This window comes from Artemia sp. Qi Xiang Cuo, chromosome 7, assembly GCF_049724085.1.
Source record: "Artemia sp. Qi Xiang Cuo chromosome 7, ASM4972408v1, whole genome shotgun sequence".
Lineage (NCBI taxonomy): Eukaryota > Metazoa > Arthropoda > Branchiopoda > Anostraca > Artemiidae > Artemia > Artemia sp. Qi Xiang Cuo.
In genome coordinates, this window is record NC_142800.1 from 5418188 (window position 1) to 5562366 (window position 144179).

Consider the following 144179-nt stretch of genomic DNA (forward strand, 5'->3'; position numbering starts at 1 on the left):
TTTTTCTAACTTTTGTGTGTTTTCGCAACAGAATGGCTCATATTTAAAACACTTACCCTTAGCTAGTTGAAAATGTGTATGAATTCTTCATTTTTAGCCGTTTTGCAGAGGTAATAAAGGAATATTTTGTATTTTTTCTAACTTTTGTGTGTTTTCGCAACAGAATGGCTCATATTTAAAACACTTACCCTTATCTAGTTGAAAATTTGTATGAATTCTTAATTTTTAGACGTATTGCATATTTATTAAATGATCATGGTATATTTCGTCTAACTTTTGTTTGTTTTCGCAACAGAAGTGCTCATATTTAAAACATTCACCCTAAGCTAGTTGGAAATGTGTATGAATTCTTCATTTTTACAACTTTTACAGAGGTAATAAAGGACTATTTTGTATTTTTTATAAATTTTGTGTGTTGTCTCAACAGAATTGCTCATCTTTAATACACTCAAACTTAGATATTTGTTTTGGTGTTTCAATTCTTCATTTTTACCAGTATTGAAGAGGTACTAAAGTAATATTTTTTATTTTTTATAACTTTTGTGTGTTTTAGCAAAATACTTTATAATATATAAATCAATTAGAATAATAACGTATAAATTTATAATTTATTCTTCAAATTTATCAGTGGTTCATTTGTACTTCTGTACACGTTTGTATTTTGTATAACTGTTGTGTGTTTTTGCAACAGAATGGCCCATAATTAAAACTCTTACCCATAGCTATTGGAAAATTTTTCAGAATTCATCATTTTTAGCTTTTTTTCAGAGGTAATAAATGATCATTTTGCATTTTTTTCTAAATTTTTTGTTTTTAGGCGTTAGAATAGCTCAAATATAAAACATCTACAATTAGCTATTTTAAATTGTTTCCTTATCCTTACTTATTATAAGTATTTATTAGTTACATCTTTTTAAAATGGAAATTTTACAATCTTTTGTGTTTTCAATATTTATTTTAAATTAAAAATTAAATTTAAACTTTAGAAAGTTTACAATGTGTATTACTTTTAAATTTTTAGCCGTATTGAATAGTTAATAACGGAACATTTTGCATTTTTTTGTGTGTGTATGTTTTGTGTGTGTGTGTGTGTGTGTGTGTGTGTGTGTGTTTGTGTGTGTGTGTGTGTGTGTCTGTGTGTGTGTTTTTTTTTGTTTGTGTGTTTATGTTTGTTTGTGTGTGTTTTTATGTTTGTGCGTTTGTGTGTTTGTTTTTGCGTTTGTGTGTTTGTGTTCATGTGTGTGTGTGTGTGTGTGTAAGTTTTTGTGTGTGTGTATGTTTTTGTGAGTGTGTGTAATTTTTTGTGAGTGTGTAAGTTTTTGTGTGCATGTAAGTTTTTGTGTGCATGTAAGTTTTTGAGTGTGGGTCTAAGTTTTTGTGTGTGCGTGTGTGTAAGTTTTCGTGTGTGGATGTAAGTTTTGTGTGTGTGTGTGTAAGTTTGTGTGTGTGTGTGTGTGTAATTTTTTGTGTGTGTAAGTTTTTTGTGTGTGTGTGTGTTTAAGTTTGTGTGTGTGTGTGTGTGTGTGTGTGTGTATGTTTTTGTGTTTGTATGTTTTTTTGTGTTTTTGTGATTTTTCTTTTTTGTGTTTTTTTGTTTTGTGTGTGTGTGTGTGTGTGTGTGTGTTTTTTTTTGTGTGTGTGAGTTTTTTTTTTTTTAATTTTTTATTTTGTTTGTTTGTGTGTGTTTATTTTTGTTTGTGTGTGTAAGTTTTGGCGTGTGTGTGTGAGTTTTCGTGTGTGTGTGTGTGTAAGTTTTGTGTGTGTGTGTGTGTGTGTGTGTGTGTGTGTAAGTTTTTGTGTGAATGTTAGTTTGTGTGTGCATGTAAGTTTTAGTGTGCATGTGTAAGTTTTTGTGTGTGTGTGTGTGTGTGTAAGTTTTTGTGTGTGTATGTGTAAGTTTTGGCGTGTGTGTGTAAGTTTTCGTGTGTGTAAGTTTTCGTGTGTGTGTGTAGGTTTTTGTGTGTGTGTGTAAGTTTTTGTGTGTGTGTAAGTTTTTGTGTGCATGTATGGGGACCGGGGGAGGACCTTTGGGGCCCAGGGAGGGCGTTTGGGGATCCGGGGGCCTTGAGGATTGGGTGGTCCTTTGGGAGCCCGGGGGACCTTTGGGGACCGGGGATGGGCCTTTGGGAGTCCTGTGGACCTTTGGGGACGGGGGGTGGACCTTGGGGGGTCTGGGGGACCCTTGGGGGCCGGTTGGCCCTTTGGGAGCCCGGGGGACCTTTGAGGACCAGGGGAGGGCCTTTGGGGGTCTGAGGAGGGCGTTTGGGGGATAACATTTCGAAATTTTTACTTTTTAGTTTACTTTGTTTTGTGCTACATCCCCGTGGTGCATCCTACTGCGCTTTCCTGCAGTGCCTCCCTGCGGCACATCCCCTGCGGTGCCGTCCTGACCCGCGGCGCATCCCTACGGCACATCCTGCGGCACTTTCCTGGCCCACGGCGCATCCCGGCGGCGCTTCTCTGGTCCGGGGGACCTTTGGGGGCCGGGGGGGGGCCTTGGGGGGCACAGGGCGGGCCTTGGGCACACAGGGAGGGCCTTTGGGGGTCCGGGGGACAGTTTAGGGCCTGGGGGACATTTGGGGACCGGTGGAGGGCCTTTGGGACCCCGTTGGTCCTTTGGGAGCTCGATGGGCCTTTGAGGGGCCCGGGGATGGCCTTTGGGGGTCTGGGTGGGCCTTTGGGGGCGCCTGTGGCCCTTTGGGAGCTTGGGGGGCCTTTGAGGACCGGGGGCTTCCTTCGGGGTTGGGGTAGGAGGATTGGAACCCTTTGGGGTTGGGTTAGAGGACCTCACAACACTGTTCAAATGAAACTTGTGTATTATAACGACCACAGAGTTTCACCATTAAATTCTCTTCTAAAATCTCTTCAAAAATCATCTTTTAAAATGTCTCTAACTGTATCGCCGAAATAGTTCCATAACCTGTCTAAAACAGTTTCGCCCAAATAATCCCTAAACGTAATTCAGCGTGTTCCTTTTGTTTTTGGCATCTCTGCGCTAATGCATTTCAAATTAATAAGAAACCTGATTCCCGCGCTAAAACAATTCATCGCTAAGATGTTTCTTGGAGAATTGTTTCCATGGCCTTTGGTTATTAATATCCTTTGGAGTTTGACCAAAAGAGTTGTTTCCGAGGCAATGACATTAATGACTTGGATCTATTCCTGGAGAATCGTTTCTATGCGAAAATTTTTCAAGTCTGACAGATGATGTCATTGGTTGATTAAACTGTCAAGAAAGGGGAATTAATTTGTTGTTTCTAAGGGGAATTATTGATTCACGATAGGTGAATTGAGGTCGACAGCACAGGTGCTCCAAGGTCGATGTTGTTGTTGTTGTAAGTGCACGCTCTCAGCGAATGTCAAGGTCGATGTTGTTGTTGTTGACACATTGGAAAAAGAGGTCATTGACCCCATTAACCACGTGGTCTCCCTAATGACTCTATGCCCTTATTTGGAGCCCCGTCAGTATTAAAAATGCTGACATGACCACGTGGTCATGTCACGATCAATAGGGGCCATTCTACTGTAAATGTACTGTGGAAATTTTCAAATCCTTCATTCAGATCTTCTTTATCCATAACGCTATCCCAGGTCGTTTTTTCCAATTCCTCGTTAAGTAACCGTAAGTTTTCTAAAACTTACGTTTTACTTAACCAGGTTGTTTTGCCTTTATGTCGGGAAAGTTTCTTAGTTGTTCCAGACAACACACACCCATATTTTAATTTCCAAAGGGAAAAACTCTGGATATCCCCTCCCCTCGACGGAAATTCATGTTTGTAGCAAAAAATGAAATTTTCAAAAACACTCCTATAAAAATAAATGTTTTATAGGACACAATTGACATTTTTGGCAGTGTTACATATATATGAAACTTCTTGACAGTGCGATGTGGCCTGGAAATGGCTTAGCATAGAACATTGCTAAATTATTTTAAAACTAAAAACTTATGGATTTTTATTTATCCAGAGAGTTCTTTAATATGAGTAGGCATATTTTGACAACTCATCAGGCTTAAGTTTTGTGAATTTTACCTATTCTAAGTAAAATTAGAATCATCTAGACAAGAAGATCTTAAGGTCCCAATCTAAGCATCAAATCTAGAATTTCCATTGTACCAACGGCTTTTAAGTAACCTTCTGACTAAGAAACTGTTTTTTTCAATCAGCGACGTCGTTCAATCACAATTAGTTTGGCCAAAGATTTGCGTTATCTTTTTTCAGGTGAAGTTAGACAAGTGACGCCAAAGGTTGAAACCCAAAAAGGTTTATAAAGAGTGTAGTCCATCCAATCTCAACGAGTTGCAAATTAATTGTGATTTATATTACTTGTTACTTGATTTTTATTTATATTACACATGTTACTTGACCAATTTTATCAGAAAATGGCACACGAAGGGTAAGGGACGGCTTCATTACGACTAAAACCTAAAATGTTTTACATATTGCTTTAGAAAGACTAGAGAACAATATAATATACTCTAGAATGGGAAGCCAATCTTGGAGGGGGGAGAGGCAAGGAACATAGAAGAGAGGTTTGTCATATTTGTAATGTGAAATGCTACTGGAAATTGTTAGGATCTTAATATATGGACATCGACATAAGGCCAGACCCCCTCCCCTACGCTTTTTCATGCTTATGAAAATATCGAAGAAGTTGTAACAAAAGTTACTTGCATATTAAGAAAATAACTACTCCTCCTATTTTGACTGCTTTCATCTTTGCCTGATTAGGAACCAAGTTCCTATCAGATTTTCAGCAACGCCCAATTGGTGAACAGAACAAAAATTTTAGGGGGGTATTCGGCTTTAAAAATTTATTATTTTGTAAAAAAAAATACTGGAAATCGTATTTATGGGTCATTTTTTTTAATTTGTAAAGGGATTTCTTTTGACCTGTGTCAATAAAGATTTTCAAAAAAAATGTTTATGATGTTTGGAAATCAAAAAATTTCAAAATAGCATTTATGATTCCGGTTTTTTAATGTCAATAGTTTTACAAGCTTGTTTCCTGTCGTTGTGTCTGTATCATTTCCTATATTGAGAAGTATCGCTTTTTTATTATCGATAGAAGCAATACCTGTCGGGATAGTTCCTTTTCTATCTTGGAATTCAAAAAAAGGAAGGGGTCACACATTGTCGTTGTAAATGCACGCAAAATATAACTTCAAGTTCTGTTTCTCATCCTACCTTTGACTGTAGGTCTGCATATCCGATGCACTTTCACGAAACTAATGCATGACCAATTGATTCCAAACCTCTCATAAAATCAGTTTTCAGATAGGCTTAAGGATTGCAAGAAGCAAGCACAGACGGATATCTGCTTAGATCCACGCAAGCATTATCAGCGTAGTTTCTTCTCAATATACAATTTTAAGGAAATGAAAATGGGCCATGCACCATATTTATAAATTTACACAAAACTGAATCCCCTGTTCAGTTGAAATCCTGTTTAAGTTGGGCGTCAGTACCTTCGGTGTACATTCCTCTAACTAGTACGTAGTCCCTTGCTTTCAAAGCTGTCATGAAAGCAATCTTCAAATATGTTTAAGGATTTCCAGAAAAACTATGAGCAAGCGTGTGTACGGATTTTGTCAAGCACCCAATATCATTTTTGAGAGGCAATAATTTCTCATAAGAAAATAGGAGACGGATATTGACGTCATAAATTTAATAAATAGATGCATTTAGACCGGTCTATCTCTTAAATAATATTCAGCACGCCACTGCGGATCTTAATTGAATATTTTGTTTCTAAAAGAGCTTTACCAAAGAAAATAGAACTAGCTCATTTTCTTAAGGGAAAAGACCCTTGAAATTAGCAATTTAAGGAATGATGCTAGGAGAAAATTAAAGCATACGGTGGATAGTTTCAAAGTAGATAATTACCATTGCATTCGCTCGAAGCATCGTGGCGTTTCTTTTGCAGAATTAGGAGGGTGGTCAGTTGGTGAATAATAATTGAATACAGAATAAGTTGGTAAAATTGAAAACTTTGACAAATTCAAGTACCTTGTGTCCATTTTAACACCAGATGGTGGAGCTGGTAAAAATATTTCTGCTCAGATATCAGGGGCTTGGGGAGTCTTTACCAGACTGAAAAAGGCGCTATAGGCCAGACGTGAGATCTCGACAAAGACCGAAGTCAGAGTCAACATAGCATCCGTGCAAATTGTGCTACTGTACGCCAGTGAGACATGGCCACTAATAGAAGCTAGACCTCTGGACGCGTCCGATCACCGCTATCTTCGCTATATATTCCGAATTAGCATCTAGCAGTATGAATCTAGCTCCTGTACTGTGAAGACCAAAATATGAAATAGATAGCTATCCTAATTGAAAAACATTTGAGTGAATGAAAGGATTAGAATTATGAAAGGACGGAATACCTAAACTCTAGTTGATTCAAATTAGATTTTTATTTAAAAAACACGTTATTTGGATTTTTCGGGGGGTAGTAAATCACTCCACTTGCGATTAAGTACAGTTTTAATAATTTTTAAAAAAAAAAAAAAATTGTGTTCGGGCATATCGCAAAATTATATAATGAATATTCCAGTATCTCAAGTCAAGTTCAACCAAGCTAATGAGCACCAAAACGAAAAATTAGACCGACTACTTAGTAAGCAGGGTGATTTAATAACTGCAGTTAACAATTTGTCTTCTGAAATACAGGAGTTAAAGAATGAGGCTTTAGAAAGAAATAGAAAAATAGCCGAATTAGAAAGATCACTGGAAGAGCAAAAGCAGAAGAACTCGTTGCTCGAGCGTCAAATGCTACTAATTGAAGTAAAAGAAAGAAGTTCGAACTTGATCATACACGGCTTACCTACAGATATTAATCCGAATCAATCCCTTGAAGCTCACGTGAAAGATATACTTAAGGATACCTTAATTATTTAGTCATATTTTTCAGTTAACAAATATTACCTCTTAGGAGGAAAAACTGTGAATATAACGACCAGACGCAGTAATCAAAGTCAGACACGAAAATAGTCAGTTAATCAAGTGCTAAATATTATCAGGAATGACGCTGAAGCGTATTTAGTTATGCAAAACGTATCCAAGCTTAAGGGCTCTGGAATAAGAATTTGCACGGACCTTCCTCCAGCACTTAACACTTTACGCACAGGATTCCTCACTAAAGCAAAAGAGATGAAGGAGTCTGGAATGATTGTTGCTTCTCGGGTTAGAAATAAAGGAACCCACGTATGGCTTGAGATAAAAAAAAATGGTTCGGTGATATGGGAGAGAGCTGATCAATAACTGAATTGGATAGTAGTAATCTGAGTGTTGATTTATATGATTTTGTGGAGTATTTTGTTATTTTGTGTTTAGTGGTCTGGTTGTAAAGTTATTTGATAATTTATGATCGTTTGAGGATCATGATTATCTTATTTTCGGAGGCCCGTTCGCAAAATTATCATAATGAGTATGATGTGGTTTTTTCTTACTGTGTTTTTTTTGTTATCAAAACTTTTGTATTGAAATGCCTTCAGTTTTGCAACACTAGTCCTGATCTTTCCTTCACTATGTTTTCATTCTATAAAGTTATAGTTTTTGTTTATGTTTATCTGTTAAATAAGGAGTTCTTGTTACAATTGTGTATCATTTGAATCTCAGTATGTTTTGTCGCTCACTTCTTGTCAATAAGCGTAACCAGCATCGAGATAATGGATAATATAATTCGTGATTTTGAGGAGCACCCCCTTGATTTAGGTAAAATATTTGAGAATTTATGCAATGATGATGATGTTTTTGATGTGATGGTTCATTCTATCCCAAAAAATAAATATCTACTCCCAACCCATGTTTTAAATAAAGGCTCTAATTTTAGAATGGCATTTTTGAACTGTCGCGGGTTACTAAATATTTTTGATCAAATATCCCTGTTTATTTCTCATCGTAATATAGATGTGTTCGCCTCTTGTGAAACATTTTTAAATGATTCGACAAAGACATTTATTAATAAACAGGATTATACTTTTTTTCATAAGAATCGGATTAATAAAAAACAGGGAGGGGTAGGTTTTTTCATTAAATCAACAATTCAGTCAGATCTGGTGAGTGAATTTGATCACCTATATCTTGAAATGGCGTTTGACTTTTTGGCAGTTAAAATAGATGTAAATGGTATGAAAATTTTTTGTTGTGTTTTTTACCGGCCTCCAAGTTCTCCTGCTTCAAAATTCATGGAACTTCTTGATGATTTTGTGCTTATTGCCTCGAAAAAGTATCCAAAAATAGTTTTCATGGGTGACTTTAATATTGATGTATATAATTCTAATAATTCAAGTGGTAATTTCCTCAGAATATCTTCTGACGGAGCTGATTTGATATCAGTTTGCTTGTCCGGTGGTCTCTTACCAGCTTATAGAGTCCCAACAAGAATAATGAAAGATTCTGCTTCCCTTTATTGATAATTTGTTTACGAATCTGGAACTAAAGTCTAGTGACGTGGTTATTGAAGATTTCTCAGACCATTTGATGCGTGTGACCAACTTTCACTTGATTACAGAGTTTAATAGGCCTACTAAAAAAAAATGAGGATGACTAATAGAAACTCCTTAAGTAAACTTAAAGTATTGCTTTCTTCAAGTGACTTTTCTTCTTGTTTAGGATCTTCGGACCCTGATTTTGTTGCTGAATGTTTTGTGAATCAGTTTAAACGTTGTTTCAATAATGCTTTCCCTCTCTGCTAAATATTAAGAACAAATAATATAAGACTAATTATGCCGTGGATGTCTCCTCGATCGCTTGTAACAATAAAAAATAAGAATCCGTATCATAAGGTATGTTTAATGACTACATCTGAAGCCATATTAAATAAATTTCTCATACACAAAATTATTTAAAAGCAGTTTTAAGATCAGCAAAAAGCCATTACTTCACCGAAGCATTTGTTGAAGCAGAGGGGTTCCCCAAGAAAACATGGGAAATAATTAATAAGTGCTTAGGAAAACATAAGACCCATGATCTTCCTGATGAATTAATAGCTGAAGATGGAACTAAACTGGCTACAGGGAAAGTGGAAGTTATCAATGCATTAAATATACACTTTGCAAAAATTGGTGAGGAAACCGCGTCAACTGCTGGGAACAACCTGGCCCATCATCTGGATAATGAAACAGGAGAGGACTTTCAATCATATCTACCCCCATCTCTCAATTGCTCCATTTTTCTTACTCCTGAAACCCCAGATGAACTTTTACTTACAACAAACCTTTTAAAGAATGGATCTTCGCAAGGGACCGATGGGTAATTTACTAATCTGATTCAATACATATCAACAAATATTTTAATCCCACTTCTCCGTGGTTTTATCCTCTGTTTTGTAACCGGAAGATTTTCGTTTTTTTTCAAGTATTCAAGAACTATTTTTTTGAATAAAAAAGGAGACACAAAGACCTCAGAACACTATCCATTAAGTCTAAGCCTGTCTACATTCGGGACATGCCTCGAAAAGTTCCTATATAACCGTATAGTCAGCTTTCTAATGAAATCTAAATTTTTTAGTCCGATGCAATGTGGGTTCCGCAAGTCTCATTCTACTGAGCATGCTATTATGGCAATGACTCAGTTTGTTCATGACACCCTCGACAAAGGTGATATTCCTGCTACAATTTTTATTGACATTAAAAAGGCATTTGATACGATTTCCCATAAAATATTGCATATTAAACTTGATAACTGTGGCATAAGAGGCCCAGTTAATGACTTAGTAATGTCTTACCTAAAAAACCGAAATCAGTATGTAGACGGAGGTTATACTTCTTCCTCATCAGTATCTCAATCTCAGTCAGTCGGAGTCCCACAAGGCTCTATTTTGGGTCCACTCCTATTTCTTATCTATGTTAATGATATCAGTAATAGCGTCAATGATATTGGCCTTAACATATTATTCGCCGATGACACGGCATGCAATGTCAGCAGCCCCGACTGTAGATCGTTGAAGCTTAGGTTGGAATCAGCACTGCCGAGGCTTATCTTATGGTTTTCGAGAAATAAATTGACTATTAATTGTTCTAAGACAAAATTCATCATCTTTTCTCGTACTGGGAAAACAGCACCGGAAATTATGATGATTAATATTCAAGGCCTACCCATTGAAATTGAAAGAGTGGAGGATATTAAATATCTCGGGATAATACTGGATTCAAGTTTATTATTTAAAAGCCATGCAATTTATCTTCGAATGAAACTGGCAAGAAATATTGGTATGATGAATCGTCTAAAATTTGTTCTGCCGTTTTTTTGCCCTAAAGTCTCTTTATCAGTCTCTAGTGCATTCATATATAAATTACTATCCCATTATTTTTTTGAATACTTTTAAAACTCATATTATTCCTCTTCAGAGTCATCAAAATAAAGCTCTGCGTCTATTGAAAAATGTCCTGCATGGCCCGTATTCCTAAGCAGGTATATTATAACTAAAAAGTAGATATCAAATTTCGAACATCTTTCCCGTATATCTCTCCCCTTTATACCAGTTCGGTACTCATATGATTAACTACATTAAAGGTAGTTTTACTGAGTATTTTAATTTGCATAATAATTTTTTCAGTATGATCTTCAGGTTTTGCTTGCATATTGGACCCGTGGCAGCTCTGTTGTCCGTCAGGCTTTAATAAAATCTGAAAGGTCCCGTTTTTCACCAAGGCATAATATCATATATAATTGGAATAAATTTCATAGTTTTATAGATTTGAATAATTCATTGGTTAATGATAAAATTAGATTAAGGAATCATTTAATTAGTAATTATTAATTTGATTTATTTTTTGGGGTGGATGCTCCTCATTTCATTTTATTTATTTGGTTACTTTGATTTTTTGCCGATTTTGTTTGTTGTTACCGTACGGAGAGTTGAAGAGCAATCTTTTTATTACGGTATCTGGAGATAGTATTAGTTATTTTTTGTTGAGTGTATATAAACCCACACACGAGTTATTCTCACTGTGGGTAATTAATTTGATAGTTTTGTCAAAATTTTTTTTTTTTTATTGATTAATAAAGAACTTGAAAAGAACTTGAAAGCAGATGGTCAAAACTTTACGACAGCCAAGTAAGAAGCCGCTGCAGCTAAACTGAAGAGCTATCCTCTGCCATCAAAAGACGTCACCTTGAATTTCTCGGTCACACCTTGCTTCGACCCAAAGGTACGATATATCGAGACGTCCTTATCTGCGAGCCAGTACCATACTGTAGACCACATCGGGTAGGACAGATGAAAAATATTTGGCAAAAATTCAAAGAGGATCTTGATCCATGGGGATGCTTCTGTAGGCATGGTAGGAGATGGGACAGAGATTTGCTGATGAACGCAACCGACAGATCGAAGTGGTCGTCGGACGTGATTCCGAAGTCCATTGGTGCCCGGCAGGAGAGTTCTTCGTTTGGTTTCCGCCAAAAGTAAAAGTAAGTAAGATGGCTGCGAAAAGAACTGTTTAAGGTACTAAAATAAGGTTTTTGAACGGTTAAAATCTAGTTTTCCCAATATAATTTTTGAGAGACAACAATTCATCGTAACAACATAGGTGACGGATAAAAACACCTTAAGTTTGATAAATGTTTGCGTTTAAATAAGTCTATCACTTAAATAGTATTCTTTACTAGGTTGCCCCTACTAAGACAACTATTACTCGCTACGCAACCTGATAGAAGAAAATAAAACTAATTCAATTTTAAGAGAAAAGGCCCTTGAAATTAGTAATATCAGGAACGACTCTTGAAGAGGATTGAAGACGACGGCCGACAATTTTTAAGTGGGTAGTCAACTACCTACCCCGCTATATAGGGCGTTATGCTCTAAAAACGCTCTCAAAAGCATGCAGCAGCAGAGGTATGGATCAGCTAGGCGATCCAAACGCGGACTCTAGACAAGTTTGGATAAGAACTAATTCCTAGAGATTAAGTTGGTCAGGGTTTTCGATTAAGGCTTTTTATTAGTTAAAACTAATAAAAGGGTGTTTTCTCGACGCCGATAACTCCTCAACAACAAATGCTATGGCAATAATTTTTTAACCAGAAAACCAGACGTATAAATTGCTACAAGTCATGAGAAGGTTTCAGTTTTGGGTTCAGTATCATTTATTAAAAAACAAAAAACATAACTTACATAACACTTCTGCCAGGAAAGAACAAAAAAAAAATATGCTTGGCTAGGGCAGGACATTAACTAATATTAGTTAAAAACAAACAGAAACAATAAATTAGAAGCAAAAAACAGAGGAGAAACATAAACCAGTAAATAAATCATCCTATGGTTGCAACTTTAAAAGTAAAGGGAAAGCTCTGAAGAAGTATTATTGTTGTAGCGCAAAATACATTATAAGGCAGAGATAAGGCAAAGTTGTTATCCGGGGCAATTTATCACTGAATAAGTTCTTTTTCCTCCCTTTGACTGAAAGGTTGTTGATGATTAAGAAAACACAAAAACGTTTTCACATGCAGATCAGTGGTTGGCGCAGGTTGGGTGTAAATAATCTGATACTTTCCGTTTCATCCCTCCAGATTTCTCTAGGTACACATTTGGAGCTGGGTTGACTCTAGCTGAGGTTACAGAGTCACACCACTAACCCCCATCCAAAACCAAATAATCAGCGATACCAGGACCCAAACATCTTCCCCAAAGGATAAAGGATTTCAGGTTCATCAATCCAAACTGCAGTTACTATTACTACCACTAATTACTCAGCGCTGTAGTAAGCCGCCTGAGGCCAGCACAGCCACGCATGCTCCTTCTCTGTTCCAATATAATCAAAGACCCCCTTTTTAAACCCTACCAAGAAGTTCACATTTCTTTTAAATCCTTCCTTGTGACCTCCTCCTGCCCATTCAGGGACGACCTGCTTTTTGTTTCGCCCTAGATAGTGGGCTGAAAAGGAAGATCTTTGGAAATCTGTCATCCTTCATCCGTACAACTTGTCCTTGTCATCTCGATGTTTTTTTATTATAGCTGAGAGGCTGGGTATAACGATATTTTAAGCGCAGCTTACGATTTGAAATCCGGTCAATTGGACGGCTACCCAAAAGAATCCGCAGACATTTCTTCTAGAAAACACTTAACAAATCCTCCTCCGTCTTTTGGAGGGCCCACATTTCAGGACCATGGTTGACCATTGTCATCACTGCAGCTTCCATTATTAGAATCTTGGTTGGCAGAATTATCATCCTATTCTTCCAAACTGTTTTCAGCTGTGAAAAAAACACGGTTTTTTCAAAACCATAGTCATAATCTTCAGTTAACTTACCTGTAACTTCACAGCCACCATATTGAAAAACTAATTATCAGCACCTGGGGTCTTATTATTTTTTAATTCTTTTAGCACTGTTTCTAATTCTTTTTCAAAAAGAAAAATTTTCCCTCCCCTCCATAGTGTCACAAAGTTTTCATTCTTTGCTATATCATTTCCTGTAACCTTATTACAGTTTAGCAATTTTTGAAATTATTCTGCTCATTCCTCTTTAATTCTTTCCTTATCAATAATTATGGCCTATCTCTAACCGGGACACGTAATAATTGACTAAGCAATCTTATCCATGGCCTCCGCTTCACATCTTCTTAATTGCTATTTTAATACTTTCTCTCCTTTCCTTACATTTATTTTATTTTTATATGATCTATCACTCAAAATCTTCTTCTACTTCTCTTCCTTTCCTCACTAAGGTTAAGGCATTTTGAGCAATATTCTTAACTGTGTATCTAACTTTCCTTCCTAAGACACAATCTGCTACTTCACAAACTATTTTCCTTAAATTATTCCTTCCGTCTTCTACATTGTCAAATTTTAGACTCTATTGTTTAATATTCAGCTGGTCCATGAGATTTCTTTCAAATTCTCATCCAGGAGTCTTTCAAGTCACAATTTCCCGGAAGTTCTAATTTTTAGCTTTAGCCCTAGACACTAATATATGGTGTCCTTTACTTTGAACATCCATATCAGCACTTTTATATACTCTATTATCCTGTATCGTTCCTGCCAGTCTTCGGTCTACTATAACATAATCAATAAGGTTTGCTGTCTTACCATCATGTATGTACCACGTTAAATTATGAATGATTTTATAAATAGACCCTTTATTTCTTATAACTAGATTGTTACGCTTACACTACGATACCATGTATCCCTATTTCTACCAACCTGCACATTAAAGTCTCCTAATGAAAATAGTATATTTCTACCTCGGATCCTTTCTATTTGTTCCTGCAGCTGAAATTAGAATTATATATGGCTCACTGCTGTCTTTAAGAGTAAATTCTATGGGGCATATGCAAATATAACTGATACCTTTAACTTTTTAGTCCTAAATGAGCAACTAGCGGTAAATATTTACCAAATCATATTATTGAGTTTCAAATAAAGTGAATATACCAGTCGATGCCTTTTTTACGCTGATTACGAATATAACAATCATTCCTATCGGAAATGAATTTTAGCCCCCCCCCCCTATATATGTCAATTTAGGATATATATTTGCACATCTGGGGGTGGGGGTTAGGTTAGGTTAGAGGGGGGTGGGGGCTGAAATTCATTTCCGATAGAAATGATTATTATATTCGTAATCAGCATAAAAAAAGGCATCGAATGGTGTATTCACTTTATTCCTAACTCAATAATATGATTTGGAAAATATTTACCCAACTAGCATTCTATAGTTAATACCTTCCTAACATAAACAAGACTCAGCAGCTTCTCACTCCCATGAGCCCTACTTCCAGCAGATCTGTGTTATTCCTTACCCGACTGCAATACTTTTCATGATTTAAAAGTGAGTTCATTCTTGTTAAAAATGTTTGAGGCAGCTGGTTTGATAAACATTAGGAAATGGAAAAAAATGGCAGAAAAGGTTTATTTCTGTGGAGCAAAATTGAAATCAATAGTGCCCAAGTTCCTGGTTAATAACTTGAGTCATACTAACCCAGATCACTACACCTTGTGACAGAGTTGGTCGAATTATCTCACAATCTCACAATCACAATCTTGTCTCACAATCTTGTCTGACGCTATACCCAGTTTACCCCAACGTTCTTTAGCAGTGGGTGAGGGAAGCCATGGCTTTCAGTTTATCTCTTACTTGGGCACTTGTTGCACATACTAGGGCAATATTAAAATCCTAAGCACCAAGTATTGAAATACCAAAAACACTGTCCAAAAAAGGCTTAACATCTCAGATGCTATGTCAGCTTTAATTATTGTAAACATAATGCACAATATAAACATAGTACACAGAGCTCAGGACTTCAGCTATGTTCATATGGTTTTCAACGATTGAAATAAATGATTATGGCTAATAAATAAATATGGAAATAAATAAATTCTTAGACCCCACTGAGTTTCCATTTACATATGTAATTTAAGTTGGCTTTTGTGAATGCCATGTAATCAAATTGCTTTATTTAGAATTAAAACTGACATATATTTAACCATAAAAGATTATAAAACTTACGTAGTAGTTCCAATGAAACCATCTTTAAAATTGGTGCAGCTGGTGGTGGCTGAGAAATTTGACAAGTAAAAATATCATGCAAACTTGATCTTTTCACATTCGGATAAATCATTGTGTTCCTGATGATATTGTTTTCTATTTTGTCTGTGGTGTTATCAAATAAAGCAGCTCCATGCCACCATGAAATGTGTGGGGTTGGGATTCCTGCAATAAATTTTGAAATTCAATATTATTTTTCTTGGCCATTTTATTTCTTCTTTCTATGACCATGAACCATGTTTTTGAATAGAAAAATTTGAAACAATAATCCTAATAATAAAGCAAAATGAAAATGTTATTTATTAGTTTTAGCATAAATGGCCAAGAACAATCAGAATAGAAAAATTCCATTTACTTAAAAATCCAGTAAATCAAATGGATTTTGGTTTATTTGTGTATACTGATTGTTAATCATTCATTTTCATCGCATTTCACTGATTGTTGTGCTTCTTGTCCAGTTTTAGACCGATTTAAGCATTTTAATTGGACTTGAAAAGAGTTTGTTACTCCCTAATATGGACTAGTGGGACCCACTGCTGTTCTTTGGGCCATTACACTTCAAGGATAAATATAAAATTAAATTTACAACATGGAGCCTGACGACGTTGAAAGACAAATATCGTGTTGAACTTCTGGCAGTTGAGTTCAGTCATTTTGAAAACAACTTATTCGGAGTTTCTGAAACTTATTCTTTAGGGTTAGGAAACAGAATTTTAGGTGATATAAAATATATCGGTCTAGGTGGGAAGAATGGTGTATTTTTTCATGGAGTATGACTCCTGATGAACTAGGAAGCTTCCTAGTCTTGCTTAGCTTAAGAAAGCATTAATACTAGAAATCTAGTTGGTTAAATCATCATCAAAAAGTTCAAGCTATCAATTATAATTGTGTATGCTCCTGTATAACCGACTAACCGACACTTTTGATACTCGGACAGAGGGAAGAACCCCGACAGAGATACGAATTTTTTCCATTTTCTAGTTTTTTGGATTGATATTTTTTAGGATTTTAATTTGATTTTTATTATTTTTTTATTATTATCATTATTTTTTTATTATATTATTTTTTATGATATTATTTTTTATTATATTTTTTATTATATTATATTATTTTATTATATTATTTTTTATTATAGTTTTTATTATATAATTTTTTTATTATTTTATATTATTATGTTATACTATTTCTTTATTATATTTTTATTATATTATTTTTATTATATTTTTTATTATATTATATTATTTTATTATATTATTTTTTATTATATTCTTTATTATATTTTTTTTTTTTTATTTTATTATTAATATAAATTTTTATAATTTTCTGCCCAGCTTGGTGCATATGGGCATTAATGGTTATCTTAGCTTAGGTAAATTTGTCGTAGGGCAAAAAATATACTGCAACCATTTTTTAGGTAGAATCAGGGCCGTTACGTATGAGGGTAGGGGCAGGCCCCACCTCACGTTTAGGTTATTTGGTAAAAAAAAATAAGTCGGTAAAATCGTTAAGCAAAGCGCCGTGATTTTTCTGACGCCGCTAAAATTCTTTGTTCGGTAAAATAAAGACCAGGAAAATACTGACATGTCTCCTACAGAAAGTTGGGGCATGGTCGGTAAACGGAGCGGTTTTACCGACTCCTGCAGTGAGCTTAAAGATGGTGCCATAATTTTTCATTTGGTTAAATAAAGAGCATTAAAATAGTGTCATGAAATGTACTGAAATTTGAACTTCGGTCGGTAAATGCAGCGTTTTTACCGACTCGTTCAGGGATTTTATTCAATTGTATTCGAAACGGACATTATGCTAATTACTGACAAAAAAACAGTCGGTAAAAATGACCAGCCAGTCGGTAAAATCCCTTTCCCCCCCCCCCCAAACATTTTGGCTAGTAAAGACCCTTGGTACAATAATATAGTTATAACCAATACGATAGTTTGTATAAAATGGCACAAAAGGTTACATGGTCTGTAAATGATGGTAAGACGGCCAGCCTTTTTGCTTATACTACTGTAGGTTGAAGACTGGCAGGATTATAATGTAACATTTGTGTATAGAGGAGTGTCATTATTGATGTTTGAAGTAAACCTCATTATCTTGTAATGTATAGAGTTAAAATAGTGCTGAAATCGATGGATGGTAAATATATTTTGGAGAGTTATGACATTAATAGACTCCAAGATTAGAATTTGAGAAGAACTTTTCAAAAACAGTTGGATATGAAACAGGATATTTCAGAATTTACAGTATAATAGATAGATCAAACGATTTGAAAACAAAAGTATTTAGAGAAGCAGCGAAAGATTTGTTGAGGAAGAATGTTAGAAAAGAATATATGAATATTAGCAAAAACGCTTTAAACTTCGTTAAAGAGAAAAGGGAATGTATAGGAAATCTCTGAGTAATGGATCTCGAAATAATAAAAGGAAAAATAAGGCAATTAGAGGAAATATTAAAGTACGAATTAACGAGATTTGAAATCCATGGATAAGACTCTGGAGGATCTTTAGGAAGGAAGGGGAAAGGTTTTAGAAATGGGAAAGGATACGTTGCCTAAATTTTATTTTAGATCAATGGCTAAGAAATGCCTAAATCATCAAACCAAACCAAATTGAATCAACTTGTAGAAAAGCTATAGTGAAGGTCTTATTCTTATATGGCACATAAGATCAGTGTATTGAAGTGATTGGTTCTATATACTAGTATAATGTTGCTATGGTTAGGGTAGTACTAAAGGTTACCAGTTGTTCCATTTTAAATCTGGAGTTAAGCAGTTTTGGATCCAGTTCTCGATTATATGGATTATTTTTAAATAAAAAACAAAGGCTATAAGAGAACATTATATATATTTTTCAAAATATATATAATGAAATAAAAAAATTTCAAAGTTATCATAGAATAAATTTTAATAAAATATAGAAAATAAAAAATTTTCAAAGTTATCATATTTTTGACCATGCTGAACAAAATGGCAATCTCAAAATTTTGACCAGGGTGACTTTGGGAAAAAAATGAGCGCGGGAGGTGGCCTAGTTTCCCTTTATATTTTTGGTCACTTAAAAAGGGCACTAGAACTTTTAATTTCCGTTCCAATGAGCCCTCCCACGATATTATAGGACCACTGGGTCGATACGATCACCCCTGGAAAAAAAAACAAAAACAAATAAACACGCATCCGTGATCTTTCTTCTGGCAAAAAATGCAAAATTCCACATTTTGTAGATAGGAGCATGAAACCTCTACAGTATGGTTCTCTGATACGCTGAATATGATGGTGTGATTTTCATTAAGGTTCTATAGTTTTTAGGGGGTCTTTTTCCCTTTTTTCGAAAATCAGCCAAATTTTCTCAGGCGCGTAGCTTTTGATTGGTAGGTTTAAACTTGATGAACTTATATATTTGAAATCAGCATTAAAATCTGATTCTTCGTATGTATCTATCGGTGTCAAAATCCCGTTTTCTAGAGTTTCAGTTACCATTGAGCCGGGTCGCTCCTTACTTACAGTTCGTTACCACGAACTGTTTGACAGTCGATTTGAGTGAATGAAATTTTGGCGTTTTGAGAGTTAGGGGTGAAGGATTGGGTTTGCAAATTGAAGTTAAGAAAACTTAGTCACTCCAACCAGTAATAAACGAGGATGAAGATAAGATGTTGGGTAAGGAAAAAATCGATCAGCTTGATAGCTTCACTTATTTGGGAAGTAGGTCATTGTTAGTAGAGATGATGGACGCTGTGAATATGTAAAATGTAGAATAGTCATGGCACAGAGTGTTCGCCGTAGTGAAAAAACACTGGAAGAATAGGAGAATTAATCTAATATTGTAGGCACCAGTCATTACAAGGGTCAAGTATGGCTGTGAAGTATGAACGTTTCAACAGGCCGTGGGAGATTTGCTTAATGTTTTCAAAATAAATTGTTAAAGGATAGCTCTAGGTGTCCCTTTAATTTAGTGCAATCCAATTTCTAAGGTGATAATGAAAACTAAAGCTAAGATGGCTAGGCCATTTTTTACAGATAATGGATAGTAGATTTTAAGAGATTGTTTTTTTTTCGCCATCCATCTAGGGCTAAACAAAAAGCATCTCGTCTCCCGATAAAGTAGAAGAAGTCACGAGAAAGCATTTAAGCAAAATTGGAATTGTAATTTAGGGTAAGGTAGAGGGTCTCAATAGTTGAGGTGGAAGAAGAGTGTCCGAAGCTTTTTGGGTTCAGAGTATTTCAGCGTAGTTCATTTCCACATAGAAAATATGTTTTTGAGAAGGATACTCCCCCACAAACCTCAGGGCAATGGTTTTAAGTTATGCCATGGGGGCATATAAGAACGATGTTGGCACAATGTATTATTTTTTTTCCTTTAGACTAGGGCACTTCGTATCGAAGAAGTTGTCGTAGAAACTTCAAACAGGAATTATTCAATTGGAAATTTGGCTTGTGCCCTTTTAAATAGTGGAAAGTGATTGAAAGGCAACTAATAACCATTCCACGTGCACCATTTCCCAAAATACATCGAATCAAAATTTTGAGATAGCCATTTTGTTCAGCGTAGTTGATTTCCGTATAGACATTATGTTTTTGAGGAGGACACTCCCCCATAGCCTTCAGGGCAAGGGTTTTAAGTTATGCCCTGGGGGCATATAAGGTTTTTATAGAAGGCTTGTCGTAAAAACTTCAAAAAAAGTTCATTCGATTGGAAATTCAAAGGGAAAGTGCCCTTTATAGTAGTCGAAAGTGATTGGAGGGCAGCTAATCCACCTCTCGAGTCCCCCTGTTCCTCAAATATATCTAATCAAAATTATGAGATGGCCATTTTGTTCACCATAGCTGAAAGTTTAGGAAATTATTTTTTTGTAGATGACAACCCCCCTCCCCACAGCCCTCAGGGCAAGGGTTATAAGTTATGCCTTGGGGGCAAATAAGGTTTTCATAGATAGCGTTGTCGTAGAAACTTAAAAAAGGGCTCATTTGATTGGAAATTGAAATGGCTAGTGCCCTTTTTAATAATCAAAAGTGATTGGAAGGCAACTAACACCGCTTCCACGCCCACCATTTACCCAAACACATCCAATCAAAATTTTGAGAAAGCCAATTTGTTCAAAGTAGCTGAAAGGTCCAAAAATTATATCTAAGAGGATAAAACTCCCCCAGAGCCCTCAGGGTAAGGGCTGTAAGTTATAGCCTAGGAGCATATAAGGTTTTTATTGAAAGCTTTGTCATAAAAACTTCAAACACGGCTCAATTGACTTGAGATTCAAATAGTTAATGCCCTTTTAATAGTCGAAAGTGATTGGAGGGCAACTAACCCCAATCTCACGCCCACTTTTTCCCCAAACATATCCAATCAAAAAATTCTAGATAGCTATTTTTTTCACAGTAGTTAAAAGTTTTTGAAATTAGGTCTTTGAGGATGATAACTTTTTTTTTGTTGTTTAGACCAGGGCACTTCGTGTCGAAGGAGTTGTCGTGGGAACTTCGAAAAGGGTTCAATCGATTGAAAATAGAAAGGGCTGATGCCCTTTTTAATAGTTAAAAGTGATTGGAGGGCAACTAATCCCTCTCCCACCCCCACCCTCCCATTTTCCACTATTTTTAAAAAAAAAATGTTGGATCAAGATTAAATCAAAATGTACAGTGTTTATACTTATTCTAGATAAGGCATCTCAGTAGGATACCAAAACAAGAAGTGTGTGTCATGTTCAAAGTGTCGGGGTTAAAGCAGTTTCTAGAATTTATCCAAATCAAAATAGTGTAAGTGCATCCAAGCTATCATCGAAAGTAAACAGATTTTCTTGCGAATGGTATCAAGTTTTCCATTTCAGGTCAACTAGAGGAGGTATGAAACTAAATTAAACACTAATATTTGTGTCCAAATTTTTAAAAGGGTGTATGTTGTTAGAAATTGCTGAAAATTTTTCTCCAGCATACAAAAAGCACGCCAAACTATAAATTCTTAAGAAAAACGAAAAGATTTAAAGTATTATTTTCTTTTTCCCTGAAAAGACAGTGTCAATATAAAACGAACAGAAATTGATTTAAAAAAAACTTTTTCCACAAAATAAGATTTTCAAAGAAAAGTAAAGAGCTCCATTAAACAAAAAATGAGCAAAAATCAAATAATCTACCAAGCGTAAAACTACCACAACTGATTTTTAGTAATCAAAATGTTAATATTATTTGATTTATTAAAGTTATAAAAGTAAAAATATTTATGTTTTTTCAGTAAAGTGCAAATTATGTTCTGGCCTTGGGAAGGCATAGGTGTTTTGAGCCCAACTTATGTTAATTTCTGCTCGTTTTGAGTTTGACTCGGTTATTTATTCTAATTTCTGCTCGTTTTGCGTTTCATTTATTTATCAATGCTTAGTTGTGGTAGTTTCAGGCTTGGTAGATTATTTGATTTTTTTTTTTTTGGTAATTTTTGTTTAATGGAGTTCTTTACTTTTCTTTGAAAAACTTATTTTGTGGAAAAAGTTTTTTAATTAATCACAAACAAACAATTAGCGTTGTTTATATAACTTTACAGAATTTAGATTTTAATGTCACCTTAAGTAATTTTTTTATCATTTTCAATGTCATTTAATGTGAAAAAATGAATTTTATGCGTTTTAGAAGGAAAAGTAAAATAACAGACGTTTCATATGAAAGCAAAGAGCGACACTAAAATTTACATTGAAGATAAACTGTTACACGTATGAAGGGGTTACCCCATACTCAACCCCCTGTCACTTACTTTTAAGTTTTATAGTGTTCTAAAAATACTTTTTATTCAAATAGGAACTTCCTTACACATTTTATTGATTATTCCTTTAGAACATTCCTTTAAATAAATTTCTATTTCTAAAAAATACAGATTTTTATGTTCGAATAGCTTTTAATGATTAATTTTAAAACTAATTCCTTTTGCAAATTTAGAATCAGCCCAGTTTGCTAGAGATTGAAATTTTTGACACAGCCAATCGATTTAAAATTATCGAGGAAGTATATCGAAAAAACTATATACCGAGATAATAGAGAATATCGATTTACTAATTATAGAATTTTCGAGAATATCGAGAAAATTGAAAATATCGATTTTTGAGAATATCGAAAATATCGATTTTCGAATATCGAAGAATATCGAGAAAAGCTATATTACAAGAAAATTGAGAATATTGATTTTCGAGAATATTGTTTTTAGAATATCTATATATCGAGAAAAACTATATTTTTAAATTCGCAGTTTCGCTGACAAACGGTGATTATAGCCAAATATTAATTTTGCTTTTTGTTTACCTTTGATATAAATATTAGTAATTTTGTGACGGATTAAAGTAGTGGTAGAAGGGCAGCCATTAACATTAAATATGTGAGGCAGGTTGCACATGTATGGAGATTATGGAGATTATCGAGGTTTTGGAGATTATGGAGATTGCAGATTATGGAGGCAGAATACCAGGTTTTGAGTAAAGAAAAGATTAAAAAAAAATTTTAGAGGACAACCACGGTTTAGAGATTGAAGATAATTTTGTTTTGCCCTTTATTTATTTATTATCGATGTATTAGTTACATTATTAACATTTCAATAAATTTTTGTTTTATTATAGTTATTAGTTCTTATCATATGATATTTTTTTCTCTTTCGTTTTTGATAAGTCTGTTGGTTGATTGATTTGTTGGTATTTTTTCTTCTTATTATTGATTTAAAGTTTAAATGGTTGTTATACTTTTAGCCACCCATAGCTCGTTCATTTTATGAATTGTCATAGGGGAATACTTGTCACAATAATTTTAATTTTAATTTGAAAACATTAATCTATTCGTTATCCCAAGGATAGGTAAAAAACGAAGCCCTTCGCCTTATAACCCTCTTATTATGCGCAATAGCTAGATTATTACGATATATTTCTATAAAAAAGTTTATGGGTCTCACTACGGTACTTATTGATGGACATGTGCTTCTTAATTTTAAAAATTACTGTTTTTGTGAGCCATTAACCAAATAATACTATATACTACCATTACCAATGAACTGCATAATGCTACCATTACGAACGAACGTAACCATCATGCGTACCATCAATGATTGAGTAGTATAACTAATCGTACTTCCCACTAATATACCACTAACCCAAGAGGGCTCCCCAGATTCCCACGCAGCATCTGAATATCAGATGCCCGGTGAGACAAAATATGCCCGGTCCTGCTGCAAACAGTTGTAAGTACTACCAGCAGCATAGAATTGTTAGAATTAAAATGATGACCTGTGTGTATTAAATGAAGAAAAAGCAAAAAAGCGTCCAATGTGCCCGAGCGTTGCCAACTTAGTACAATTGTACCATTTTCGGTATAATTTATAGATCCTGGTACAATAAGGAACATCCAAAAATTTCATGATACGATCCAAAATTTCTAGTACATTTCGATACATTTTGATTGCATCCACCACTTTGATTTTCATCATTTTGATCTTTTCCTCCAACTTTTTCATCGAACGCAAACTCAATAGAAAAAAAATCTTCCCGAATTTAAAACAAATCATCACAAGAGGAAACAGTGCTTAAAATCGGTTTCTAAGAGAGAGTGAAGATAGCTAAAAAAAGGCTGCTTGATTTTCAGTTTGCTCTAGTAGTTTTGTTGGTTAAATGGAAACTGACGTCAAATGCTATAATTGTGCCACAAAAATCTATTTTGGCACAATTTGGTCAAAAAGTGGTACAATTTATCTCAAAGCGTTGGCAGCGCTGGTACAAACCCTATACTCCAGTTGGAAAAAAACTTTAAAAAAAGGTGAACTGTTTTACACAATAGTAGAGAGCAACGTTAAAACCTACCATACAAAAAAGGCTTTGCATAATGGGATCTAATAATGTTATCCTCAGTCTCCTCTCCGACACTTGCAATGAACTTTAACTCTAACTTTATTAGAATTAATGCAAACATTCCGACATGATTTTTTTCTAAAGACCAACGGAACAAATGTTTTTAGATATAAGATCTAATTCAAAAATTTGAATCGACTTGAAAATTTAAAGTTTTTAGGGAACCAAAATTAACCTTTAGTGGAAAAAGTGGGTTTAAAAGGGCATGGGTAGCCCTTTTATGGCTGCTATGGCTTTAAGATGACGGAAATGTAAAGAAAAAAAATATGTATGAAAACGAAAAATAAAAAGTAATATACATATATACAGGTACACCGAGAGCCAGTGCCACTGCGGGGAGCTGGACGATAGGCGTTTTCTACCTCCTTTCCCCCGTAAAGCATTGTTAAACCCTTAAAAAAAAATTCTACCAAAGAAGCTTCAAAGTTTTCAGAATATTTACTATTTTTAGTGAAAAAATCCAAAACAGCCAAGTTGAAATCAGGAAAATTAGCCAGAGAAGCCCATCCCTGTTCAAAACTAATGACTAAAGATTGGTTTAACCAACTAATTAGAAGATTCATAATTGAAAAGCTTATGTCACACTTATGTGGCCATGTCCGAAAGTAATGTTTATTTACGAACTATACCCATAGACAATTATAAAGGCCATTAACCTTTTTGGGCTGTAATGATTCATGTGACGTTTTTTTCAATATTATAAGTAGTTAATTTTTTGTTTTTTTTACCGATGTCACTGCTAAGAAATATACGATTTACTTGTCTATTAATTTGACCTTTCAATTTTACTTTCCAAAAAAATAAAGTTTGCCTGCTACACCATATTTTAAACACGAAAATATATCAATCACAGAGAAGGCGTTTCCAGGACCAGCATTTTGGCATTGGTGTGATGGGTTTGTTATTTCCTTTACCAGAAAGATCGATGATAAATTTTCCCTTGGAAAACTAAATTTATTTTCTACAAGATAGCTAGATAGCTGAGATATGAGTATGCTGGAATTTTAAGACCTCCATTTTTCTAACACGATTGATTGTTGTCTAATAAACAATGCATTCCAAATTTACTTTCAAATTTTGAAGCAATATTTTATATATTGTCTCAACAAGAACATTTGAAGAAAAATAAGGAATTGTGCCAAGTTATCAACTAGAAGGTTTCCTGGAATTTTGGAAATTGAGTGAATAAAGCCAAAAAAGAAAAGATGTTTCAAACTTTTCTGATTTACGTATTTTTAATCATACTTTTATCCTCGTCAAGACACGAAGCATTAACCCTAAGTTTGATATAAATAAAAACAATTAAAGGTAAAAAAAAAACAAAATATTATAGATGGTTAAAAAGATATTTTTCTTTATTTTTTTTGTATATTTTAATTTCTATAACTTCAAAAATCTGAAGGATTCTATGTTACGAAAATGCAAGGAAAATTGAAAATAAATCCGGGCGATAAAGATGTTAACTAAATAAGATTAATTTCAAATAAATTTAGTCTGCTTTCTCTTCCTATCAGTATTTTTTCATTTTGTCTTTTCTATCAAATTTAATGTTTTAGAATTTGAGTAAGTAGAAAAATCAAAGTGAAATCACAAATAGAAAAATATAAGCAGTTTCTAAGGTTTTCAAGCAAGGCTTTAATCGCATTATTTAAACGCAAATTGTGCCCATTTTTATATAACTTCAGCCAGTAAATTAGAGGCTGTATGGATGGTAACTATATATATATTAACTTGATTGGAAGTATTTAGACTGTTTTTTTCTTCCTATGAAAAACTACTTTTATCAGAAATACAAACTCAGATAGTTGAAGGTGGACATTCTGGATTCGCTCCATAAACCAGTTGATTTTGTTACCAAAAAAAAAGAAAAAAAAATGTGTTCATTTGTTGATAGTCAGTTAATTAGGCCGTAATGGACAAAAGTTCAGCAACAATTTCTTATTATTCTACCAAAATTTTTAACTTAAAAATGTATATTCTCTTAAAAACATTAGTCGCCACGTAAAATGTATTGAGCCGAAAAATAAGTGCATAAGCGGCGATCACATGTCATCACTTATTCGTCTACCTAACGGTCATATAAATTCTATATCTCATGTCTACACTTTCTATACTTTTAAAATTAAAAAAAAATTAATTAATCTCTATATTCTATAATGGAAATTAATAGCATTAGAAGTTCTTTCTTATCAGTGACTAATTTTCCGAGCTAATGCATTAAAAAGAAGGTTCTAATAGAAGGTAAAATTAAAAAGGTTAGAAGGTTAAAAAAGGTAAAATTAAAAAGAGAGAGAAAACAAAATTAGGTGTAAATGGGTGTAGATGTAGTTTAGATTATATATTTTTGTAGAAACAGGGTGAAAATATTTGTATGGCAGTAACTTGTTAGTGGCAGTGGTGATCTTAAATTAGATATTTTGTTCCAACATCACACTGCCATTCATGAAGAAGAAATATCTGCTGATGAAGATCACTGTATATGTGATAAAACTATCCAGACTTTTGTATCTGTTTTCACTGTCGGACAAATGGACTTAGCCCCATTTGGATGTTTATTTTTTTTGCGGTAGTGGTGACAGGAGTAGCCATGATAGGAGTGGTGGTCGTAAGGTTAGTCGCGGCGTACATAGTCCTTGTTAAAATAGTCTTGGTAGGAGCAGGTGTGCTTGGAGGCGTCAAGCCGGGAGTAGGCATAATTAGAGTAAAGTTATAGAAGTAGCACAGGTAGTAGTAGTAGTAGTAGTAGTCATGTTTGGGACTGTTTTGTAGAATCAGTTGTGTAAGGAATACTTTGTACAGGAATAATCATTGCTAGTAGTTGTTTACAAGAGTACTTATAATGAAAATGGCTGTAGATTTTTTTATTATTATTAACAGCAGTCTTGGTCTGAATAGCACTGGTTATAATCACAGTAGTTGGAAGGAGGAGGGGGGGGTAGAAACTGCCGTAGCAAAAACTTCCATTGTTTACTTGTTTAAGTAAGGGCAGTCACGCTATGAGTAGTCTTTGTGGGAGTAGTCACATTAGCAGTGTCAGCAGTGGTGCTAGATGCTTTAAACTTGGAGTAGTTGAGCTGAGAGAGAAAATTGTAGAAGTACTCCGGTAGCCATGCTAGGAGATATTGAGATATCATCAGCTATGCCAAGAATATTGTTGGTAAGAATAGTTATGGTTGGAGCAGTTGGGGTAGAAATAGCTGCGAATACGTTGTATTTGAAGGAGTCCTGCTCAAAATATTAAAGGTAGTGGCAGTAACAGTAAGGCTACTTATTGTTGGAGGATTGTGATGGGAGCGGTTGGAGTAAAAACTGTCGTAGCAGAAACATTCATTTTCTTAATTGTTGTAGTAAGAGTAGTTTTGGCATGAATAACCATGGTAGGAATAAATAGTTCTATTTAGCAGGACTTATAGAGTAGTTGTGGTAAGAGTAAAAGTTGCAGTTGTCATGGTATAAATTCTGGTTGGAGCAGTTGTTAACTGTAGAAAAAGAAATGAAAAGGAGTTTATAGGAATAGTCCTGGTTTTATAGTAGCATTAGCGGTGGTGATGGTAAAAATAGTCAAGGTTAGAATAGTTCTAATCAGAGTAACCGTGGTTACCAAGATGATGAAAATGGATATCTTGACAGTTTATCCCTGCCTCTTAGGGCTTGTGGAGGTGTCTAGTAGGGGAAAAAAGTTGACAGGGCAGTTGAATGCATTCTGACGTCAGATTTTAGGACCTACTCCAGATTGGGTCCTCCCTTCATCAATGGGTTCTTATTCCAGAACGAGCAAGCTCTCTTAGAATGCTTGGAGAGGGCTCATCTGATAGCAAATTGCAACATTTAGTGCCCTCTCTAAGTAACAAAAGAGATCGTGCCGCTGCAAAGTTTTTGGCACAAAACATCAATTTTTGGCCGTAGGGATTACAATGCTGGGGAATGCAGATTCTAAAACAGCCAATAGATTTTGCATGATCTCAAACCCTTAACCATGGTTTTTAAGGCCCCACAACTTGAAAAACGAGAAAAATTGTTTTCTTTTGCATCGTTGACACATACCTTCATATTTGCTTCTTTTTTATTTCTGTCAGGGCTTGTAGACAATCTGAAGGGCTTGTAGATTTTTAGTGACTCATTTCGAAGCTACTGCCTCTGTCTAACCACCCCTTATAAATATGTCTTCATAATTTCATCTTAATGAGCCATTTGGCACTGAAAAACGACTTTTTTTGTGGCATTCTTGAAGCAGAAAGTTTGAGAAGAATGTCATGGATACTATTATTATCTATATGGTCAAAAATATTTAACTGTAGGTTCATGGGGGTAGGCAGCATATTGTCTAGGGGGGGGGGCAGTCGATAGTGTGATGGAGGGCCTTTTATCAAGTGCTTTTCCAACCATCTGCTTTTTCAACCATATCTAATGTAAAATTGAAGGTCTAGGGGGGAGGGGCAGATGCCCCCCCCCCCTGCCCCCCACCCTACGCCCATGTGTAGGTTGAAAATACCACCTCTTGCATAATTCTTTTTCTAGTCCCCATAATAAGTGAGAAACTAAAATATATGTTAAAAAAAAACGCTTAATAAAAATGCTTTTATTTTTGTAAAAATGTTTTTTTTTAATATTCATGAGAACAACTGAACTTTTAATCTGTACATTCTAAAAGACACAGTTTACAACGTTTCTCTCGGACTTTTAGTTATGTGACAAAGTGGGACATATCTTATGGGAAAATTTAAAAGAGGTAGGATTTAAAACTAATTTTTACATAGAAAACGACTAACTCTAACTAAAAATTATTGACGTCTTTAGTTTCAGCACGTAAAAGTTATCAAGTATTTTGCAGTAGGTTGCATAGGTTGCATCAAGCCATGGCCAATTGTAGACAGAGAAAAGCCAAGACAGATAGTCCAAGTATTTGAGAGGCAAATGTTTAAATGGCTGGGGCACGGGTAAATGGCAGAAGTATGCATGACGCTCTAATTGAACACATACGTTTGTGTCCATTTTTGGAACGGCTTACTTGTCTATATTCTCCGGCATGTTAACCAAGAATTTAAAATTGACATTAGACCATTGGATTGCCTGTTATGAGAGACAAACACGGCACGCCTGCCTATGATCTTAAGAAGGTTGACCGAGATCTTTTTGTCAAGCTAATTGTGTATATTTAAGAATAAGAACGAGCAAATACTAATTTAAAGAAAAGTTTTCCTTACAGAAGAAAATTGCAAAGATGAACCATAAAACAAACAAAAATTATTACTTCGGAGATTACGCAAAATATAGTCAAACCTAGCTCAACTATACTGATTTGTTGCATTTTCCAAAATCTGTAGAATTCTAAAAGCTAGCGCTTTCCAGGAAACTGAGCCTGCATTAGATTCTAGAGAATTACAATTTTACATTTAAAGTTATTGGTATAATGGCCGTGAGGGACTATTGAAAGCCTTATAAACTATTTTAGTACTTTATACAGGCTACTTATTGAATTTTCTGCCTTTTTTAGTAAAACCCTGCTTTGTAAAATTCTACGCATATCGAGAATCACCAAAAGTCAGTTTATTTGAGCTAATTATGTAGATAATTATGTAGATAATTATGCAGCTAATTATGTAGATGTATGTTGTTTTGCGGTTAGATGTTGCATAAACTGCTAAAAAATGATTTTTATTTTTTTGAAGTTTCCACTTCTCGTTATAATTCCATAAGAAAACCTTGTTTCTTTTATTATTAATAATATCTGGGAGACTCATTGTTATTTACTGAGTCAAGGCAATTGCTTTGAATATGATACAGACCGCCGTAAAACAATGGTAGGCTACTATAGCTTAAGACCCGACTTCAATAACTTTGTTTATCACAATTCTTAAGATTCCATCTAGGAAAATCTATTTGCTGACTTTACAAAAACGATATTAATTCCAATAGTTGCTATGGGTAGTAGTGTCTTATAAATAATAAAGGAATTGATTACGATTCTTTATGATTTTTCGTATTTTCTGTATAATTCATCTACAAATATCTTCTTCGAAATTGATTACAACGAAAAACATTTTATTGTTATGGAGTCGTACCAATAACGCCTCAGGTACAACCTCTGCTATTTAAGTTTATTTTGACTTTGGGTAGCCGAAACACTACTTCTGGTGACACTACACACAATAACCAACCAGGGATATTTGGAATAATCTTTAGTTTTTCCAATGCAGTTTTTCATTTTGATTACAAGTTCGAATTTTTTTTTTGCTGTATCAAATCATGTTTTTAAGTTATCGACAAAAACAAATTTTTACCCTACTTTTGTTGGATTTCATTGGATGAAACATCTTTGAGATATGGTTAAGGGATCATTTTCACACTCATTTTATATCTATATTCTTTTAAATGTTTTCACTTTTACAACTTTAAGAAATCAAAGATTAATTAAGATTTCAAGGAATAATTATCAGCATATGTATATTAAACTGACAATGCACATTCACTTGAATTTTGTTTCTTTAAAGTATAATTATATTCTGGCTTTTAGAATGCATAAGGGTTTTGAACCCTACCCATATTAATTTTTGCTCGTTTTGAGTTTGACTCAAAACACTATTTTTGTTCATTTTTGGTTTAATGGAGTTCTTTACTTTATTTTGAAAAACTTATTTTGTGGAATTTTTTTTTATAATTAATTCTAACTAAACGGCCTTTGTGATTCAGGGGTCATTTTAAAGAATTGGAACAAAATTTGAACTTTACCGTAAAGAGTGAGGTATTGACGAGGGGGCGAGCCCCATCATAAACGTAACAATTTTTGTTCGTTTTAAGATTTAATGTTGCTCTTTACTTTCAGTTGAAAAAGCTTGTTTTTTTATTTAATTGCTGTTAGACCTCAGCGCTCTAGCTACAGCCGATTCTGAGATACAAATGTCAAAATTTTCAAACTCGTTTTTCTCTGAGTTTTGGAAAAACAGATTCGGCAGAACCACTCTCAGCAAATGTAATTACTATATTTTCTTCTAATTTAATAACTATGTCTCAATTGGCTTAAATCAAGTGTTGGATACAAAGATGACAACCGAAATTTTTTTGGGTTTACCAGTGTTATGATAATTTTGAGGAAAAGCAAGATTTTTTGCTCCTATAGAACTAAATTTTTTTGCCGTGGCTCTTATTGTAACCAATGATTTTTATTTTGATGATTTTTTTAGTAGGCTTGAATTTAAATATTTTAGAAACTGGTTAAAGAAATGGCAGTGTCTGACTTTAAGCATTAATTGGAATCAATTGAAACGGAATTAATTAGCACTAAGGTAAAATTCGGAAAAAAATAAAAATAATAGAATTTTGATTAAATAGTTAAGAATTTTGCTAATTTGCTAATTAGTTAGAAAATTTTGCTAATTTGTCATAGTACGTAGCATGTGCAATAAAAGAATCATTGGGTGATACCGAAAAAACAAAACATATTCTTTTCCATTGTCATTTTCCTCTCAAAGATTTTATTTTTGTCGCTGTTCATATCCTTTTGAGAAGAAAAAGAGGTTTCTACTTTTAGAAAAAGGATTACGTGCAATACCGGTTCCTAATATAGGAAAAAAAGACCCTTTGAGGTGCCATTCGAAATAGTCTTGTTATACTTGATTGTAATCAATTTGGCAAAAAAAAAAGAAAAAGAAACGCAAAGTACAGGAAAAGGGAAAGTTTCTTGCTTTCATGAAATTATGTTCTGGATTTGTACTTTTGGGTAAAGAGTCCAGTAGTAGTTTTAAATTTGAACATTTACCTATCATTTTAAAAAACAAAGAGATTCAAGAAAATGAAATACGTATATGAAGCATTGCCCATTAAAGGGAATAAGTTACAATATTTTATTAGAAGAAGGAATTTTATCCATTTACTTAACGTTTCATTAAATATAACCTCAAAATATTGTCTTATACCCTTTTACAGGTGCCAGAGACATCATAAGTCCGGCTAGGAGTTTCATTTTTACAACACCATTATCCATATGTTCATATATAGTTAGATAGAAGACCTTCAGTAACAAATATACCATAAGCCTAGGATAGGATTATGTATACATAGAGGTTGGAGGAATCTTCCATTATGAAAATGTTAAGCAAAAAATCGATTTTATTTTTTACTTGCATCCATCCCAACTCCCCCACCCCACCCCCAATAAAAGCCCTTTGATACCCTCAATAGCACGGCCTCTTGTCCATATAAATTGGATAACGAAAACTATACGCTTTATTTTCCTTTTTTTTCTTGTAAAAAGCGTTGATTTTCATAGATTGAGCTACCCAGGTGTCGTGGCCGTTTTCTTTGCTAAGGCTTGAAAAAACCGCAAAAAAAGTGTTTTTCGCCTGAGAAAAATGAAGTTAGGTCTCTGAGCAAAGCTTTGAGTTCATCTTAAAAATCAAAAACAAAAACAAAACATGTATTTTCCCTAAGACGTTTCATACCCATACATTGCAATAATATGATTATATCCACAGGAAAATTACCTCCAGAAGCGCTACATGTTAGAACCAAGGTGCTGCGAACTTGTAATGGACCAGCTACTAGTCCAAGAACTCTTTCCTCTCCGTCAATAATGGTGACTGCCTTTGGTGGCACTAAAAAACGAAAACAAAGTTATGTATCAGTTAACCAATTACCTTTCGTAAATACAAAATGATAATAATATGGCATCATAACCAACAAATAGGGATAACTCTAGCAATTTATTCAAAGCCTATTTTAGTAGCTTGTCCAAAGGGGAAAACGATTGTCGAAGTGTATCATTTTCTATTTTTTAAGGGTTTATATGTAGTTTGTATGGCATATGCCACTGTGTGATTGCTATGCTGTGGGTATTTCACTGTAATTTCATTTCATTATAGAGAGTTCTCTTCGGTAGAAGCATCAACAGTTGGAAACCCTGAGTTGAGAAGTGAGACGTTTCAACTGTGTTTTCTAAGGATATGCTGCCCCTATTTTGCACAAACAACGATTTTGACAAAACCTGTCACTGGAAAAGCTTTGACTGAGAAATAAAATAAACAAAATACAAACAATTTTTGTTTGCTAAACCGATAATTTTGATGAATGGTAAGTAGAAAGCTACCCTTGCCAAACCGTACCAAAACTCTTAGACTTAGACTTAGGACTTCCCGCGCCGGTTGGCGCATAAGGTGGCAACGATGCCTCTCAACGATAAACTCTCTAGCGTCTTCGGCCGAAGTTCATCAAGGGTTGTTCTTGAGAGCACTGCGTCATTTTCTAGGCATCGTTCAATTGTAGCCTTCTGTCGTCCGTGCCGTCGAACTCCTGGAGGAGTCCAACACCCCGTGGTGGATCCAGGGGCTGGGGCGAGGGGGCATTTCCCTGATCGTAGTCTAAAGTAGTGTAATTTACTTAATTAACGCAAGTTTGCGTTAATTAATATTGCTCCTAACGCAAGTTTATCGGATCAACCTATTTTGTGACCCCCCTAATAAAATCCTGGATCCACCCCTGCCAACACCAAACATCATGAGGCAGACGAATGCTGCCCATTCTAACTATGTGTCCTCAATATCGCCACTGACTGCTTATGACTTTGTCAATAACAGTGATTGTTTAATTTTCTCTCAAATGAATGCGTTGGTAATTTTGTCCGTCCAGTTGATTCCGAGAATCCGTCGAAGACAATTATTTTCAAAACTTTGGATTCTTTCCATTAGCTGTTTTGTCAGCGCCCAGCTTTCAGAACTATTAAATAAAAAAACAACAAGTTTTTTAAACTGAAAGTAAGGAGCGACATTAAAACTTAAAACGAACAGAAATTATTCCGTATATAAAAGGGGCTGTCCCCTCCTCAACGCCTCGATCTTTACGCTAAAGTTTTTTATTGTTTTAAAAAATAAAATTATGAGACAGAGTCAAACTTTAGTGTAAAGAGCGAGGCGTTGAGGAGGGGACAGCCCCTTTCATATACGGAATAATTTGTGTTCGTTTTAAGTTTTAATGTCGCTCCTTACTTTCAGTTTAAAAAACTTGTTTTTTTTTATTTAATTTCTGATCGTTTTTTAGTTAATGCAGATTTTATTTTTGCTCACCATCATTGAATAAGTAAACAAAATTTTCATAAAAATTTTACTTTTCTTGTGGTAAATGGATGTCTCTAAATTTGGTTATGACGTAATTTACAAATTAACTTATGTAACTAACTTCTATATTCGTATATTTTTCTTCTGGCAAAAAATACAAAGTTGCAGATTTTTGCAGATATGAGCTTGAAACCTATGTAATAGGGTTTTCTGATATGCTGAATCTGACGGTGTGATTTTCATTAAAATTCTTCTACTTGTAGAGGATGTTTCCCCCCTCTTTAAAAAATCGGGTAAGTTTTCTCAGGCTCGTAGCCTTTGATGAGTAATACTAAACTTAATAAAATTTATATATTTAGAATCAGCATTATAAACCCATTCCTTTGATACATTTATTGACATCAAAATTGCGTTTTAAAAAGTTTCAATTACTATTGAGCCGTATCGCTTGTTTTGTACTGTTTTTTTTTATTACGTATGTGTTATTACGTATATGAGGGGGTTCTCCCCTTAGTCAATACCACGCTCTTTACGTTAAAAGTTAAAAAAAAATTTAATTCACAAACCCCTGAATCACAAAGGCCATTTAATTAGAATAGATAGCTTTTTTGAAAGCACTAAAAAAAAACTGTAGCGTAAAGAGCGAGGTATTGACTTGGCGGAAAACCCCCTCACATACGTTATAATTTCTGTTCGTTATAAGTTCTAATGTTGCTTCTTACTTTCAGTTGAAAAAACTTGTTTTTTTATCTTTAATTTCTGATCGTTTTTTAAATAATGCTTGGAAATCCGGCGTCCCCTTCATAGAAATGTCCCTTACCCCAAAGAAGCATCCTCCACGGAAAGATTCTCCAGAGTAACCCCCTCCTTTATCCCCCCCTCCAGAAAAAAATCCTTCCTGAAAATGTCTGTATACTTCCCAATAACCAATAAATAATGCTGGCAAGTCCGGCGCCCCCTTCATGGCAATTTCCCTTCCCCCATGACTTCATGGACAGATGCTCCAACATACCCCCCGACCCATCCCCCTTCCACTACCAGAAAAAAACCCTCCTGAAAACTTCTGTATACTTCCCAATAACCAATACTATATGTTAACATTGGGTAAAGTTCATTACTTTTAGCCCTCCCCCTGGACACTTCGGGGGATTAAGTCATCCTAAAAGACATATTTATCATATTTTTGACCATGTTGAACAAAATGGCTATCTCAAAATTTTGATCGGGTAACTTTGGGAAAAAAATGAGCGTCGGAGGGGGCCTAGTTGCCCTCCATTTTTTGGTCACTTAAAAAGGGCTCTAGAACTTTTAATTTCCGTTCCAATGAGCTCTTCCACGATATTCTAGGATCACTGGGTCGATACGATCACCCCTGGGAAAAAAAACAAAAACAAATAAACACGCATCCGTGATCATTATTCGGACGAAAAATTCAAAATTCCACATTTTTGTATATAGGAGCTTGAAACCTCTACATTAGCGTGCTCTGATACGCCGAATCTGATTGTGTGATTTTCATTAAGGCTCTATAACTTTTAGGGGGTCTTTCCCCTTTTTTTGAAAAACAGCCAAATTTTCTCAGGCGCGTAACCTTTGATGGATAGCACTAAACTAGATGAAAGTTATATATTTATAATCAGCATTGAAATCTGATTCTATTGATGTATCTATTAGTATCAAAAACCCGTTTTCTAGAGTTTCGGTTACCATTGAGCCGGGTCGCTCCTTACTTACAGTTCGTTACCACGAACTGTTTGATACATTAGTACTGACAGGACATTACTATTTAAGAGCCTCAGTTTAAGCTTCAAAGAGAGGGTGGCACTTTTCCAAACGTTTCTTAACTTATCAAAGGCGCTTCTTGTGCACGCGATGTGTGTGGCAACTTCATGCTCGGGGCCTCCCTCTTTACCCACTAGACTCCCAAGATATGTAAACATCTCTAACTCTTCAATTTCCTTTGCTTTAACTTTCTATGGCTCAGCATATAGTTTAATCACATTATTGCGCATGACTTTCGTCTTTTGCGTGCTTATTGCCAATTTAGGTAATTATTTATTGCTTATTTAAACTAATGGTATTAATCAAAAGCAACCAGTTTTGTAGGCGCTTGGAAAGCCTCTTCCTGGGATGAGTATATATATATATTGAGCTTCTTGCAATAAGCCTCAGCTGTGACTCACCCTCTCCCCCTCTCTCTCTCCCTCTCTCTCCTCCTCTCTCTCTCTCTCTCTCTCTTTCTGTCCCTGTTACTCCCCCTCCCCTCCATCTGTCTCACCATATTATATACTTGCTTTATATGCCTTGGCTGAATGGTTTAGTGGACCTTTTGGAGGGGATATCCTGCTCAAGATATTGTCTAATTTAATGCAGGCATAATAAATTTGCTGCTTCGGATGTAATAGATGCTCATAATGAAAATTCAGCTATGAAGGATGAAGCCTTACAGCGAGTAACATGTGTAAAGAGAGAAAGAGAAAGAGAGAGAGTTGTGTTTTTTGTGAATAATAAAAACACAAAACAGAGTAACAGCAAGAGATAAAATACATAACAAATTTAATTTTATTTTAAATTTTAAATATGCATAAAATTAATCACCCATAACCACTTAATTACACATACACACAATTATACTCATTCACACTTTGGCCATACAATATGTAACTGGAGATTAATCCCTTTACCCGTAAATACTAAAACGAAGTCCTTTAACTCGAAAAATAAACTCAAATAATTTCTTATTCTTTAATACCTTCAGGCTCATCAAACCAATGTTTAGGTCCAACATGTCTAAAAGAAAAGATGGAACGCATTGACGGAGCAGAAGATGTTCGGACATTCTGAACTTGTCTAGTTGGATTGTTATATACTTGGTTCCCTCGCTAAAACATAATATGAAGCAAACTAGATAAAGCAAGGTCCTAGATACTATTCATAATCTACCATATTAGTTTTACATCAAATGCAACGCTATAGCGTTGCCTATTGCAAAGATCATACTGCTCCAATATTTTATTATTTTTTCCCCCACAGGCACTTCATATTCAAGGGATTGTCGTATAAACTTCGAGGGGGGTTCATTTGATTGAAAATGGAGAGTTCTAATGCCTTTTTAAGAGTTAAAAGTGATCGGAGGGCAACTAGTCCCCCCAACGCCCTATTCCTCAAATGCATCTTATAAAAAATTTTAGACAGCCATTTTGTTAAATATAGTTCAAAGATCATATAACAGAAACTCTGATGTCGACACAACCCCCCAGGATCCGAGGGCAGGCGTTGTAATCCCTGGGGCCGTATCTGGTTCTTATGAAAGGGATGCTCGTATAAACTTCAGAGAGGACTCATTTGATTGGAAATTGAATATTCTAGTTCACTTTTAAAAAGCCTAAAGAAATCGAAGGGTTATCCCCACCAATCCAGGCAACTTTTTCTTAAAACCCATCCGTTACGAACTTTGAGATAACCAATGTTTAAAACTCAAAGATCAGATAACGAAAATTCCGGTATAGACACAACCCCTCAGACCGCGGGGGCAAGCTTCGTAGGTTATGACCTGGGGGCATATATGGTTCTTATGGGAAGGATGCTCGTATAAACTTCAGAGAGGGCTCATTTGATTTGAAACTGAAAGTTCTAGTTCAGTTTTTGATAATCAAAAGAAATTGGAGGGCAATTAGCCCCCCTCCCCCAAGACCGCTTTTCCCTAAATGCATCCGATAAAAATTTAGAGGTAGTTATTTTGTAAAAAATATTTAAAGATCATATAACAAAAACTCCAATGTCGAAAAAAAACCGAAGGGCCCGGGGGCAGACGTTGTAAATTAAGGCCTGGGGGCATATATGGTGCTTACGGAAGGGATGTTTGTATAAACTTCAAAGAGGGATCATTTAATTGAAATTGAAAGTTCTAGCTCACGTTTTAAGAGCCAAAAGACATCGGAGAGCAACTAGCCCCCCCCCCCCCCTTCGACCCTTTTTTCCTCAAACCCATCCGATAAGAACTTTGATATAGCCATTTTTTCAAAAACAGTTCAAAGATAATATAATGAAAACTCTGGGCCGACACAACCCCCAGGGCCCGGGTGCAGGCGTTTTACATTATACCCTTGGGGCATATGTGGTTCTTATGGAAGGGATGTCCGTGTAAACTTCAAATCGGTCTCATTTGATTTAAAATTGAAAGTTTTAGTTCAGTTTTTTAGGGTCAAAAGAGATTGGAGGGCAACTACACCCCCGCACGCCCCTTTTCCCCCAAATATATCAGATAAAAATTTTGAGATAGTTGTTTTGTTATAAATAGTTCAAAGAACAGATAACAAAAATTCAGGTGTCGAAACAAACCCCCAGGGCCCGGGGGCAGGCGTTGTAAGTTATACCCTGGGTGCATATGGTTCTTATGAAAAGGATGCTCGTATGAGCTTCACAGAGGGCTCATTTGACTGGAAAGTGAAAGTTTTAGTTCACTTTTTAAGAGTCAAATGAGATTCGAGGGCAACTATCCCCCCCCCCATACCGTTTTCCCCAAACCCATCGGATAAAAATTTTTAGTTAGCCATTTTGTTAAAAATAGTTAAAAGGTCAGATAAGAAAAACTCCAGTGTCGATTCAACCCCCCAATACCTGGGGACAGGAGTTCTAAGTTATGCCCTGGGGGAATATATGGTTCTTATGGAAGGGATGCTCGTATAAACTTCATAGAGGGCTCACTTGATTAGAAACTGGAATTTCTAGTTTACTTTTTTAAAATTCAAAATACATCAGAGGTCAACTAGCCCCCCCACGCCCATTTTTCCCCAAACCCATTCAATAAAAATTTTCAGATAGCCATTTTTCTGAAATAGTTCAAAGGACAGATAAGGAAAACACCTGTGTCGACACAACCCCCCGGGGCCCGGGGGCAGGCATTGTACGTTATGCTCTAGGGGCATATATATTTCTTATGGAAGTGATGTTCGTATAAGCTTCGGAGAAGGCTCATTTGATTGGATATTGGAAATTCTAGTTCACTTTTTAAGAGTCAAAAGTGATCGGAGGGAAAATAGCCCCCTCTTCCCCACACCCTATTTTCCTCAAACCCATCCAATAAGAACTTTAAGATAGTCATTTTTAAAATATATTTCAAAGATCATATAACGAAAACTCCGGGGTCGACACAATCCCCCAGGGCGCGGGGGCAGGCGTTGTAAGTTATGTCCTGTGAGCATATATGGTTGTTATGGAAAGGACGCTCCTATAAACTTTAGAGAGGGCTCATTTGAATAGACATTTAAAGTTCTGATTCAGTTTTTAAAAGTCAAATCAGATCAAAGGGCCATTAGCTTCCTCCCCCCCCCACGCCGCTTTTCCGCAAATACATCTGATAAAAATTTTGAGATTGCCAATTTGTTAAAAATAGTTCAAAGGCCTGATAACAAAACTCCGGTCTCTATACAACCAACCATGACCCGGGGGCAGGCGTTTTAATTTTTTTCCCTGGGAAAATATACGGTTCTTATTGAAGGGATGCTCGTATAAAGTTCATAGAGGGCTCATTTGATTGAAAATTGAAAGTTTTAGTTCATTTTTTAAGAGTCAAAACAGATCGAATGGCAACTAGCCCCCCCCCCCCCACACCCGTTTTTCTCCAAACTCATCCAATAAAAATTTTGAGATAGCCATTTTGTGAAAAATAGTTCAAAGGTCAGATAAGAAAAACTCCAATGTCAATACAACCCCCCAGGGTCTGGGGGAGCTGTTCTAAGTTGTGCCCTTGGGGCATATATAGTTCTTATTAATGGGATGCTTGCATAAACTTCAGAGATGGCTCATTTGAATGGAAATTAAAAGTTCTTGTTCAATTTTTAAGAGTCAAAAGAGATCAAGAGTCGAAGGAGGGCAACTAGTTCCCCCATGCCCTTTTTCCCCAAAGCCACCCCATACAAATTTTGAGATAGTCATTTTTTAAAAATTGTTCGAAAGTCAAATGATAAGAACTTCGGTGTCGACAAACCCCCCCCCCCCAGGACCCGGGGGAAGGTGTTGTAAGTTATGTTAATGGGTCATATATGGCTCTTATGGAATGGACGCTCGTATAAAGAGGGCTCATTTCATTGTAAATTGAAAGTTCTAGTTAACCTTTTAAGAGTCAAAAGAGATTCCAGGGCAACTAGCCCCCCCCCCTCTAGCCCTTTTTCCCCAAACCAATTCAATATAAATTTTGAGATAGCCGTTTTTTATAATAGTTCCAACATCAGATAACAAAATTCCTGGGTTGACCCCCCCAGAGCCCGGGGGCAAGTGTTTTAAGTTATGCCTCGGTGAATTATAAGGTATTTATGTAAGGGATGGTCGCATAAATTTCGAAGGTGGTTATTTGATTAAAAACCACAAGCCCTTTTTTTCCCTAAGCCATTTGATACTAATTTTGAGATAACTAGTTTTTTTTTAATATTAGATAAAAAAGAGATAGCTATTTTCAAACATTAGATAACAAAAACCCAGGGGTCGACGTAATCCTCCAAAGCTCGGGTGCAAGTGTTTTAAGTTATGCCCCATGGGCGTATAAGGTTTTTATGTAAGGTGTGGTCGTATAAACTTCAAAGATGGCTCATTTAATTGAAAATAGAAAGTCCTACTTACCTTTTAACGAGTCAAAAGTCAACTGAGAGCATCTAATCCCCCCCTCCTGATATAAACACCCTCTTTTCCGCAAATGCATCAAAAGAAAATTTTGAGATAGCCAGTTTGTTTGAAATTGTCCAACGATAAAATAACAAAAACTTTGTCATCAACACAACCTCTCACCCAGAGCCAGGGTAAGGGTTGTAACTTATGCCGCGGGCGCATATAAGGTTTTTATGGAAGAGGCTCTCGTATAAAAGTTGGAGGGGACTCAAATGATTAGAAATTGAAAGTTCTAACTCGCCTTTTAAAAATAAAAAAGTGATCCTATGGCGACTAGCCCCCCCCTCCATTCCTCCCAAACTTCTTTTCCCCAAATGCGTGCCCTTTTCAATCCAGTTTCTAGTGCCCTTCTCAAGAGTCAAAAGTGAGCAGAGGGCCACTAGCCCCCCCCCCCAATGACCTTTCCCCCCAAATACATCCAATCAAAATTTTTAGATAGCTATTTTGTTGAAAATAGTTTAAGGATCAAATAACAAAACTCCGGGGTCAATACAACCCCCCAGAGCCCGGGGGTAAGTGTTATAAGCTCTGCCCCGAGGGTATTATAAGGTTTGTGTAAGGGGTGGTGATATAAACTACAGAGATGGCTCGTTTGATTGGAAATTCAAAGTTCTAGATACCTTTTTAAGAGTCATCAAAAGATATCGGAGGGTATATACCCCCCATGCCTTTTCCCTAAATACATCCGATAAAAATTTTGAGATATTCGTCTTGTTCAAAATAGTCCAAAGTTCAAACTACTATAAATTAGGGGTTGAGAAATCCTCCACAGCACCCGGGACAAGAATTGTAACTTATGTAAGTTCTTAAGAATCGAAAGTGATCAAAAAGTAACACACCCCCACCCATGTGTGCCTTTTTTCTCTAAATGTATCTTGTCAAAATCTTTAAATAGCGATTTTGTTCAGAATAGTCCAAAATTTAAATTACTATAGCTCAGGGGGTTGAGAAATCTTCCCCTAGCCCCCGGGACAAGGATTGTAACTTACGTAAGTTGCCCATTGTTAGACTATAAGCTTCTGTGGAAGGGATAGTCGTGTTAACTTTGAGGGGGCTCATTTGATCGGGAATTGAAACTTCTAGCTTATTTTTAAGAGTCAAAAGTGATCAATGGCCAATGATCAGTGATCAAGTGATCACTACCCCATGCCCCACTTTCCCAAAGGGCATCCAGTCAAAATTTGGATATTGTCATTTTGTTCAAAATGGTCAAAGACCAAATTACTATTCTTCCGAGGTTTGCCCCCCCCCCATCCCTGGGGGAAATGGATCTGAATTACGGAAGTTAATTACTGTTATTTTATTACTTTTTTACTTTACTACAACTACTACTACTAACAACTCACCGCAGCACCAATCCTCCTGAGGCCAACACAGCTACGCACGCTCCTCCTGCTCCCCAATCTATTCAAAGCCTCCCTTTTTACACCCGCCCTCAAAGTTTCCATTTCCTTTAAATCTTTCTTAATGACATCTTCCCACCCCAGGCGAGGACTACCCGCTTTCTGTTTAGCCCTAGACGGTGGGCCGAAAAGAACAATTTTCGGCAATCTGTCATCCTTCATCCGCACAACGTGCCCTAGCCACCTCAACCTTTCTTTCATTATAGCCCTAGAGAGCGGTGTTGAACCAATTTTTCGTATAGCCTATTGTTTGAAATACAGTCAGTAAGCCGGGTACCCAGAACAATCCTTAAGCAATTTCTCTGGAAAACATCAAGCAAATCTTCATCCGCTTTTCGGAGCGTCCATGCTTCAGAGCCACATTTGACCACTGTCATCACTGTACCTTCTAATATTGTAATATTGGTTTTCAGACTTATCTTCCAATTCTTCCAAACTTTTTTTAACTGTGAAAAAACACCCTGAGCCTTGGCTATTCTATTTTTAACATCTTCACTGCTCCCACCATCTTTACTAATAATACTACCAAGGTAAGTGAAGCTGCCCACCTGATCAACCTTTTCATTACCCAACGACACCTTTTCATCTTCACTTATTCCTAGCCTTAGTGACTTGGTCTTCCTAACATTAATTTTCCAACCAATACTAGCACCCTGAACTCGTAAAACCTCTAAAACTTCATTTATTTTGCTCATACTTTCATATAGGACGCTTAAATCATCAGCATAATCCAAGTTCAGGAGACTTTTTCCTCTCCATTTGATTCCGTGGTCTCCCATTGCCTTTCCTGTGCTCCTTAAGACAAAGTCCATCAAATAATCCCTATAAAGGGGGATAGAACACATCCCCGCCTAAATCCTGATCTAATACAAAACCAGCTACTAACCTCATTTCCTACCTTAACCGCAGCAGTGTTATTCTTGTACATAGCACTAGTCACTTTAATGTATATGTCTGGAATACCGTACAAGGGTAAAACCTTTACTAAATCTCTTCTATCAACAGAATCGAATGCTTGCTCGTAATCTATAAAACTGAGGACCAAAGGTGTTTGAAAGCTCAGGCACTTCTCAATTATTAGCCTAAGAGTGAAAATTTGGTTGACACATCATCTACCTTTTTTAAAACCGCACTGCTCTTCTCTTAAAACTATGTCTATCGCATCTCTCAGTCTAAAAAGTATCATATTACTAAGTAGTTTGCTACCTACAGAGACCAGACTAATGCCTCGATAGTTACAACACTCACTCTTGTCACCTGTCTTATACAGTGGTTTAATTAAGATTTTCCCAAAATCGTTAGGAACTTCTCCTTTTTCAAAAATCATGTTCATAATCTTAGTAGCTTATTTCTAAGCTCAGAGCCACGATATTTAAGAAACTTATTTACCAATCTATCAGCACATGGTGCCTTATTATTTTTTAATCCTTCGCTAATTCCTCCTCACAAAACAAATCTTCCTTCACATCCAAGGTATGACAAACTTTTTCATTTTCCTCTATATCTTTTCCTGCAACTCTATCTCGGTTAAGCAAATTCTAAAAATTTTCGGCACATCTCTCTTTAGTTTTTTCCTTATCGCTAATTGCGGTTCCGTTCCTTTCTGTAACTGGGCCAAGTCCAGATTGACTACTTCCTCTCAATTTGTTAACATGCCAGTACAATATTTTACTGTTATGCCGTCTAGCTGCATCTTCCAGATCCTCGGCAATTTTATCCATGGCCTCCACTTCACACCTCCTTAGTTCATATTTTAATGCTTTCTCCACTTTATTTACATACTTTCTGTTTTTACTTTGATACTTGGATTTAGTGATTTACGTAAATCCCTTAAATCACGTAAATTCCTATTTACGTGGTAGTGATTTACGTGGTAACTTCGATTTATTGTGCAAGGGCTGTAAGTTGTGCAAGTTGCTTATTGTTACTTTGATACTTTGTTTACTCTGAGACCTTGTTAAATTTGATCCTTTATTTACTTTGATAGTTTGGCATGGGTGTACGTAACTTCTTCTATAGGGGGGGGGGCATCCGAATCTTTGATGAAGGGCTGGGGGCTGAAATTATATCGGCAGATCAAAAAACCTTACATTGCCAGCAAGTCCTATCACAACTATGAAATCTTAGCTAATAAGTAATGCTCAAAAATCATAAATCAAACAGTTCGTGGTAACGAACTGTAAGTAAGGAGCGACCCGGCTCAATGGTAACCGAAACTCTAGAAAACGGGTTTTTGATACCAATAGATTCATCAAAAGCATCAGATTTTAATGCTGATTTCAAATATATAACTTTCATCAAGTTTAGTGCTACTCATCAAAAGTTACGTGCCTGAGAAAATAAGGCTGATTTTCAAAAAAAGGAGGAAGGCCCGCTAAAAGTTATAGAACCTTAATGAAAATCACACCATCATATTCAGCGTATCAGAGAACCCTATTATAGAGGTTTCAAGCTCCTATCTACAAAAATGTGGAATTTTGTATTTTTTGTCGAAGAAAGATCACGGATGCGTGTTTATTTGTTTTTTTGTTTGTTTTTTTTTTTCTCCAGGGGTGATCGTATCGACCCAGTGGTCCTAGAATATCGTGGAAGGGCTCATTGGAACGGAAATTAAAAGTTCTAGTGCCCTTTTACAGTGACCAAAAAAATGGAGGGCAACTAGGCCCCCTCCCACGCTTATTTTTTCCCCAAAGTCACCCGATCAAAATTTTGAGATAGCCATTTTGTTCAACATGGTCAAAAATATGATAAATATGTCTTTTAGGATGACTTAATCCCCCGAAGTCCCCAGGGGGAGGGCTAAAAGTTATGAACATTACCCAATGTTAACATAATAGTATTGGTTATTGGGAAGTATACAGAAGTTTTCAGGAGGGTTTTTTTCTGGTAGTTGGGCGGGGGGTCGGGGGTTATGTTGGAGGATCTGTCCATGAAGGAAGTTTTCACGGGGGAAGGGAAATTGCCATGAAGGGGGCGCCGGACTTGCCAGCATTATTTATTGGTTATTGGGAAGTATACAGACATTTTCAGGAAGGATTTTTTTCTGGAGGGGGCTACTCTGGAGAATCTTTCCGTGGAAGATGTTTCTTTGGGGTAAGGGACATTTCTATGAAGGGGGCGCCGGATTTCCAAGCATTATTTAAAAAACGATCAGAAATTAAATAAAAAAACAAACAAGTTTTTTCAACTGAAAGTAAGAAGCAACATTAGAACTTAAAACGAACAGAAATTATAACGTATTTGAGGGGGTTCTCCCCCAAGTCAATACCTCGCTCTTTACGCTACAGTTTTTTTTAGTGCTTTCAAAAGAGCTATCTATCCTAATTAAACGGCCTTTGTGATTCCGGGGTTTGTTAATCAATTTTTTTAAATATGAGCTTAATTAGTCCTGCGTTGACTTGAAGGAGGGTCTCATTAAATACGCAATAGCATTAGTGCAATAAAAAAAACAATAAAAAAAACAAGCGCTGACATTCTGTAGAACTTAAAACATCTAAAAGCGAAGTTCTTATGCCAATAGACATCTAAAAAGAAGGGGTCTATAATTCTGATTCTAAATATATAAATTTTATTAAGTTTACTATTACTCATCAAAGGCTACGAGCCTGAGAAAATTTACCCGATTTTTTAAAGAGGGGGAAACATCCCCTACAAGTGAAAGAATTTTAATGAAAATCACACCGTCAGATTCAGCGTATCAGAAAACCCTATTACATAGGTTTCAAGCTCATATCTGCAAAAATCTGCAACTTTGTATTTTTTGCCAGAAGAAAAATATACGAATATACAAGTTAGTTACGTAAGTTAATTTGTAAATTACGTCATAACCAAATTTAGAGACATCCATTTAGCAAAAGAAAAGTAAAAAATTTTTGCAAATTTTGTTTACTTATTCAATGACGGTGAGTCAAAATAAAAGCTGCATTAACTAAAAAACGATCAGAAATTAAATAAAAAAAACAAGCTTTTTAAACTGAAAGTAAGGAGCGACATTAAAACTTAAAACGAACAGAAATTATTCCGTATATGAAAGGGGCTGTCCCCTCCTCAACGCCTCGCTCTTTACGCTAAAGTTTGACTCTGTCTCACAACTTTATTTTTTAAAACAACAAAAAACTTTAGCGTAAAGAGCGAAGCGTTGAGGAGGGGACAGCCCCTTTCATATACAGAATAATTTCTGTTCGTTTTAAGTTTTAATGTTGCTCCTTACTTTCAGTTTAAAAAACTTGTTTTTTTTTATTTAATCATTAATAATATTCAGCATTAATCAATCTTCTTAGATTAGAACTTAATCTTTCCAAGACATTATGGATAATTGCTTCTTGTTGTCTTTTATTTTGTCATTCCAACAGTTTATTTCCAGCTTTTTCAACCATCTACCTTTTATCAACTGCTTTTTACGTATCTACCGTTTTTCTACTGCTTTTTCAACCATCTACTTTTACAACCATCTACTTTTTAACCCATATCTAGTATAAATTTCAAGTTCTAGCGGGGGGTAGCTGATCCCCTCTGCCCCCCTTCCGTACACCCATGTACTTTAGTACTTTGATATTGTTACTTTGATCTTAGTTTTGATACTATAATGACTATTTGATGTTGAGAAAAAAATCCTGTTTTGAAATAAGGAGTTTTTTTTAAACTTGAACTTTTCGCAATAAAAAAAAACGATCAAAAATTAATTGAAAAACTTTCCAAAAATTTTTTCTCCCCAATCCTTTTCGAAAGAATTGGGAACTACAAATAAGAGTATGGTTGTTGTCCGTTTCCCAAACGCCAAAAGTATCATTCTCTTACTAAAATAATCGATTCTTTTACTTAGAATTATCATTCTCTTGCATAAGTGGTTACAAAGTCCTGCAAAATTAGTCTACCTTTTTTATCATAGGTAGCGCGCTAGTGCTGCCTAAGTAAAGAACGATGTGGACGCAATGTGTATGTGTGTTTTTTTTCCTCCCTACCTGGGCACTTCGTATCGAAGGAGTTGTCGTAGAAACTTCGAAAAGGGCTCATTCGATTGGAAATTGGAGTGGCTAGTTCCCTTTTTAATAGTCGAAAGTGATTGGAGGGCAACTAGCCCCTCCCCCCATACCCATCGTTCTCCCAAACACATCCAATCAAAATTTTGAGATAGCCATTTTGTTCAGCGTAGTTGATTTCCAGATAGAAAATAAGTTTTTGGGGAGGACACTCCCCCACAGCCCTTGTGGCAAGGGTTTTAAGTTTTGCCCTGAGGGCATATAAGAATGATGTTGGCACAATGTACTATTTATTTATTTTCATTTAGAGCAGGGCACTTCATATGAAAGGGGTCGTCGTAGACACTTCAAAAGGGGCTTACTTGACTGGAACTTTATAGTTCTAGTGGTCTTTATAATAGTTAAAAGTGACCGGAGGGCAACTATCCCTCCCCTCCACGCCCATCTTTTCCTCAAATACATCTAATCAAAATTTTGAGATAGCCATTTTGTTCAGCATAGTTGATTTCCAGATAAAAAAATATATTTTTGAGGAGGACACTCCCCATAATCAGGGCAGGGGTTTTAAGTTATGCCCTGGGGGCATATAAGGTTTTTATAGAAGGCGTTGTCGTAGAAACTTCAAAACACGCTCATTTGATTGGAAATTCGAAGGGCTAGTGCCCTTTCTAATATTCGAAAGTGATTGGAGGGCAACTAGCCAACCCCAAGCCCATCATTCCCCCAAAGTCATTCAATCAAAATTTTGAGATAGCCATTCTATTCAGCTTAGTTCATTTCAGGATAAAAAATATTTTTTTTGAAGAGGACACTCCCCCAGAGCCCTCAGGACAAAGGTTTAAGTTATGCTCTGGGGGCATATAAGGTTTTTATAGAAGGTGCTGTCGCAAAAACTTCAAAACAGGCTCATTCAATTGGAAATTCAAAGGGCTAGTGCCCTATTTAATAGTCAAAAGTGATTAGAGGGCGACTAATCTCCCACGCCCACCATTTTCCCAAACACATCCAATAAATATTTTGAGATAGCCATTTTGTTCCACGCAGTTCAAAGTTCAGGAAACTATACCTTTGAGCAGGACACTCCCCCACAGTCTTCAGGGCAAAAGGTATAATTTATTCCCTGGGGGCATATAAGGTTTTATTGAAATCTTTCTCGTAGAAACTTGAAAAAGGGCTCATTCGATTGGAAATTCAAAGGGCTAGTGCACTTTTTTATAGTCTTAAGTGATTTGAATGCAACTAACCCCCCTCTCACGCCCATCTTTTCTCCAAACACATCCAGTCAATATTTTAGATAGCTATTCTATTCAACGTAGTTGAAAATTTTGGAAATTAGGTCTTTCAGGATGACAACCCCTCCCCCCACAGCCCTCAGGGCAAGGGTTGTAAGTTATGCCCTGGGGTGTATAAGGTTTTTATTGAGAGTGTAGAAACTTAAAAAGGGCTCATTCAATTGGAAATTGAAAGGGATAGTGCCTTTTTTAATAGTTGAAAGTGATTGGAGAGCGACTAACGCCCCTATCACACCCACCATTTTCCCAAACACATCCAATTTTGAGATATCCATTTAGTTCAACGTAGTTGAAAGTTCTCAATATAAGGTCTTTTAGGAAGATAACCCCCTCAGAGCCCTCAGTACAGGGGTTGTAAGTTATGGCCTGGGGGCATATAAAGTTTATATAGAAAGTTGTTATAGAAATTTCAAAAAGGGCTCATTTGATTGGAAATTGAAATTGCCCTTTTTAATAGTCGAAAGTGAGCAGAGTAATTAACCCTCTTACGCCCACCATTTCCCCAAAAACATTCAATCAAAGTTTAGATATAGCCATTTTGTTCAACGTAGTTGAAAGTTCTGGAAACTATGTAATTAAGGATGACAAACCCCCAGAGCCCCAAGGGCAAAGGTTGTAAGCTCTGCCCTGGGGGCATATAAGATTTTTATAGATAGAGTTGTCATAAAACTTCAAAAGGGGCTCATTCAATTCGAAATTGAGAGGGCTAGTTCTCTTTTTAATAGTCGAAAGTAATTGGAGGGTCACTAACCCCCCTCTCACGCCCCCTTCCTCCAAACACATCTAGGCAAAATTTTCAGATAGCAATTTTGTTTAGCGTAGTAGAAAGTTCTGTAAATTAGGTCTTTGAGAATGACACCCCCCCAGCACTCAGGGCAAGGGTTCTAAGTTATGCCGTTGGGGAATATAAGATTTTTATTGAAAGTTTTGTCGTATAAACTTCAAAAGAGCTCATTTGATTGAAAATTGAAAGGGCTAGGGCCATTTTTAATAGTTGAAAGCGATTGGAGAGCGACTAACACCCCTTCCACGCCCACCATTTCCCCAAACATATCCAACAAAAATTTTTAGATAGCCATTTTGTTCCATGCAGTTTAAAGTTCAGAAAATTACACCTTTGAGCCGGACACTCCCCCCCCCCCCCCACAGTCTTCGGGGCAAGGGTTATAAGTTATGCCCTGGGGGCATATAATTTTTATTGAAATCTTATAAAATAGACTATTGAAAAGAATAGTCTTCATTCTTTGGGCTGACTAAACGAATCTGGAGAAGAACACTCGAAGAATACAAGATGCAAAACCCTGCCGAAAATTCAGTCCTAAAGGAGGTGTTTCTGAAGCTATTGAAGCTCCTCTGGGATGAGCTGGAAAAGGATGAAAATGTCAACCTTCAAAATGGGTTCACAGCATGCTTTGACAGAAAGCGTTGCATCGATAAGATTCCCGATAGGCGATCAAATGACAAAATCCGTGAGGCAGTTGGTGATTCTGTCATAACTTCCTTTGAAAAAAGGCGGTTTGTCAATGTTGGTGCTGTTTCGTGTAAGCGAACAAAGCTTAACAAGGCTCCCGGAAAATCACTAGCTGAATCGAGCGACAGAGAAGATGAAGATCTTGAGGATTCAAGGACGAGTGAATTGAAATCTGGCAAGGCTAAAATAAAGCCAAATGAAGGAAAGAGAGCTGGAAAAAAGTTACGAGAAGTCTTGAATCTAGACGGCTCATCTGACGACCCATGAGACGACTTACCAAAAAAACTGTACAACAACTCTAGTGAGCTAAGTTGGGATGAAGGCCAGAACAGTGAACATGAGGGTGGTGACAATTCTACTTGTAAGAAAGAAGGACTCAGGTCTCTCAATTAAATTGTCTGACTTCTATGCTGTGTTCTATGAGCAAGATTTCTACATTGGGCGAACGGAAGATTTTCCAGATGAGGGGATGGTGAAGTTCAAATTTATGGAACGTGTGAGTAATGCTGACTTCAGTTACAACTGGCCCAAGAAAGGTGATGTCAGTGTTGTTGAAGAAAGATATGTTTTCGCTGGACCACTCGTTCGAAAAGGACATGGCCCCTTCCAAATTGCAGGGCACCGTGAAGTTACAAAGTCATACAAAAAACTTTGCAAAGAACACAAATTCTAGCCCCTGGTTTTCTGCAAGTATAGTTTTTTTTACATAATCTTAGTCTAATTTTCTGTATTTTTTTGTTTAAATTTTGTTCAATATAAGCAACCTTTTTTTACATTGAATCTTACAGAAAAAACTCTGTAAATAAGTGGTTGTTCAAACTTACCCAAAGCATGGCCAAAATTGAAATAATTAGGAAACTACATGAACAGTACATAAAATAAATTAACGTCGTTCAAAGTCGGACGAAGTGTGGGTAACTTTGAACACCATTTTCAAAGAAAAATTATTGCCATATGGGAAGGGACAGAAAAAATCCGTAACGTCCACCCTCTTCAGCGGTCAGAAATACATATGGAAATGTGTTTCTATGGTTTTATGTTACCATTTACATAATTTATTACGAAATAAAGGAGAAAAAAAGGTACTTTTAGTTCAAAGTAACCCCTTTTAATGCCCTATTTAATAGTCGAAAGTGTTTGGAAGGCAAATAGTCCCCCTCCCACATCCACCCTCCCATTTGCCCATTGTGTTTAAAAACTAAATGTTGCCTTAAGATTAAATCAAAATGCACTGTGTTAATAATAATTCCCAATAAGGTATCTCAGCCATCCCAAGAACGACTGAGGGCATTATGTTCAAACTTTCGGGGCTACTTCTGCACTTAAAATCTAACCAACTAAAAATAGCGTAAGTGTATCCAAGCTATCAAATAAAGTAAACAGATTTTTTTTGGCAAATAATGTCAAGTTTTCTGTTTCAGGTCAACTACAAGAGGTATGAAACTAATTTAAACACTAATATTTGTGTCCATATTTGTAAAATGGTGTACGCTTTTAAAAATTACTGAAAACTTTTCTTCAGCGTGATATTAGCAAACCAAACTATAAATTCTTAAAAAAACGAAAAAATTTTAAGCACTACTGACTTTTTCCCTGGGATGGCCATGAACGAGTAAAAAAAACTGAAATTAGTTAAAAAAAAATTTTCCAAAAAATAAGTTTTTAAAAGAAAAGAAAAGAGCTTAATTAAACACAAAACAAGCAAAAATAAAATCAAATAATCTACCAAGCGTGAAACTATCACAAATCCGCATCGATAAATAAATGAAACCCAAAACGAACTGAAATTTCAATAAATAACCGAGTCAAACTCAAAACGAGCAGAGATTAATATGAGTAGGGCTTAAAACCCCTATGCCTTCCCAAGGCCAGAACATAATTTGCACTTTACTGAAAAAAATACAAATGAATTTGAATTGTCAGTTCAATATTTATACACTGATATTTAGTAATCAAAATGTTAATATTATTTGATTTATTAAAGTTATGAAAGTAAAAACTTTTATATTTTTCAGTTGTTTGAGTTTAATATGCTAAGTTAAGTTTAATATGGCCTTTACCTTTCTTTCGAAAACTTCTTTTTCGGAAAGTGTTTTTTAATTAATTACTGTAAAAGAATAAACAAGGCACTGGTATGACTCAAGCTGTTTCTTAGCTTTCTCTGACTGAAACACGGCTGCGGATAAGACTGTAAATACGCATAGCTAAATTTGGCGGCACACGAACCACTTTAGAGCAGTTGAACCGCTGTTGCCCATTGATCATCCATAATACAAATAAAGACACTAATTAAATTTGAAACTTGACTTTGATTTTCAAAGTCTAATGTCTTTCCGTTCAAAAGAAGGGTTAAGAACAAATACAGTTTTCTTTGGAGAAATGGATTCTCACGAAATTACGCCCAGGAAAACAGAAAAGAACAAAGAAAATCTTCCATTGAAAAGCAATGAAGCGTATAACACTATCTTTCGAGCTCAGTGAAACCGAAAAGTTGCTAGATTTTCCGGAAATAATAACTTCTGGTTGATCGAGCTAGAAATAATGTTAATTTCGTTTGGCACTTGTCACCCTCTAAGGAAACTTGAGGGTTTTCTTTTATTCTTGACGCTCTGTACCTAATCAAGTTGGATTTATTACCACTTCGATGTTTCCATACGATTGAATTTAGTTGTTTCCTTTTCAAACTTCAAGTGATAATAAATTTCAAATTCTTTCACTAAACTATTTATTTTCAATTCCTAAGAAGGGCAATTAAAAGCCGCTTTCAAAAGTTCGTTGTATTTGCGCATATAAGCAAGAGTTCTAGTATAAGGCAGTCTTAAATTTATACAACGTTGCTGGGATTGTCAAAAATCGATACGGGATAATATATTGCTAAAATATTGTTAATACAAGACGTTTAAACAGTTACTCTCGTACATATTCTGTTAATTCCTAACATATTATTTTAAAAGCCCCCCCCCCTCAGTGTTTGAGGGGCAAAGAAAGAATCAACAGTATTCTTAAAAGCTTTCACCCAATTCACAAAGTGTTGAGTGAACTTGATTACTCTTAATTTTTTATTGTTTAAAAAAAAGTTGTGAGAAAGAGTCTAACTTTAGCGTAAAGAGCGAGGCGTTGAGGATGGGACAGCCCCTTTCATATACGTTGAAAACAGAATAATGTCTGTTAATTTTAAGTTTTAATGTCGCTCCTTACTTTCAGTTAAAAAAACTTTTTTTTTTAATTTAATTTGCCAAAAGAAACGCGGATGCGTGTTTATCTACTTTAGTAAATAAACACGCAATACGCGTTTATTTATCTACTTTTTTTTATCCAGGGGTGATCGTATGGAGACAATGGTCTTATAACATCAGGAGAGGGTTCATTATAATGGAAAAAAATATAGTGGCCTATTTAAGTGATAAAAAAAAGATTTGACGCCAACTAGCCCCCCCCCCCTCTGACACCCTTTTTTCCAAAATTGTCCGATCAAAATTTTGAGATAGCTATTTTGTTCAGAATAGTTAAAAGGTCAAATAACTGGGTCTTTAGAAATAAAATGACCCCCCCCCCCACAGAACCTGGGGAAAGGTCTGTAAGTTATAAAATTTGCCTATTTCTTAAATAGCCTATAGTATTTGTTACTGGGAAGTGTGCATACATCTTTCGGTTAGGGGGTGAATTTTCTGCTGGGGGGATTTTCTTCGGAGAAAATTCTCTTTGGGAAGGGAAGCTTCCGGAGGGGGGGTGAACTTTTCAGGTGAAATTTTTACACTGAGAGAATTGCCAGATTTCCTTTACGAAATTCTTTTTATTTGTCTTACTTTCTATTTGCCGACTAGTAGAAAGGCCCCTAGTATTCCGGTACGAACACCGTGCTGCCATCTAAAATTTAGTCTAACGCCGACGGGAGATAATTTATTCAAGGATTATCGATCCACTAAGGGGAGAGAATTTCTGAGAAATTGATTTGCATAATCGAGGAGAATGTATTGATCGACTCGAGGGGAATTTATCTGTACTAAGGGGAATTATTGATTCTAACAAAAGGGGAATTGTCTCCGGGGCGAAGTTTGCACATGCGCATTGACGGTGGGGAGAGATGTATTGATCTAGGACTCGACTAGAACAAGTGAATTTCTGAGAACTTGATTACATAATCGAGGGGAATTATTGATTTACGAAAGGGGAATAAAGAGACAAATATGGCTTCTTTGATCTTAGGTCTGAGGGATAAACGGTCTTTAGGTCAGAGAGAAAAATGAATATTCTATTTTTAAATGTGGCTTCATTGTTCTTTAGTGTCAGGAATTAGAAATGACGTCACTTGTTATTTTGAAATTATGCGGGAGTCTAAAGAGATAGAAAAATCCTTTTTTTTAAATACTGCTTCTTTGATCTTTAAGTCAGAGGGATAAATTGATATTCTATCGAAACCTTAATAGTGTAGCTAGGAACATCTATGAGATGAAGAGATTAACGCGGGAAAGTGTTTCCTAGGAATTTCAAATGTGACAGCGCAGGGATGCCAAAACAAAAGGAACACGCAGAAATTACTTTTAGGGGATTATTTGGGCGAAAGAGTTTGAGGCATTTTAGAAGATGATTTGGGCGAAACAGTTTGATGCATTTTAGAAGATGATTTTAGAAGATGATTTAGAAGAGGATTTGAGGGTGAAACTCCGTGGTCATTATAATACGCAAGTTCCATTTGAACAGTCTTGTGAGGTCTTCTACCCCAACAAGCCCCCTACCCCAACCCCGAAGGAACCCCCCAAACCCAAAGAGCCCTTCCCCCGGCCCAAAGGACCCCGCCCCCCCCCCGCCCCCCCCCCCCATTTTTTAATACTTTTTATTTGCACTTGAGACATAGAAGGGCCCCCACATTTCAAAAGGCATTATTATATCTTTTCAGAACAAGTTCTTTACGTAATGTCCTTCCTAAATCAATTTTACAAGTTGAAGTACTCATCGTTTTCCACACAACTTCACTTTAAGGCTTTTTGAATACCCAAACACCAAGTAATACTTTTCCAAAGGCTTTTTTATATTATTTCAGAACAAGTTCTTTACGTAATGTCCCTCCTAATACAACTTGAAGTACTCATCCTTTTCACCCACAACTCTACTTTATGGCTTTGTAAATATCCCATCACCAAGCAATACTTTCAAAAGGCTTTTTATATGTTTTCAGAATAAAAATCAAATGTTATTCATAAAATCACAAGCACTTTAAATGATTGCATCTAAGTAACAACAATCTTTTTTAATACCAACAGACGTTTACTCAACACACACAAATTTCTCTTAGAAATAATACTTTTTATCAATGATAGCACTTTTTTCTGTTCGAACTACCAAGTTTTCTACCGAAGATACCAAATTTCTTTTTAGAAGTAAAATTTTTTTACTGTGATAACAACTTTTCTGTCAGAAGTAGCAAGTTCTGCTTAACAGTAACAAACCTTCTCATCAAAGTAACGACATTTTACCTTAATACTAACATACTTTTACTGAACAAACACAAAGATTTCTTAAAAATAATATTTTTCATCGGTGATAACACTTTTTCTGTTCGAACTATCAAGTTTTCTACCAAAGATACACATTTTTTTTCTTATAAGTAACAATTTTTTCATTGTGATAACAACGTTTCTGTCAGAAGTAGCAAGTTCTGCTTAACCCTAACAAACCTTCTCATGAAAGTAACGACATTTTACCTTAATACCAACATACTTTTACTGAACAAACACAAATTTATCTTAGATATAATATTTTTCATCAGTGATAACACTTTTTCTCTTCGAACTAGCAAGTTTTCTACCAAAGATACCAAATTTTTTCTTAGAAGTAACATTTTTGATTGTGATAACAACTTTTCTGTCAGAAGTAGTAAGTTCTGCTTAACACTAACAAACCTTTTCATTAAAGTAACGACATTTTATCTTAATACTAACATACTTTTAATGAACACACACAAATTTTTCTTAGAAGTAACATTTTTTTTATTGAGATAACAACTTTTCTGTCAGAAGTAGCAAGTTTTGCTTAACACTAACAAACCTTCTCATCAAAGTAACGAAATTTTACCTTAAAACTAACTTAATTTTACAGAACACACACAAATTTCTCTTAGAAACAATATTTTTCGTCAGCGATAACACTTTTTCTATTCGAACTAGCAAGTTTTCTACCAAAGATACCAAATTTTTTTTTACAAGTAACATTTTTTTACTGTGATAACAAATTTTCTGTCAAAAGTAGCAAGTTTTGCTTAACACTAACCAACATTCTCATCAAAGTAACGACATTTTACCTTAATACTAACATAGTTTTACTGAACAAACACAAATTTCTCTTAGAAATAATATTTTTCATCAGTGATAACACTTTTTCTTTTCTAACTAGCAAGTTTTCTACCAAAGATACCAAATTTTTTCTTAGAAGTAACATTTTTGATTGTGATAACAACTTTTCTGTCAGAATTAGCAAGTTCTGCTTAACACTAACAAGCATTCTTATCAAAGTAACGACATTTTACCTTAAAACTAACATACTTTTACTGAGCACACACAAATTTCTCTTAGAAATAATATTTTTCATCAGTGATAACACTGTTTTTTCTGTTCGAACTAGCACAATTTCTGTCAAAGATACAAAATTTTTTCTTATAAATAAAATTTTTTTGATTGTGATAACAACTTTTCTGTCAGAAGTAGCAAGTTTTGCTTAACACTAACAAACCTTCTCATCAAAGTAACAACATTTTACTTTAAAACTAACATACTTTTACTGAACATAGACAAATTTATCTTAGAAATAATATTTTTCGTCAGTGATTACACTGACGTTTTACCTTAAAACTAACATACTTTTACTGAGCACACACAAATTTCTCTTAGAAATAATATTTTTCATCAGTGATAACACTGTTTTTTCTGTTCGAACTAGCACGTTTTCTGTCAAAGATACAAAAATTTTTCTTAGAAGTAAAATTTTTTTGATTGTGATAACAACTTTTCTGTCAGAAGTAGCAAGTTTTGCCTAGCACTAACAAACCTTCTCATCAAAGTAACAACATTTTACCTTAAAACTAACTTACTTTTACTGAACATACACAAATTTCTCTTAGAAATAATATTTTTCGTCAGTGATAATACTTTTTCTGTTCGAACTAGCAAGTTTTCTACCAAAGATACAAAATTTTTTTTTAGAAGTAACATTTCTTGACTGTGATAACAACTCTTCTGTCAGAAGTAGCAGGTTTTGCTTAACACTAAAAACCATTCTCATCAAAGTAACGACATTTTACCTTAAAACTAACATACTTTTACTGAACACAGACAAATTTCTCTTAGAAATAATATTTTTCATCAGTGATAACACTTTTTCTGTTCGAACTAGAAACTTTTCTACCAAAGTTACCAAATTTTTTCTTAGAAGTAACAATTTTTTGATTGTGATAACAACTTTTCTGTCAGAAGTAGCAAGTTTTGCTTAACACTAACAAACCTTTTCATCAAAGTAACAATATTTTACCTTAAAACTAACTTACTTTTACTGAAAATACACAAATTTCTCTTAGAAATAATATTTTTCGTCAGTGATAACACTTTTTCTGTTCGAACTAGCAAGTTTTCTACCAAAGATACCAAATTTTTTTTTAGAAGTAACATTTCTTGACTGTGATAACAACTTTTCTGTCAGAAGTAGCTTGTTTTGCTTAACACTAACAACCATTCTCATCAAAATAACGACATTTTACCTTAAAACTAACATCCTTTTACTGAACACAGACAAATTTCTCTTAGAAATAATATTTTCATCAGTGATAACACTTTTTCTGTTTGAACTAGCAACTTTTCTACCAAAGTTACCAAATTTTTTCTTAGAAGTAACAATTTTTTGATTGGAGATAACAACTTTTCTGTCAGAAGTAGCAAGTTTTGCTTAACACTAACAAACCTTTTCATCAAAGTAACAATATTTTACCTTAAAACTAACATACTTTTACTGAACACACACAAATTTCTCTTAGAAATAATATTTTTCATCAGTGATAACACTAGCAACCTAGAAAACTAGCAAGTTTTCTACCAAAGATACCAAATTTTTCACTTCAATTCAGATTTTTCTCAAAGAGATGAAAAAATTTAAAATAATGTTCCAAATTTCTCATAGAAGATAGAAAAGTTCAAGTTCACTTCTGAATTTTACCAAAGAATACAAATTAATTCTAATTTCTCCAGAGAAAATGCAAATCTTCTCCTCCAGTTTTAAGTTCACCAAGACATAAAGAAATTTAAAGCTCTGTTCTAAATTTTTCCATAGTAGATAGAAAAAGCTATACCATAGTTGCGAATATTTGCTATGAAGATAAAAAGTTCTACTTCAATTTAAAATTTTCTCAAAGAAGGGAAGAAGAGTTCGACTTTGATTCTGAATTTTCTCAATGAGAAGAAATAAGTTATTGATCAATTCTATTTTTCCCAAATAATATAAAAATTTTCCACTTCAATTCAGATCTTTCTCAAAGAGATGAAAAAATTTAAAATACTGTTCAAAATTTTTCATAGAAGATAGTAAAGTTCAAGTTCTCTTCTGCATATTACCAAAGAACACACTTCAATTCTAATTTCACCAGATAAAATAAAAAGCTTCCACTTCAGTTCTTATTTCTCCAAAAACACAAAACTTAAAGTTCCATTCTAAATTTTCCCGTAGAAGATAGAAAAAGTTATACCTTAGATGCGAATACTTACATTGAAGATAAAAAGTTCCGCTTTAATACTCAATTTTCTCAAGGAAAATAAATAAGTTATTGTTCAATTCTATTTTTCCAAAATAATATAAAAATTTTCTACTTCACTTCAGATTTTTCCCAAAGAGATGACAAAATTTAAAATAATGTTCCAAATTTTTCATAGAAGATAGAAAAGTTCAAGTTCTCTTCTGAATTTATTCAAAGAACACAATTCAATTCTAATTTCTCCAGAGAAAATAATAATTGACCACTTCAGTTTTACATTCACCAAGACATAAAGAAATTTAAAGTTCTATTCTAAATTTTTCCCTAGTAGATAGAATAAGCTATACCATAGTTGTGAATATTTTCTCGGAAGAAGAAAAGTTCAACTATAATTCTGAATTTTCTCAATGAAAAGGAAATAAGTTATTGATCAAGTCTATTTTCCCAAAATAATATAAAAATTTTCCACTTCACTTCAGATTTTTCTCAAAGAGATGAAAAGTTTAAAATACTCTTCCAAATTTTTTATAGAAGATAGAAAAGTTCAAGTTCTCTTCTGAATTTTACCAAAGAACAAAATTCAAATGTAATTTCTCCAGAGAAAATAAAAAGTTTTCACTTCAGTTTTAAGTTCACCGAGACATAAAAAATTTAAAGTTCAGTTCTAAATTTTTCCGTAGAAGATAGGAAAAGTTATACTATGATTGAGATTAATTTCCAGGAAGATAAAAAGTTTCACTTTAATTCTAAATTTTCTTAAATTCAGTTCCGAATTTTCTCAAAGAGGTTAAAAATTTTTATAAAAATAAAAAGTTTTTCATAGAAGATAGGAAAAGTTATACTTTGATCGTGAATATTGAAGTTCTCTTCTGAATTTTACCAAAGAACACAATTAAATTCTAATTTCTCCAGAGAAAATAAAAAGCTTCCACTTCAGTTTTGAGTTCACCAAGACAAAAAAAATTTAAAGTTCAGTTCTAAATTTTTCCGTAGAAGATAGGAAAAGTTATACTATGATTGAGATTATTTTCCATGAAGATAAAAAGTTTCACTTTAATTCTAAATTTTCTTAAATTCAGTTCCGACTTTTCTCAAAGAGATTAAAAATTTTTATAAAAATAAAAACTTTTTCATAGAAGATAGGAAAAGTTATACTTTGATCGTGAATATTCAAGTTCTCTTCTGAATTTTACCAAAGAACACAATTAAATTCTAATTTCTCCAGAGAAAATAAAAAGCTTCCACTTCAGTTTTAAGTTCACCAAGACATAAAAAATTTAAAGTTCAGTTCTAAATTTTTCCATAGAAGATAAAAAAGCTATACTATGATTGTGATTATTTTCCATGAAGATAAAAAGTTTCACTTTAATTCTAAATTTTCTTAAATTCAGTTCTGACTTTTCTCAAAGAGATGAAAAAATTTAAAGTTCTGTTCCAAATTTTTCATAGAAAATAGGAAAATTTATACTTTGATCGTGAATATTCTTCATGAAGATATGGAGCTCCACTTTAATTCTGAGTTTTCTGGAAGAAGTACAAAATGTTCAAGTTCTCTTCTGAATTTTCTTAAAGAAGAGAAAAAAATATGCTCAATTCAGAAATTTACCAATGAAAACGAAAAAAGCTTCCATTTCAATTCTTAATTTTTCAAAGACATAAAAAATTTAAAGTTCAGTTCTAACATTTTCCGTAGAAGATAGGAATGGTTATACTATGATTGTGATTATTTTCAATGAAGATAAAAAGTTTCACTTCATTTCCCTATTTTCTTAAATTCAGTTCCGATTTTTCTCAAAGAGATGAAAAATTTAAAGATCTGTTCCAAATTTTTCATAGAAGATAGAAAAAGTTATACATTGATCTTGAATATTCACCATGAAGATAAGGAGCTTCACTTTAATTTGGATCATTCTTGAACAAGTGCAAAAATGTTCCAATTTGCATATGAGTTTTCTTAAGGAAGAGAAAAAATTTAGCTAAACTCGGAATTTTACCAATGAAAATGAAAAAACCTTCTACTTAAGTTTTTATATCCTCAAAGACATAAAAAATTTTAAGTTCTGTTCTAAATTTTTCCCTAGAAGATAGGAAAAGTTATACTATGATTGTGATTATTTTCCAGTGAGGATAGAAAGTTTCACTTTATTTCAAAATTTTCTTAAATTCAGTTCCATTTTTTCTCAAAGAGATAAAAAAATTTAAATTTCTGTTCCAAATTTTTCATAGAAGATAGAAAAAGTTATACATTGATCGTGAATATTCACCATGAAGATAAAAAATTCCACTTTCATTCTAAATTTTCTCAATGCAGTGCAAAATGTTCAAGTTCTCTTCTAATTTTTCCAAGAAAATAAAAATGTTCCACTTCAGTTCTGGTTTTTTTCTCAAAGAGATTAAAAATTTAAAGTTCTGTTCTAATTTTAAATTAAATTTTAGCTTCTTTGTCTTATGGATTTACCCTCAAATTTTTAAATTAGAAAATGAGTGACTCGTTCTATTATTAAAGACAATCGTTCAAACTCGTTCATCTAACCTACAAAACAAGAGGTTAGGTTAGGTTAGGTATAAATAAATATTAATAAATAAATAGAAACATTTCTCCATGTTTAAGTTAGGTTAGATTAGATTAACTTATCATGAGTGCTCGTGATTAGCTAACCTAACCTAACTTAAACATGGTAAAAATTCAACCTAAGGCGATTTTCCGGCGAGTATGGTTAGGTTATGTTAGGCTAGATTAAGTTAGGTTAGGTTAAGTTAGGTTAGTTTATCATGAGCGCTCATGATAAGTTAACCTAACCTAACCTAACTTAAACATGGAGAAATGTTTCTATTTATTTATTAATATTTATTTATACCTAACCTAACCTATTGTTTTGAAGGTTAGATGAACGACTTTGAACGATTGTCTTTAATACTAGAACGAGTCACTCATTTTCTAATTTAAAAATTTGAGAGTAAATCCATAAGACAAAGGAGCTAAAATTTAATTAAAAATTAGAACAGAACTTTACGTAGGCTAACCTAACCTAACCTAACTTAACCTAACCTAACTTAATCTAGCCTAACCTAACCTAACAATACTCACCGGAAAATCCCCCTAGGTCGACTTTGTACCATGTTTAAGTTACGTTAGGTTAGCTTATCATGAGCGCTCATGATAGGCTAACCTAACCTAATCTAACTTAAACATGGAGAAATTTTTCTATTTATTTATTAATATTTATTTATACCTAACCTAACCTATTGTTTTGGAGTTAGATGAAAGAGTTTGAACGATTGTCTTTAATAATAGAACGAGGCACTCATTTTCTAATTTAAATATTTGAGGGTAAATCCTTAAGACAAAGCAGCTCAAGTTGATTTTAAAATTAGAACAGAACTGTATATTTTTCATCTGTCTGAGAAAAAAAAACAGAACTGAATTGGAACCTTTTCATTCTCTTTGGAAAACTAGAAGAGAACTTTAACATTTTGTGCTTCATTGAGACAATTTAAAATTAAAGTAGAACTTGTTATCTTCATGGTGAACATTCACGATCAATGTATAACTTTTTCTATCTTCTATGAAAAATTTGGAACAGAACTTTATATTTTTTCATCTCTTTGAGAAAAATCGGAACTGAATTTAAGAAAATTTAGAAATAAAGTGAAACTTTTTATCTTCACTGGAAAATAATCACAATCATAGTATAACTTTTCGTATCTTCTACCGAAATATTTAGAACTGAAATTTAAATTTATTATGTCTTTGAGAAATTAAGAACTGAAATGGAAGCTTTTTTCATTTTCATTGGTAAAATTCAGAATTGATCTAACTTTTTTCTCTTCTTTAATGAAATTCAGAATAGAAGTTGAACATTTTGTACTTCTTTGAGAAAATTCAGATTTAAAGTAGAGCTTCTTATCTTCATGATGAAAATTCAAGATCAAAGTATAACTTTATCTATCGTCTATGTAAAATTGGGAACAGAACTATAAATTTTTCATATCTTTGAGAAAAGTCAGAACTGAATTTAAGATAATAGGGAAATAAAGTGAAACTTTTTATCTTCATGGAAAATAATCACAATCATAGTATAACCATTCCTATCTTCTACGGCAAATTTTAGAACTGAACTTTAAATTTTTTATGTCTTTGAGAAATAAATAACTGAAATTGAAGCTTTTTTCATTTTCATTGGTAAATTTCAGAACTGAGATAACTTTTTTCTCTTCTTTAAAAAAATTCAGAAGAGAACTTGAACATTTTGCACTTCTTCGAGAGAACTCAGAACTAGAGTGGAGCTCCATATCTTCATGAAGAATATTCACGATGAAAGTATAACTTTTCCTATCTTCTATGAAAAATTTGGAACAGAACTTTAAATTTGTTCATCTCTTTGAGAAAAGTCGGAACTGAATTTAAGAAAATTTATAATTAAAGTGAAACTTTTTATCTTCATGGAAAATAATCACAAACATAGTATAGCTTTTCCTATCTTCTATGTAAAAATTTAGAATTGAACTTTAAATTTTTTATGTCTTGGTGAACTTAAAACTGAAGTGGAAGCTTTTTATTTTCTCTGGAGAAATTAGAATTGAATTGTGTTCTTTGGTAAAATTCAGAAGAGAACTTGCATATTCACGATCAAAGTATAACTTTTCGTATCTTCTATGAAAAACTTGGAACAGAACTTTAAATTTGTTCATCTCTTTGAGAAAAGTCGGAACTGAATTTAAGAAAATTTAGAATTAAAGTGATACTTTTTATCTTCATGGAAAATAATCACACTCATAGCATAACTTTTCCTATCTTCTACGGAAAAATTTAGAAATTAAAGTGGAGCTCCATATCTTCATGAAGAATATTCTCGATCAAAGTATAACTTTTTCTATCTTCTATGAAAAATTTGGAACAGAACTTTAAATTTTTCATCTCTTTGAGAAAAGTCGGAACTGAATTTAAGAAAATTTAGAATTAAAATGAAACTTTTTATCTTCATGGAAAATAATCACAATCATAGTATAACTTTTTCTATCTTCTATGGAAAAATTTACAACTGAACTTTAAATTTTTCATGTCTTGGTGAACTTAAAACTGAAGTGGAAGCTTTTTATTTTCTCTGGAGAAATTAGAATTGAATTGTGTTCTTTGGTAAAATTCAGAAGAGAACTTGAATATTCACTATTAAAGTATAACTTTTCCTATCTTCTATGAAAAACTTGGAACAGAACTTTAAATTTTTTCATCTCTTTCAGAAAAGTTGGAACTGAATTCAAGAAAATTTAGAATTAAAGTGAAACTTTTTATCTTCATGGAAAATAATCACAATCATAGTATAACTTTTCCTATTTTCCACGGAAAAATTTAGAGCTAAACTTTAAATTTTTTATGTCTTGGTGAACTTAAAACTGAAGTGGAAACTTTTTATTTTCTCTGGAGAAATTAGATTTGAATTGTGTTCTTTGGTAAAATTCAGAAGAGAACTTGAACTTTTCTATCTTCTATGAAAAATTTGGAAGAGTATTTTAAATTTTTTCATCTCTTTGAGAAAAATCTGAACTTAAGTGGAAAATTTTTATATTCTTTTGGGAAAATAGAATTGATCAATAACTTATTTCTTTTTCATTGAGAAAACTCAGAATCGAAGTCGAACTTTTCTTCTTCCGAGAAAATATTCACAACTATGGTATAGCTTTTTCTATCTAATAGGGAAAAATTTAGAATAGAACTTTAAATTTCTTTATGTCTTGTTGAATGTAAAATTGAAGTGGAAATTTTTTATTTTTTCTGGAGAAATTAGAATTGAATTGTGTTCTTTGGTAAAATTCAGAAGAGAACTTGAAATTTTCTATCTTCTATGAAAAATTTGGAACATTATTTTAAATTTTTTCATCTCTTTGGGAAAAATCTGAAGTGAAGTGGAAAATTTTTATATTATTTGGAAAAATAGAATTGAACAAAAACTTATTTCTTTTCATTGAGAAAACTCAGAATTAAAGTAGAACTTTTTATCTTCAAGGTAAGTATTCGCATCTAAGGTTTAACTTTTTCTATCTTCTACAGTAAAATTTAGAATGGAACTTTAATTTTTGTGTCTTTGGGGATATAAGAACTGAAGTGGAAGCTTTTTTATTTTCTCTGGTGAAATTAGAATTGAAGTGTGTTCTTTGGTAAAATTCAGAAGAGAACTTGAACTTTTCTATCTTCTATGAAAAATTTGGAACGTTATTTTAAATTTTTTCTTCTCTTTGAGAAAGATCTGAATTGAAGCGGAAATTTTTTATATTATTTGGGAAAAATAGAATTTATCAATAAATTATTTCTTTTCATTGAGAAAATTCAGAATCGAAGTTGAACTATTCTTCACTTCGTTGAGAAAATTTAAAATTGAAGTAGAACTTTTTATCTTTATAGCAAATATTCGCAACTATGGTATTGCTTTTTCTATCTACTACGGAAAAATTTAGAACAGAACTTTAAATTTCTTTATGTCTTGGTGAACTTAAAACTGGAGTGGAAGATTTGCATTTTCTCTGGAGAAATTAGAATTGAATTGTGTTCTTTGGTAAAATTCAGAATTGAACTTGAACAGAAAAAGTGTTATCACTGTTGAAAAATATTATTTCTAAGAGAAATTTGTGTAAAAGTATGTTAGTTTTAAGGTAAAATATTGTTACTTTGATGAGAAGGTTTGTTAGTGTTAAGCAAAACTTGCTACTTCTGAAGGAAAAGTTGTTATCGCAATCAAAAAATTTTTAATTCTAAGAAAAAATTTCATAGCTTTGGTAGAAAAGTTGCTAGTTCGAACAGAAAAAGTGTTATCACTGATGAAAAATATTATTTCTAAGAGAAATTTGTCTGTGTTCAGTAAAAGTATGTTAGTTTTAAGGTAAAATGTCGTTACTTTGATGAGAATGTTTGTTAGTGTTAAGCAACACTTGCTACTTCTGACAGATAAGTTGTTATCACAGTCAAAAAATTTTACTTCTAAAAAAAATTTGGTATCTTTGGTAGAAAACTTGCTAGTTCGAACAGAAAAAGTTTTATCACTGACGAGAAATATTATTTCTAAGAGATATTTGTGTCTGTTCAGTAAAATTAAGTTAATTTTAAGGTAAAATGTTGTTACTTTGATGAGAAGGTTTGTTAGTGTTAAGCAAAACTTGCTACTTCTGACAGAAAAGTTGTTATTGTAATCAAATAAATGTTACTTCTAAGAAAAAATTTGGTATCTTTGACAGAAAACTTGCTAGTTCGAACAGAATAAGTGTTATCACTGATGAAAAATATTATTTCTAAGAGAAATTTGTGTGTATTCAGTAAAAGTATGTTAGTTTTAAGGTAAAATGTCGTTACTTTGATGAGAAAGTTTGTCAGTCTTAAGCAGAACTTGCTACTTCTGACAGAAAAGTTGGTATCACAATCAAAAATGTTACTTCTAAGAAAAAATTTGGTATCTTTGGCAGAAAACTTGCTAGTTCGAACAGAAAAAGTGTTATCACTGAGGAAAAATATTAATTGTAGAGAAATTTGTGTGTTTTCAGTAAAAGTATGTTAGTATTATGATAAAATGTCGTTACTTTGATGAGAATGTTTGTTAGTGTTAAGCAAAACTTGCTAATTCGGACAGAAAAGTTGTTATCACAGTCAAAAAATGTTACTTCTAAAAAAAAAATCGGTATCTTTGGTAGAAAACTTGCTAGTTCGAATAGAAAAAGTGTTATCGCTGACGAAAAATATTATTTCTAAGAGAAACTTGCGTGTGTTCTGTAAAAGTAAGTTAGTTTTAAGGTAAAATGTCGTTACTTTGATGAGAAGGTTTGTTAGTGTTAAGCAAACGTTGCTACTTCTGACAGAAAAGTTGTTATCTCAATAAAAAAAATGTTACTTCTAAGAAAAATTTGTGTGTGTTCATTAAAAGTATGTTAGTATTAGGATACATGTCGTTATTTTTATGAGAAGGTTTGTTAGTGTTAAGCAGAACTTGCTACTTCTGACAGAAAATTTGTTATCACAATAAAAAATGTTACTTCTAAAAACAAATTTGGTATCTTTGGTAGAAAACTTGCTAGTTCGAACCGAAAAAGTGTTATCACTGATGAAAAATATTATTTCTAAGAGAAATTTGTGTGTGTTCAGTAAAAGTTTGTTAGTATTAAGGTAAAATGTCGTTACTTTGATGAGAAGGTTTGTTAGTGTTAAGCAGATCTTGCTACTTCTGACAGAAAAGTTGTTATCACAATCAAAAAAATATTACTTCTAAGAAAAAATTTGGTATCTTTGGTAGAATACTTACTAGTTCGAACGGAAAAAGTGTTATCACTGATGAAAAATATTATTTCTAAGAGAAATTTGTGTGTGTTCTGTAAAAGTATGTTAGTATTTAGGTAAAATGTCGTTTCTTTGATGAGAAGGTTTGTTAGCGTTAAGCAGAACTTGCTACTTCTGACAGAAAAGTTGTTATCACAGTCAAAAAAATGTTGCTTCTAAGAAAAAATTTGGTATCTTTGAAAGAAAACTTGGTAGTTCGAACAGAAAAAGTGCTATCGTTGATGAAAAATATTATTTCTAAGAGAAATTTGTGTGTGTTCAGTAAACATTTGGTGGTATTAAAGAAGATTGTTGTTACTTTGATGCACACATTTAAATTACATGTGATGTTATTAATAATATTTGATTTTTGTTCTGAAAAGATATAAAAAAGCCTTTTGAAAGTATTGTTTGGTGATGGGATATTTAAAAAGCCATAGAGTAGAGTTGCGGGTGAAAATGATGAGTACTTCAAGTTGTAAAATTGGTTTAGGAGGGACATTACGTAAAGAACTTGTTCTGAAATAATATAAAAAAGCCTTTTGAAAAGTATCGCTTTGCGTTGGGGTATTCAAAAAGCCTTAAAGTAAAGTTGTGTGGAAAACGATGAGTACTTCAACTTGTAAAATTGGTTTAGGAAGGACATTACGTAAAGAACTTGTTCTGAAAAGATATAATAAAGCCTTTTGAAATGTGGGGGCCCTTCTATGTCTCAAGTGCACATAAAAAGAATTAAAAGACTAAATTGTAGATGGCAGCAGGGTGTGCGTACCGGAGTACTAGGGGCCTTTCTACTCCGACTCAATTTTACGTGTGGAGATGTTAAGGGTAATTGTTTGGGGTAAATTTTTTCCGGGACTGAATTGGCTTGATGATCTTTCCGAGGGGAGGGGTATTTTTTCGTCGATTCGGAGCCAGACTTCCCGGCATTATTTAAAAAAAGATATTAAATTAAATTAAAAAAAACTATTTTTTTCAATTCAAAGTAAGGAGCAACATTAAAACTTGAAACGAACAGAAATTGCTACCTATATGAGTGGGAGCTGCGCCCATCTCAGCAATGGTAAAGTTAGAATGCAATCTCAGTTTTTTAATAACGACTCCTGAAACAAAGGGGCTGTTTATTTAGAATAGGAAGCTTTTTTAAAAGTGCCAAAAAACTTTAGCTTGAAGAGTGAGGTGTTGAGAAGGGCGCATCCCCCTTCAAATTCGTAACAATCTCTGTTCGTTTTAAGTTTTAATATTGCTCATTTTTTTAGTTGAAAAAACTTGTTTTATTTTATTTAATCAAGTAGTTCGTGGTAACAAACTGTAAGTAAGGAGCGACCCGGCTCAATAGTAACGGAAACTCTAAAAAACGGAATTTTGATACCAATAGATACATAAAAAGAATCAGATTTTTATGCTGATTTCAAATATATAAGTTTAATCATTTTTAGTCTTGACCATCAAAAGTTACGTGCCTGAGAAAATTTGCCTTATTTTCAAAAAAAGGGAGAAACAATCCTTAACAGTCGAATAGCTTTAATGAAAATCACATCGTCAGATTCACCGTATCATAGAACCCTACTATAGAAGTTTCAAGCTCCTATCTGCAAAAATGTGGAATTTTGCATTTTTGCCAGAAGAAAGATCACGGATGTGTGTTTATTTGTTGTTTTTTTTTGTTTTTTTTCCCCAGGAGTGATCGTATATGATGATCCAGCAGTCCTAGAATATCTTGAGAGGGCTCATTCGAACGTAAATTAAAAGTTCTAGTGGCTTTTTTAAGTGACCAAGAAAATTGGAGGGCTACTTGGCCCCCTCCCACGCTCATTTTTTCCCGAAGTCATCCAATCAAAATTTTGGTATAACCATTTTGTTCAGCATAGTCGAAAATCTTATAAATAAGTCTTTGAGGATGACTTAATCCCCCAAAGTATCCAGGGGATAGGCTGCAAGTTATAAACTTTGCCCATTGTTTACATATATTATTGGTTAATGGGAAGTATACAGACGTTTTCAGGAGGGATTTTTTCCGGTGGGGGGGCGGTCGGAGGAGGGGTTTTGGGAGAGGATCATTCCATGGAGGGTGTTTCCTTCTGAGAAGGGACATTTCTATGAAGGGGGTGTAGGATTTCCCAGCATTATTTAAAAAACGATAAGAAATTAAATAAGAAAAACTTTTTTTTTAATTAAAAGTAAGGAGCAACATTAAAACTTAAGACGAATAGAAATTATTACGTATATGAGGGGGTTCGCCCCCTAGTCAATATCTCGCCCTTTACGCTAAAGTTCTTTTATCACTTTCAAAAGAGCTATCAATTCTGATTAACCGGCCGTTGTAATTCAGGGGTTTGTGATGCGAACGAAATTCGAACTTTAGCGTAAAGTACGTGGTATTGACTATGGGTTAAATTCCTTTCTATACGTAATAAAAACATACGAATATAGAAGTTCGTTACGTATGTTAATTCGTAAGTTACGTCAGAACAAAATTTCGAGAAAGCCATTTAGCCAAAAAAAAGTAAAATTAATATGCAAATTTCGTTTTAATTATTCATGTACGGTGATCCAAAATCAAAGGTCTTTTTTAAATAAAAAACATTCAGAAATTAAATAAGAAAAACGATTTTTTTAAACTGTAAGTAAGGAGCGACATTAAAACTTAACACGAACTAAAATTATTTCGTATATGAAAGGGGCTCTCCCCTCCTCAACTCCTCACTCTTTACGCTAAGGTTTTTAATTGTTTTAAAAAATAAAGTTGTGAGACAGAGTCAAACTTTAGGGTAAAGAGCGAGGCGTTGAGGAGGGGACAGCCCCTTTTATATACGGAATAATTTCTGTTCGTTTTAAGTTTTATTGTCGCTCCTTACTTACAGCTTGTTTTTTTATTTAATTCCATAAGAAGTCAGGTCGTTAACAGAGTATATTTGTATAATTTATAAGCACAGGCAGTAAATCCCAAAATTTCATAGGAAAGTAAACCAGAAAATTATGATAAATTATTAAATCTAAGAGTGCTGTTGCAACTAGTAAGATGAACCTTTATTTCACATATGATGCCTTCTAGCCTATTTGAAAATTGAATAATTTGAAATCCCCGTAGCTTAAACAATATTTATGTGTTCTACTTTTATCTACTTTTAAAAGCATAATAAGCATAATAAAACTACTTTTATCTTTTACAATTTGTTTTGGTTACTTTCGAATTCCAGAGATGAAACATATTTGATGAAAAGAATAATTTGGAAAAGCGAGAAAAATGTCTATATTCCTCTGAAGTAAAACTATCAGCTATGAAAAGGAAGATTAAAGTATGAATGAAGGAGATACGCTTCACAGAGAGATACTACAAAGAAGACGTGATTTGAAATGGATTCAATGGGACAGTAACATTCTATATGGGATTAAAATACAAAAATTTAAATTTTAAACAAGACTGAAATAACACAGAGACAGGGAAGTAAATTTTGGATTCATTTTATCGGGATTAATTTAAAAGACTTTTTCCACAAAATAAGTTTTTAAAAGAAAAGTAAAGAGCTCCATAACGCCAAAAATGAGCAGAAATAAAGACAAATAATATTCCAAGCGTAAAATAACCACAAATCACCATCAATAAATAAATGAAACCCAAAAAGACCGGATTTTATGATAAATAACAAAGTCAAGCTCAAAACGAGCAAAAATTAATATGAGTAGTGTTGGCAACTCTCATGCATTTTCAAGACCAGAACATAATTTTGGTTGCTTTCTAATCCCTTTTAACTATTAAAAAGGGCACTAGCCATTTCAATTTCCAATCGAATGAGCCCCGTTTGAAGTTTATATGACAACTCCTTCTATAGAAAGTGACCAGGTCTAAAAAAAACTTATTTTTAAAATATATCGAATATATAACTTATTATATTAAATATATATAAAATATTTTTATTGTTGTAAAAACAAATTAAAAACATTAAAACTTAAAATGAACAGAAATGATAACATATACGAGGGGGGGGGGTGCTCCTCCTCAGCACCTCGCTCTTTACACTAAAGTTTGAACTCAGTCCCAATTCATTGCGAACGAATCTCGAAACACAGTTCGTTTAATCAAAATAATAAGAATCTTTTTTTAAGATACTAAAAAACTTTACTGTATAGAAAGAGATGTTGAGGAGGAGTAAACCCCTAATATACATAATAATTTCTGTTCGTTTTAAGTATTAATGTTGCTCCTTACTTTCAGTCGAGAAAATTTTTTATTTTTTTATTTAATTATTGTTAGCTCGGCTGCCACGTTTATTATTTCACTAATGATAAACAAAAACACCAAAAATTTGCTTCTTTGATCAATGATCAAAAAAGCTAATGTACCCAGCAAAAGTGTTAACTTTTACATTCCAGTTACTTCAATAAGCAAGAAAGTCATCCAAGACATCTCGGAAATAACAAAGGGGGAAATTCAACATGTAAAATGATTGTAGAATATCCCATGTCTTTTTGTGTTGAGTATTGTAGGACATCCCATTATTTGTCAGCTGAATATCCTTTTTTTTATAATTCTTTTAAATATGAATGGATTTGACTCCTCCTTATTTAGCAGCTGGTGGTGAGTCATTATATTATAGGGGTTTCAGCCCCGCAGTCACGATTCACCTTTTTCGTTGCCTTTCTGTTGTTTATCCATTTTACCCAAATATTTTTTGGGTGTCTGCAATAAGGCTATCAAGTTAACACTCGTAAACTCGTATCTAGCTTCCTATTGCTCATGTACAAAAAGAATATTTTTCAGTTTAATTTTTTGTAAGGCTTTTACCTGAATAGAAGTATGAGTTTTTTTGTGTTTAATATAAATCTCTTAAACTATTTTCTGGCCAGTATGGTAAATACTATAAAGTTACAATTACTCTAAGTAGGAGGAGTTGAAATCCTACTTCTAGTTCTCGTATTCTTTAGCAGAAAGGATACCAAGGAGCCCCCATATCAGGGTTTAAAGGGGGTTCCCCTACATGTAGAATTTTCACTTGGTTATGCTTACATTAGGTGTCCCCCTGCTCAGAATCGAATGCCTAGCATGGTAGTCACAGATGCGAAGTTGTGATAACTATTGGGAGTTATCCAAATTCCAAGATTTTCGGGAAGCTATAGGTGTCAGCCTATAACTGTAGTCTAAAGTTTTTTTTTTCATTTTTATAGTAGGCAAGCCTACCAATTGAGTACTCTGAACATATCCTTCAGCAGGGGCTTACTTATTTCATCCAACGGGGATTGTTCTTGTATTATAATTGAGAAATATATTTGCAATTAGTCTTACGCAATGGATCCAGAGTACAATCTGACCCTGGACAAAGGACTCTTGCACAAATGCCACTCTAGCCATAAAAAGGTTTGACGGGGCAAAAAAAAGGATCTTTTCAAGCTCCTATTTTAAAAAAAAAGAATACCTTGAATATTCTCCCTGATCAATCAGTTATATTTAGTCATTGGTTTACATCTCTGATGCATTTCCATTAGCCAATTACCTCATTTACTGCCGTCATAAACTTGTTTATAGGATTTTACGCGAGTGAGAAAGGACGAATACTTTTTGAGCAACAATATTTTCTGCAGGTTTTTTCCCCTGATACTTTGTGCAAAGATCCTCACTTCCCTGAAAAGGAAAATCTGAAAAAATGTAAATGGTATTTCAAGTGAGAAAATACTTTAAAATAGTACTGAATAATAAATCTGTCTGCTAACATATCTCCTTTTTTGACTATTCTTTATCTCATCTAATCTAACTGTACTTTTGTCTATCTTTCTAGAATGAACTCATTTGAAAAAAAAGAAACGCGAGGAAAAAAGGGTCAATTGTCAATTTCGAGAAATAAATTAAAAAAAAGAAGACATACTAAGCTTAAGTTCAGTTGTTACTTTGCACCTCTTTGTTTCCCATGAAAAAAAAAAACTTTAAATTTGAATCTTCCTGGTTTTCCAAGCCTTGATCAAATAGCAAAAGCCCTCTCTGTCCTTTTGTTCTTTTTGGAAATGAGGGAAAAGATTGACTTGATAAGAAAAGGCTGCATTTTCAAATGAAAGGAGCTATAAGAGGTTAGGCCAACTCTATGGCAGACCAAAAATTTTGGGTAGAATCGGGGGAAGGGTGCCTGGCTAGAATTCTGATGACATGATTTATTGTTGCTCGATGGGTTCTTATATTTCTGTTTATAAAATAAAACTGTGCTCAAAAGAGGAAAAGGTAGCCCCCCCTCCTCTCAGAGGTCCACCACCACCTTTTTGATATACGAGAGGATAGAAATGAAATAATGCATTGGGGGATATATATTCCGGCTGTCCTTAGCAGAAACCTAATATATACATTTTTTAGAAACTTGGGTAAATCGTAAAATAGGGATTTGCCATATTCGGTACGGAAAAACGAAGAAAACACAGAGTCTTGTAAATGCGTTTCGAAATTTCATTTTCTTCCCGTCCTAGCCATCCATTTTATGTAAAAGCTAGATTCTAAGTTCCGTCATTCTAATATGTCAGTGCAAGGTTTTGACTGTGGAAAAAAAAGTGAAATCTGTTTTAACCTCCTTTAGATACTGTTATATTATTAGCTATATTATTAGTGGTTGAGGTTCCATTATTAGTGGTTGAGGTTGTATTACTAGTGGTTGAGGTTATATTAAATATAACCTGAAAGTTATAGAACCTTAATGAAAATTACACCATCATATTCAGCGTATCAGAGAGCCCTACCGTAGAGGTTTCAAGCTCCTATGTACAAACCCGTGGAATTTTGAATTTTTTGCCAGGAGAAATATCACGGATGCCTCTTTATTTGTTTTTTTTTTTGTTTTTTTTTCCCAGGGGTGATCGTATTGCCCCAATGGGCCTAGAATATCGTTGGAGGGCTCATCGGAGCGAAAATTAAAAGTTATAATGCCCTTTTTAAGTGATCAGAATATTGGAGGTCAACTAGCCCCCCCCACACCCCTTTTTTCCTCAAAGTCACCCGATCAAAATTTTGAGATATCCATTTTGTTCAGCATGGTAAAAAATATGATAACAATGTCTTTTAGAACGACTTAATCCCCCGAAGTCCCCGGGGGGAGGGCTGAAAGTTATGAACTTTACCCAATGTTAACATATAGTATTGGTTATTGGGAAGTATACAGACATTTTCAGGGGGGATTTTTTCTGGTAGGTGGGGAGAGGGTCAGAGGTTATATGGGAGGATCTTTCCATGTAGGAAGTTTTCATGGGGGAAGGTACATTGCTATGAAGGGGGCGCAAGATTTCCCAGCATTATTAAAGAAAAGGATCAGAAATTAAATAAAAAAAACAAGTTTTTTCAACTGATTTCAGCTGATCAACTAATTGTGATTAAGGGGTCATTTTTAAAGAATTGGAAAAAAAAATTCTAACTTTACCTTAAAGAGCAAGGTATTGACTAGGGGCCAACCCTCTAATATATGTATTAAAAATCTATGAATATAGAAGTTTGTTACGTAAGTTAATTCGTAAGTTACGCATATTTATTACTAATAAAAATGTTTGTAAATAAAATTAAGCAAGTTTCGAGAAAGCCATTTAACCAAATAAAAGTAAAATTAATATGCAAATTTTGTTTTAATTATTCATGTACGGTGAGCCAAAACCAAAACCTGCATTAATTCAAAAATGTTTCAAAAATAAAATAAAAAAAACAAGTTTTTTTAACTGAAAGTAAGGAATGACATTAAAACTTAAAACGAACAGAAATTATTCCGTATATGAAAGGGTCTGTACCCTCCTCAACGCCTCGCTCTTTACGCTAAATTTTGACTTTCTCACAACTATCTTTTTTAAACAATAAAAAAAAAACTTTACCGTAAAGAGTGATGCGTTGAGGAGGGGACAGCCCCCTTCATATACGGAATAATTTCTGTTTGTTTTAAGTTTTAACGTCGTTCCTTACTTTCAGTTAAAAAAAACTTGTTTTTTTTTTATTTAATTCTTAAAGAATTGGGACCAAAGTCAAATTGTTACGTAAAGAGCGAGGTATTGAAGGGGAAGCAAACCCCCTCATATACATAATAATTTCTGTTCGTTTTAAGTTTTGATGTTGCTTCTTACTTTCATTTTAAAAAGCCTGTTATTTTATTTAATTTAATTTCTGATTTTTTTTAATGCCGTTGGTTCTGGCTGAAAAATTATTCTTAGTACACTTTCATTTCAAAAAGACTTCATTTTCCAATTTTTTTTTGAACCGTGCTTGAAGTTTGCACCCTCCCCCCTCTGTAGAAAACTTTTCCAGCAAATCGCTTCTAGTTAGAAAAATTCTCCCGCAGAAAATTACCCTGGAGAATTTATCCCGTGGAAAACTGTCCGATGGAGAATTTCTGCCTGTGGAAAATCCCCCCCCCCCTACAGAAAGATGCTCCAGACAAATTTTTATCCGGCGAAAGATTTCCCTGGATAATTCCCCTAAATATCACCAAATGTAAAATTTATTCGGCAAAGAGAAAGTAAGGTAATTATAAAAATTTCGTATAGGAATTCCCTCAGCGTAAAATATCCCCTGGAAAGCCCACACCCCCTGGAACTTCTCTCTCCACAAAACTTTCTCCCCATATAAAATTCCCCCAGCAGAAAATTCTCTCCTCTCCCCCCCCCCCCTACAAAGGTCTGTATACTTCTCATTTCTGACGTTAATAACCCTGGGAAACCTATGCTGATGCATTTGAATTGTCGAGGGTTAAATAGTTGTTTTAGGTATATTTCTGAGTTGTGTGATATATAATATATAATATGTGATATAAATATTGTTGGATTGACTGAGACTTGGCTTAATGATCATAATGATTTGCTACTTGATACTAATGGTTACACGTTTTTTAGGAAGAAAAGAATGATACATCAACATGGTGGGCTTGCAGCGAATATAAAGTCAAGCCTTACTTCTAAGGTAAGAGAAAATTTATCAGTATCTGTTGAAATGGTATTTGAGAGTATGGTTTTGCAGGTTGAAATGAATAAGGATACATTTTATGTAGTAATTGTATATAGAACTCCTTCAAGTTCGTTACAACAATTTATGGATTATATGGAGTCGCAGCTGATGCAACTACCGTCTTCGGCCCATTGTTTTGTGATGGGTGATTTTAATATTGATATGAAGAATAGGGAAAATGTGGTTCGTAATAATTTTTGTAATCTTGTGTTTAGTTTTAATCTTCACCCAGTTATTGATGTGTGGTACTCGTATTACTGAAACGTCTGAAAATATGACAGATAATATTTTTTCGAGTGTTAAATATGATAGACCAATTGTAATCCGCTCACTGTGATGTGTCCGATCACTTTTCAATTATGGTGTGTGTAGATATTGAAAAAGACATGCATAATGATTATGAGAATATAAACAGACAATATTCTTATTTTGATAAATAAAGTATTAATGAAATGAAAGAGCGACTTGAGGAGTATGATTGGAGTTGTTTAAGTGAATGCACGAATCTTGGTGACAGGCTTGCAACGTGGTATGAAAAAGTTAGAAATTTGATCAATGAAGTGTGTATTAAGATAGCTATAAAGAATAAAAATGAAAGAAGTGCAAATAAGCCATGGAGTATTTTGGCTAGCATCAAGAGGAGGCATGCGTTGCATAAGGTTAGTAAAATTACTGACCGAGAAATATTTATAAGAATTATAATGACGCGCTCAATAGATTGTTAGTAGTAAGGCCCCAATTACTTGAAAATATCCATGCACTTTCACAAGCCTGAGGCATGGATATGTGTGTGTATTTTCAAGTAATTGGGTTACCAGGGCCATTTACCTATTACTATGAACTCTACTTGCCCTACCAAGTAAGGGTGTATGCACTTGAAAATATACATGCACTTTCACAAGCCTGAGGCATGGATATGTGTGTGTATTTTCAAGTAATTGGGTTACCAGGGCCATTTACCTATTACTATGAACGATACATGGCTTGGCAGACAGGTTTTCTATTGTGACACCCATTTTTTGGAGGTCAAACTCATGGATACATCTTTATTTATTATTTTTTTTAAAACTGGTATTTTTTCAATGAAGCCCATAACACTTTGCAGAAACCCGTGAATGTAGGACTGAAAGTCCATTCGTAGTATATCTGAATCCAATTACTAATCAAGTTAGTGTGACCGCCATTTTTTGATCTGGTTAGGTGGGTATATTCTGGTTTGGTTCGTTATCGCAAGTGGATCACTCAATTTACATCTTAGTGTTAACTGTGCGATGACTTAGTCTAATTGTTTAAGTACTAAAGGAACATTTGAAGGTGGAGAAAAAAAGGGGTAATTAGTAATTGGATAATTTTAACAAGAAATGACTGAAAAGTGTTTTGGAGGATATGGAATGAATGTGTACTGTATAATACACAAGTGTTGATTTGCACAGTGTTGTCAATTTTAAATAGTTTAGAAATAAAAAAAATTAACAAGAAATGGCTGAAAAGTGTTTTGAGGGAGTTGATTTGCCTGAGGGTTGACTTGCACGAGGGTTCAGTTACATGCGGATTCAGTTACACGGGGATTAATTAAATGGGGTCAAGTTGCACGAGGATTCAGTAGCACGGAGGTTCAGTTGTACGGGGTTTCGGTTATACAGGGGTTCAGTTACATGGGGGGTCAGTTGCACGGGGGGGGGGGTATCTGCTATAAAAAACACTTCATTCTATACAAATTGTAGGTACAAAAAGATTTATAGGCCCTTAATTTAGGTATCTGACTATAAGGCTTTATTGTATCTTTTCAGAACAAATTATTATTTTAGAAAATTATTTCGGTGAAACAGTTAGAGACATTTTAAAAGATGATTTGAGAAGAGGACTTGAGGGTGAAACTCTGTGGTCGTTATAATACACAAGTTCCATTAGAACAGTGTTGTGAGGTCCCTTACCACAACCCCAAAATTCTCCGATCCCCCACCCAACCCCGAACGAAGCCCCCGGTCCTCAAAGGTTCTCTGGACCCCCAAAGGACCCCCGGCGCCCCAATGGCTCCTGAGTCCCCAATTATAATACTTTTTAAGGCTTTATTATATCTTTTCAGAACAAAGTATTATTTTAGGGAATTATTTCGGTGAAACAGTTAGAGACATTTTAAGAGATGATTTAAAAGATGATTTTAGAAGAGGACTTGAGGGTGAAACTCTGTGGTCGTTATAGTACACAAGTTCCATTTGAACAGTGTTCTGAGGTCCCTTACCACAACCCCAAAGGGCTCCGATCCCCCCCCCCCCACCCCGAAGGAAGTCCCTGGTCCGCAAAGGTTCTCTGGGCTCCCAAAGGGCCCCCGGCGCCCCAAGGGCTCCTGAGTCCCCCATTATAATACTTTTTAAGGCTTTATTACATCTTTTCGGAACAAACTATTATTTTGGGGAATTATTTCGGTGAAACCGTTAGAGTCATTCTAAGGGATAATTTAAAAGATGATTTTACAAGAGGACTTGAGGGTGAAACTCTGTGCTCGTTATAATACACAACATCCATTTGAACAGTGTTGTGAGGTCCCTTAACACAACCCCACAGGGCTCCGATCCCCACCCCCCAACCCCCAAGGAAACCCCCCGGCCTCAAAGGTTCTCTGGGCTCCCAAAGGGCCCCTGGTGCCCCAAAGGCCCCTGAGTACCCCATTATAATAACGTTTAAGGCTTTATTATATCTTTTCATAACAAATTATTATTTTAGGTAATTATTTCGGTGAAATAGTTAGAGACATTTTAAAAGATGATTTTAGAAGAGGACTTGAGGGTGAAACTCTGTGGTCGTTATAATACACAAGTTCCATTTGAACAGTGTTTAGAGGTCCCTTACCACAACCCCAAAGGGATCCGATCCCCCACCCCAACCCCGAAGGAACCCCCCCGTCCTCAAAGGTTCTCTGGACTCCCAAAGGGCCCCCGGCGCCCCAATGGCTCCTGAGTCCCCAATTATAATACTTCTTAAGGCTTTATTATATCTTTTCGTTTAGGGAATTATTTCGGTGAAACAGTTAGAGACATTTTAAGAGATGATTTAAAAGATGATTTTAGAAGAGGACTTGAGAGTGAAACTCTGTGGTCGCTATAGTACACCAGATCCATTTGAAGAGTGTTGTGAGGTCCCTTACCACAACCCCAATGGGCTCCGATACCGACCCCCCCAACACCAAGGAAACCCCTCGTACTCAAAGGTTCTCTGGGCTCCCGAAGGACCCCCCGCCCCCCCGTGGCTCCTGAGTCCCCCATTATAATACCTTTTAAGGCTTTAATATATCTTTTCAGAACAAATTATTATTTTAGGGAATTATTTCGGTGAAACAGTTAGAGACATTTTAAAAGATGATTTTAGAAGAGGATTTGAGGGTGAAACTCGGTGGTCGTTATAATACACAAGTTCCATTTGAACAGTATTGTGAGGTCCCTTACCACAACCCCAAAGGGCTCCGATACCCCACCCCAACCCCGAAGGAACCCCCCGGTCCTCAAACGCTCACTGGGCCCCTAAAGGACCCCCCCGCGCCCCAATGACTCCTGAGTCCCCCATTATAATACTTTTTTAAGGCTTTATTATATGTTTTCAGAACAAATTATTATTTTGGGGAATTATTTGGGTGAAACAGTTAGAGACTTTTTAAAAGATGATTTAAAAGATGATTTTAGAAGAGGACTTGAGGGTGAAACTCTGTGCTCGTTATAATACACAAGTTCCATTTGAACAGTGTTGTGACGTCCCTTACCACAATCCCAAAGGGCTCCGATCCCCCCCATCCAAACCCCGAATGAAACCCCCGGTCCTCAAAGGTTCTCTGGTCTCCCAAAGGGCCCCCGGCGCCCCAATGGCTGCCGAGCCCCCCGTTATAATACATTTTAAGGTTTTTTTATATCTTTTCAGAACAAATTATTATTTTAGGGAATTATTTCGGTGAAACAGTTAAAGATATTTTAAAAGAGGACTTGAGGGTGAAACTTTGTGGTTGTTATAATACACAAGTTCCAGTTGAACAGTGTTGTGAGGTCTCTGACGACAACCCCACAGGGATCCGATCCCCCATCCCACCCCCACAGGACGCCCCCCGTCCTCAAAGTTCCACTGGGCTTCCACAGGGCCACCGGCACCCCCAAGCCTCCTGAGTCCCCCCTTATAGTACTTTTTAAGGCTGTATTGTACCTTTTCAGCACAAATTATTATTTTAGGGAATTATTTCGGTGAAACAGTTAAGAGACATTTTAAAAGATTTCTTTTGGATGTTTGTGTCTCTTAGGGACCGTGTGTGTCTCTTTGAGATATGTGTGTCTCTTTGGGGTGTTTGAATCTTTTGGTCTGTATGTGTCTGTATGGGCGTTTTTGTCTCTTTGGGCTGTGTGTGTGTGTCTCTCTTTGGGCTTTGTGTGTCTCTTCGGTCTGTGTGTGTCTCTTTAGCCTGTGTGTGTGTGTGTCTCTTTGGGCTGTGTGTGTCTCTTTAGGCTGTGTGTCTTTTTGGACAGTTTGAATCTTTTTGGTCTGTGTGTGTCTCTTTTGGCTTTTTGTTTCGTTTTGGGCTTTGTGTGTCTTTGTTGGATGTCTGCGTTTCTTTGGGCCCCTGTGGAAATCGTTGAGGTTTAAGTGTCTAGTTGGCTGTTTGTGTCTTTTTTGTCTTCGGGTTGTTCCTGCGGCTGGTTGTATCTCTGATAGACCATTTGTGTCTCTTTGGGAAATTCAGGTCTATTTTGGGGTGTTTTCATGTGGTGGTGCTGTTTTGGTTTGTAGTGGTGTTTTGTGTCTCTTATTGTGATTCTTGTGTCTCTTTGGGCTTTGTGTGTCTCTTCGGACTATGTGTATTTATATTGTTAATATGTTTGTCCCTGTTGGTTGTTTGTGTCTACTCGGAATGTGTGTCTCTTTGTGCAGTTTGACCGAAATAAAACTGTTTCACCGAAATAATTCCCCAAAATAATAATTTGTTCTGAAAAGATATAATAAAGCCTTAAAAAGTATTATAATGGGGGACTCAGGAGCCATTGGGGCACCGGGGGCCCTTTGGGAGCCCAGAGAACCTTTGAGGACCGGGGGCTTCCTTCGGGGTTGGGGTGGGGGGATCGGAGCCCTTTGGGGTTGTGGTAAGGGACCTCACAGCACTGTTCAAATGGAAGTTGTGTACTATAACGACCACAGAGTTTAACCCTCAAGTCCTCTTCTAAAATCGTCTTTTAAATCATCTCTTAAAATGTCTCTAACTGTTTCACCGAAATAATTCCCCAAAATAATAATTTGTTCTGAAAAGATATAATAAAGCCTTAAAAAGTATTATAATGGGGGACTCCGGAGCCATTGGGGCGCCGGGGGTCCTTTGGGGGTCCAGAGAACTTTTGTGGCCCGGGGGCTTCCTTCGGGGTTGGGTGGGGGATCGGAGCCCTTTGGGGTTGTGGTAAGGGACCTCACAACACTGTTCAAATGGAACTTGTGTATTATAACGACCACAGAGTTTCACCCTCAAGTCCTCTTCTAAAATCATCTTTTAAAATATCTCTAACTGTTTCACCGAAATAATTCCCTAAAATAATAATTTGTTCTGAAAAGATATAATAAAGCCTTATAGTCAGATACCTAAATTAAGGACCTATAAATCTTTTTGTACCTACAATTTGTATAGAATGAAGTGTTTTTTATAGCAGATCCCCCCCCCGTGCAACTGAACCCCCCATGTAACTGAACCCCTGTATAACCGAAACCCCGTACAACTGAACCTCTGTGCTACTGAATCCTTGTGCAACTCAACCCCATTTAACTAATCCCCGTGTAACTAAATCTGCATGTAACTGAACCCTCGTGCAAGTCATCCCTCGTGCAAATCAACTCCCTCAAAACCCTTTTCAGCCATTTCTTGTTAATTTTTTTTATTTCTAAACTATTTAAAATTGACAACACTGTGCAAATCATCACTTGTGTATTATACAGTACACATTCATTCCATCTCCTCCAAAACAATTTTAAGTCATTTCTTGTTAAAATTATCCAATCACTAATTACCCCTTTTTTTTCTCCACCTTCAAATGTTCCTTTAGTACCTACGCAATTAGACTAAGTCATCGCACAGTTAACACTAAGATGTAAATTGAGTAATCCTCTCGCAATAACGAACCAAACCAGATTATACCCACCTAATTGGGGCCAAATACCCAAGTAATTGGGGCCTTACTACTATTGTTAAGAAAAGCAAAAAAGGATTTTTACTCGAGAATGTTTCAGTCGTGTAGAGATAGCTCTTTGAAGACTTGGAAAATAATTCTGTCGATAATTGGAGGAATTGATAAGGAGCCATGTGAAAGTGAACAATGCCAGGCAGATTTTAATGAAAACCTGGCCGATCATTTTTCTAAACCAGGTAATGAAATTAGACAGTCAGTAAGGGTACATAAAAATGAAGGGTCGTTTCACCAGTATATTGGGCTAGCTAGTGAAACAAGTATGTGGCTTCAAAAGACGAAATTGAAGTGTTAACAGTGATTTATGGATTGAAGAATAATTCCGCTAGATCAGATTTTGTATCCCTCCGTGTCCTGAAAGAAATTTTTTACAGTTATTAAGTATCAACTTGTCGAACATATTAATGGGTGTTTTAAAGATGGAATCTTCCCTCAGCCGTTTAAGGCTGCAAAAATAGTGCCAATATTTAAGCCAAGTTACCGAGAAGATCCAAGCAACTCTAGACCAATTTCACTGCTTCCAATTATAGCTAGAATAATGGAGAAGATATTATGCCTAAGGATTGAGACATTTCTAGAGAAGAAAGGATTTTTCTTTAAGAATCAATTTGGTTTTAGAAAGAAACATTCTACAGAGCATGCAGTTCAGTTTCTTTTATCGTTGGTTAATGATGGCCTTGATAAACATCTTATTAGTCATAACGTATTACGTGTATTTTTAGATATTTTAAAAGCGTTCGATTCTGTGGACCATGAGATTCTATAGTGTAAATTAGATAATGGCGGTATAAGAGGAAGAGCTCTGAATCTGTTGAAGTCTTACCTAACTGATAGAAAATTATTTTTGGATGATGGAAAACAAGCTACATGGGAATACGATGTCGAGTCTGGAGTCCCACAGGGATGTCTTCTTGGTCTAGTATTTATTTGCTGTATATATTAATGATCTATGTGGAGTTTTTCCGAATATTGTTGATTCAGTAAATAGTGGAGACCCAAATGTGATCCCTGTAAAAGCGTTAGTTTTATTTGCTGATGATACCAATTTAACGGTATGCGCGAGAACTGAAGAAGAGTTGATCCGTGCATTCGAACATGATATAAGTTTGATTGAAAAGGGGACAAGGTTGAATAAGTTGAAAATAGACTTTAAGAAGTGCAACTTTGTGTTGTTTTCTCGTTCTAAAATGTATTACGCTTGGGTGGACAAGCTGAGATCTGGAAATTAATTTAGTAATAGAGTTGATTCGACTTGGTATTTAGGCCTTATTGTAGAGGAGACGCTTAGTTTTTCAGACCATATAAATTGTATAACATCTGAAATTGCCCGTAATGTTGGATTTATAAGGAAATTGAAGCAAATTTGTCCGAAAATTGTCCTTAGACTTTTGTATTTTTCACTTGTCCATTGTTACCTTTTATATTGTTGTTCGGTGTGGTCTTCAACTTTTCAATCCCATCTGAAATGCCTTCAAGCTTTGCAAAAATCTGTCATTAGGATTTTAGCAAATATGGACCGAGAGATTCAGTGAGAAATGTGTATTTAAAACTGAATATTCTTCCTCTAGCAGGTATATTCCTTTTTTATCGATCTATGTTAATGTTTAATATTATTAATAACCTTACCTCGGAATGTTTTAATGGCATATTTATAACTGGTGTGGATCTTCACAATCTTCACTAGGGGCATGTTTTGCCGAGCTCCTGGAGTCATTTGCCAATTAGGGTTGTGCGTGCGCATTACCTAAGTAGTTTCCAAATAAAATTGAGGGATTTTTATAATAATATTCATCAATTTGTTTGATTTTTTTTTGTTTTTTTTTTAGTAGTTCCATAATAGAATTTTTGGTTGTGTTGTTTTTTTAGCCCGTCGGCGGGAGATATTGTTGTTGTTTTTTTGTCTATTTCAATTGAAATATGTGTTGGAAGCTGGAGTTGGCCTAACGAACCGAAAGGTTCCTTGGCGTTTGTTTTTTTTGTAAATTATGTGTAAATAAAATTATACTCCTGAAAAAAAATAAGCCCCTTAGAATAGATCAGAATAATGAGGAAATACTTAGGCTATATTTTTCTGAGGAAAGTTCAGAGAAAAGACTAGAGAAGAGCGCTCAATTTAGAAAAGAGGGTCATCTTGAATCTTTTCTCACAGAACTTTGTGGTATAGTATATGATATAGGCAAGGAATCAAGGCTGGGGAATAGCAGTGAAGTTAGGGCCAGAGGGAATTTTCTTTATGAGGAGTGTGAGAATTGTAGTAGAGGAGCGTTAGAAGCTTTTAAGAGTTTGAAGGGTACTGTGCCACATGAAATGTATGAGCGATTAGAATTGTATCGTGAGAATAGGGAGAAATATGGAAAGCTAGTTAAAAAAAATAAGTATAGGTTAGAATAACCTCGTAGGATTAAGGAAGCGTTTAGTAAGGCATACTCTTGGGAATTTTGGAAGCTTGTGAAGGCTTCCGTTGGAGAGACACGTGGTGTTGGCGAAGTCCCCCTAGCTGAGAGTTGGGCTGAGTATTTGGAAGGTATGTTTGAGGAAGTAGGAGAAGGTGAACCGCTAGATGAGACGTTTTCCACTGAAAGGAATTCCACTAAAAGTGTGGAAGTGGAGTAGAGTATGGATTGTTTCGAATTTAAGCCTTTTGTTTTTGGTATTTTTTGGTAAAGAGTACTGGCCAAGGGAATGGTCGACATCTATTCTGGTGCCGTTGCACAAGAAAGGAGATAGGCTAGTCCATAGTAATTATAGATGTATCAGTATGGGGAATAGTATTAGTAAGCTGTTTTGTAAGGTATTATTTTCAAGGTTAGATAAATAGTTAGAATACAGAAGAAGATGATAGATATAGAGGCATGTTTCAGGAAGGGATATAGTTTTATAGACCAGATATTTATTTTGAGTTTGTTGATAAGAAAATATCCTAGAAGATGAGAAAATAGGTGATATGCAGCTTTTCTGGACTTGTGAGGAGCTTTCGATGAAATAGTTAGGAAGCACTTTATCGAGAGTCTGCTACAATTAGGATTACTAATGGAGATTTGTTAGGATATGTTAGGATATTAGGATATTTGTTAGGATATTTTGTAGGATATTTATTTATAAATGATATAGAGGATTATTTTAGGAGTAGGGTATCACCATGCATTGAGTTATCGTGTAAATCTTTCTTTGCTGTCCTTTTTACGGATGATATAGTGTTGGTTGCAAAAAGTGGAAAAGAGTTGCAAAAAAGTTATTAGATATGAACCGTGATTATTTAGTTGAGAAGAAGTTAATTTTAAATGTTGATAAATCAGCGGTAGTAGTATTTGAAGAAAATGGGGGACAAAATGAAATTTTTGACATGACTGGTAGAGAGTTAAAGATTGAAAAGGAGTTTGTGTATTTAGGGTGTAAGGTTCATCTAATGGAAGTTGGAGTCGTCTTGTTGATTTAATGTAGAGAAGAGGACTTAGGGTGATATGGAGTGTGTTAAGAAACAGTTTAAGAAAGATAGGCCTAAATGATATTAAATTAATGAAGAGGATTTTTGATAGTAAGATAAGAACAGTAATTAGTTATGGGTGTGAAATTTGGGGATTTGAAAAGGGGCTAAGTTAAAGAGGATCCAGTTGTTTTTTAAGAGATTGATAGGTCTAAGTGATAAGTTTAATGGGTTAGTTTTAAGGGGTGATTTAGGGTTGAGGAGTCAAAGAGTTATAAGGCTAGTTAGTAGAATTAGAGGTATTGGAAATAATTAGAATCCCTCCCAGAGGAGAGGATACTAAAAGCAGCTTACCAAGAACTTTTGAGAGATAGGAGGAAAGGTACTTGGGCTAGCCAAGTTAAACATATTTTGGAAAGTTGTGGGGAAGCTAGGTTTTGGGACGGGGGAAAAGGGTAGTGGTAAAAAGGGGGTGGTAGCAAAACATGTTAAGTTTATTTGAGAGAGCCAGGAGATCCAGAAATAGCAATGTGATATATCCTCGTCACCTTCTTTATCTCTGTATGCTAGTATTAAGGACTTATGAGAGGAGGAAGTTTATTTTAAGGTGGGCTTAGTAGGGTGGAATTAAAGTGGGTATTATCGGTAAGGTAAAATTTTGTAGCATTTGGAAACAGGAGAAAATATTTGGGGAAGTTCAGCTCGAAGGTTGGTCCCTATTTTTGTCCGATGAGTGAGGACGAAAAGGATGATTTAATTCATTTTTTATGTTTATGCAAGGAATTCAGAGGTTTGAGAGAGGAAATGTTTCCAGGGTGGTTTGAAAGGGAGGAATGGATGGGTAATATATTAAGAGATAGAAACTTCCTGGGGAATGAGAATTTGGGAAGGTTTATTGGACTGGGCATGCAGCGTAGAGATCATTTTCTTTAGATTTATTTTTATTTTATTTTTGTTTTGTTTATAATAAGAGTGTTTTCATTTATTATTTTTGAAGTGTATTGTGTATTAACCATGGCTTAGTAGGGCCTTTAGTGTTAATAAATCATATCATATCATATACAACTCAAGACTCTGGATGAACCCAGTTATTGAACTTACTCAGACAAATCTAGCGAATAAACCGAAAGTAATTAATTTGTTCTGTATATATATGTTAGTGTTAATTATAATGCTGAAGTAAATCAGCTGATGACGATCGCTGTATATGTGGTCGAAATATCCAGGCTTTTACATTTGTTTTTACTGTCTGATAAATACACTATTCCCCATTTGAACGTTTATTTTTTAGTTTATATACTTCCAAACAAATATTATACATAAGCAATGGGCAACTTCATGACTTATAAACTTTTCCCCAGTGGCAGTGGGGTTCCTGTTATCACCAAATAAGCATCCTTGAACGGTTTTATTTCCCATGGGTGATCGTATCGAACCAATAGTCCTGGAATATCGGGAGAGGGCTCATTTGAGCGGAAATTCAAAGTTCTAGTGCCCTTTTTAAGTGACCAAATAAGATTGGAGAGTAACTGAACCCCCTCCCATGCCCCATTTTCCCCCAAGGTCACCCGATCAAAATTTTATCAAAGTTGCCCGATCAAATTTCCTCGAAGAAATATGTGTCATACGTTAAATTTATTTAATAAGTCGAATAATGGATTATTAATTTAAATGCTGGATATTCAAAACAAGGATATACTTTTTTTTTCTGTCAAACAATTGCTGGCAACGAACTGCAAGTAAGGATTGACGCGGCTCAATAGTATCCGAAACTCTAAAAACCGATATTTTGATAGCAATTAAATAAAAAAAACAAGTTTTTTTTTAACTGAAAGCAAGGAGTGACATTAAAACTTAAAACAAACAAAAATTATTCCGTATATAAAAGAGGCTGTCCCCTCCTTAACGCCTCGCTCTGTACGCTAAAATTTTTCATTGTTTAAAAAAAAAATAGAGTTTTGAGAAAGTCAAACTTTAGCGTAAAGAGTGAGGCGTTGAGGAGGGGACAGCCCCTTTCATATACGGAATAATTTCTGTTCGTTTTAAGTTTTAATGTCGCTCCTTACTTTCAGTTTGAAAAAACTTGTTTTTTTTTTATTTAATTTTTGAAAGTTTCTGAAAAAATGCAGGTTTTGATCTTGGCTCACCGTACATGAATAATTAAAACAAAATTTTCATATTAATTTAATTTTATTTGGATAACTGGCTTTCTCGAAACTTTTTTAATTTTATTTACGAACGTTTTTATTTGTAATAAATATACGTAACTTACGAATAAACTCACGTAACGAACTTCTATATTCATATATTTTTAATACGTATATTAGGGGGTTCACCCCCTAGTTAATACCTTGCTCTTTAAGCAAAAGTTCAAATTTTGTTCCAATTCTTTAAAAATGACCGCTTAATCACAAAGGCCCTTCATTAGAATAAATAGCTCTTATGAAAGTACTAAAAAATCTTTGGCTTAAAGAACGAGGTATAGACTAGGGGGTGAACCCAATCATATATGTAATATTTTCTATTCGTTTCAAGTTTTGATGTTGCTGCTGTTGCAGTTGAAAAACTTGTTTTTTATACTTAATTTCTGATCTTTTTTTAAATAACGCTGGGAAATCCAGCATCCCCTTCATAGCAATGTCCCTTCCCCCATGAAAACTTCCTTCATGGAAAGATCCTCCCACGTAACCCCCGACCTACTCACCCCCCCCCTCCCACTACCAGGAAAAATCTCCCCTGAAAACGTCTGTATACTTCTCAATAACCAATACTATATGTTAACATTGGGTAAAGTTCATAACTTTCATTCCTCCCTCCGGGAACTTCGGGGGAGTTAGTCATCCTGAAAGACATACTTATAATATTTTCGAACATGCTGAACGAAATGGCTATCTCAAAATTTTGATCGGGTGACTTTGGGAAAAAAATGAGCCTGGGAGGGGGCTTAGTTGCCCTCTATTTTTTTAGTCACTTAAAAGAGGCACTAGAACTTTTAATTTCCATTCCAATGAGCCCTCTCACGATATTTTAGGATCACTGGGTCGATACGATCACCCCTGGGGAAAAAAAAACAAAAAAAAAAAACAAATAAACACGCACCCGTGATCTTTCTTCTGGCAAAAAATGCAAAATTCCACATTTTTGTAGATAGGAGCTTGAAACCTCTACACTAGGGTTCTCTGATACGCGGAATATGATGGTGTGATTTTCATTAAGGTTCTATAACTTTTAGGGGGTCTTTCCGCCTTTTTTCGAAAATCAGCCAAATTTTCTCTAAACTTGATGAAACTTATATATTTGAAATCAGCATTAAAATCTGATTCTTTTGGTGTATCTATTTGTATCAAAATACCGTTTTCTAGAGTTTCGGTTACCATTGAGCCGGGTCGCTCCTTACTTACAGTTTGTTACCACGAACTGTTTGATAGACATATCAAAGAATCGAATCTTTATGCTGATCGAAGTTTTATGTTTCCCATCAGAAATTACGAGCCTGAACAAACTTTCACAGTTTCCAAAAAAAGGGTAGGGGCAATACCTTCACAAAGTCTTATGGTCTTAATGAAAATGACTCAGATTCAGCATATATGAAAACACTTCTAAAGAAGTTTTAAGTTCCTATATACAATAATGTGGAATTTTGCATTATTCTTCCAGAATAAAGATCACGAATACGTTTTATTTGTCTGTTTTTGTTTGTTTTTTACCCATGGGAGATCGTATCAAACCAGTGATTCTATAACATTAGGAAAGGGCTCATTTGATCGGAAATCAAAAGTTCTAGTGCCTTTTTTAAGTGACAAAATATATTGGAGTTTGGATAACAGAGTTTTGATAACAATGGATATATCAAATAATCAAATGTGTATACTGAATCGATATATGTTACCCATTAAAAACTACGAGCCAGAGAAAATTTGCCCAGTTTTCAAAAAAGGCAGGGACAACACCTTCAAAATTCTCACGGTCTTAATGAAAATATTGCCATCAGATTCAGCAAATCAGAGAACACTACTGTAGAGATTTCAAGCTCCTATATATGAAAATGTGGAATTTTGCATTTTTTTTTTTACCAGAAGAAAGATCATGAATGTGTGTGTTTCTTTCGCCCGTGGGTGATCGTATCAAGGCAGTGATTCTAGAAGATTAGGAAAGTTCTCATTTTATCAAAAATCAAAAGTTCTAGTGTCCTTTTAAGTGACGAAAACTATTGGAGGGTTAGTCGCCCTTCCACGTTTTTTCCCCTAAGTTGTCTTCGTCTGAGCACCATTTTGAGATAGCCATTTTGTTCAGCGTAGTTGAAACGTCTAATAAATATGCTTTTATGGATAGCATGGCCCCTCACAGCGCTTGGAGAAAGGGCTGTAAGTTATAGAATTTACCCATTGTTTACGTGCAGTAGCTGTTATTTTGATGTAAACCAACTTTTTTTTGGGGGGGGGGGTGTCAAAATCTTCTGCTTGATGGTATTTTCCACGGTGAGAGTTTTCTGTAGGGAGATAAGTTTCCGAGGAGTGAACTTTCCACGGAAATTTTATACTGAGAGATTTTGCCAAAATTCCTACACGAAATTTATCGACTTTTCGATTGCCAACTCAATTTTACATGTGGGAATTCCGGGGAAATTTTAGTGTGGTTTGAATCGTCAGGAGTGTTTTTACCGTAGGGGGTTGATTTTCCGAGAGAGAAGGTCCATGGGGGAATTCTGCAGGGGGAATTCTCCAAGGGGAATTCTGTGGGAGTAACTTTCCACTGGGGGTGGGGGATTCTCGGGAAATATTTTCTACGGAGGGGAGGGCGCTTTTCGGAACGATTTGAACAACGATTAGAAATTAAATTTATTTGAAATGAAAGTATGTTAAGGAGAATTGTCAGACGGTATTTCAGAAAATTTTCCGGGAGGGGCGGTTCAGCGAGGATGAAATTACCTGGGGAGAAGAACTGTGTTTTGTTTTAATTAGGGGGGGGGGGTATTTTACGCTGGAGGAACTTTCATATGAGGAATTTTTCGTGGAAAGAAGGAATTTTCCATGGAGGGGAGCCGAATTTCCCGGCATTTTTGGAAAAATCATCAGAAATTAAATAAAAAATAAAATGAAAGTAAGGCGCAACATTAAAACTGAAAACTAACATAAATTATTTCTTATATGAGGGGGGTTCCCCTTCCTCAATGTTTTGGTCCTTATGCTAAAGTTGGCTTTTGTTCCATTCCTTAAGAACAACTCCTGAAACACAAGGGCCGTTCAATTTGAACAAGATGCTTTTTAGAAGTTCTAAAAAACTTTTACGTGAAGAGCGAGGTATTGAGGGGGCCCTCATATACGGAATAGTTTCAGTTCATTTTAAGTTTTAATGTTTCTCCCTTACTTTCATGTGTTAAAAGCTTGTCTCTTATTTAATCAAAATAAAAACAAAGTTTTCTTGTGAGAAGTAACGAGGAAAACAAGTTTAGCGACAATATGCTCCATATGAAGAAATACAAAAAATAAAAAATGATAAATGGGGGAGGGCTCTAAGTAAATTAATGCTTCGGCGTTTACTCTCAGAACATCAGATCGTCTCGGAACGCTGTATTTCAGAACATAACTTTCACTCCTAGAGGTCGTATCTAACATGTCAATACTTCCGATATAATTACCAAACAACCATTTATAAACTCGTTCTCAAAAGAAGGGTCAGCTGTGCAACGTCCGCAGGGATCAAGGTATAATTGGACATATTCATTACCTTGTTGATCCTTCCTTGAGATTAAATAAAAAAGACAGGTTTTTTCAGCTAAAAGTAAGGAGCAACATTAAAACTTAAAACGACAAGAAATTATCAAGCATAAGAGGGGGTTGCGTCAATACCTCGCTCTTTACGCTAAAGTTCAAATTTTATCCCAATTCCTTAAGAATGACTCCTGAACCACAAAGGTAAATTAATTAGAATAAATAAATGTTTTAAGAATACTAAAAAAAAAACTTCAGCGTGAAGAGCCCTCTCCCAATCTTTTACAATCATCCTTACTGGTTCGATATGATCACCCCAGGGTAAAAAAAAAAAAAAAAAAAAAATTAACACGCATCCGTGATCTTTCTTCTGGCAAAAACGGAAATTTCCACAATTTTGTACATAGGACCTTCAAACCTCTAAAATAGTTTTCTCTGGTATGCTGAATCTGATGATCTATATTAAGATCACTTGATGCTCTGAGGTCCCCCCCCCCTTTTCCATAAATTGGGCAAATTTTCTCAGGCTCGTAACTTTTAATGGGTACCATAAAATTTGATAAATTTTAAACATTTTGAATAAAGGTTGAAATTCAATTCTTTTCATGCATCTATTGTAATCAAAACTCTTTCTTAGAGTTTGGGTTACTATTGAGCCGCATCGCTCCTTAGGGACAGTTCGTCACCACAAACTGTTTGATCAAGTTAGAAAACACTTTTTGCCAATTATCTTGCAAGTGTGAAAGTATTTGATTTATCTCATAAGCATAATAGCGACGACAAAAGGCTGGTAAAAAAGAAAATAATGACGTATCTATCGGGAGAGGAGGTGGGGGTTATTTTTTGTAAATGAGGAAAGTTCCTTTTATGGCAATCTTATATGCCAAATATTTAAAAAAATATTTATTTTTTTTTCTTCGGAGGAGCAATCAACTATTGAGGAGCCAGTGGTCTTTGTTCTGATCTTTAATGGAATGGAGTATTTCTTTTTTGGATGCCGAAACGAAACTTACATGTTTTGTATATAGTTTTACGAAAATAAATAGTACAGTTTGACAGAAATTTTAACAATAAATCAGAGGGCGTTTTATTAGGAACTCATACACTTAGTAATTCAAAGTTGATATTTAGAGATCCTTACTACCCTACTGCTAAGAGATTTTAAATCCCTAGAATGCTCCAATAACTCTTTTTAGGAATTTTAGAGCGCATCGCAACAGCAAATTTACTGGATTTCCTATTTGGGTAACAGAATTAATAAGCTGCTCCCCCGTTTTTAGGTATCTTTGAGTTCGGAAATTAGCTCCTACCTCTAAATAAATTCTAAAATGTACCAGACCAAATGCTGAAGATCCAATTTGGGTTCGAACAATTACAGTTCGATAAAATCTATTCTCAGAATCTAAAAATTAGTACAGTGTTGTTTTCATATTTTATTTAATTCCTCTCAGTCTTATTTGATGAAGGCAAATTTGGCTTAAGAAAATAGCGCCACTCTAACTCTCGTTTAATGTGTATTTTTACCATTTATAAAGTTTTGACGGAATTTTTCTGAGAATTTTAATGAAAAGATATCATAATACCAGATTTGAGCTTTGGTTAAAATTTGGGATCAAGCGACACAGAAGTCAGGAAAAAGCAACATTATAAATTGTCTTTTAATCTCCAAATTTACAAGAATTTTAGCATCTTAGAATTTATTCTTCGTTTGGGTGCTAGTTACGATATGTTGCAACATCACTGGGAAGATAAAATACTGCTCTTAAATGTGATATATTTTGAACTGAGTTCGATTTCGGTGTGATTCATACTGTAAACTAACTTAATGTGGTTCATGAAAGTAATAGTTCACAACATATTAAATTTTTAGTATTTTTGTTTTTCTAAAAAGGCTCAAATAAATGAGGGCAATCCAGTTCTGAACCATGCTAAGTCCAAAAGTGGAAAAATGGAACGACAAAGGCTTTTATCATTTCCAATTACTATGGAAGTCAAATTTACTTCTAATTTATATGTTCGTAAATCTAAAATTGCTTTTTATTTGTAGAAATTAAGGATTTGGCTATTAATTGTCTTTAACACTATTTTATAGTTATATCTTACCAGAAAGCAACACGCACTTCATTGGTATGGAATGAAATTCATTGCTTTTACAATTAGCCATCAATTACTAGACAATATTGGACATTATTCCAAAAAATTGATTCTTATAATGGAAAATATCCCCCCCCCTCAAAAATTGAAGTAAAAAATAGCTTTGCCTACTGCATTCTGATTTGCAATGAAAACATAGACTGTATCAAATTATTCAACTTCAGTGACCAGGGGCAAACCCAGCGTTAAATTTCAGGGAATATGGATAAATTGACTGAAGCATGGTAGTAATAGTTAAAACGGTGAATACAATTTTTAAAATATTATCTACATTCTTTATTGAGACTGTAAATATGTAATTATCAAATAAAATCAAGCCACCCTTTTTTGCTGTGGGCTAGTTTATCCAAAACGTCTTCTGCATTGACCGGAACATCCCTGTGTATGGATAATTACGCCAATTCATTAAGCCGTTCCTGACATAAGATTTCAATCTTCTAAGGGTAGACAAAGAACGCTCGCAAATAGCTCTAGTCACGGGAATAGTTGCACCAATCTTCAAAAATCGATTTAGAGTGGGGTAAATGTTCTCATGACATTCTTTTACGCACGTTATAAAATATTTAGGGCCACGTTTCACGACTGTATCCATATTCTCCTTCACATAGCTAACTCAGCTTGCAAGCTTCCCCTGCCTCGACATACCCCTGCCCCTGCCTCGACATGTCTGCATCGACATACCAAAAATTAGTCAGAGTGTCCGATATTTCCTTTGTTTTTTCTTCGTCGAGGGAAATACAGTGCTGAGGAAATAGGTATTGCAGTGACTCCAATGATTGGAGTCACTCCACAATGATTGGTTGATTGGATTAGTGATGATTTTAGAGCTGGTCTCATACCCGCAGCTGTGTTTTTGGATATGAAAAAAGCGTTCGATACGGTGGACCACTCAGAGCTTATTCAAGCTCTAGACTCGATTGGGGTGAAGGGTTCAAGTCTGGAGTGGTTTTCATCGTATATACACAATCGGTATCAGATAGTTCAGAATGGGTCATCTTTATCTTCAAAAAGAAAGTAGAGTGTGGGGTCCCACAAGGGTCAATCTTGGGACCTCTACTTTTCATTATTTTCACTGATCGAGTGAAACAATACCTGTCAGAGGCTGGTGTCATCCTGTTTGCAGATGACAATTTGCTTTTTCTGGCAGCGCCTTCACTTGATGTTGTATGTAATAAAATTCATAATGCAGTTTCTGAATTTCCAGCTTTTTCTCAGCAAAATATGTTAACCCTAAACTTTTCTAAAACCTTTTTCATGATATTTTCTAGACTTTCTTCTAGTGCTGGAAATGACCATATCACGGTTCAAGAAAATGTGATAAAGAGAGTAGCAACAACGAAGTATTTGGGGTTTTTAATTGATGAAAACCTGTTGTGGAAAAACCATTCCACTGCAATAGCTGAAAAATTAAACAGAGGCCTTGGGGTGATGCAAAGAATTAAAAATCTAGTCCCAAAAAAGATCCTGAAAATGAGTTATTTTTTTTCATTTTACCCATATATTAGCTACGGATTCTCTATATGGGCAAGTAATTTTGTTACATGTTTCAAAAGAGTACAAAAACTTCAGAATAGAGCTGTAAAATTATTATCTGAATTTGATGATTCTGATGAGGTTCCTGCTTATGAGCATTTTAAAAAGAATAAGTTAATGGATGATTCCCAAATTCGAGATTACCAAGTCGCGATTTTCTCGTATAAATATTTGAATCAGCTGCTCACCCCTGCTTTTGAAAATATTTTTACTTTTAATAGAGACCTTCATGATCATAATACAAGAAAAGCAGATGACTTAACTCATGAGTTTAGGAGCACCACTCGGGCATCTTTTGTGATTCGCCATTATGGTCCCCATGTTTGGAATATATTGCCCGAGTATGTGAAAAATGCGCCGAGTCTTCCGGCTTTCAAGTCAAGGGCAAATAAGTTTCTTTTATCTATTGAGTGAATTCGGTGTTATGCCCACTCCAGGTTGTCATTATATTTAATGTATTTCCCCGATTTAGTTTTCTTTTTTTCTTTTTTCTTTTTTTTTCTATCTACTTCTTGTCTTTTCCTCTTTCTCTCTTTTTTCCTTTATTCCTTCACCAGATAATTTTCTTGTGTGTTGAATAGCAAGGTATGAATGTTATTTTAATTAGCTGAGAGTGATAACCTCACTTGCCCTTTCAAGCTTATTGTCTTTCTTGGCAGGCGAAAGGCGAATAGTGTTTGTTTTCTTTTTTAATAAATGTATATCTCATATATCTCATATCTCATATATCTCATATATCTCATCTCCAACAGCTTTCTGTGACAGCAGCTGAATCTCTGATTAAGCTGCTGAAGAAAGTAGTCCATAAATGGGAAGTCGGTAACACAGAAAGTCGGTAATATGTTTCAGGGTCCTCTTAAGCTATTCCGTAATTATCCCTATACGCTTGTTTTGAAGCTAATCTGGGCATTCTAGAGCTGATTCCAGCATCTTGACACAGTTCAGTCCCTTCAGTAAAAAGCGGATGAAACTTAGCTTCACTCCTTTCCCTCATATCTCTACACTCTTAAGATCGTCAGCGCTTTTGAGAAAGTATACGAGATCTATAGTTTCTGATTGCAAAGATGTCGACAAATTGTGTGACAGACTAAAAACTTACTGACAATAACCATAGCTGCAACAAAACTGCATCTCTCAATAGCAGATAACAAAGAATAAGCTTTGCTTGAAGATTCGGAATCTGAATCAGGATTTTCTTGAATGTCCCTTAATAGCCTTTCAGATAATAATGAACATCGCTTTAAACTAAATGATTGCTTTTAAGTGCTCCACTCATCTAGTTTCGCAAAATTTTTTCAATCATGTTCTTTTCGTCTCCGTGATAGGATTACTCTCTTGGACAATTTGTTTGAAAATTGCAAAGCGTTTAGGTGAAATTCTAAAGAAATTAATGACTTCTTTCAAAGTTCCTAGACAATTTCTTATAACAGGTATTTTGTACGAATGACACAGGGGTAAGTTTAAGGAGTGACTTGTACAGTGAACACAGACTGCATGGGGAAAATATTCACAGCACAACCTTGAAACTAGTCCTTCATAGATGAAACTCCATTATAACTTTGCCCCCTTAAGTATTTCAAATTGATTCTCATTTCACCTAAGGTTTGTATAAACCAACTAAGGTCTGCTGTCAATTAACTGTTTCTTTTTGAAAAGTCTTTAATTGCGGATTTCCGTTTTGACGTCATAGACGATATATTATCCTTTCGCATTAGTCAAGATCTATAAAAATGTACAAATTTCCCGGTTTTCATAGGTGGGGGATTTATCCTCGTTATCCCCCCCCCCGAAGTTCGCCCTTACCAGCGACTGCATTCAGCTTTTAGTGAAAAAACAAAATTACCAAACCACAATTTAAAACCACAATTTCGAATTGGGCATAATTGAATTTTCTACCAAGCTGTTCAAAATTTTGATTGGGTGTTTCTTATTTTCTTCCGTCTCTGATTCCCAAGGAAAAGAAACTCTTCAAGCAATATAATGAATAATCTATTTCTATTCTCTTTATTTAACCAACTTTTTTCATTATTATTCATTATTTTTTTCATTATATTATTTTTGTCTCCTTCTTTGGCTTTTTTGATGAAATATAATTTTGAATTGCGAAACAAAATTTTTGAGTCAGAGTGATTATCTTTTCTGCCAAGCTATTCAGAGCATAAATCAGTTTTCCTCTTTCTCGTGTTGACCTCTTATAACCAATATTTCAAAGGAGCTTTTTACGAAGAACTAAGGAAACGAATTCTGATCCATGCTATAACTAGCTTGCAAACGTGACTCCGCTAATAGAACCTAAATCATTTGGATTTAAGGTGGCATAAAGACAAAAAACCTGTGACATAGTTTATGGGATATTCAAGAAAAGTAATAAAAATAAGCTGGCCCATTAAGTACAGACTTTCAACTGGAGGACTGTCAAAATGGCTGACAAATCTATTAAAACCTAGTCTTTTCTTGACATAATGGCAAATTCATCCCATCTATCTTGGGCTTAGAGGTGGTTTCTGGGGAGGGACAGAGGAGAACCTACCCCGGGCACGCACATTTTATGGGCTCAAAGTTTTAAATAAACTTACGGGATTATAATCATTATGTAATATTTTTTAAATTTTACTTTTAATAAAATAAAGTAAAGGGCGCAGTTAATAAATAAAAATAGTCAATAAATAATTAATTAATCTATAAAATAAAAATAAATTAAAAGGTAAAAATTATTAATAATATTAATCAGAATAACTAAATTACAATAATTCATAATAATTAAATAATATAAATAATAAACTAAAAAGTGATTAAAACGTTTTAATCACTTAATTTTTAATTTATTAATATATTGAGAATAATTCTATTAACAAATGAATTTTTTTTCTAATTTGGCCTGACAATTTTTTTCCTCTCTATGCTCTTTTGATAATCTTCAAAAATGTTCAGTGAAGAATATAAGAGTCTATAGTAAACGACCGTACGTAAAGACTAACTCATGCCAGTGCTAGTCAAAGCTCTGGCCAAAGTGCTGGCCAATTCTAAAGATCGGAATTGGCCACACATCAAAATATTCCAAATATGATGGCGTTTAAAAATGGGTTTGAAATTAACAATCGGTTTGTCAATGGGTTTGAAACTGACAATGAAAGTTATTAACATAAAAGATATTTATATAATTAAAGAAAAAGGAGAAAACACCCCCAAAGCAAGGATTGATCTTGGCGAAAACTACACAAGTGAATTTAACATACTCATGAAAAATTGTATCTTAGGTTTCAACTCTTTATAAGCAAACAGATGAAATTTTCACATTTTAATACAAAGTTAGGTTGCAGACGCGTGTTTATTTGGTGTTGCGTTTTTCAGATCTGACTATATTGACCCAGCATTGGTAAAATAAATATTTATACCCCCGGGGCCCATAATGCCTAAACATGGCGTCATGTCCAAACTGGGGTCATGATGAAACCTAAACGCTTTTTTTTATTTAATAGCAGGTTTAATGTCTTTACTTTTATAATTTTAATAAATCCAATAATACTAACATTTTGATTAATAAATATCAGTATATGTATATTAAAATGACAATGAACATTCATTTGTATTTTTTTCAGTAAAGTGCAAATTATCTTCTGGCCTTGGGAAGGTATAAGTGTTTTGAGCCCTACTTATGTTAATTTCTGCTCGTTTTGAGTTTGACCCGGTTATTTATTTTAATTTCTGTTCGTTTTGGGTTTCGTTCATTTATCGATGCTGATTTGTGGTAGTTTCACCCTTGCTAGATTATTTGATTTTCTTTTTGCTCATTTTTGGTTTAATGGAGTTCTTTACTTTTCTTTGAAAAACTTATTTTGTGAAAAAAGGTTTTAGTTAATTTCTGTTCGTTTTATATTGACATAGCCTACCATACACCATTTGAAACTAAAGTCTACCTAACAGCATACACCCTTTTAAAAATCTGGACACAAATAGTAGTATTTAATTTAGTTTCCTACTAAATTCTCTCTAGTTGACCTGAAATAGAAAACTTGATACCATTCGCGAAAAAATCTGTTTACTTTCGTTGATAGCTAGAATACAATTACGCTATTTTGATTTGGTTAAATTTCAAGAGCAGAATTAGCCCCGAAAGTTTGAACAGAATACCCTCAGACGTTCTTGGGATAGTGGTGAGATGCTTTATTGGGAATTAGTATTAACACATTGCATTTTGATTTAATCTTAAGGCAACATTTAGTTTTTAAACATAATGGGGAAATGGGAGAATAGGCGTGGGAGGGGGACTATTTGACCTCCAATCACTTTCGAACATTAAAAAGGGCATAAGTCCTTTCTATTTTTAATCAAATGAGCCCTTTCCGAAGTTCCTACGACCTATCCTTCAATACGAGGAGCCCTGGTCTAAACAATATATATATATATATATATATATATATATATATATATATATATATATATATATATATATATATATATATATATATATATATATATATATATATATATATACGTTGTACCCACATCGATCTTTACTATAAAAATGTCAAGCCTTCCAATCAGTTTCGACTATTAAAAAGGGCATTAGGCCTATTGATTTCCAATCGGCTGAGCTCTTTTTGAGTTTCTACGACAACGCTTTCTATAAACACCTTATATGCCCCCAGGGCATAAATTACAACCCTTACCCTAAGGGCTGTGAGGGTGGTTGTCATCCTCAAAGACCTAATTTCCAGAACTTTCAACTACGTTAAACAAAATGGCTATCTCAAAATTTTGATTGGATGTGTTTGGGGAAATGGTGGGCGTGAGAGGGGCATTAGTCGCTCTCCAATCACTTTCAAGTGTATAAAAAAGGCACTAGCCCTTTCAATTTCGAATCAAATGAGCCCTTTTGAAGTTTCTACGACAACGCTTTCAATAAAACCTGATATGCCCCCAGGGTATAACTTACAACCCTTGCCCTGAGGGCTGGGGGGGGGAGGTTGCTATCCTCAAAGACCTAATTTCCAGAACTTTCTATTAAATTGAACAAAATGGCTATCTGAAAATTTCCATTGGATGTGTTGGGTGGAATAGTGGGCGTGAGAGGGGGTTAGTTACCCTCCAATTACTTTCAACTATTAAAAAGGGCACTAGCCCTTTCAATTTCCAATTGAATGAGCCCCTTTTGAAGTTTTTACGACAACGCTATCTATAGGAACCTTATATGCCCCCAGGGTATAACTTACAACCTTTGGCTTTCAACTTCGTTGAACAAACTGGCTATCTCTAAACTTTGATTGAATGTGTTTGGAGAAATGTTGGGCGTGAGAGGGAGGTTAATTACTCTCAACTCCCTTGTGGCTATTAAAAAGGGCACTAGCCCTTTCAATTTCCAATCAAATGAACCCTTTTTGAAACTTCTGCAACAACTTTCTATATAAACCTTATATGTCCCAAGGGCATAGCTTACAACCCTTGTACCGAGGGCTCTGAGGGGGTTGTGATCCTTAAAGACCTAATTTCCAAAAACTTTCAACTATGTTGAATAAAATGGCTATCTAAAAATTTTGATTGGATGTGTTTGGGAAAATGGTGGGCGTGAGACGGGGGTTAGTTGTCCTTCAATCACTTTCAACTATTAAAAAGGGCGCTAGCCCTTTCAATTTCCAATCGAATGTGCCCTTTTTGAAGTTTCTACGACAAAGCTTTCAATAGAAACCTTATATGCACCCAGGGCATAAAACGTAATCTCACCCTGAGGGCTATGAGGGGGAGGAGTTGTCATCCTCAAAGACCAATTTCCAGAACTTACAACTACGTTGAACAAAATGGGTATCTCAAAATTTCGATTGGATGTGTTTGGATAAATGGTGGGCGTGAGAGGGGGGTTAGTTGCCCTCCAATCACTTTCGACTATTAAAAATGGCATAATGAAAAAGCTTTCAATGAAAACCATATATACCCCCAGGGTATAATTTAAAACCCTTGCCCTGAAGACTGTGGGGGGAGTGTCCTACTCAAAGGTATAATTTTCAGAACTTTCAACTACGTTGAACAAAATGACTATCTCAAAATTTTGATTGGATGTGTTTGGGGAAATGGTGGGCATGGAAGGGGTGTTAGTTGCCTTCCAATCACTTTCGACTATTGAAAAAGGCACAAACCCTTTCAATTTTCAATTGAATGAGCCCTTTTTGAAGTTTCTACGACAACACCTTCTATAAAAACCTTATATGCCCCCAGGTCATAACTTAAAACCCTTGCCCCGAGGAATTTGGGGGGGGGGGTTGTCATCCTAAAAGACCTAACTTCCAGAACTTTCAACTGCGTTGAACAAATCGCAAGAATGGAAAGAGGGACTTCTCCTTTCTCTGTGGAAGTGCAAAGCAGCAGATGCGATTACTGTAAATACTGAGGAATCACCCTCCTACAAGTTCCCAGTAAATTGTTTGCAATAATATAAAGCAGAAACGATCAAAAATGGGATTTTTTAAGGTCAAACGAAAATCACCGATTACAGATTGGTAGCTGCCAAATACCGTCTTGTCCCCGTTAAAGCATTTCAGAGACCTGAGCGAAGAAAAACCTAAAAAAAATAGGAAAAGTAAGATTGGAATCTGGTGAAATGCTTGAAGATGACAGCGCATGACTAGAAAGATGGAAGAAACCCTTTTCAAAGCTGCTGAACGCTGATAGGGTGGATGTTGACCCTGACCTAATGTCGTCTGTGGGATCACCGTCGAGCTACTGAAACTCGTTGGACCAGTAATGCTTATTTGGGTGCACAAGATTTTCTCCTTTGTCTGGATGACGAAGATAATATCGCAAGAATGGAAAGAGGGACTTCTCCTTTCTCTGTGGAAGTGCAAAGCTGCAGATGTAATTACTCTAAATACAGAGGAATCACCCTCCTACAAGTTCCCAGTAAATTGTTTGCAATAATATAAAGCAGAAACGATCAAAAATGGGGTTTTTTAAGGTCAAACGAAAATCACGGATTACAGATCGGTAGCTGCCAAATACCGTCTTGTCCCCGTTAAAGCATTTCAGAGACCTGAGCGAAGAAAAACCTCAACAAAAATAGGAAAAGGAAGATTGAAATCTGGTGAAATGCTTGAAGATGACAGCGCACGACTAGAAAGATGGAAGAAACCCTTTTCAAAGCTGCTGAACGCTGATAGGGTGGATGTTGACCCTGACCTAATGTCGTCTGTGGGATCACCGTCGAGCTACTGAAACTCGTCGGACCAGTAATGCTTACATATCGTAGCTGCCAAATACCGTCTTGTCCCCGTTAACACATGCCAGAGAGCTGAGCGAAGAAAAACCTCAAAAAAATAGGTTAAGTAAGATTGGAATCTGGTGAAATGCTTGAAGATATAAGCGCACAACTAGAAAGATGGAAGAAACCCTTTTCAAAGCTGCTGAACACTGATAGGGTGGATGTTGACCCTGACCTAATCTCGTCTGTGGGATCACCGTCGAGCTACTGAAAATAGTCGGACCAGTAATGCTGATTTGGTTGCACAAGATTTTCTCCTTTGTCTGGATGACAAAGATAATATCGCAAGAATGGAAAGAGGGACTTCTCCTTTCTCTGTGGAAGTGCAAAGCAGCAGATGCGATTACTCTAAATACAGAGGAATCACCCTCCTACAAGTTCGCAGTAAATTGTTTGCAATAATATAAAGCAGAAACGATCAAAAATGAGGTTTTTTAAGGTCAAACGAAAAACACCGATTGCCGATCGGTAGCTGCCAAATACCGTCTTGTCCCCGTTAACTCATGTCAGAGACCTGAGCGAAGAAAAACCTCCAAAAAATAGGAAAAGTAAGATTGGAATCTGGTGAAATGCTTGAAGATGAAAGCGCACAACTAGAAATATGGAAGAAACCCTCTCCAAAGCTGCTGAACGCTGATAGATTGGATACTGACCCTGACCTAATGTCGTCTGTGGATCACCGTCGAGCTACTGAAACTCGTTGGACCAGTAATGCTTATTTGGGTGCACAAGATTTTCTCCTTTGTCTGGATGACGAAGATAATATCGCAAGAATGGAAAGAGGGACTTCTCCTTTCTCTGTGGAAGTGCAAAGCAGCAGAAGCGATTACTCTAAATACAGAGGAATCACCCTCCTACAAGTTCCCACTAAATTTTTTGCAATAATATAAAGCAGAAACGATCAAAAATGAGGTTTTTTAAGGTCAAACGAAAATACTGAAACAAAAAACATATATTTTGAAATGACAACCGCCTCTCTTCTTCAGCGCGAACAAAAAATACTTAATCAAAATGCCAAAAAAGGACAAAGAAAAGCCAAAATAAATGCGGAGAGTCAATGTGAAAAAAATAAACAAATAAAAACCAATGAAAAACCAAAATTAAAAGATGAATAAAATCTAATAAAAGCCAAAATTATAAGAAATAAAACCAAATACCTAACAACCAAAAAATCGAGTCATTCACCAATATCTACAATTTGCACAAAATTTAGGGAACTGCTATTTAGGGATACCAGCGAACGACTGACCACTGAAAGAAAACACGTTCACTCAAACGAACAAGCAACTAAAAAACTTGAAGAACTATGGTCATTTGATTCCTGATTTTATAATTATATTCCTTGCACGATCCATTTGAAATCTGAGTGGTTGATAACGCGTTTAATTATGTGAATGCAAAGGAAATTTAGGGTTTATTTCAGGGATGATTAAAGAATTGGCTTCTTTTTTTGAGAAAACCGAAATATTAGTAATTTATTCTTAAATCTCCGGTATATCTGTTCAAAGATAGACCTAAATGTCGGTATTTTCAAATCTCAACGGCCTTTCTGTAGTGCTGGACAATACCCTTGTCGTATGAAATTATGGTAGCTTGGTTAAATAAAATAATATGATCCAGATGGTTATAGATGTGTTCTGCAAGGGCAGAGTCTAAGAATATGCATTAATTAACTGAATTATTCGCAAATAATATTAATGTAATTTTCCTTTTCCTGATATCTTAAATATACCGGTTTTCATATTTGAAAACAGAAAATAGATTAGGGCAAACAAGTTGAATAGAAACTCCAAGAGGTCATAAGAAATTCAAAGGAGCGAATAAAATCAGCTGAAATGACAAAAAAAAACACTTCTCCTTCATATAGAGTGAGCTTAAATTCACTAATTTATGCGATAGAAGAGAGTTCCCAATAGGAAATCAAGGGAGGGAATCTACAAAATAACAAAAAAAAAACAAAAAAAATAAAAAACGAAAATTTCGAAACAAGAGACACACGAAAGGAAGGCTCCATGTGCTCTTCAAGATATAGGGCATTTTAATACTTATAATTGAAGTATACTTTCGTAACTGAATTTAAAATCTAATAATATTAACTGCTTGAATTGAATCGGTATTACTTAAGAACTTCAAGTTTCATTGCTAGACTGATCCATTGAAACCCCCTCCCCTCGTTGTGCATCCCTGTTAGAAGGGTAGACGTCAAGCAAACACTCGTTTATTGATATTGCAATATTTTTCATGAAATAATATCTTAAATTATAAGAAATAGCTACAAGCCTTAAAAAATAAAGTCAATTTTTTTATTTTTTGAAAATAAACAATTAAGCTGGTAGTATGACCTTTGAGTCAAACAAGCAAGCAAAATGTTAGCACACTGAATCTCAGTGCCATCTAGAAAGTGTCTTAAAAGAATCTTGAACAGAGCGAAAATACAGGGGATTCTCAGAAAAAACATTGACAAATGTTTATTGTTTTTTCTTATTGACTGACAAAGATTATAACTTCTGTATCCTATTGAAATACCAAAAAGTTGTCTAATTTTTTCTTGTAAGCCAAAGCAGTGGTGTGGGGCTTTTATTTACCCTACATTCCGTATTGGCACATAGGTCAATTCGGTAAAGTAAGAGTTTCCTCACGTCAACAATTCTTCAAATTAAAGCCCTACTATTATTTCCAAGACTTCTATATAATTAAGATCTTGCTGCTTTCGTTTTATTTTATTTTGTTGCAAGGGGGTGCAATCTTCAAATTTTAACTTATTTGCTGGATTCTGTCACCAAAATCTTTCTATCAAATGGCCAGAAGTTTTTATACTTTTGAAGTGGGGGAAGTGGGGAAGAGATTGGGGGGTGAGGATAGCTTATAAGTCCCTTTGAAACTAACCTGTATAATTTTCTAAATGATTGGCCTATTCAGTTCCCGAGTGTATTCGTTTACGAAATTAACTACATATGAATGTATAAGACAATTTTGATCTAGTACTCACCCGAACAACTAAGATCCAGAACCGTCATCTACCACAGAAACTGAACTCTTCAGACATATTCTGCCATACCATAAACCCGTCACAAGTCCAGCTTCCATTTAGGCTGCTACACTGGAGACTCAACTATTTTTTTCTACCTCGTATATTTGTTTGGATCCCTCAAGATCCCCTGTTGATGGTTCTACTCAACTAAAGCTAAACGAGTAACCCTAGACTTTGTCTCGTCACTTTACCACTTGCTATTTCATACACTCCATTGCTTCAATATTCCACATACAAGGCTTTTTGTTTCAGAAGAAACGACGGGTCTCATGAAATCACAGGCCTGCAAGCTAAACAAATACCCCCCCCCCAAAAAAAAAAAAAAACTTAATCCCAGTTTTCAGTGAAATAACGGGACTGTCTTTATTATGCCTGCCAAATATTCAAATAGGCTCAAAACACGTTTCAAAATCAAAAGCTTTCCAACTCTTCGAAATAAACTTCACCCACATTTTAAGGAAATTTATATATTTTCGTTTGAAATGCAGCAGTGTTAAATCTTTGGTACATTGAAATAAACTTAAATTTTCTATGTCTTTTCTTTCCTTCAGTCAAAAAGATCAAATTTACTTGAATAATGGTTGATTTTTCTTGCGTTGCTATTTAACTAGCCTTTAGAGAAAAGGAAAAAGAAGAAAAATACTGATAAGAAAAAAAACATTTCATGCAAAATAGTAATAACTCTAAAAGGGGACGGATAAGCTCTCAAATTTATTATTGTCTGTTGTTTTTTTATTGCTATGAAAGGTTCTTTATTTCATCATTAATCACGTATCAATTCCATTTTCTTTCCCATTACTAATATCTATTTATAATTTTAAATATGGGTGGCGGTAGCCTCCTTGGCATGGATTTTTTTCTAGATGATTTTATGCCTTTTTTTCTAAAAGGCATAACAACGGCAACTTGGTGGTGTGAAGATTGAATATAGGAATATTGACCAAATAAACAACAACTATAACAATAGGGAATTTTTTTTATATATGACAGTGGAACGCAACTTTAAATGAAGATTTCAACCCTATATCCAAGAACCGTCCTCAGCAAAACAAATGAAGAAAAAACGAACATAAAATTACTCACATTAAATTACAATCTTTAAAAATAGAATATTTTCGAAACAGCCCTAGCATCACTATTTTAAGGAAGTTCAACCAGGACTGGTACTTCAAAGTGAAGTGAAAAAAGACAATTCATTCAAACGGAATAATAAACATTTACAAACAAGCTCTTAAAGCTAATCTTGCCTTTTTGGCAGCCAACCTAGAAGGTCTATCCGCAACAGGTTGAGTGGAATTGTTTACTGGCTTTTTAATATAATCAGTAAAATAATTTTTAATCAAATTTGTATATAAGGCATAAGTGTATATTCCCCCAAATCCCTATTTAAAGAATTATTACTATTTATTTTAATTCTAATTTTAATTGCCTCTCAAACAACCTGTTTTATTCCTAAATCAAATTTAATAAAGGAAATTTCTTCAAAAAATATTTTATGGCTAGGATTATCAAAGATATGACTTCTTAAAGCAGAATCAAAAGAAATATTTGTACTATTAGAATTTAGAGCTTTAGCTATCACATCTTTAAAGCTTTTAGTTATGTCATGCTGTTGTAGGCATTTTTCTATATTTTGATGGGTTCTACCAACATATTAGTTGCCACAGTCACATGGTATTTGATAAACCCCTCTTTGTCGAGTAACTGGGGTTATATCTTTACCATAGTTTAAGAAGTTCATGATTTTAACATTATTGGTAAATGTTACATCAAAGTTATTTTGTGTATAAACTTTTTAAAATTTATAGTGACTTTTGAAATATATGGAAGGTAAATTATGTTTGAGGGCTTGGTGGGAGATTCGCATCGTAAGAGACCCTTGATTTTACGGAAGGGTCTTACCAGTCTTCGGCTAATTGTATTATTAATTAAGACAATAGGATAACCGTTTCCAAAAAGTATGTCTCGAATAAAGTTTATGGACTTTGAAGCTAGTGATTTTTTTAAATTTTCTATCCCCATGACAATTAGCCTTTTTTTGGGTTTGTGTTTAAATTTTAATCTAAATAAACTTTACTTCTTCTTCTGTTTCAGCAAAAGTGGGATTTTCGGTCGAGACTATTCAACCCTTTTCCTTTTGACTCACTCTGTGAGTTGAAATGAGCTACAACATTGATTGCTCCTTCATTATTTTGAATCTGCTTAGATATTTTGCAGTAAATCTTTTGATTCTAGGAGTTTCAATATCAGAGGATATATATTGAGTTCTATGCTGGATGTGCAGGTATGGTCAATTAGACTCTGCTGATAGTTAGATTTTGTGGTGTTTGAACTACTTTAACAGTTTACATTATAGGGTATAATTGCAGACGTCAGCATACTACATTTAAATAGGCAATGGTCAATTGTTTCATTTCTTATGTTACAATGTCTGCAAAGAGGGTAATAAAAAGAGAGTAAGAAAACAAAGGTAATATATTCGGAGCGTTTCTTCTTCTTCTTCCGAATTTACAAAGTTGCCAATAGTGCGCAGTTGCTAAACGCTATATTTTTATAACGCAGTAGATTACGTTAGGTCTGCAATATTTTCGCGTACTTTCGGAGATAGTCTATCGGATCACGTACTTTAGATAAGATAGCAATATTAAACAATCAAGTGGCCGTATTGGCACCGGTGGGATTTTAATCCTAAAACTGCTGGGTATAGATGACTTCAGTATTTCACTTTCCACAATTTCTATCTAACTTGAGAGTTTTCAAGGCGACAAATATTTGGGCTATCGACATTGTTGTTGCAGAAGAATCGAGCATTTCTTGAGAAAATCCTCGCCAAAATAAGACATATCCAATTTTTTTTTTTTTTTCTAGTGTGCGTGCGCGCAGCGTCATTGATTTTTGATTCGGCACCTGCGGAACAACATTGCGCAGCGTCACTTGCCACACCTGCACGCAGTGTCATTGATTCATTGAACATTCGGGACCTGCCAGGAGGGCAAAACCATAGAGCACCTGAACCATCAGCCACCACAAGGCCTGATTCCCCTTTATTCTCTATCAGTTCGGGCAGACAGAGAGCAGAAACCTTGAAGCTTTCCCGAAGAAAAGGCGCTATTGCCTTTTGCGTAGATACCTCTAAAAAAGACATAAAGAAAAGAAAGGAATTGGTCAATGAGATTAAAAGAAGAGCTTCTTACGGTGAGCAGAATCTGGGAATAAGAAACGGGGTCGTTGCGGCAAAAAAAGGCCGCTCTTGGAACCCCAAGTCCCAAGACAAATGGAGCACTAGATATGGCACAACGTAAATGTAAATAGTGTTAATAGGGAGCAAGAGGTCATATGCAGTGAAACGAGCTCAAGCTTTGCCAGTGCCGAGTCACTGGTCTCAACGGACAAAGTTTTCGAAACCGCCTGTTAGAGAAGTGAGAGCGAGCATGACAACAATGGCAGTGAGAGCGACGGCGAAAGTTAAATCGAAATCAGTCGTTCTTGTACTAGATGCAATAGTGCCGAACTAAAAAAAAAAACAAAAAAAAAACACAGAAATGAAAAAAAACTCTCGAGAAGCTTTTGTTTTACAAAAATTCTGATACAATTACTCCAAAACTTTATGAACTGAAATCTGTGTGTTTTGACCTCGATTAACATGTTATTTGTGTTTGAGAAATTTTTCCTATTAACTCAGTTTCAAAAATGAAAGAATCTCATTTTCAAAACACTGGAATCAGTCTGTGTTGCAATTTGGATAACCCCGAGTGTCGGAAAGGAGCACCAATATATTGCAGAAATGTACTGAGAGCTGAAACTGTGAGTTACTCTTTTATTCTGATAGTAGTTGGGTTGAGTATGTCTGTTTGAAACACCAAGTTGGGTCTGAATCAATTATAATAGGTGCTGTTTACCGTAGTTCGTCTGCCCCTGATCAATTTGTTCCACACCTAGCTCTATCTGATCTTATTTGTAAGATGAACACCCGTGAGCATTCAATAATCTTTTTGTTTTGAGATTTTAATATGCCTGATGTTAAGTGGGTTGAAGGTATAAGATTCCCCCCTGAAAGTAACCTCTATTGAGTCACCACTAAATTCCTCACTGACACAGATTATTAACCAACCAACACGATTCAGGCACCAGCAACAAACCTCCTCACTAGACATAGTTGTGAAAAATGACCCTGAACGAATTTTTTCTACTTCATATCACCCTGCAATTGGACGCAGTGACCATATTTGTATCTTGACTGGGATACGGGTGAAGTTAAACAAAGAAAACAAAGTTTAAAAAATCATTTAGAGGTTATGAATTGATATGGCAGGACCTGTCAAAGGTTAAATGGGAGATTGTGGTTAACAATGGTAACACAGAAAAAAGATAGGTGGCATTTAAGAAAGAAGTCCTAGCTGCAGAAAACAAACATACCAGGTGTTGAACATAAATAGTGCTCGAACACGACCTCTCAAGTCAAGTTTTCTCCTCATCCTTCGCAAGTACCACAAGAGGTCACTCTAAGAAGCTGCAAGTCCCCTGTTACCATCGACATCTTTTCTTTACGCACCGTCCCTCCTTGGAACAGCCTCTCTAAAGCCACCATCCAGTCCCAAACCATGGATGCGTTCAAGAAAGGAGCTAATCAGGACTGGGAAAATGCAGAATGCAGGCTAACCTGGGATGCCGAACCATAGTCATGTCACACCACCAGCAAAATGTTCCACAAGCGGCTCATCACCATCTTATCTCGCTGGACATATGATTTAAGGTAAGGTAATATAAGGCAGAACCGAAATGGAAATAAAAGTTGCAGTCGGCCTAACTCAGGCTCAACTGAAGAACTTTGCAATGTTGCATGTAAATAAAGCTGAAGTTCTGTGATTTTTGCAGAAACTGCTAGTAACCCTCACTTCTTGTTTAAATTACTCAAAACAGTGCAGTAACATATCAAGGGATGTCGTTCTATTAATAAAAAATTATACAAAAAAAAACAAGTTTTTTTTAACTGAAACTAAGGAACGACGTTGAAACTTAAAACGAACAGATATTATTCCGTATATGAAAGGGGCTGTCCCCTCCTCAACGCCTCGCTCTTTACGCTAAAGTTTTCTATTGTTTAAAAAAAATTGAGTTGTGAGAAAGTCAAACTTCAGCGTAAAGAGCGAGGCGTTGAGGAGGGGACAGCCCCTTTCATATACGGAATAATTTCTGTTCGTTTTAAGTTTTAACGTCGTTTCTTACTTTCAGTTAAAAAAACTTGTTTTTCTATTTAATTTTTGAACGTTTTTCACTTAATGCAGGTATTGATATTGGCTCACCGTACATGAGTAATCAAAACAAAATTTGCATATTAATTTTACTTTTATTTGGTTAAATGGTTTTCTCGAAACTTATTTAATTTATTTACGAACGTTTTAATTAGTAATAAATATACGTGACTTACGAATTAACTTACGTAAAGAACTTCTATATTCATAGATTTTTAATACGTGTATTAGAGGATTTGCCCCCTAGTTAATACTTTGCTCTTTAAGCTAAAGTTCGAATTTTATTCCAATTCTTTAAAAATGACCCCTTAATCACAAAGGCCTTTAATTAGAATACATAGCTCTTATGAAAGTACTAAAAAATCTTTGGCTTAAAGAGTGAGGTATTGACTAGGGGGTGAATCCAATCGTATACGTAATATTTTCTGTTCAATTTAATTTTTGATGTTGCTCCTTCCTTTTACTTAAAAAACTTTTTATTTATTTAATATCTGATGTTTTTCTTTAATAGGGCTGGAAAATCCGGCGCCCCCTTAATAGAGATGTCCCTTTTCCCGAACCAAAGCTCGTCGTTGCCAGTGCCTTACTTATAGCCCCCGAATTTCCGGTATCGAAATTCCGTTTTTTAGAGTTTCGGTTACCATTGAGCCGGGTCGCTCCTTACTTACAGTTCGTTACCACGAACTGTTTGAAAAAACTCCAACCACGCTAAGATGAAAGAATTTATGTACAAATTTAATATTTATAAAAAAGAAACAATGACAACATTTGAAACAATTGGGACAAGAAAAATAAATCCATAACAATAATAAAATAACTTCAATGATCAATGATTATAAGTAGTAACTTCAAAATAATTAATATAATGAAGAATGATAACATCAAAATAAAAACTGAATAGAATGACAGTGAGTAGGCCATGGTGTCTTCTGATAATACGTTGGTCAAAATTGTAACTTAAATATTCTATAAATAGTTGTGAAAAAATAGAAGTAAAAGAAAATTTTTAGCTTAAATATTCAAGTCAAAAAAAAAAAAAATACTCAGCGCATTAACCTGGCACCGACTTAATCGTAAGTTTTAAACTTAGATAAGCATGGAATGAACCTGCCAGGAACAGGAAATCGTTTCAATAAAAAAAAGGGAGTTGAATTCAGAAAGGTATTAAACGATCTTCCCAGAATCTAAAAAGATTTAAATGAAAGCCGAAAATCAGAACAGTGTAATGTTTGACAGTTACAAATTCATTAAAATAGAATTTTATATAGCCTCGACGCAATTGAAAAAAGACCGAAACAAAGTTGATCGGAATTTTTCAGATTTACTTTATATCACTGATTTTCACATAATTTTCTGAGAATTTTTTTCCAAATTCAGGCTATGAAATTATTTTTACTGCAACATTGTTCTGAGTAAACTTGTATCAGGGACCTAACTAGTAAAATATAGTTTAGTTTCCTCCCAAACTTTAAATATATAAAATTTAATTACATTATTTCGTAGATTATTCGCATGATTTATTCACAGAGATTCAGAAGGAGTAAATCCACAAAACTTTGTAATTAAAAACATTTCAGTCTCTTTAGAAGAACACATCAGTTAGAATTTAAAATTTCGTTCTTTTCTCTGTGGGTTAAAATATCACACAGGAGAACTAATGAGAATTGAAAAATAATATATAAATAATATCAATAATGAGAATTGGCTATATTTCTTTCTAGAAGTTAGATTTAGTTAAGAAGTAATATCCTTAGTTTCTGTCTTTCATAAAATTTGGGAACTCGTATAAAAATGATCTTCGTCCGTAGAATGGAGTCTTAAATATATGCCAAAACAAATTATTTATATTATTCTATGATCTTTTTAAAATTAGCAGCTTTAGTTTTCTTGGTTTAAAAAATCTGGTTCCCATTTAGCTCTTGCTAACAAAAATAAACAGTAAAATAATAAAGGAGGAAATACTTAAATGTTGGCCCAATTAAACCAAAGAATACAAAGAAACATTAGTGGCTATCATTCTGCCTGTTACTGGTGTTTTTTACAGTTTTTGTTGAATTTGTACCAGATTAGTACTTCTTCTTTCCTGTACTATGGCATAAAGCAAATTAAAAGGGTTAAGGTGAAAAAAAATAGGCAGCACAATTCAATTTCGTCAAGTATATTTATAAGAAAACACTTTTGTAATTTCCTTTGCTCATAAGTAAACAGAGGCTATGCAATCAACTTCATTGGATTTACTTGTAAACAGAGAAATAAACCATTAGTATAGTTTTTTATTGGTGCCGAATCTCAATTTAGCCACCAGATTCCACGTCAATTTGATGGAATAAATGCAGTGAAATGTATCCTGATGAAACTGTGTTTAAGATAAAATAGAATTATGTACATAGTTTGGCAAAAATCTAATAAAAAAATTTTTGGCAAAAATCTTTGCCAAAAATTGAAATATGTATCTAAAATATAGATAAAAAAGAAATTTTTCGTTAAAAAAAATGAAATTTTGAAGGAACAGATAAGAGAAAAGTTCACTTTAGAGGACGCCAAAATTTTACAAGACGCCATCCCTGTAAAATTTTGGTCATTTAGCTGGATGGTCACCAATTTTCACCAAAACTAAAAATTTCGGTAGTTTTGGTCACTTAGTTGTTTGGTTCAGACAGATTTACCGTCTGAACTTTTTATTTTATTACAAAGCTCATATTTTATATTTTATATTGTTTATTTTATTAGCAAGCAAATAAAATACGAGTCCAAAAAAGTAAAAATTTAGAAAGTTCAAGCATAGAATAAAAATAAATAGTCAAGATTTATAAAATAGAAACAAAAAGTCAAAATAAAACAAAAACTCCTACATAGGAAATTAGAGTAAACAACTTTTTAGTTACGGAATTGGAAATCGTTAATGCTACGCAATAGTTAATAATATTAGCAGACAGCAAGCTCATTTATTGTATTTCTTCATGAAATAGTGTCAATATTTGAAAGAGATTTATGATCAATTTGTTCCTGACAAGAATTCTCATTGCAAAAATTTATTTGGAAAGATAAGATTTTATAGTGTTTTCTCCTAGAAACTGATTCAAGGAGAAATAACCCTAAAGTTCTTAATAGGCTCTCAAACGCTAGAAGTTTAAATTCTGATTCCAAATATCAGTTTTCATGGCAAAATTCTTTGTTGAAAAGAGAATCGGGAATAAAATCCAATATAGGAGGGCAAAAAAATGTAAAAAGCCGTCGTTAAACCCATGCATAGATAAAATAAAAAACAGACGAAAACAGAAATTATATAAAGTATATTACTCTTCAAATTTAGTTTTCGATTTCTTTGTGCGTTTTTTCTTTGAGTTCCTTATGAATTTTTTTCTTTTGACTCTGCCAGGCTTTTCAGATTAATCTTAAAACTATTATTAGATTACTAGAAAGAACAGCCATGATGATTGTTCAATTTGATTCTAAGACTTGGGTGCTTGGTAAAGCTTAAGAAAATATGATATACTTTTTTAAAGATTAATAAAACAAATAGTTTTAGGGACTCTTTTGATTAACAAGAGTCCCCTAGTCAATACCGCTTTTTTTACGCTAAAGTTCGAATTTTGTTCGGATCACAAACTCCTGAATCACAAAGACGGTTTAATTAGAATAGATAGCTCTTTTGAAAGTACTGAAAAAAAACTTTAGCGTAAACACCGAGGTATTGACCAGGGGGCGAACCCCCTCATATACGTAATAATTTCTGTTCGTTTAAGTTTTAATGTTGCTCCTTACTTTCAGTTGAAAAAACTTGTTTGTTTTTTTTTAATTTAATTTCTAATCGTCTTTTAAATAATGCTGGGAAATCCGGCGCCCCCTTCATAGAAATTTCCCTTCCCCCATGAAAACATTCTCCATGGAAATATCTTCCCAAGTAACACAATTCCACATTTTTGCAGATAGGAGCTTGAAACCTCTACAGTAGAGTTTTCTGTTATGCTGAATCTGATGGTGTGATTTCCTTTAAGATTCTATAACTTTTTGCGGGTGTTTCCCCCTGTTTTTGAAAAGAAGGCAAATTTTTCAGGCTAGTAACTTTTGATTGGTAAGCATAAACTTGATGAAACTTGAATATTTGAAATCAAACAGTTCGTGGTAACGAACTGTAAGTAAGGAGCGACCCGGCTCAATGGTAACCGAAACTCTAGAAAACGGGTTTTTGATGCCAATAGATATATCAAAAGAATCAGATTTCAATGCTGATTTCAAATATATAACTTTCATCAAGTTTAGAGCTACCCATCAAAAGTCGCGCGTCGGAGAAAATTGTGCGGATTTTCAAAAAAAGGGCAGAATACCCCCTAAAAATTACAGAATCTTAGTGAAAATCACACAATCAAATTCAGCGTATTGGAGAACCCTACAGCAGAGTCTTCAACCTCGTATTTGCAAACATGTCGTATTTTACATTTTTTGCCTGAAGAAAGATCACGGATGCGTGTTTATTTTTTTTTATTTTTTTTTTTTTTCCCAAGGGTGATCGTATCGACCCAGTGGTCCTAGAATATCGTGGGAGGGCTCATTGGAACAGAAATTAAAAGTTCTAGTGCCCTTTTTAAGTGACCAAAAAAATGGAGGGCAACTAGTCCCCCTCCCACGCTTATTTTTTTTCCAAAGTCACCCGATTAAAATTTTGAGATAGCCATTTTATTCAGCATGGTCGAAAATATGATAAATATGTCTTTTAGGGTGACTTAATCCCCCGAAGTTCCCAGAGGGAGGGCTAAAAGTTTTTAACTTTACCAAATGTTAACATTTAGTTTTGTTTTTTGGTATTTATACATATGTTTTCTGGTGTTTTTTTTTCTGGTTGGGGGTGGGTGGGTGGGGTCGGTAGTTATGTTGGAGGATCTGTTCATGAAGGAAGTTTTCATGGGGGAAGGAAAATTGCCATGAAGGGAGCGTCGGACTTGCCAGCATTATTTATTGGTTATTGGGAAGTATACAACCATTTTCAGGAAGGATTTTTTCTGGAGGGGGGGGGCTAGAGGAGGGGTTAATCTGGAGAAGATGTCCGTGGAGGATGTTTCTTTGGGGTAAGAGACATTTCTATGAAGGGGGCGCCGGATTTCCAAGCATTATTTAAAAAACGATCAGAAATTAAATAAAAAAAACAAGTTTTTTCAACTGAAATGTAAGATGGAACATTATAACTTAAAACGAACAGAAATTATAACGCATGTGAGGGGGTTCTCCCCCAAGTCAATACCTCGCTCTTTACGATACAGTTTTATTTTAGTGCTTTCAAAAGAGCTATCTATTCTAATTAAACGGCCTTTGTGATTCAGGGTTTGTGAATCCAAATTTTTTTTTAACTTTTAACGTGAAGAGCGTGGTATTGACTAAGGGGAGAACCCCTTCATATACGTAATAACATAAACGTAATAAAAAAAAAACAATAAAAAAACAAGCGATACGGCTCAATAGGAATCGAAACTTTAAAAAACGGAATTTTTATGTAAATAAATGTATCAAAAGAATGTGTTTATAATGCTGATCCTAAATATATAAATTTTATTTAGTTTAGTATTACTCATCAAAGGCTACGAGCCTGAGAAAATTTACTCGATTTTTTAAAGAGGGGCCCCTACAAGTGAAAGAATTTTAATGAAAATCACACCGTCAGATTCAGCGTATCAGAAAACCCTATTACATGGGTTTCAAGCTCATATCTGTAAAAATCTGCAACTTTGTATTTTTTGCCAGAAGAAAAATATACGAATATAGAAGTTAGTTACGTAAGTTAATTTGTTAAGATATCCATTTAGCAAAAGAAAAGTAAAATTTTTATGCAAATAAAAGCTGCATTAACTAAAAAACGATCAGAAATTAAATAAAAAAAACAAGTTTTTTAAACTGAAAGTAAGGAGCGACATTAAAACTTAAAACGAACAGAAATTAGTCCTTATATTAAAGGGGCTGTCCCCTCCTCAACGCCTCGCTATTTACGATAAAGTTTGACTCTGTCTCAAAACTTTATTTTTAAAAAAAATAAAAAAATTTAGCGTAAAGAGCGAGGCGTTGAGGAGGGGACAGCCCCTTTCATATACGGAATAATTTCTGTTCGTTTTAAGTTTTAATGTCGCTCCTTACTTTCAGTTTAAAAAACTTGTTTTTTTTATTTAATCAGCATAAAAACCCGATTCTTTTGATGTATCTACTGGTATCAAAATTCCATTTTTTAGAGTTTCGGTTACTATTGACTCGGGTCGCTCCTTACTTAGAGTTCTTTACTACGAACTGTTTGATAATACCAAACAAGAAGCGGGAGAGGAACTATTGTTCAAGGTCAATAACAAAGGGTAGTTAAAACTATGCTTTCTTACAAACTGGTTAAAAAAAGCCAATGCCATCCTAGAATGGAGCTGAACAGGGAAAAAATAAAGGCAATCAAAATTTCGTACGGAGAAAAAACGAATGAAACCCTGGTTTAGATAAGGTAGAGGAAGAGTGCTTTAATGGCCTTGGATGGCTTCAATTGTTCGTTTGTAGTAGTAGCGGAAACATATTCACCTATTATGTTGAGCATGAACTTGTAATACTTTGATGGAGCTGTCTTATAATCGACGCGACATCGATAAATGCCAGTGTCTTCTTCCACAAGGTCAGTGATCTGGAGTTTCGCAGAGGATATTCCAGTCTGTTCTGCAGAAATGAACCATGCTCGTTTCCCCAGCTTGGTCGGGTCTGACCAGTGATGACCAAAATTACTTGTAGCTCTAGCATCATAACTGAAAAAATTTAATTTTCTGAAGATGAAAAAATACGACCTTGTCAATTACATATGTTTGAGTCAGAGCAACGTCTATAGACTTACAGACAACGTCAACGTCCATAGAGATTAAATGTACCAAATTTTTATCTAAGAATTTGGTCCTGATACGCTACTATTACCAAATTTTGAATCGATAATTTAAGTAAAAATAAATAAAGTAAAAAAAATCAAATGGATCTACATAATTAGTTGATGGATTCATTAATAGGAGGACAACACCAAGCTTTCTTTACCGTAGCACAAAGTTGAGAAGCACAAGTGAGGATACAGTCAGGAGTCTCACAGTAAAAATATATACAAATTAAACAGTTGTCCACGTTTACAATGTAGAAGGGGAGGAAGAAAAAGGTAGCGTTGACTAACTGCGCAAATTGTTTGTTACTGGAAATTACCGAATATAAGATTGGCGCTCATGGAATATTTGTTTCTGGAAAATTTTAAATAAAATTTGAGACACTATTGGATATTAATTTGGTTTCTACCCTCTCTAAACATTGGTTAGAGCTAATTAAACAGCTTTTGAACGTACTTGGCAAAGAAAGTAACCTTTTTAGTTACAAAAAGGATCATTTTTCTGAGCTGTCAAATGTACAAGTCTTTTGCTTGGTCTACACATTAGGAATATTTTTTAAAATTATTTTTTTCAACTATTTACCATAAGCAGTTTCTTTTTTCAGCATGGTCTTCTTTTTAAAATGATTGCAAACGTTTTCTTAGCAACCAGAAAAATGAAAACTTTCATGATTCCTTTTAACCCATGAGCTAAATATTTCTTTGCTGTCGTTCTAAGAGGCAGGAATTTGAAGCATGGTGCGCTGGTTATTATTTCTAAGAACCACTATTTATTTATTTATTTTTATTTACTAAACACCAAGAAACCACCAACCTTGTTCAAACTTTATTCGGGCTCATAATATCGCTGTACACTAAACAGAGAGACCATGTCATCAAAAGCAATGGACTTCCTTTTTTCCCGTTTCGGATTCTAATGCTATGTCAACAGGTAGGGAATTCACAAAAAAAACCTCCAATCAGATATCAGCTTTTTTATAACTCTCATATTTGATATTCCAGAAATTCTAAATTTTTAAGTTTTGGATTGTAAGATTAATAGTCTTAGCTTCAGTCTCCTCTCATTTTTTTATTAAAAAAAAAATCAAGTTTTTTCAACTGAATTCTGAAACCATTGGGTCGATGCGATCACCCTTGAGAAAAAAAACAAAAAAAAAACAACAACAAAAAAACTTTCTTCCGGCAAAAAATAAAAATTCCACATTTTTTCAGATAGGAGCTTGAAACCTCTATAGTAAGGTTCTTTGATACACTGAAGCTGATGGTGTGATTTTCATTAAGATTCTATAGCTTTAGGGGGCATTTCCCACCTTTTTTCAAAAATAAGGCAAAATTTTTCCAGGCTCGTAACTTTTGATGAGTAAGACTAAAATTGATGAAACTTATACATTTGAAATCAAGATAAAAATTTAATTCTTTTCATGTATCTGTTGGTATGAAAATTCCGTTTTATAGAGTTTTTTTTTACTTTTGAGCCGGGTAGCACCTTAGGCCCTACTTAGAGTTCGTTACCACAAATTGCTTGATAAAAAAACAAGTTTTTTCAACTGACATTAAGCAGCAACATTAAAACCTAAAACGAACATAAATTATTAAGCATATACTACTACTACCACTAACAACTCACCGCAGCACCAAGCAGCCTGAGGCCAACACAGATACGAACGCTCCTCCTCCATCCTAATCTGTCCAAAGCCTCCCTTTTTACACCCGCCCACGAAGCTCCCATTGCCTTTAAATCTTTTTTATGACGTCATCCCACCCCAGACGAGGACGTTTAGCCCTAGACGGTTGGCCGAAAAGAAAATCTTCGGCAATCCGTCATCCTTCATCCGCACAACGTGCCCTAGCCACCTTCTTTCATTATAGCCCCAGAGAGCAGTATTGAACCACAATTTTCGTATAGCCTATTGTTTGAAATACGGTCAGTCAACCGGAAACCCAGAATAATCCTTAAGTAATTTCTCTGGAAAATATCTAGCAATTCTCCATCCGCATTTCGGAGTGCCCATGCTTCAGAGCCTTATTTGACCACTGTCATCACTGTAGCTTCTAATATTCTAATCTTGGTTTATAGACCTATCTTCCTTATCTTCCAAACTTGTTTTAACTGTGAAAAAAAAACACCCTGAGCCTTGGCTATTCTACTCTTAACATCTTCACTGCTCCCACCATCTTTACTAATAATGCTACCAAGGTAAGTGAAGCTGATCAATCTTTTCATTACCAAACGTCACCTTTCATCTTCACTTATTCCTAGCCTTAGCGACTTAGTTTTCTTAACAATAATTTTCAAACCTATTCTAGCACCCTGAACTCGCAAAACATCTTAGAGTTCATTTATTTTGCTCACACTTTCATCTAGGATTCTTAAATCATCAGCATAATCTAAGTCCAGGAAATTTTTTCTTCCCCATTTGATTCCATGGTCTCCCATTGCCTTTCCTGTTCTCCTTAAGACAAAATCCATCAAAATCATCCATATAAAGGGAAATAGAACACAACCTTGCTTAACTCCTGATTTAATACAAAACCAGCTGCTAACCTAATTTCCTACCTTAACCGTAGCAGTGTTATTCTCGTACATAGAAGTAATCACTTTAATGTATTTGTCTGGTATACCATACAAGGATAAAACCTTTACCAAAGCTCTTCTATCAAGAGAATCGAACGCTTGCTCATAATCTATAAAACTGAGGACCAAAGGTGTTTGAAAACTCAGGCACCTTTCAATTATTAGCCTAAGAGTGAAAATTTGTTCCACACATCCTCTACCTTTACTAAAACCGCACTGTTCTTCTCTTAAAACTTTGTCTACGGCATCTCTCAGTCTAAAAAGTATCATATTACTAAGTAATTTACTACCTACAGAGACCAGACTAATGGCTCGATAATTACCACACTCACTTTTATCACCTTTGTTATGAAGTGTCTTAATTAAGGATTTCCTAAAATCGTTAGGTACTTCCCCTTTTTCAAAACTCATATTCATAATCTTCAGTAACTTATTTCAACCTCATTTAAGCATACTAGGGGTTTTATCCCTCGCCAATACCTCGGTCTTTACGCTAAAGTTTGAATCGTGCTCCGATTCTTTAAGAATTACCCCCTAAATCATAAAGCGGTTAATTAGAACAAATAGCTATTATGAAAGTACTAAAAAAAACTTTAGCGTAAAGAGCGAGGTATTGACGAGGGGGCGAACAACCTAATATACGTAATCATTTCTGTTCGTTTAAGTTTTAATGGTGCTCCTTACTTTCAGTTTGAAAAACTTGTTCTTTTTTATTTAATTTCTGATCTTTTTTTAAATAATGCTGGGAAATTCGGCCCCCCTTCATCAAAATTCCCTTTCCACATGAAAAATTTCTCCATGGAAATATCCTCCCACGTAACCTTCTCCCCCCGGCCTCCCACCAAAAAAATACTCCCCTGAAATCGTCTGTATACTTCTCAATAACCAATACTATATATAAACAATAGGTAACGTTCAGATCTTGTAGCCCTTCGCCCAGGGATAGTGGGAGATTAAGTCATACTCAAACCCATAGTTCCTAGAGTTTTAGATTATGCTTAACAAAATGCCTATCTTAAAATTTTTATCGGGTGAATTTGGGAGAAAACGAACGTGGGAGAAGGCCTAGTTGCCTTCCTAATTTTTTGGTCATTTAAAAAGGGCACTAGAATTTTTAATTTCCGTTTGAATGAGCCATCTCGCGATATTCTAGGACTACTGGGTCAATACGATCACCCCTGGGAAGAAAAAAAAAAAAAAATAAACACGCATCCGTGTTCTTTCGTCTGGCAAAATATACAAAATTCCACATTTTTGCAGATGGGAGCATGAAACCTCCAAAGCGGGGTTCTCTGATGCGCTAAGTCAGATGGTGTGATTTTCATTAAAATTCTATGACTTGTAGGAGGTACTTCCCCCTTTTTTCAAAAAAGGCAAATATTCTCAGGTTCTTAACTTTTGATGGGCAAAACTAAACTTGATGAAACTTATATATTGGAAATCAGCAAAAAAAATCTGATTCTTTTCATGTGTCTATTGGTATCACAATGTTATTTTTTAGAGTTTTGGTTTTCATTGAGCCGGGTTGCTCCTTAATTACAGTTCGTTACCATGAACTGTTTGATTCTATTCCCTGTACTTCGTCTGCTCGATTTCAAAGACTTAATTGTTTCCATTAGTCTTTCATAAGATTTTTTTTTATCTCACCTTGTATTTGCCGGAAAAGTTTAATGCCACTTGTATATACTTTCTATAGATTAAGTAGTTCAGACATGTCGTGTTTCTTTGGAAAGTTGATAAATATTTATTTACTCTATATTCAACAGGAGTCAAGAAATAGTTAATACTATACTTAGTAATAAGTTTACCAGATCCAGTTACAGCAAAGAACGCTATGGATAATCACAGTGTATATTGACAGATTATTAGTTTAGATTATGACACTGCAGTAGTGTAACTTAGATTATTTTCTACTTTCATTAAAAAAATACCGCGAATGTCCGAAATCTAGTTAATTTTGACCCTCACAGGTGAATGTTTGAAATTCCTTTTTCTCTGTTTCGATTCAATTAGCTTTGAGAGTCAGCTTTTTCAGTCTTATGCAGCCTATGATGATAAAACTTAAAGTTAGGTTAGGTTAGATTATTTTAGTTCAGGTTAGGGTAGTTATAGTTAGATTAGATTAGGTGAAAATTGGTTCAAGATAACAGAAATGGGTGTAAAACCTAACTTTGGTTAACCTAAACCCCAACCTAACCTCGTCTAACCCAACCTGATCTAATTTAACCTAATGTGTCATCATCAAACGTTGCATTAAATTGAAAAAATTGACTGGCAACGCTGATTAAATCCAAGAAGAAAAAAATGTATTTCGGACATTCACCGGTGAATGTCGACATTAACCGATTATTGCCAGCAAGCACCTATATCATTTTCCTCATCTATTCTTAGTAGCCATACTTCTATGCAAAGTCATGCTCTTCCTAACAAAATAACTTCAAACAGCTCAAGTTTTGACTTTTTTTAAACTATTTAATTCTCTTTCACGCTTCTGAACTGAGGAAAGCACACTGATAAATTTGAAATCGCATTCTTTATTCCTTCAAAACCGCACTTCCAGCCGAAACGCACTTCCAGCCGAAACGTCTGCAGCAAAAGGTTAAAAAACTTTTCCAAATTTTTTTTTTATCATCAATGTTCAAAGCGCATTTCTAAAGTACCATATTCTAATAAATATTCTCATTTTTCTCATATTCTCATTTCTTAAATAGTCCCATATTCTCATTTCTAAAGTACAATATTCTAAAGTACCAAGAAAAGGAATTATTCCTTAATACTGTGATTGTCTTTACTAGATGATATTTTCTACAAGTACTGGCCATTTTGGAACCAATACAGCAAACACACAGGAACACTGTGCGTTTGGATTACCGACCTCCGTTGTTTGGAGAGTCAGTTGGATTACATCCCCTTGGATGCCATTCTAGTTCCGAAAATTCTATAAATATAGTATGAATACTAAACTGATTTCTCGTGACTAATCCTACAGGACCGGTTACAGAGAGCTGGTTTTAGCCCTGTGTCTCTGTGTCTTAGCCCCTGTGACTCTTATGGTATTCTAGTTTCAGAAGTTCCTTAATTATGATGTAAATATTCAATTGATTACTAATTTAGCTGAAAATGGCTGTATGAATTTATATTTTGTTAATAAATGAATGCACTTCATATGTGCTAAAATTAAATAAAATTTTATCAGTTCTAGTTTCCGAGTCTAATCAAAAAGTTTGTGGTAACGAATTGTAAGTAGGGCAGCGATTCGGCTCAATTGTAACCGAAACTCTAAAAAGAGACTTTTGATGCCAATAGTTACATCAAAAGAATTAGACTTTTATGCTGATTGAAAATAAATAAGTTTTATCAAGTTTAGTCTTACCCATCAAAAGTTACGAGCCTGAGAATATTTGCCTTATTTTCGAAAAATTTGGAAAACCACCCCTAACAGTCATAGAATGTTAATGAAAATCCCAACATCATATTCAGTGTATCAGAGAACCCCACTGTAGAGGTTTCAAGCACCTAGCTGAAAAAATGTAGAATTTGTCTACATTTTGTAGACAAACATTTTGTAGACTACATCATGTCTACAACAAATAATCACGGATGCATGTTTATTTGCTGTTGTTTTTTTTTCCAGGGGTAATCTTATCGACCTAGTGATCCTAGAATATCGTAAGATGACTCAATCGGACAGAAATTCAAAGATCTAGTGCCCTATTTAAGTGACCAAAAAATTAGAGGACAACTAGGCCCCCTCCCACGCTCATTTTTCCCCAAAGATCAATCGATCAAAATTTTGAGATAGCCATTTGTTCAGCATAGGCGAAAAACCTAATAAATATGTCTTTGAGGATGAATTAAGCCCCCACAGTCCCCTGGGGAAGGGTTGCAAGTTATGAACTTTGGCCATTGTTTACTTATGGTATTGGTTATTGGGAAGTATACAGAAGTTTTCAGGGGGGATTTTTCTGTTGGGGTGGGGGAGGGTGTCATGTGGAAGGATCTTTACATAGAGAAATTTTTCAAGGGGGAAGAGAGTTTTCCATGAAGGGGGCATCGGATTTCCCAGCATTATTCAAAGAACGATCAGAAATTAAATAAAAAAAACAAGTTTTTTTCAACTGAAAGTAAGGAGCAACATTAAAACTTAAAATGAAAAAAAAATTATTACGTATATGGAGGGGTTTCTCCCTCGTCAATGCTTTTACGCTAAAGTTTATTTTAGTACTTTCAAAAGAGCTATTTATTCTAATTAAACGCCCTTTGTGATTCAGGGGTCATTCTTCAAGAATTTGAAAAAAATTCAAACTTTAGCGTAAAGAGCGAGGCATTGACGAGGGGGGAACCCCCTCATATGCATAATAATTTCGTTTCGGCTTAAGTTTTGATGTTGCTCCTTACTTTCAGTTGAAAAAACTTGTTTTTTTTAGTTTAATTATTTTTTGGTATGGGTGCAAAATGTAGATTTTTAAATGAATACCAAAAAAATTTTGCTTATCAAAATTTATTGCAAATTCGACACAGAGGCTTATCCATCTATATTCAAGTGCCCCCCCCTCAAAAATTAGTTATCATTAATGTTTAAATTGTTTGTAAAGAAGAGTAAGTTAAGTAAGTAAATTAAAAAAAAGATTAAGAAAGTATTCATAAGTAAATAAGTTTTTAAGTAAGCATAATTGAGTAGTTAAGTAAGAAAGCATAAGTAAGTAAGATTAGCAGATGAGTAAGTAATTATGGATTAAAAATCAGGTAAGTGAGAAAGTAAGTAGGTAAGTTGGTAAGTAAACAAATAAATTCTAAGTTGGTAAGTAAGCACATAAATTCAGGCAAATGTACTTGCGCCCTGAATATTAAGGAAATCAGACTTTAAAAAACCGGCAGCAATGGCTGGCATCCGTAAAACAGTTCAGCCTAGCTCTTATTTCCCCTTGTTTGTGATCAATCGTATGAAATACTACACAACACTAACCTAAGACAAGCCAATCTTCACGGAACATAAATACTGACTGGTATGATTTCTATTTCGGAGAAAGGCTGTAACAAGTTCAGATGGACTGAATTCACCCTTCAGAGTTCAATTTGAAAACAAATATTACGAAAAAACAAGTATGATAAAAATGGTGAAGAAAAAACAACGTAAAAACATAAGTCAAAATGTGAAGAAGATCAAAATCAATTCAAACTACTGGACTAGTAAAGAAACTACGTAAAACCACTAATAAAAACACAACAAACTGGCAATAGAATGCGAAATATAAATGACTGGGATGAAGGATTTTTTGTGGTATTTTAGGGGACAAAATAAAAAAAAAAAGTTATAGCAACAGAAAAACAGCTATTGTAAAACCTCCATTTGGAATGTCCTTCCGATGAAAATTATCCCTGACAATGCGTTTGCAGATTCGTTTAAATGGACATTCTATAAAAACATTCTGTAAAGAATAACTTCGTAAATTGTTGACTAGCGGCATACTAAGCCCCAATTGTGTTGTGGCCTGGTGCCTTGAAAGTTGTAATGAAAAAATACAGTGTTTTTACTATAACAACGTAATATTATCCCAGATTTCTTGGATTTTTAATGTCTTTGTAATAGAAACCATTACTTTAGAAAAGTGTAAAGGTACCTTAAGGGTTAGTTGATTTTAGTTGGTCCTTTTTTACGGTTTTTATTGTCTTTTAGAATTAAATTAAGGCTGTTCTGTTTTTTGAAAAATAAACTATTACTGCTGGTAGTTACAAAGACCGTCTATGATCTAAATAAGCTATTTAAAAGTGAATTTATGATGTCAAACAATGTCAGGATTTGAGTTTAAAATCAAATAAGCTGATACAAAAATTGTTTCTTAAGCCTTATTAAAGCCAGAGACTTTAAAAATATGACAGTATTGCTAAACAAAAAAGTAAAAACCTATTCTAGAAAGGGCCAGCATGACATACGTGAGATAGCTCGACTAGCTCTCTTGTTGAGTTAGCTGTCATACTGTACATATTAAGTGTCTGGGTTCGAGCTAGTTTTGTTTTCTGTGACTTATAAATATAAGGGAAAGGATAATAACATACCTACTACAAATCTTAAATAAGAATAAAACTATGTTTACTTGCTAAAAAAGGATATTTCGCCCTGTGAAAGCAATAATGTCATACCCGACACTCCTAGTCAAAATTGAATTACGAACCCTATCAGTGTCATTGTTTGCAAACTTTTCAACTGTTAGGGTTGTAAATGTTAGGGTGTAATGTTCCAAAGGATTGTAATTCGTTTTGTTGTACGATACCTCCCGGCCGAGCAAATAAACAATTCAACTTTATCGTAAGTGCATGTTTCTCATCTATATGAAAGCGAAAACAGTGAATTATCTTGGGGTATTTCGACGTAACTGTATTTAAGGTTTTCATAAAGGTTGGCATTTGTTGAAGCACTCAGTTATTTTGGCTCTATGAGGTTATTAATTCACCTTCTGTCCTGGCATTATGCAAACGGAGGCTCTGAAGTATACGAAAATTTTCAGTATTTTCGTTCACAGTACTCTAGTGTCTGAAAAATTTACTGGAGTAAATTTTCTAGTAAATTTTTCAACCAAAATTTTCAGTAAATTTTCAACCAAAATTACAATCTGGGCTCCCATAAGTCTAAGCAGGACTTATTTGACACGTGTGAAGCGAAACGTGTTGCCAAAAATGGGGCAGAACCAAAACAGAAGAGTATCAAATGACGTGGCATTAGCAAGGCTAAGACTAGAGAGAATAAAAAAAGGATAGGGCTAATTGTTCCGCACCTATGCCTTGAACCTATGCACTGCACCTATGCACCGACCCTGAAAATTTAATTGCGGTCCTGGTGGGGATACTTCATCATTTTTTCTACAAACGAAGAATTAAAATATATAGCTTGACGAATGTATTCTTATATCAACGCCCTTCTGGGGCCGAAGTACGTCAAGGCGTACTTCGTTAGTACCAGAGACTGTTGAAACTAATAATGAAATACTCTGACACAAATACATGTAAGTATACTGTGTACTTAAAGAATTCAGAAGAATAGCGAAGTACTTTCACAACTGGACTTAGTAAAGCAGCTCAAAAAAATTAACAGAAAGCACTTGTGATTCAAATGAATAAAGTGCTCCATATTATGCAGGCCTCCAAGGTCTTTAAGTACCGTAAAGTTCTATTTTCTAACGTTAAACAACTTCAATTGACACAAGACTACCCGAAAAGAGTCGGTCGCAAACTGTCGTTTTCCGGTGATTCAGTCTCTGAAATAAACATTGCTGTGAAGGGTGAACTTGGGACAGGGCAAGACACTTCTTCCACAAAAGTGGCTGAGTTTCTTGTTGTCCCAAGGCTTTGGATTTCAAACCTCAAACAAGACCTAATCAGTTCCCTTGATTTTTTTTACCAAGTAGTCGAAGTCGTGTTATAATTATTTTGCATTAAAACGTTAAAACGTTTTAGCGTTTTATCGATCAGTTAAAACGATCGAAGTAGTGCGAAAAGGTAAAAATCCGCGTCTGACCTCTAAGATAAGTCTTTGCTATTCCTGAGAAAAAAATTCCTTGATGGAAAATTGTCGTAACAAAGTGGAAAAGGAACCCAAGCGATGTCCTGTACTTTCGTCGTAACTACCTTCGCAGCAGAAAGGACCGGTAAAAATTTCTATCCATTTTTCGTTTGATCTTTTCACCTAATAAATTTCATCCAACAGGACCAAAATTCAACAAACAGGTCTCCCTTACTAGTGGCCTTAAATTGGCGTTTCATTCGTTTTTGTATCTACCATACGTTCAGCTCCAAAAAAAAAAAATGACTTTTTCAGTTACGTTTTTTCAAACTTTTAAAAAGTGCGGCTATTACATTTCTGCCCTTCTCAAGACGATTTGACCTTTTGCCCTTGTAGTTTATTATCCACAGACAAAAAATAAATGAGTTGTTGGTTTGAGTTTTTCAATAAGGGCAACGTCGAAGTGTTTGTCTCTAACAGATGTCGCTATTGAAGTGCATGAGTACCCGATAATTTTGAATTCGAGAAGAGGCAAGCCATGCTAGGATTGCTTTGTTAAATTTATTTCAATTTCATGTACAATGCAGACGTGGGTGACGACTAGAACTTTTGTTGCATTATTACTTATAATTCAAAAGTGGTACAACATATACCAACATTAAATTCTAGGGAGGGGTGATAATTAAGGAGGTATGGCTAAAGACCCGTGCCTCGCTTATAATGTATATTTTTTGTTACGCTACTTTTTATTTTTCTAACTCATATAAAACTGCCGAAATTGTATTAATTTCTCTTTTAAGAATGTTTGTTGAAAGCTTGATTGTACGTTCTGATTCCGAAGCCCTAGGAAATCCCTCTCATTTGAAGGGAGGAGGGAGAGGAGTAAAATCTTGAGTGTTGGGAATTTTGTCTGTTTATGGATAACATAATAAGTCACTTGTATAAATTTGTTTTAAAAACATCACAAAGCATAGTTCAAAAGAAACTAAACTCCCTCCAGCATCCCCAAAGAAAAATTTCTGAGTTGACAGCCCGATAAGAGCTGTTTCTCAAATTTGTTCACCAGAAAGCTTTTTTATGATGCATTTGTTGTATGTGAAATTAAGTACACAATCTTCATTTTATTTCTTTAACAAAGAAAGCATCAGTCAAGAATTTCTTCTAGCTACTGAATCAAGTCTCCTTAGGACAAGTAAATTGGACTGGATCTTCGACTTAAGCAAAGTCAAATTCCCTAGAATCAATCAGCAACTGCTTCGTAAAATTTTGACAGGTACCTGTCACATTTTGATTTGTTTCTTCATGGTCCATGACATTAGTTTCTGCTCAATATTTCTGGTACATTGACTAACAATTGTTTATTAGCACAGCTTTTTTTTATTTTGATGTTTTGTAATTCATATATGAAATATAAAAAAAATATCTCAAGTCATATGAAAACACAGTTGTCATATGAAATATGACAAACATATATACAAAACATATACAAACATACCTCCCACAAGCATCTGGATCTTTAAAAAAGTATACATAATTTTTTTTTTCCAAAGTCTGTACCCCTTGATAGTTTAAAACAACTAGGAAAAAGCATTCCTGATTAAACCGTTAAACTGTTTAAAGAATAACAGATCACATTCAACGTGTTAGCGTTAACTTGGTAAAGAGCAATGTTTCTCTGTTTTATTACTTTTACTCAGGGGCTTTCATTTGAAACGGATAATCGTAGAAAGTTCGGGAAAAACTTATTTAGCGATTAATTTTTAGTACCGGTGCTCTTTGTTAGGGATGACACCAATTGAACAGCAATCCTTCACCCCTTCAGCCACCTATGAACTCCTATGAGTACCATTGCCACCTATGAGTACCCTTACTGCCCTACATTAGCATATACACTCTGTCGACAACACCATACCGTTTAGCGTCTTTGGATTTAGCTTACAACTTAGACGTTAAATATTTCAATTCTCATGGGGGCTTCTAATGCCAAAAAGTAATAAAGATTCAATATAATTATTTCTCAGATACAGTTTTGTATCTTACAAAACTGTATCTAGAATGCAGAATATTATCATGAAAAAATAATTTTACCCTCTTATTTATTTGGAGGGGGTCAGTTGCGTCCCGGAAATTTGTTACTCGCTTGGGCTCCTGTTGTCCCAAAGATTTTCGGCTGTCAGGTCCCAAACTGAGCAGGGATAAAGATAACTTGGTTAAAACTTTTGGCTCTCTACACCTCCCTCCAACAAAAAATATTTGATCGTTTACACCCAGAAAACGATCTCTAAGAATTTCGAGAAAATCGCACGTCCAACATCAAACAAGCTCCAATTTTCTATTATATGCCTAGGTATAAATACTAGACAACTTGCATTATTTATGGCTCCTGCTTCAGGGGCTAAGGACGTTGTGTATTCAACTGAAGTTGCTTTATTGAATCTTTGAACTATTCTGAAAAAAATGGGTAACTCTAAATTTTTATCAGATGGCTTTAGGGGTTACTCAGGGGATCAGGAAGCAAACAAAGGGCAAAGGAGGTGAGCTGGTTGCCATTCGATCACTTCTGACTCTTAGACATGAAAATAGAACATTCTCTGTCAAGCTTAAAGATCACCCCTTCTCCCCCCCTAAAAAAATACAAAGAAAAAGAAAAATTGTTTTATTATCTATAAGATTGTCTCGTAACTGATCACCCGTAAGCCATATTATAGCATCCTAATTATTTACAGAGAAGGGTACGGAAGAAGGGTTCTTACTGTATTAGCTGGTGGCCGGCGTTTACCCCCCCCCCCCCGGAAAATACCCCCATGGAAAAAGACAAAATACCTCCGGGGAAAATATTCTCCTCCGGAAAATCCCCCCCGAAAATCCCCCCCCCCACTGATAATACCCGCTGAAAAATATCCCCTCCCAGTAAATACCCCCTTGGACCCCCTGTGAAAAATACCCCCTCAGAAGGTCTTTTCTGGGGGGGGGGGTATTTTATGCGGGGGGGGGGTATTTTCCACGGGGGGTATTTTTTTTTGGGGGGGGTATTTTCTGTGGGGGGTATTCCCCCCCAGTGGGTCTTTTACGTGGGTGAGGGGAGGGGGTTCAGAGGGTGTTTTCCGGGAAGGGGGATTTTCCGCGGGGGATATTTTCGGGGGGGGGGGTATTCTCTCTGGGGGATATTTTCTGGGAGGGTGTTTTCCGGGTGGGTAAACGCCTAGAACCGTACTAGCTATTATTTGATTTCAAACAGGCTGGTGGTCTCATCGTGGGACAAGGACTTCAACTTACCTTTCGGCCCTTTGATACGCTCCAAATCTTACAGAGCTGACGAAAGACATATGCACCAAAGTAATAATCATGTTGCAACTAAAAAAAGGTGCTTCTTAAATCTGCAAGAGCAGGTCAATGCTGTTTTCTGTTACCTTACTCTTTCAACCTTCTTTTACCCTTTTTCTTGCACTTATAAACATTTTTGCTCCTCTGTCTTTTTCCTTGCTCTTGAATACCAGTGATTTAAACCTAAAACCTTTTAAATACACACAACATTTCTGCAAACAGTATGAAGGGACTCATAAATAAATCTACAGAGGATCTATAAGCTGCAAGAAGCTGTCAGATCAAGACAATAACATCTTTTAGGCTGGTCATTAACGTCTTCAGCACAAAACCAATGCATACGACAATAGAAAAGGACATTGCTTTGCTTTTACGGATCAGTTGGACAGAAGAAACTTGAGAATGAGCAGACATCTTCACTTGCTTTGGAAGCTAAATTTTTTTTAATGCTGAGTATTCCACTGACATAAATAAAATGTGAGCTTTTCCAGTATTTCTAAGCTCTTATCCAAAGGACAGAAAAAGAATATATCTGGGCACAAAATCAAAATGAAAACGTTCAATGTAACGTCCTACAGTATTGCTTAGTTTCTAAATAAAGAAGATGGAAACTGTCTAGTTGGTTTTGAAACAAAAGCCCTGTGTTACGACTTAATATAGCGTACCACTGCCTTCTTAATACTGGAAGCTGACGAACATTGATGTTTTCGATCCACCATAAAGTGGTAGTAAGCTGCCACCATAAAGTGGCAGTGACAGGGCCAATATTACTCTCAGTAGTGCGTGGTCCTCTACAGGAAAAGTCAAGCAGAAGGTTCAATAAAGATTTGAAGAAATAATTTTATTTTCCAGAAAATCCTTAACTTTTTTATTTTTAGATGAAGCCTGGGAAAAACATTTCTGATGACATCCTTCTCTCCCCGGTTACATAAGTGTATACAGTTGATTCAAGCACACATTTTATTTAGCAGAGAACAGGGTTACATTCACTTCTCTTCTATAATTCTTCTCGCCGTTCTTTTTTTAACTCAAATTAAAGCACATTTTGGTTTATTTTATGGATGCTTTTTTCTTCAACAACGAAATTTAATGAGCAAATAAGAATAAATTCTATGCTGAAATAAATTCTCTTTTTGTAAAACTATTAATAATTTTGGGAAATTGTATGTATTAGAAAGCTGGATACTTGTTGAGAATCCAGCAAACACGCAATAAGTGAAGTTTCGGTAATGCTAATGAAATAAAACAAAATAGGATGAAAATATAATAGTTCAGAAACAAATTTGGGCTATACATTTGAACAATAGGGGGGGGGGGATAAAACATAGCATATGTTAAATACGTAAACTAACATAAACTAGTTATCTTTTTGTAACCCTTCAACCCCAAAAAACTAAAGTTTAAATCTTTGTCACGGAGTGAGAATCACCTCACTGTGCAGCGAAAACCTGTTTTTCTTTAAGCATATTTGAAATTTTGATGCGGTCTTTCCCGCGTGTTTACTGGATTCTTAACAAGTACTGAAAGCTGTGTATGAAAAATACTGTAAAAATTATGTATAATACATTTAGTTAAAACAAAGGGACTGATTTAAAAACTTTTTTATAAGATTATCTATTTTGTTTTCTTCCTTGAAATCGAAGTTTAGGCAGACAGGAGCTATACAAAAATATTGAATCAATATAAATTATAGTGAAGTTCAATGCAAATAAAAAAAAAAGTAAGTTTGATTTTGAGAATCAGCCAGAATATTAAATTAAGTCTACAAGTATGCTTTCATAATCTTAAAAGCATAATTTAAAAATTTAAATTTCGTTTTTTTTTCGAATCATTACCCCAATTTTTCTTATGCCAATCCTTATCATTGAAGTAATTGTCTCTGACGCTAGCTAAATCTCTATATGTATTTAAATCATACTTTCTAGCGGCATTGAAAATTGCGATGTGTCTCCCCCTTCTTTACAGACAGAGAAGAAAACAAGCTGAACTAGGATTTGCGCTTTAGCTGTGAAAAAGAGGGTTGAAAAAAACAATATGATTGATCCATCTGTTTCTTGCATACTTTTTGAAATTTCCGTAGAAACTTTTGAATACACTTAAAGTCACGGAAATATCTAGGACGAGGTAGGTTTATTCCCAGGGAAGGGAAAAATCTTGAATAAATTTCCAGGATGAAATAGAGACCAAATTTGTCTCATTAAGACTTCATTTTTTTGACAATATTAAAAATTCTACTCCTGACATATATTGTGATTCTTCAAGCATATAGTTGCCTTCCAGCCTTGACAATTTAGTGGCCTTAGTATTTTAAATTTTATTCTTGTGAGTATTTATCCCCCCCCCCCTTCTCCTTCGGCTACTCGAGTAATTCTCAAGCTTTTTGCCAATAACAACCTTTAAAAAAATGTGAAAATTAGCATAATGAGAAAAAAATTAGTTTTTATCAAGACCAAGAAAAAATAAAGAACAAATTAAATTGAATTAATTCAATTGAATTGAATTGTCTCTGACGCTAGCTAAGAGAAGTGTTATATTTTATATTCTATATGCATTTAAATCATACTTTCTAGTGGCATTGAAAATTGCGATTTGTCTCCCCCTTCTTTACAGAGAAGAAAACAAGCTGAACTAAGATTTGCGCTTTAACTGTGAAAAAGAGGATTGAAAAAAGAATAGGATTGATCCATCAGTTTCTTGCATACTTTTTGAAATTTCCGTAGAAACTTTTGAATACACTTAAAGTCACGGAAATATCTAGGACGAAGTAGGTTTATTCCCAGGGAAGGGAAAAATCTTGAATAAATTTCTAGGATGAAATAAAGACCAAATTTGTCTCATTAAGACTTCATTTTTTTGACAATATTAAAAATTCTACTCCTGACATATACTGTGATTTTTCAAGCGTATAGTTGCCTTCCAGCCTTGACAATTTAGTGGCCTTAGTATTTTCACTTTTATTCTTGTGAGTATTTATCCCCCCCCCCGTCTCCTTCGGCTACTCGAGTGGTTCTCAAGCTTTTTGCCAATAACAACCTTTAAAAAAATGTGAAAATTAGTATAATGAGAAAAAAATTTGTTTTTATCAAGACCAAGAAAAAATAAAGAACAAATTAAATTAATTACAAAACACGAACACCTAAAAGTAGACGGGGCTTTAACATAATTAAATAAAGAAATTTGTTTAACTGAACGTAAGGAGTATGGATTTCCCACCATTATTTAAAAAACAATCAGAAATTAAGTAAAAAAAAGTTATTCAACTGAAAGTAAGGAGCAACATCAAACCTTAAAACGAAAAGATATTATTACGTATATGATTGGGTTCGCCCCCTATTTTTCCCCTTCAACCCCAAAAAACTAAAGTTTAAATCTTTGTCAAGGAGTGAGCATTACCCCAATATGCAGCGAAAACCTGTTTTTCTTTAAGCATCTTTGAGATTTTGATGCGGTCTTTCCCACGTGTTTAATGGATTCTTAACAAGTACTGAAAGCTGTGTATAAAAAATACTGCAAAAACTATGTATAATACATTTAGTTAAAATAAAGAGACTGATTAAAAAAAAAAATTTATAAGATTATCTATTTTGTTTGCTTCCTTGAAATTAACGTTTAGGCAGACAGGAGCTATACAAAAATATTGAATCAATATAAATTATAGTGAAGTTCAATGCAAATAAAAAAAAAGTAATTTGATTTTTAAAATCAGCCAGTATATAAAATTAAGTCTATAATATCTCCATTCATAATCTTAAAAGCATAATCTAAAAATTTAAATTTCGGTTTTTCGTTCCATTACCCCAATTTTTCTTATGACAATCCTAATCAGTGAAGTAATTGTCTCTGACGCTAGCTAAGAGAAGTGTTATATTTTATCTTCTATGTGTATTTAAATCATGCTTTCTAGCGGCATTGACAATCGCGATTTGTCTCCCCCTTCTTTATAGACAGAGAAGAAAACAACCTGAACTAAGATTTGCGCTTAAACTGTGAAAAAGAAGATTGAAAAAAGAAAAGGATTGATCCATCAGTTTCTTGCATACTTTTTGAAATTTCCGTAGAAACTTTTGAATACACTTAAAGTCACAGAAATATCTAGGACGAAGTAGGTTTATCCTTAGGGAAGGGAAAAATCTTGAATAAATTTCCCGGATGAAATAGAGGCCAAATTTTTCTCATTAAGACTTCATCTTTTGACAATATTAAAAATTCTACTCCTGACATATATTGTGATTCTTCAAGCATATAGTTGCCTTCCAGCCCTGACTATTTAGTGGCCTTAGTGTAATGGAATCAATTTCCAAAACCCCGAAATTTTCTAAGTAAAAATGCCAAGAATTCAAACCCAAACAATTTAAGTAACAATTAACTGTCAAAATTTAAAAAATAGCGAAATATTGTGTTAGAATTGTAACTATGAAAAAAATCTTTCCCACAAAAGAATATAACAGCAATAAATATGCAGAATAACCAATTTCACTTGACAATGTAACCAACCATGTAATCTAAATTTTGAGATTGTAATTCCAAACGATCGACAGATGGTCTCTTGAGATAAGAAATAAAACGAAATGTTCCGCTCTAATTACAAGGTATAAACCTTACAAATATTTTCTTGAGATACAAAAATAAAACTAAATATTCCGCTATAATTACAAGGTGAAGCTTTAAAAATATTTTCTTTAGATACAATGCAAGAATATGCAGCTGGATTTAATTATAGAGTACAAACTTTGTTCAACTCAGAAAAATTCCAAAGTGAAGTCTTAGAGAGTAATAAATCGTATCAAAATCTAGTTAAATTCAAATAGCTGATTGGTACAGCACTGCCCAATAGGGAAGTAGGACAAATAGTGCAGCCAATAGGGACTGTAAAATATACTTGTTAGTAACGCCCGAACGTAACCTCCGGCGAAATTGGGAAAAGTAGATAGCTAGAACTTAGCAGTTTTTGGGCCAGTCTTATTGGAGTCTTTTTGCAGTCTTACTTCAGTCTTGTGCAGTCTTTTTTCAGTCTTATTGCAATCTTATGTGAATCTATTCAAAATAAACTTTCGAGAAAACTTTTTGTCAGTGTATTAACTTTTGCGTAGCGTTGCTCCAGATGACAATTTTATATTAGTGTCTTGTATTACAAGTGTGTTGATATAACCGAAGCTCTGCGACAATTATGTGAGTAACAATAAATGCATTACTTTCTTATTTTATTCTCTCCATGTTAATATTTCTCAAGTTTGTTAGTCCTTATGGCTCCACTCGCTCCTAAGGGAAACTGAAACTTATCAGTCTGATTTTGACTCAGTATAACCGTTAATATAAGCTCCCTACATGTACTCCTAGATTAAGCTCCCCACTCTAGAAACTCCGCCTCCACTCAGGAAGGCCACACGCGAACCGTCAGCCAAGGGCGTGGCTATTCCCCCATTGAATTAATTAACTGGAATCTCCGCATTAGGAAACATCAGGAGATATAAGTACAATTATACTTTTAAAAGAAACCCCCACAACCATATTTTTAAGGGAACCCCCCCATTAGAGAGATAACACAACGATGAGGACATCGGTAAGAATGGGAAGGATGATATGTAATGGAATCAATATCCAAAACCCCGAAATTTTCTCAGTAAAAATGCCAAGAATTCAAACCAAAACACTTTAAGTAACAATTAACTGTCAAAATTTAAAAAATAGCGAAATATTGTGTTAGAATTGTAACTATGAAAAAATCTTTCCCACAAAAGAATATAACAGCAATAAATATGCAGAATAACCAATTTCACTTGACAATGTAACCAACCATGTAATCTAAATTTTGAGATTGTAATTCCAAACGATCGACAGATGGTCTCTTGAGATAAGAAATAAAACGAAATGTTCCGCTCTAATTACAAGGTATAAACCTTACAAATATTTTCTTGAGATACAAAAATAAAACTAAATATTCCGCTATAATTACAAGGTGAAGCTTTAAAAATATTTTCTTTAGATACAATGCAAGAATATGCAGCTGGATTTAATTATAGCGGAATATTTAGTTTTATTTTTGTATCTCAAGAAAATATTTGTAAGGTTTATACCTTGTAATTAGAGCGGAACATTTCGTTTTATTTCTTATCTCAAGAGACCATCTGTCGATCGTTTGGAATTACCATCTCAAAATTTAGATTACATGATTGGTTACATTGTCAAGTGAAATTGGTTATTCTGGTTTTACTTTCTTAAAAAAAAAAAAAAAAAAAAAAAAAAAATATGTAATGGAATCAATTCCAAAACCCCGAAATTTTCTAAGTAAAAATGCCAAGAATTCAAACCCAAACAATTTAAGTAACAATTAACTGTCAAAATTTAAAAAATAGCGAAATATTGTGTTAGAATTGTAACTATGAAAAAATCTTTCCCACAAAAGAATATAACAGCAATAAATATGCAGAATAACCAATTTCACTTGACAATGTAACCAACCATGTAATCTAAATTTTGATATGGTAATTCCAAACGATCGACAGATGGTCTCTTGAGATAAGAAATAAAACGAAATGTTCCGCTCTAATTACAAGGTATAAACCTTACAAATATTTTCTTGAGATACAAAAATAAAACTAAATATTCCGCTATAATTACAAGGTGAAGCTTTAAAAATATTTTCTTTAGATACAATGCAAGAATATACAGCTGGCTTTAATTATAGAGTACAAACTTTGTTCAACTCAGAAAAATTCCAAAGTGAAGTCTTAGAGAGTAATAAATCGTATCAAAATCTAGTTAAATTCAAATAGCTGATTGGTACAGCACTGCCCAATAGGGAAGTAGGACAAATAGTGCAGCCAATGGGGACTGTAAAATATACTTGTTAGTAACGCCCGAACGTAACCTCCGGCGAAATTGGGAAAAGTAGATAGCTAGAACTTAGCAGTTTTTGGGCCAGTCTTATTGGAGTCTTTTTGCAGTCTTACTTCAGTCTTGTGCAGTCTTTTTTCAGTCTTATTGCAATCTTATGTGAATCTATTCAAATTAAACTTTCGAGAGAACCTTTTGTCAGTGTATTAACTTTTGTGTAACGTTTCACCAGATGACAATTTTATATTAGTGTCCTGTATTACAAGTGTGTTGATATAACCGAAGCTCTGCGACAATTATGTGAGTAACAATAAATGCATTACTTTCTTATTTTATTCTCCCTATGTTAATATTTCTCAAGTTTGTTAGTCCTTGTGGCTCCACTCGCTCCTAAGGGAAACTGAAACTTATCAGTCTGATTTCGACTCAGTATAGCCGTTAATATAAGCTCCCTACATGTACTCCTAGATTAAGCTCCCCACTCTAGAAACCCCGCCTCCACTCAGGAAGGCCACACGCGAACCGTCAGCCAAGGGCGTGGATATTCCCCCATTGAATTAATTAATTTGAATCTCCGTATTAGGAAACATCAGTATACATAAGTACAATTATATTTTTAAAAGAAACCCCCTCAACCATATTTTTAAGAGAAACCCCCCCATTAGAATTGGCGCGGCCTTTTTAAAGGAGCAAAAACATAAGGAAAAAACAAAACAAAAAAAAAAGACTATTGATAAATATTAAACATAGGAAAAAGTGTGATATCTTGTAGACTTATAATTTACTTGTGCATGCTTTGAAAGTGCCATTTATTGTGCATGCTTTTTAGTGCAAAATTTTAGTAAGCTTAATTCCCATTAAAATAAAAAAAAAAATTTAATTTAGACGTGCAAAATTTAAATTATAAAAAAAAAAAAAAAAACCGTGCCCAATTTTAATTTATTTTGAAAAAAAAAAAAAAATTTTAAACTATAGAGAGATAGATAAAACAACGATGAGGACATCGTTAAGAATGGGAAGGATGATATTTAATGGAATCAATTTCCAAGACCCCGAAATTTTCCAAGTAAAAATGCCAAGAATTCAAACCCAAACAATTTAAGTAACAATTAACTGTCAAAATTTAAAAAATAGCGAAATATTGTGTTAGAATTGTAACTATGAAAAAATCTTTCCCACAAAAGAATATAACAGCAATAAATATGCAGAATAACCAATTAATGCAAAAAGAAGAGAGTCCTTCCAAAAATTGACGTTAGTCACAAATACTCATATCACAAGACAGTATTTAATAATGTTTACTAACCTTATAAGCCAGTTACGACCTCAGGTCCCTGCTAATCCTTAATTCCCCCAATAAGCAATATGACACATTAAACCACATGTTATTCACAAAATTCAAGCCTTGTGTAAAGCACAGTATTTAAGAGTTCGGAGAATGTGCACTCACTAGTGAGTACTTAACTAAAATTGATAGAACAAAACGAACATTTACACGAAGCATGAATAACTGAAGGGTAATTTCTAATGCAATTAAGTGAAAGCAGAAGCCCAAAAATAGATTACAACACCTGCGAGGTAATTCAGCCCTTTGCTCGGACATATGTTTCGAAGACCCTAAATTAACAAGGATAAATTATCAAACTTTCTCCCTGAATCAAGCTCTTACAGAAGGATAACCTACTAAAGATCACAGCGATAAAATACAAAAAAAATTACAGAAATTATAAGTGATATTCTAATCAAATTTATGAGCCCCCCCCCCCTCATTCGTGCGGCATCTTCGTGGCAGCAAAGTATGGCATCAACGAATATATTTTAATTTTCATTTGGGAAATATAAAAGAATTAAATTCATATGGCTTATGAATAGCTATGAAACTTTTAAGTAACACCGCGCTGGTTAATAAGTATCACTGCCACGTGGCGTCAACTCCGCCACAGGGGAGGGATGATCTGACACCTTAATAGTAAATGAGTTACTCTTCGACTCGCTTTCCTCCAATTAATTAAGCATATACTAAGCTGATGAAAGTGAATAAATAGATACCTTTGTCACATCACAGGTAAATAAAACATAAAGATAAACGAAAAGTCATTACAGCCTAACAGCTGGATTTTCGAAATTATTAAAAAATAAGAATATATTTTCCAAAAAAGGACCTTGACGAAATCGATTGAAGCTATGGATATTTAAAAAAAAAAGTCTGTTTAAAAATAAAGAATTGCCTCGTTAACCATAGATTACTTAAGAATTTTTTTTTGTTGCAAATAATGGTTCGATAAATATGAAAATTGGATGCCACATTAAAGTTATAACAGAAAACTTCAGAGTTTCCCTCAAACCGATATGTAGCATTAACTAGAACATACTAACGAACAATATAATACGACCCTTTACATAACTACTTAAGCCCAAAACCCCGCTTTAACCAGGTAAAGGATATTTTCAACTAAAAGTCAGTAGTAATATCTTATACGCTTCCAAGGTGACAATAAAATTTTTTTTTCTTCCCTCAAGAATTAATAAAAGCACAGCATACATGGCAATTCTAATTCAAAAAAAAAAAATGAAATAACCGTCAGCGGACAACACCATAAAATACCTTAAAACAGTATAGGAAAAATGACTCAAATATCCACATGACGTATAATAGTGAAAACGGATGGACCCCCAACCATAGGAAGTTAGAGCCAAGGATGAGCATGGTGTATATTATCCCACCATGCAATCACTTGACTTTCACCCTCTGTTAAGAAAAAGAGTTACGTGGATACGAGACTTGATTGCACAACAAGACGTTGCTTGGCAAGTATTACAAATGCCCACTCGTCAAACTTCTTAAACAAATAAACCCTCAACCGTGAAAAGATTTGACGGTCAGGTGGAGGTCGTGTATACTATCCCTCTGCCTCCCGACTGGTCTCAGGCTACCTATGACAAGTTACTACCCAACTAGGAAGTGAACGATGAATAAAGATAGCTATAAATTATAGTCAAATTAAATGACCCCATAACAGGGGAACTCGTTGGTCAGCGGTCGTAACGGGTGGTACCTTATAAATCCGATACGTGGAGAATGCTTATTCAATGTGTAGGCACACAGTTGATTATTTTGTGGGCAGACACCCTGGAGAAGTATTTTCTACAATATACAACTAGAATAAAGAAAAATGCCAAAAGACTAATGAAAATGCTAACCCGCAAAAATTACCCTACCTAGCTCCCAACATTAGAAGAAAATGTGATAAGACAAGTGATTATTCAAGAATACGGAACAAAAATGGACAAAAATTTCGATGCGTGGGGTATGCGTTGGAGAGGTGCTGGAGCGCGAGTGATTAAATTTCGTGGTCGGACACCGTGCCAAGGTATTTCTTACGAAGATCAACTCAAGTAGGAAAAGGAACCCATGGATAACAGTGAAAGTTAAATACCATAAATTAGAGGAACCAACTAAAAACAGCTAAAAATAATAACAGATATCATCAAATTGAAGGCACCTGACTAATCTATTATTATGCCTTAACCATTTTTATATTAAGTTAAGTTATTTCACAATTACTGATAAATTTTACATAAGAACACATTTCCAGATACGGTGTGTAACTAACCCTCAACCACGGGTTAAGGGAAACGCCGGAATACGCAACCATACGGTATGTTGCTTATATTAGCCTAAGATCTAGTAGAATAATCGAAGAACGTAACCATGATAAGACACCCAAACCACCAACAATTAAATAATCATAAACGAGAAAATGTAATCTTTTGGAATCTTAAGATAAGACATAGCGTAGACGATATTAATGCTCCACTAAGAGACTGGGGACTTGTCGACAAATTAATGAAAGAAGAGGAACTTATTAAAGCAGTAGAAAATATTGACTGTCCAAAACTATATTATCTTCTAAAATCTCAAAAGACAAGGTTGGAACGAAGAATCATCCTTAGATTAACGGCAAGCCTAGTGTTTTATAATTTTAGCGCACGTGAGATGATACAAATACTGGAGCACGCTAGACGAAGTGCCAATCTGGCCCTCCGAACTTTAATACAATATATCCCATCAACAATGTATAGCTCGTTGTTGAATATATCGCCGACAATATGTGGTACGATCAAGATGATAATAACATAACTACAATTTGGCCCATTAAGTTTCTCTACATATTAATAGACCAAGGACATATGTTAAAAGGTGAAAGCTTTCTTAAAATCCTATACGTCAATTGCGTAAATAACACGTATCTAAATCCGATAAACCCTTCAATGGGATCCGCAGTTTTTCAAGTTACCCCAAGAGAATATAAAGACATAAAGAAAATAACCCTGAATTTCTTCCAAGAAGATGAAAATTTTGGAAGAAAAATAGTCCCTGGGTTAGACGTAGTCGTGCGTGAGCAGCTGTGCTGTTGCCATTCACACGTAAACTTAAGTTTCTCTATAGTAAAGATAATAAATGACCCATTGTCATTATCTCAGTTGTGCCGGAAAGTCATTCGTCAAAATATGCAAAGGAATGACATAACCGCCACTTTGGAAGGCCTGCACCTCCCAAACCAACTATTAGTGTACTTAATGTACCTAAATATACCTGAAAACGGTGAAAATGATATAGTATTTGAACTCCAATTTCTCAGCCCAAATGTTTCATCATGGGAAAATTATCGACTTCCGGATATGCTTGCATCTCCAAATTCAAAGGCGGCACTGCCGAATGATGCAACCATATTGAAATTAAAACTCAACCTCAGAGGGAAAAACTTTATATATATATAATCTCGTTGAAATGAATGATGAAAGAACCCCATAATATTACCTGAAGTGTTATAACTATGAAAATCGATTATTATCATAATTAAAAAAATGCATTATAAAACAGTATTGTATTAATATTTAGGGAAAGATGAATTAGAGTAAATATCACGAGATCTAAATGCATTATCAATATATTGACAAAAAGGTAGTTTCTTGAAGGTCTTTGTACTTTAATGCCTATAACGCGACCGCAAAGTCGTTAAACTAGAGTACGGAACTTTAGGAATGAACATATGTTCGAACATACAAATAACCAGGTGCAAGGTGGCACCGGTGAAAAAGTAGTTCAACCTCAACCTGAAGTTACCTTGTTTTTCACTCAAAATTGGTTAATATGAAGCTCAGATGACTCGAATTACGGTCGAATGAATAAGTACCCGATGTATTGAGGAAATGCCGCTGAAAAGGTAGTTTGACCTCGACCTAGAGTGTACCATGGCTATAACCAATCTTGAAAAAGTTAACTAGACAAAAGTCAATATAAACTACCTCCTTTTGGCCATTGTTCTGAAATGTTCTGAAAAGACCAAATAAAGAAACAGCCAAAGCAATTATTCATACGGAGTACATATGTATCAGACATGCAAAAGAAAACGTCATATACTCGGCTGCAATGATTGTCGTGAATAAGTCAGGGGAGGAAGTCTTCGCGAAAAAATGGGACGTTAAGTATGATTTAAGAAAATTTGACGTAAAATCTTATGAGTTCGGTCTAAATCTCGCAAACACCCCAAAATATCGGCCAGCGAGAGGCAAATTAGGAATCAAATATAATGGTAGAAAGGGAAAATACCTCCATTTTATTCAACATGAAATTAGGAAATTACAAAAACAATATAAAATCCGGTACTGGTATGTTAAAGGTCCTTGCCAGACAGATTTACTACTCCTCGACAAATGTAAAAAGCAAAAATTAGTTTACAAGATTGAAGGAAATCCAAACTCTGTAAAATATCAAGGGAAACATGACCCCCTCCAAGAAGTAAAATATTACAAACAGTACCTGTATAATCCAAAGAGTGTACTATATAGATCGAGAAGAAATGAAATTGTTTTTAAAAGAATTAAAACTTATCAATCAAAATCAAAAGTAACCAAGAAAACAAAAAAGCTGAAACAATCAAAATAATTAAAGTTAACTCAATCACTCTTATGTGAAAACAATCAAATTCTTACGTGAAAGTAATGAAAATACCTATCCCCCCCAGCCTAAGAATCAACAGTATGATAACCATACAATTTGTAGTGACGAATTGTACGACCATGAACCTAAATCTCATATTGTTTCCTTTGGACGACGAAAATTATTAAAAAAAAACAACATAAATACAATATCATTAGTACCTTGTCTTCATCTCTAATGAAAAAGAAAGAGGACAAATAATAAAAATATAAATTCTCGTTCAATTATCAATCATAAGAAGTGTTCCTGTATAATGTCTAATGAAATATTAATTCCAGAAACAGCAAAAAGGATGTGGATAACAAAGGTCATAACAATCTTCATTTCTCAAACTATAGCCCAAG

General features: G+C 34.7%; 1 long non-coding RNA gene across 1 annotated transcript; it reads left to right on the forward strand.

Annotated features, from left to right (window-relative positions):
* Nucleotides 1-33205: 33205 nt before the first annotated feature.
* LOC148949888 (uncharacterized) lies at nt 33206-108972 on the forward strand. The gene is made up of 3 exons (XR_016141985.1): nt 33206-33404; nt 76058-76124; nt 108340-108972. It is a non-coding gene; the product is annotated as an uncharacterized LOC148949888 (long non-coding RNA).
* The last annotated feature ends 35207 nt before the right edge of the window (nt 108973-144179 follow it).